This window comes from Dermochelys coriacea, chromosome 4, assembly GCF_009764565.3.
Source record: "Dermochelys coriacea isolate rDerCor1 chromosome 4, rDerCor1.pri.v4, whole genome shotgun sequence".
Classification (NCBI taxonomy): Eukaryota; Metazoa; Chordata; order Testudines; family Dermochelyidae; genus Dermochelys; species Dermochelys coriacea.
In genome coordinates, this window is record NC_050071.1 from 140688960 (window position 1) to 140810855 (window position 121896).

The following is a 121896-nucleotide window of genomic DNA, read 5'->3' on the forward strand; positions in this document are numbered from 1 at the left end:
TGCAGGCCTTGTACCCCCCAGGAGATGGAGGATGCCCATGAGCTGAGGTATGCTGAAGCAGGATCATAGGAAGTAGCCCACAGACACCAGATGATAGTTCAGTTGTGTGGCCAGAACTCAGTGCGTTGTGGTGTGATTCCCAGCTGACCCAGTGGGGGAGCCCTCCTACACTGTCAGAGCCCTGGGCTGGGACCTGGTGGAGTAGGGTGGGGCTGGGTCCCCCTCCTCCCTGTGGCTACCCCACCCCTGGGGTGGCTGCCTGCCTGCCTTGGGCCAAGAGGCCTGTATTTGTCCTCTGTCTGCCTCAGTGCCTTAGACTGCTTGTAGTTCTGCCCTGCCAGAGGGGACAGAGCCCTATAGATTTCTGTCACTCCACCCTGCCTGAGGGCCGGAGCTCCCTGGACTGTTTACTGCCCGGCCCCATCCATAGTCTGCTGGTGGCTTGGCCCCACCCAGAGTCCCCGGCCCTCATAGACTGCTCGTTGCTCTGCCCCACCTATGAGGGCAGGGGCAGAGCCTGAAGAGTGCTAATTCCCCTTTAGGCTTTTATACAGCCATGAGCTAGCGAGGGAGTGTGGCCCCGGCTGAGACTGATGGGGATGGGACAACCACTGACCATTTCACTGCAGCAAGGCCACTGGGGGTGGTTTCTGTTTAGAACCACCACCATCCCGCCACCATGATAACACAGCTTGTGCGGCCCCAACATTAGCTAGGATCCACCTGGCTCAGTTTCTCTTGTTGCCAAGGAGGAACCAGAGCAAATAAGATGGGAGGGGCTGGTGAGAAACATCAGGAACTTACGCAATTTGGAACTAAGTTGACTAAACACATATTTATTCGTTTAACATGTGGCATTGCTGCCTGCTTCTGTCAGCCCCAGAACTATTAGCTATTGATTTAAATCACCTCAAGGGAGGAAGGACATGTGAACACTTGCCCTGCCCAGGCCTACTGCCAAGTCCTCAGTGAGCTCCTGCCTGTTGGTGTGAACTGGCCTCCTTTGTCCCTAGACCTTCACAGTGGGGGTGGAACCTAGCAATCTACCCTAGCACCAAAGGCTTTCATTTCTCCAAAGCCAATGGGTCAGTCCCACCCAGGGCACTGGCATGGTGATACGGGGCTTTCCCCTCCAGGCTGGCTGCTTTAATTCAGCCCCTGTAAGGAGCTGCTGGTGGCTCTTTTGCTATTTATATAGCACCTGTTACCATTGTAGTTGAGCATCCTCCCAGGAGGGCAGGGCTGTTATCCACACTGTACAGCTGGGGAACTGAGGCACAGACTTGCCCACGGTCCCACAGGGAATCAAACTCAGGCTAATGGCCTAGCCCCCCTAAGTCATCATTCTTCTGTAAACCATGTCTTAGCCCAGCGCCAGGTGTTGACATCACACAATCACCACCACAACTGGTCCCGCTGTTGGCAGGCTGGCTCAGTGCACAAGGGGTCGCATTTAGCCCCTCCTCCTAGGCAGCAGAACAGGTGTGATTGTATGGCCCCAGGAGAGCGGGGTGCTGGGTAGGAATGGAGCATTGCCTGGGCCACATGGAGCCCCATTTCCCATCAGCTCCCTGCAGGGATGAAACTGTCCATCCCTAATGGACCAATTTTAAGGTGATTACCTCAAACCTGGCCCAACAAAGGGAACTAGTGACAAAGTCCCTCACTCAAGGGTTTTCTAGTATTAAGAATATCCCCGTGCCATTACGTTTGTTTTCTGTCTCCTGTCATCTCTACGCATGCAGATCTCCAAGTTCAGGGCTTTCTGACTCATCCTAGGAGCCCTCCTTACAAGAAGCTTGTTGGATTTAACATTTTTGTTTTATTTCATTCTTGGCTGTATTTAGGGATTATCCTTCCAGGAACAATGCTCCAAGTTTCCAAGTCTCCAGGCAGGCTTTGGGCTACCTGTAAAATGGGCACACTTATGCAGAGGCCACTTGTGGCCATTACAGATCACCTAGAACTTTTCACAAAAGCAGGTGTGTTACATGCAGCATTGTAGCCCCATGCCATTGGGTGAGTTTGGGTAGACACAGAGTTGCTTACATCAACTGTTGCTGCCTTTCAGAAGCCAACCTACAGTGCCTCACAGTGACAGCTAAATTGGTGCATGCACTCCTGGTGAGCACGTGCACCACTGACACACGAAGCGTAGTGTGGACGTGCACAAGCAATTTAGTTACGGCAGTGGCTGTACATTGATGTAACTTAGGTTGACACAACTTTGCAGTGTGGACATACCATGAGTCATAGGCACATCCAGCCGAGGGTTATCTAACATCAGCTTCTGATCCTTGTCATTCCCCTCCCAGGAAATATGCCTGTGATTTCTCTGAGTGCTCTGCCCATATATGCAAAGGCCAGGGTTATAGCTAATACTGCATTGCATTTGTACAGCTCCCTTCACCCAGCAGGATCCCAGAGAGACACAGGGCCCAGCTCAACCATGGAGGAACTCTCTGGACACCCGGATACCCTACACACCACATTTTTATCAGAGGGGGAAGTGAAGGAAAATATCTGTGATTGAACATCAACGGGGGACTGAGTCAGGCAGAATTTCATTGGCCAGTTGGACAGGATACCTGGGTCAATGCTGTTACATTTGCAAAGAGTGTCCTGGGCTCTTGACTGGCCACAGATGGATGGGAAAGCTCTAGGCTAGGTTGCTGTAGATCTAGGTTTGATGCCCTGCTAGTGTTGGTGTGCCGGAGTGAAAAAGGCTGGTCACCCTTCCCCTCCCTCTCCCCCTGTGATGTTGCCTTCATGGCTAAACAAGGTGTATTTTTTTACCTCGGGGTAAGTAACAAGCATGAGCCATCCGGTGGTAAAAACCCAACTGAGAAAAGTTTTACCATGAGTAGCTAAACAAGGTCAGTGTTGACCCCGTCTGAGGTTGGCCTCGGAGTTTACCTTGCATTAAAACTGCTGTGTCTTGTCCCTGTTTTCACCTCGCTCAGCGTCGCTCATGTGGGTTAGTTCCTGGTCTTTGTCTGTTTAGATTGCTCGTTGGGGCAGTGTCATAAATATAAAGGGAAAGGTAAACACCTTTTAAAATCCCTCCTGGCCAGAGGAAAAACCCTTTCACCTGTAAAGGGTTAAGAAGCCAGGATAACCTCGCTGGCACCTGACCAAAATGACCAATGAGGAGACAAGATGCTTTCAAAGCTGGAGGGGGCAGAAACAAAGGCTCTCTGGCTGGGTGATGCTTTTGCCAGGAACAGAACAGGAATGGAGTCTTAGAACTTAGTAAGTAATCTGGCTAGAGATGTGTTAGATTCTGTTTTGTTTAAATGGCTGATAAAATAAGTTGTGCTGAATGGAATGGATATTCCTGTGTTTGTGTCTTTTTGTAACTTAAGCTTTTGCCTAGAGGGATTCTCTAAGTTTTGAATCTGATTACCCTGTAAGGTATTTACCATCCTGATTTTACAGAGGTGATTTTTACTTTTTTTTCTTCAATTAAAATTCTTCTTTTAAGAACGTGATTGCTTTTTCATTGTTCTTAAGATCCAAGGGTTTGGGTCTGTGCTCACCTATGCAAATTGGTGAGGATTTTTATCAAGCCTTCCCCAGGAAAGGGGGTGTAGGGTATGGGGAGGATTTTGAGGGGAAAGACATTTCCAAGCGGGCTCTTTCCCTGTTATATATTTGTTAGACGCTTGGTGGTGGCAGCAATAAAGTCCAAGGACAAAAAGGAAAATAGTTTGTATCTTGGGGAAGTTTTAACCTAAGCTGGTAAAAATAAGTTTAGGGTTTTTTTCATGCAGGTCCCCACATCTGTACCCTAGAGTTCAGAGTGGGGAAGGAACCTTGACAGGCAGGGACTGCATACTGCCCTATGTTTGTTCAGCACCCAGCACAATGGGTGTTCCAGCATGGTTAGGGACTCTAGGAGCTACTGGAATACACATAATAAGGACACCAGTGTTATGATTCATCCAAAAGGCAGCACCCATTGGCGCTCAATTGGCGATACCTGCTCACCACACTGGGCTGCCCACAGAATCACCAGCACCACATTGGCTTTCCTTGATGGTGGGCCACAAGACCAGTGTTGCTTATCTTATGAGATCCACCAAGCTCCCAGCCCCAGGTACTGTGGGTACAGAGATGTCCAGGCATGGGAGAAGGAAGCTATGTCTCTGATTTGAAGTCTGAGCCAGTTGTTCCTTCAAAGAGGTAGCACACAGGGCAAAAAAAAAAAAAAAAAATCAGTGTCTGCAGCTCATATTATTATTTCCTTCTCTTTAATTTCCCTTCCAGTTTTCTTCTCAGCAGAGGCCGGGTGAATAGAAATGAGCTCTCTCTTCTCAAGTATCAAGCATAAATCCCACTAACTTCATTCACGCCCATGGAGACTAGGAAGGGATGCAGCAGACTTTCCGTGCACACTCAGCCTTCCTTTGAAGCATCCAAGATGTTATAAAAGCTCTAGCAGTATCCAGGCAATGGGCCTTGTTTAGAAGCCTCTTCTGAGACCCTTTCCAATAGATGCCAAGGAGGTTTCAGACACATTAGGGAAGGATTCCACAATGTGAGTGGGATGTTAACTGTTTGCACGTCTCAGGCTTGCTCCTTTCCACAGAGAACCTCCTGTAGCCAGGCTGCCGTACAACCCTCTATGAACTTCTCAGTCAGGATGATCTCTTGGCTTTGGATGGTCATAGTCTAAAGCTCCTAGTAAAAGGAACCACTTAATATAAGAACATAAGAAATGGCCATACTGGGTCAGACAAAAGGTCCATCTAGCCCAGTCTCCTGTCTTCTGACAGCGGCCAATGCCAGGTGCCCCAGAGGGAACTAACAGAACAGGTAATCATCAAGTGATCCATCCAGTCTCCCATTCCCAGCTTCTGTCAAACAGAGGCTAGGGACACCATCCCTGCCCATCCTGGCTAATAGCCATTGATGGATCTATTCTCCATTAACTTATCTAGTTCTTTTTTGAACCCTGTTATAGTCTTGGCCTTCACAACATCCTCTGGCAAGGAGTTCCACAGGTTGGCTGTGCCTTGTGTGAAGAAATACTTCCGTTTGTTTGTTTTAAACCTGCTGCCTAGTTCTTGTGTTATGAGAGGGATTAAATAACACTTCCTTATTTCTCCACACCAGTCATGATTTTATAGACCTCTATCATATTCCCCTCAGTCGTCTCTTTTCCAAGCTGAAAAGTCCCAGTCTTATTAATCTATCCTCATATGGAAGCTGTTCCACACCCCTAATCATTTTTCTGTACCAGTGTGGCCGATACAGGCTTGTGGGGGGTAACTGATCCCCAAAGACTCACGTCTTCCTGGAGGCCTAAAACAAGTGACCCAAGAAACCGATGCATGTGTAGAACTCAGTCATTCCCACTGAGCCCCACTGCCTGTTTCTACTAGAGCATAAGCTCCCGGGGCCCCGACTGGTCTTACAGCCCAGAGTGGAGCACTTGCGAGCTGGGAACAAAACATTCCCTGGCAAGGGGCTCTGGCTGAGGGATGAATTTATAGGAGAGGTCAGGTGAATCCAGCATCTGATTAGCTTTAGAGAACACGGCAAGACCTTCCTCTTCGATACAGCTGTTCTACCAGAGCAAAGATGATGCTTGTCATTTGCCCCCCAAAACTCCCTACCCCCCTTCCCAGCAGAGTTCTCAATGACCCCCCAATGGGAAGAAGAGCCAGGTAGTCCACAAATAGCTTTGGAAGGCACTCAGCTACCCCAAGGATGGGTGGCAGTACCAGACCATAATTAGATAAGAGAGTTTACCGGGCCAGAGCCCCTGTCAGTTCTTCACCATGAATGGTCTTGTGCATCTGAGGCATATTAGCAACTAGAAAATACAGAAGAAAGCAGATCGGACAACAGGACATACGCAGAGACCGAATATTTGGGGCGGAGTCACGTGGGAGGGGCGGCATCTGAAAGGGTTAAATGAAAGTTTAATTAACTGATTAGGGGGTGGGGCTTCTGACTAGGGGTCCTATAAAGGTAGCCAGCCAGTCAGGCAGCGGCACAGGAGCTAGCAAACAGAGCTCTAAACTGGGGAGTTTGAGTGGAAATTTGCAAGGGGAGTTTGGATTGTGGTGCTTGTTTGGGGTTTGCTTTTGCTGGGGGGGTGGTCTTTTTGGTGTGGCTTGTGTTTCCCAGATTAACAGGATTTAGGTGGGAAGGTGATGACAGATATGGAGGCAGCTGTGGGAGTGACTCCTGTAGTGGAAGACACATTGAGGATGCCTGGATGTGGAAGCTGTGGTATGTACATGATCCTGGAGGGGGGAACCGGTAAGAGTTTTTTCTGCATGAAATGTCGTCTGATAGAGCTGATGGAGGAAAAGATCCGAGGTTTGGAGATGCAGGTGAAAAGTCTGGTTGAGTTTAGGAAGGGGTTTGAGCAGATGATGGAGCAAAGATATGAGGTATCTGAAGGGAAAAGCTCAGACTCACGGATGGAAGCAGGGCTGGGGAATTTTGAGGGGAGACTGGGTGAGGAAAGTGGTCAGTGGAAGCATGTGACTAAAAGAACCAGGCAGAGGAAAAGACGGGCTAGTGAAGGAGAAATAGAGCTTAGGAATAGGTTTGCAGAGTTGGAAAATGAAGAAGGGGCTCAGCAGGTACTTGTTGAAGGTGGAAGGGTAAGGAAGAAGAGAAGAGAGGCTAGTCCTATAGGAAAAGCGGAAGAGTCAAGGGAGACTACACCAAATATGAGCCCCAGGAGGATACAGGATGGGTTGAAGAAGATTGTAAGGGAAAATAGGAATGGAAAGAACTTGCAGCCAGAGGGAACAGGGGAGAGACTGGAGAATAGCACCGTCACCAGGAAAAGGCAGGTCTATGTGATCGGGGACTCTTTATTGAGAAGAATAGACAGGCCTGTAACTAGAGCTGATCCAGAGAATAGAAGGGTGTGCTGTCTTCTGGGTGCTAAGATACGGGATGTAGACCTGAGGTTGAAAAGGATCCTAAAGGGAGCAGGAAAGAATCCCCTAATTATCCTTCATGTGGGAACAAATGATACGGCTAGATTCTCGCTGGAAAGTATTAAGGGAGACTATGCTAGGCTGGGGAAGACGCTTAAGGAAATTGAGGCTCAGGTGATCTTTAGCGGGATCCTTCCTGTTCCTAGAGAAGGGCAATAAAGGTGTGACAAGATTATGACTGTCAACAGATGGCTTAGGCAGTGGTGCTATAAGGAGGGCTTTGGGATGTATGGCCACTGGGAGGCCTTCACGGACAGAGAACAGTTCTCTCGGGATGGACTTCATCTGAGTAGGGAAGGAAATAGACTTCTAGGATCGAGGCTGGCACAACTGATAAAGAGAGCTTTAAACTAGGAATTAGGGGGAGATGGATGGGAGATGTCCAGGAAATCTCCACGCCAGATTTTAGCATGGAGAGGGAAGAAGACTAAGTAAGAAAGGATACAGCCGTGGGTAGGAGAATGTAAATAAGGAGCGAGGGCAGTGTGGATACTAGTCTAATAAGTTATACTGGCTGTAGAATGACTGTGCCTAATAGGGTACAAAATGTGAGCGAGGCCAAACAGCAAAAATTAAGATGTTTGTACACCAATGCGAGGAGCCTAGGTAACAAAATGGAGGAACTAGAGCTACTGGTGCAGGAAGTGAAACCAGATATTATAGGGATAACAGAAACATGGTGGAATAGTAGTCATGACTGGACTACAGGTATTGAAGGGTATGTGCTGTTTAGGAAAGACAGAAACAAAGGTAAAGGGGGTGGAGTAGCATTGTATATCAATGATGAGGTAGAATGTAAAGAAATAAGAAGTGATGCAATGGATAAGACAGAGTCCGTCTGGGCAAAAATTACATTGGGGAAGAAAACTAGTAAAGCCTCTCCTACGATAGTGCTTGGGGTGTGCTATAGATCCTCCGGGATCTAATTTGGATATGGATAGAGCCCTTTTTAATGTCTTTAATAAAGTAAATACTAATGGAAACTGCGTGATCATGGGAGACTTTAACTTCCCAGATATAGACTGCAGGACCAGTGCTAGTAATAACAATAGGGTTCAGATTTTCCTAGATGCGATAGCTGATGGATTCCTTCATCAAGTAGTTGCTGAACCGACTAGAGGGGATGCCATTTTAGATTTAATTTTGGTAAGTAGCGAGGACCTCATAGAAGAAATGGTTGTAGGGGACAATCTTGGCTCAAGTGATCATGAGCTAATTCAGTTCAAACTAAATGGAAGGATTAACAAAAATAAATCTGCAACTAGAGTTTTTGATTTCAAAAGGGCTGACTTCCAAAAATTAAGGAAATTAGTTAGGGACGTGGATTGGACTGAAGAACTTATGGATCTAAAGGTAGAGGAGGCCTGGGATTACTTTAAATCAAAGCTGCAGCAGCTATCGGAAGCCTGTATCCCAAGAAAGGGGAAAAAATTAATAGGAAGGAGTTGTAGACCAAGCTGGATGAGCAAGCATCTTAGAGAGGTGATTAAGAAGAAGCAGAAAGCATACAGGGAGTGGAAGATGGGAGGGATCAGCAAGGAAAGCTACCTAATTGAGGTCAGAACATGTAGGGATAAAGTGAGACAGGCTAAAAGTCGAGTCGAGTTGGACCTTGCAAAGGGAATTAAAACCAATAGTAAAAGGTTCTATAGCCATATAAATAAGAAGAAAACTAAGAAAGAAGAAGTGGGGCCGCTTAACACTGAGGATGGAGTGGAGGTTAAAGATAATCTAGGCATGGCCCAATATCTAAAGAAATACTTTGCCTCAGTCTTTAATAAGGCTAAAGAGGATCTTGGGGATAATGGTAGCATGACAAATGGGAAGGAGGATATAGAGGTAGATATTACCATATCTGAGGTAGAAGCAAAACTGAAACAGCTTAATGGGACTAAATCGGGGGGGCCCAGATAATCTTCATCCAAGAATATTAAAGGAATTGGCACCTGAAATTGCAAGCCCATTAGCAAGAATTTTTAATGAATCTGTAAACTCAGGAGTAGTACCGAATGATTGGAGAATTGCTAATATAGTTCCTATTTTTAAGAAAGGGAAAAAAAGTGATCCGGGTAACTACAGGCCAGTTAGTTTGACATCTGTAGTATGCAAGGTCCTGGAAAAAATTTTGAAGGAGAAATTAGTTAAGGACATTGAAGTCAATGGTAAATGGGACAAAATACAACATGGTTTTACAAAAGGTAGATCGTGCCAAACCAACCTAATCTCCTTTTTTGAAAAAGTAACAGATTTTTTAGATAAAGGAAATGCAGTGGATCTAATTTACCTAGATTTCAGTAAGGCATTTGATACCGTGCCACATGGGGAATTATTAGTTAAATTGGAGAAGATGGGGATCAATCTGAACATCAAAAGGTGGGTAAGGAATTGGTTAAAGGGGAGACTGCAACGGGTCCTACTGAAAGGCGAACTGTCAGGTTGGAGGGAGGTTACCAGTGGAGTTCCTCAGGGATCGGTTTGGGGACCAATCTTATTTAATCTTTTTATTACTGACCTTGGCACAAAAAGTGGGAGTGTGCTAATAAAGTTTGCAGATGATACAAAGCTGGGAGGTATTGCCAATTCGGAGAAGGATCGGGATATTATACAGGAGGATCTGGATGACTTTGTAAACTGGAGTAATAATAATAGGATGAAATGTAATAGTGAGAAGTGTAAGGTTATGCATTTAGGGATTAATAACAAGAATTTTAGTTATAAGTTGGGGACGCATCAATTAGAAGTAACGGAAGAGGAGAAGGACCTTGGAGTATTGGTTGATCATAGGATGACTATGAGCTGCCAATGTGATATGGCTGTGAAAAAAGCTAATGCGGTTTTGGGATGCATCAGGAGAGGCATTTCCAGTAGGGATAAGGAGGTTTTAGTACCGTTATACAAGGCACTGGTGAGACCTCACCTAGAATACTGTGTGCAGTTCTGGTCTCCCATGTTTAAAAAGGATGAATTCAAACTGGAGCAGGTACAGAGAAGGGCTACTAGGATGATCCGAGGAATGGAAAACTTGTCTTATGAAAGGAGACTTAAGGAGCTTGGCTTGTTTAGCCTAACTAAAAGAAGGTTGAGGGGAGATATGATTGCTCTCTATAAATATATCAGAGGAATAAATACAGGAGAGGGAGAGGAATTATTTCAGCTCAGCACCAATGTGGACACAAGAACAAATGGGTATAAACTGGCCACCAGGAAGTTTAGACTTGAAATCAGATGAAGGTTTTTAACCATCAGAGGAGTGAAGTTTTGCAATAGCCTTCCAAGGGAAGCAGTGGGGGCAAAAGATCCATCTGGCTTTAAGATTCTACTTGATAAGTTTATGGAGGAGATGGTATGATGGGATAATGGGATTTTGGTAAGTAATTGATCTTTAAATATTCAGGGTAAATAGGCCAAATCCCCTGAGATGGGATATTAGATGGATGGGATCTGAGTTACCCGGGAAAGAATTTTCTGTAGTATCTGGCTGGTGAATCTTGCCCATATGCTCAGGGTTTAGCTGATCGCCATATTTGGGGTCGGGAAGGAATTTTCCTCCAGAGCAGATTGGAGAGGCCCCGGAGGTTTTTCGCCTTCCTCTGTAGCATGGGGCATGGTTGACTTGAGGGAGGCTTCTCTGCTCCTTGCAGTCTTCAAACCATGATTTAAGGACTTCAATAGCTCAGACATGGGTGAGGTTTTTCATAGGAGTGGATGGGTGAGATTCTGTGGCCTGCGCTGTGCAGGAGGTTGGACTAGATGATCAGAATGGTCCCTTCTGACCTTAGTATCTATGAATCTATGAAAGTCCCTGTGACACGGATATGGTCGGGCTCCCCTTGCTGGACATTTGCCAGACTGCTGCAAGGGATCCAAACAATGAATCCCATGGGCCCTCAGCTTGCTGGGGCTGGGTGGAGTTAGGCTGGGCACTATTGCTGCCTCTAGGCCCGCACTGGTGTCTGACACCACTCTTGGCAGTGGGGATGCCATGATCCAATTGCCCAGGCCCTGAAACTGGTACAGTCTCTTCCGGGCCACCCAGCCGCTCGTGCACATTCCCCAGCATCCTACCGACAGGAGGAGCCTCCTGGTTCACAGTTTGTCTCTCTGGGGCATGAGAGAACAAAAGCCAGCCAGAGACAGACTTGCCATAGGATACCAAAGACCACATCTCTTTACATAGTAGCACGAGGAATACGCAGATCTATACAAAAGCACAAACGCACCTGTGCGTGTCTCCCTGCCTCAGGTTCCTCACCAGTCTGGAGAGTCCTCTGGGCTTGGGCAGAGTCCTCTGAGGTCGCCAGGATCCTTCCCCTGAAGTTCAGGACTTCTCTTCCAAATCACAGAGTCTTTCCAGCCCAGCTAGCTTTCTCTGACATAGGCTGGTAGCACTTAGATCGGATCCCCTGCTATAAAAGCAGGCCCAGCCCTTCCACTTGCCTGCCCCTCTCCCCTTGTATGATGGCTGCTGGAATCCTGCGCCCAGTTCTGGTGTCACAATTCAAGAAGGATGTTAATAAATTGGAGAGGGCTCAAAGAAGAGCCACAAGAATGATTAAAGGGTTCGAAACCCTGCCATATATGATTCAAGGAGCTCAATCTATTTAGTTTAACAAAGAGAAGGTTAATTGACGGTGATTTGATCACAGTCTATAAGTACCTAGATGGGGGACAAATATTGATAGTGGGCTTTTCAATGTAGCAGTGAGCGGCCCAACACGTTCCAATGGCTAGAAGTCAAAGCTAGACAAATTCAGACAGGAAATAAGGTGTACATTTTTAACAGTGAAGGTAATTAACCAAGAATCACGGTGGATGCTCCATCACTGACCATTTTAAAATCAAGATTGGAGGTTTTTCTGAAAGATCTGCTCTAGGAATTATTTTGGTGACGTCCTATGGCCTGTTTTATACAGGAGTTCAGACTAGATGATCACAAGAGTCCTCTCTGGCCTTGGAAACTATGAATCTTGTTGCTATTGTGAGCTCACATCCGACCATGGTGGCTCCCCGCAGCAAACGCTGTCCCGCTTGGAGCACACCTGAGTTGTTGGGTCTGTGCAGAGAGGAGGCTGTATAGTCCCTGCTCCACTCCACGGGACAAAATGGTGAGTCACAGGCAGAGAACAGGGAGGACGGAGGTGCCACCACGGCCAGAAGCCCCTGCAAAGGCTGGGTGAGAGATCCGCCCTGATGATCCCATCAGGCAAGCCATGCCCCACACTGCAGAGAAAGGCATAAACCTCCAAGTTCCCTGCCATTCTGAGCTGGGGGAAATTCCTTCCCACCCCCTGAGCTGGCCCTCAGTTTGACCCTGAGCATGGGAGCAGGATGCTCTAGCCCGACATCTAGAAAGGATGCTCTGTACCAGGGGTCAGCATCCTATGGCACGCGAGCCAAAGACGGCACACAAGCCAATTTATAATGGCAAGCTGCTGCCTGCTGGACCCGGGCAGACAGCAGCGTGGCACTAAAAGCCTGGCCCGGCCCGCTCTTTTCCACCCCCTGCCCACTGCTCTCTCTTTGCAGGGCAGGCAAGCTTCCCCCTGCCCCCACCTCTTCCCCCAGCATGCTGGATTCCTGCCCCTCCTCCGCTCCCTTAGCTGACGGCCCTTGCTATGGAGGGGGAGAGGTAAGAGTGGAGCCGCAGCGTGCTCTCTGCTGCGGGGACCTTGGGGAAGGGGGTGGAATCAGGGCATATCCCCTCCAGCACCCTGCCGTGAGCCGCTCAGGGCTGGGAGCAGCCCCACGATCCCAGCCCACCCCCCAGCCCTCTGCCCTGACCCCTGCACCCCCCCAGCTCTCTGCCCTCCCCCCTGAATCCCCCACTCTCTGCCCTGACTCCTGCACCCCCACACACACCTCCAGCCCTCTGCCCTCATCCCTGATCCCTCCTCACACACACCCAGCCCCCTGCCCTGACTCCTGCACCCCCCACACATACCCAGCCCCCCCACACCCCATGGCCTGATTCTTGCACCCCCCACATCCCCACTCCCACCCTGAGCACCAAACGGGAGCTCCTGCACACACCCCCATGTTCCCACCTGCACCCCTCGCACCACATGGGAGCTGCCCAGGTAAGTGTTCCACACCCAAACCTCCTGCCCCAACTAGATGTCCCTCATTCTAGCTCCTGGCCGGACCCTGTACCCCAACCCCCAGCCTGCCCCTTCACCCCCAGCCCTGTGCTCAGTGCACTCCCACCCTCAGTTCAGTGAGGAGAGAGAGGAAGAGAATGGCTAGAACCAGGGAGAAGGTAGGTACCTATTCTATGTGGGCAGGGCCGGGACTCCAGACTGGCAGCAGGCTGAGCGGGGCCAGCAGCCGGGACCCTGGCTGGCAGGAGCTGGCAGACAGACCCCAGACCGACAGTGGGCTGAGCTGCTCATCCCTCCGCCAGTCTGAGGTCCCGGCCGCTGGCCCCGCTCAGCCTACTGCCAGTCTGGGGTTCTGGCTGCCTGCCCCTTGCCAGCCGGGGTCCCAGCCACAGGCCCTGCTCAGCCCGCTGCCAGCCTAGGTGAACGGAACCCCAGGCCGGCAACGGGCTGAGCGGGCCGGCGGCATAAGATCAGCATTTTAATTTAATTTTAAATGAAGCTTCTTAAATATTTTGAAAACCTTGTTTACATACGACAATAGTTTAGTTACATAATATATAGATTTAGAGAGAGAGACCTTCTAAAAAACGTTAAAATGTATTATTGGCACGCGAAACCTTAAATTAAAGTGAGTAAATGAAGACTCGGCACACCACTTCTAAAAGGTTGCCGACACCTGCTCTGTACCATCTCACACCCACCTCTCCGGTGCCCCATCTCCAGCCAGGGCCAGTCCCCGATTCTTTGGAGAAGGGAAAAAAACCCTCCAAAATCCATGTGACCTATTGTGCATCAGGAGGAAGAAATTCTTTCCTGATGCCAAAGGCGACTGGCTGAAGCCTGAAGCGTGGTCGGCTGGGGCTGAGAGTCAGATGAGCTGGCTTCAGCGCCTGGCCCTGCCCTTGGCTTCTTGGGCAAGTCAGTCCAAGTGTTAGATTTTCCCATTCTGTGAAATGACCCTGACCCAGCCTGCGAAAGTGCTTTGTGATTCCCAGCTGATGTGCTAAGTATTATTATTATTATATTACTAAAGCTGTTAACTACCAGATCTCCCTCACCCCCCATGTGCCCTGCTTGTTTTCTTTTTACATTTTTAGATCCATAGTTCCCATAACAACCGAACGTGGCTCATTGTGTGCTGCACACATTCACACAAACCGCAGGCATAAAAATAACTTTCAGGAAGAGATTCACACTCAGGAAAGCAGGGAAATTCTGCCAGCTTGGTCCTGGCTTAAATGATCAGCTTAAAGCAGGCTCAGTGCACCTTCCATGCAAGGATCCCAAAAAGGGGGAGCTTTGATCAAATCCATTTGGGCAAACTGAGGTGGCAAAGTAAAGGGACTTGCCCAAAATCACAACATCAGTGGCAGAGCTAGAGAGAGAGCCTAGATCTGGTGACTCAGTTTCTAACCACCACATCACACTGTCTCCTATGACTTTTCATTGTTCCTCTAAGGACAGGCCATTCCGTAATTGCCTGCTACAAAGTTTCTTGGGCCTCCCCATGAAGCATTAGATTCCGGCCACAGGCCAGATTCTGAACTAGACAGACTCTGGGTCTGATCCAGTCTGGCCAGACCTGTGATCCTAGAAAGAGCCAAAATTGATTAGATGACCCACCAGCCCAGTAATTCTAGCAGCCAATGAGTCCTTGGAGAGAGCAAGCAAGTGATCTCAGTGGCCACAAGAACTTTAAACCCTTCCACTGGTCCTCTCTAATTGGCTCCCAGAGTAGTGAGATGGACCCTCTGCCATGCCCACCAAAGCTTCCCTGAAGTGGAATGTTCCTGAGGGGGCTGTTTTTAAGCCTGTTTTGATGTTTCCAATAGCAGGCCCCAAAAATGCCCAAACCAAGCTGCTTTCACTCCATTGCGGGCTACGGGGGTGTGTGTGTAAATTGTGGAGAGCTAGTTGGTCACATAAGAACCAACATGTGGCATTTTAGGGGAAAAAAATCCTCCCTCTCACTCTCTTCTCCTCACACAGACGTGGGCCCATCCGGCCCAGAGGACAATAGGTCACTAGACTCAAGAAAGTGAATAAGGAAGTGTTAGTGACCCCTTCATACAACCCAACAAGCTGGGGTCACCCAACGAAATTATTGACAACAGGTCTAAAACAAGCATAAGGAAGTATTTCTTTACACAGCGCACAGTCAACCTGTGCAACTCTTTGCCAGGGGATGTTGTGACGGCCAAAAGTATAACTGGGTTCAAAAAAGAATTAGATACATTCACGGAGAATAGGTCAATGGCTATTAGCCAAGATAGTCAGGGATGCAAACCCATGCTCTGGGTGTCCCTAAATCTCTGACTGCCAGAAGCTGGGAAAACAGGGGATGGATCACTCAAAACTGCCCTGTTCTGGTCATTCCCTCTGAAGCATCTGGCTTTGGCCACTGTCAGAAGACAGGATACTGGGCTAGATGGATCATTGGTCTGACCCAGAACAGCCGTTCTTATGTAAAGCCAGGCAAATCAGCCCAAGCAGTACAAATATCCAATATCTTCATGCTCCTCCTGCCCAGATGCCTGCCTCTCACCCCTCACCTTCCCCATTCATCTAACATACAAGGAGAGCATTTCTTCAGCCAGGCGCGGCCAGACCTGCCCAGCACATCAGCTTGTCTGTATTAGAGATGGACGGCAGGGGTTGATGGTTAAGGGCATGGGTCTAATCCATCTCAAAGCTGCTGCCACTCTGTCATCCCTGATTCTAGTCCCCCATCCCTGTGTTTAAGTGGTTTCAGAGTAGCAGCCGTGTTAGTCTGTATTCGCAAAAAGAAAAGGAGTACTTGTGGCACCTTAGAGACTAATAAATTTATTAGAGCATAAGCTTTCGTGAGCTACAGCATCCGATGAAGTGAGCTGTAGCTCACGAAAGCTTATGCTCTAATAAATTTGTTAGTCTCTAAGGTGCCACAAGTACTCCTTTTCTTTTTTCTTAAGTGGGAATGCAGTACCATGGATGGGTTAAAGACCAGCCTTGTCCTCTTTCTCCTTGGCTTGACCATTGTAGCTGCTCTGCTCAGAAGCAGAGGAGCATTAGGAGGACTGACAGAGCTGTCTCCAGTTGGCCTTATGCTGTTCAGAACCCATCGCTTATTTTCCTTTGCCTTTACAGCTCTGTCTTCCTACAGGGAGCGAGAACCAGGCAGCTGGCTGTGGCTCATGGTTAGGAAAGGTGTCCCAATGCAGCGGACTTTGGCTTCAGGAAAGTTAGTATGCAGGGATATTAACGTCACTGCGTCAAGATGCCGTGCCATCACGACGCGACGCAGCGTGGTGCTGCATTTTGAACTGTCGCCCCTTTCAGGGCATGTTGTCACCGCCTCACAACTCAGGTGGGACAATTGAGGAACGAACAGCGCACAGACGTCACGTCGCCGCTCCATAGCGCGCATCAAATGCTGCATTGAGAAACCAAGAGCTGGGGCTCCAGCATCCCCATGGCATGTGCCACGTCACAATGGCATGCTGATGAGCCGGGACTACAACCGTTACAGTATTGGCCCACAAGCTGTGCTGGGAGGATGCAGGACTGGCCTCTGCCATCTGGACTGGTGGCAACTCAATGGTTAGAACATAACCCCCTATCCTTCCCAGCTCCTCCACCACATACAATGCTAGTCATGCCGGGTGCAGAGGTAGGGACTAATCCTAGCCCAGGACTGGATGAGATCTTCCAAAGCCAGCCTTCTACCCATGCCTTACATGGGCTTAGGGAGGGAGTAACCCTCTGGCTATCAGCCCCCAAATGTGGGTGAAGGGGAAGAGTCATCGATTGTTAAGGCCAGAAAGGACCATTATGATCATCTAGCCCATGCTTCAGGAGACTTGCCACTGCTCTGATCTCTCCTTGGCTCAAATCTTTTTCCCCTGGTCTTATTCTTTTTTTTCCTTGGTGCATCATTCCCACAGGAGGCCCCTCATGGCTGCGAGCAGCTACTGCTTGGCAGAGCATGAGAGCAATCTGCAGGCCATGCTGTACCATCCACCCCAGCCTAGCAAGAGAAATCAGGATCTCACAGGCTGAAAGGAGGAGAGATGACACCCAAGGGTGGGCACCCAGAAGGGGCTGTGCAGAGAGGAAGGAGCGTTCATAGCACCATCCACTAAATGAGCCCTTTTAGGAACCCATCAAATTCCAGTGGTAAAGAGACAGATTCCTCCTTGTTGCAGCAGGAGAAAGACAGGATCACAGGATTCCTGTTCAGGAGTCAGCCCTCAGGAACCAGTGAGGCCGGCACTACAGAGTCACATACAATTTTATGTTTTCCATAAAGTCCCAGCTCCTGGAATCACGTGACTGTGTGAGAAGTTCAGCTTTTTTTTTTTAATAAAACAAAAGACATTTCTAACCCTCCTGTTTGCAGAGAAAAGCTGGAGAACATGAGCTCTAAAGGCCCCAGATGGTCACCAAAAGACCCTACATTGATTATTTTTTAAACTCTCATGATTTTCTGGGCCCTGACTCCTGAGTTTTGAACACTTGTGGCTGGTGATACTGAAATGTTCCTAGCAGCTTGCTCCTTGGAAGAGATGAAGTCTAGAGGTCTGAGCACAGGCCTGGAAGCCAGGAGCTCCAATCCTCTGTCTGACCTTAACTGAGCTCCTCAGTAACTTGTTTTCCCCATCTATAATATGAGGCTCATTACATTATTACCTGCCTGCCTTGTGGTGGTGGTGGTGTGCTGCAGTATTGCATGAGATTAAAAAAAAAAATCAATTTGGAGGTCTTTGGGGGTTATTTGCCTCTGGGTTTTGATCTGGAAGGGTGAGGGAGAGTGTCACAATTTTACGTTCTCTCTATCACCAAGAAGGCTAGGAACTACCTTTCCCCCCCCCCACTTCTTTGAAGGAAAGCCAAGATTCTGATGTAATTACATGACAACAGGAGCTGGGACTTCAAGAAAGACACCAAATTACACAAGACTTATGATAAAAGGTGCAAGACTTGGCAACACTGGGGCGGCAGGGAAATTGCCAGGTGTTATTAGTTAGCAAACAGTGTTTTTCCTAGTCCATGACTGAGGCTCCTATGAACTGCAATAATACAAACAACAACATCCCAACTGCGGCCGCAGAGAGGCCGCCGCAGCAGGGTCACAAATTCAGGGCCATCCCAGGAGCGGTGGTGACTGGAAGATCCTGACGAGGGGACACGCAGTTGGTCTCACCTCTCCTGGAACCATTCTCAGTGCAGGGACAAAGAGCAACATGACCCTGTGCGTGGTGGGGGAGCAGCTCCCTGTGGTAGGGGTTATTACAGGAGGCAACCCCTGCAGGTGTTTGTGCCCTCCATGCATGGCACACCCAGGAGTGGACTGCTGGCAGTAAAGGGCCCACTGACGGTATAGAAGCATACTAGAGATCTTCATTCACAGTCATGCTGGAAGGGCATAATGAGTGGGGACCCGCAGGGATCAGTTCTGGGTCTGGTTCTGTTCAATACCTTCATCAATGATTTCGACAATGGCCTATAGAATACACTTATAAAGTTTGCGGACGATACCAAGTTGGAGGTGTTGCAAGTGCTTTGGAGGAGAAGATTAAAATTCAAAATGGTCTGGACAAACTGGAGAAATGGTCTGAAGTAAACAGGATGACATTCAATAAGGACAAATGAAAAGTACTCCACTTAGGAAGGAACAATCCATTGTACACATACAAAATGGGAAATGAAGAAGGAGTACAGCGGAAAGGGATCTGGGTGTCATAGTGGATCACAAGCTAAATATGAGTCAACAATGTAATGCTGTTGCAAAAAAGCAAACATCGTTCTGGGATGTATTAGCAGGAGTGTTGTAAGCAAGACATGAGAAGTAATTCTTCCGCTCTACTCAGCGCTGATTAGGCCTCAATAGGAGTATTGTGTCCAGTTCTGGGTGCCACATTTCAGGAAGGATTGGAGAAAGTCCAGAGAAGACAAATTGGAGAAAGTCCAGAGAAGAGCAACAAAAATGATTAAAGGTCTAGAAAACATGACCTATGAGGGAAGATTGAAAAAACAGGGTTTGTTTAGTCTGGAGAAGAGAAGACTGAAAGGGGACATGATCGGAGTTTTCAAGTACGTAAAAGGTTGTTACAAGGAGGAGGGAGAAAAATTGTTCTTCTTAACCTCTGAGGATAGGAAAAAAAGCAAGGGGCTTAAATTGCAGCAAGGGCTGTTTAGGTTGGACATTAGGAAAAATTTCCTAACTGTCAGGGTGGTTAAGCACTGGAATAAATTGCCCAGGGAGGTTGTGGAATCTCCATCATTGAAGATTTTTAAGAGCAGGTTGGACAAACACCTGTCAGGGATAGTCTAAATAATACTTAGTCCTGCCTTGAGTGCAGGGGACTGGACTAGATGACCTCTTGAGGTCCCTTCTAGTTCTATGATTTGCTCCAGATAGGCTGAAATCACTGGCACTAGAGGTTATGCAGACCAAGAACCTCTAATGACCCTGCCCTGAGGAACTTCCATGGAAGCCTGCATCACAGTGATCAATTGTTCTCTATGTCCACTGGAGTTAAAACAAGAAGCAATGGGCTTAATCTGCAGCAAGAGAGATTTAGGTTAGATACTACTGAACTCCTGCCAATCCTCAGAAGGGGAGAGCGGTCTGCTTAGTCATCTGGTGGTTGGAGCCACAATGGAGAGGCCATGTGATTCTGAACTTGCTGTCTGCATAGAGCTCCCTCTGCAGACTGTTCTGTTAAGAAGTCACCCGAGTATTGATCCGTTAGGAATAGTCTATGTCAAATGTCCTATGTCTGTCGTTCTGGCTGATGGGAAGCCACCGCAACCAAAGAAGGACCAATCTTTGTGCATGTTTTAAGAAAAGCAGTCACCCACCCAGACCCTCCATGCATGACAAAACACCAGCCATAAAAATGAGTGATTGAAACGACACACAGGTAGCAGAAGACCAGTAGTGATGTGGTATTAATCCCTTCAACATCATTCTTTACTATAAACACTCTCTAATCCCAGAATTATTCAAAAGCTTCTTAGTAACATATAAGCCCATCAATGCTTCTTGAGCCATACATGGAAATTCCGCTGTAAAAATCCGTTGTGTAAAAGGAGGATCAAAATCACAATTCCCCTGCAATAAACTATGCACTCAATCCTGCTCTCAGTGGAGACAGGACACAATGCCATCCCAGTTTATTGCCTTTGCAGGTGCCCTTTAAGAGCAGCCAAGTGAACAAACACACCTTAACACATTTGTACGTAATAGGTAAAATCCTGGCCCCATGCAAGCCAACAGCACAATTCCCACTGATTTCAGTTTGCTAGGATTTCACCCAATATATTTAGGATCCAACCCTGATAAAAATCTAGGCACTCGCTTTATCCACATGCATAAGTTTTTGTAATATTGGGCTCACATTTATCTTCACAAAGATATTGGACAGATATTTTACAGTAAGTCTCTAGACAAATAAAATAAAGGAAATTTTCAAAATGTACCCCACAAAGCACAAGAGGGTCTTAACAGCGAAGTATCAGAGGGGTAGTGTTAGTCTGTATCCACAAAAAACAATCTGAAGAAGTGGGGGTTTTACCCATGAAAGCTTATGCCCAAATAAATCCGTTAGTCTTTAAAGTGCCACTGGACTCCTCATTGTTTTTATAACAGCAGCAATTGCTTTGATGAGTTGTAAAATTGCATAATTCCATTAGCGATCTTGTGACGTGTGAGGTATTCTGCAATGCAAACAAACGGGAAGTCTTTCGCCTTTTTGTACTTTTCGGTTTTTTTAGATTAAACACCAACAATCACAATAGCAATTCATTTTAAACAGTGGAAAACCAAATTATGAAAAAATTAGACTTTTTTTTAAGCAGGGGCAGAGTTAAGCACTTTTTGCCTTTGTTCTCTATCCCCTCATCCCATTATTTTGCAATATGTACATGAAATGTGTTAAGATTGTTGGTAAAATTGCTAACTTAACGATAACTGTTTAATTCTATGATATTCAAATGATTCTTCCCCCCCAGTCTGATGGATGAATAATGGTTTGGAATGTTACTTAGCAACGTTAAATATACATTCATTATTTTTATTTACCTTTAAATACCAGTTGACTTGTGTGTATATATCTTTAATTGTTGGCTAACTTGTGAGCATATATTTAAATGCTGGTTTCATATCTTTACACATTAGTTACCTTGACAGGAATCCATTTAATAACCATGGTTATTTTTGTTTCTCTTTAACTCGGTAGCTTTACAGAGCACCCTAAGATCAAGTGGGTGGACAAAGAGGCACATGGGCCAGTTAGGGTAATTAAAAGGGAATGGTGCGCTGAAAAAAATCAGATGCCAAGAATTTAAAAAAAAAAAAAAAGTATGCTCCAGTGCCTCATTAAACTGCTAATTTCTGATGAACCAATGTGAAAGCCAAGCATCCTAGAGTTATGAAATGTGGTGGAAAAATCCTTCCACTGCCCTACATTATGCACCAGAACCTTCTAATAAATCCCATGCTCAGATCAAAAGTCAGGTCCTGATCTTGCAATCTCTGTTCTTAAACACCTCCAGTTTTGGGGACTCCACAACCTCCTTGATAACCTATTCCAGTGCTTAACTATCCTTGCAGTTAAAGATTTTCCTAATATCTAACCAAAGTCTCCCCTGCTGCAAACTATGCCGATTCCTTCTTGTCCTACCCTTGATGGACATGGAGAAGAAGAGATAGCGATCCTCTTTGTAACAGCCCTGAATATATTTAAAGGCTGTTACTAGGCCTCCCTAATCTTCTCTTCTCAAGACTAAACATAACCATTTTTAACCTTTCCTTATAGGTCAGGTTTTCTAAACCTTTTCTCATTTTTGTTGCTCTTCTCTGGACTCTCTCCAATTTGTCCACATCTTTCTTAAAGTGCAATGCCCCAATTTGGACTGTACTCCAGCTGAGACCACACCCAGGCCAAGTAAAGTGGGGCAGTTATCTCCTGTGCCTGGCCACACCTCCACGTAGGAGCCAGAGGGGGAACATGCTGCTGCTTCCAGGCACCCAGAGCCTGCACCCCTGAGCCCCTCTGTCACCCCAATCCCCTGCCCCAGTCCGGAGCCCCCTCCCACACTCTGAACCACTCGGTCCCAGCCTGGAGCACCTCCTACACCCCAAACCCCTCATCCCCAGAGCCTGCACCTCCAGCCAGAGCCCTCAGCCCCCACACATACACCCCAATCCTTGCTCCAGCCCAGAGTCTCCTCCTGAATCCTAAACTCCTCATTTCTGGCCCCACCCCAGAGCCCGCACCCTCAGCCAGATCCCTCACTCCCTCCTGCACCCCAACCCCAATTTTGTGAGCATTCATGGCCTGCCATACAATTTCCATACTCAGATGTGGCAAAAAGTTTGCCTCACCCCTGCTCTAGGTGCTTACAAATGGATAGTTTAATAATTTGTTCCAGTATCTTTCCACATATCAAAGTTAGGCTGTGTGATCTGTAATTCCCCAGGTCCTCTTTGTTCCCCTTTTTAAAACACATGGAGTATGTTTGCACTTCATCAGTCCTCCGGGATCTCACCTGTCCTCCAGGAGTTCTCAAAGAAAATTGCGAATGGTTCCAAGATTGCTTCAGCTAGTTCCTTAAGTACCCTAAGCAACCTGAAGCAAATACTCACCAGCAACCGCACACCACACAACAGAACCACTAACCCAGGAACCTATCCTTGCAACAAAGCCCGTTGCCAACTCTGTCCACATATCTATTCAGGGGACACCATCATAGGGCCTAATCACATCAGCCACACTATCAGAGGCTCCAGAGTAGCAGCCGTGTTAGTCTGTATTCACAAAAAGAAAAGGAGTACTTGTGGCACCTTAGAGACTAACAAATTTATTAGAGCATAAGCTTTCGTGAGCTACAGCTCACTTCATCGGATGCATTTGGTGGAAAAAACAGAGGAGAGATTTATATACACACACACAGAGAACATGAAACAATGGGTTTATCATACACACTGTAAGGAGAGTGATCACTTAAGATAAGCCATCACCAGCAGCAGGGGGGGGGAAAGGAGGAAAACCTTTCATGGTGACAAGCAAGGTAGGCTAATTCCAGCAGTTAACAAGAATATCAGAGGAACAGTGGGGGGTGGGGTGGGGTGGGGGGGAGAAATAACATGGGGAAATAGTTTTACTTTGTGTAATGACTCATCCATTCCCAGTCTCTATTCAAGCCTAAGTTAATTGTATCCAGTTTGCAAATTAATTCCAATTCAGCAGTCTCTCGTTGGAGTCTGTTTTTGAAGCTTTTTTGTTGAAGGATAGCCACTCTTAGGTCTGTGATCGAGTGTCCAGAGAGATTGAAGTGTTCTCCAACTGGTTTTTGAATGTTATAATTCTTGACGTCTGATTTGTGTCCATTCATTCTTTTACGTAGAGACTGTCCAGTTTGGCCAATGTACATGGCAGAGGGGCATTGCTGGCACATGATGGCATATATCACAGTGGTAGATGCGCAGGTGAACGAGCCTCTGATAGTGTGGCTGATGTGATTAGGCTCTATGATGGTATCCCCTGAATAGATATGTGGACAGAGTTGGCAACGGGCTTTGTTGCAAGGATAGGTTCCTGGGTTAGTGGTTCTGTTGTGTGGTATGTGGTTGCTGGTGAGTATTTGCTTCAGATTGGGGGGCTGTCTGTAAGCAAGGACTGGCCTGTCTCCCAAGATCTGTGAGAGTGATGGGTCATCCTTCAGGATAGGTTGTAGATCCTTGATGCGTTGGAGAGGTTTTAGTTGGGGGCTGAAGGTGATGGCTAGTGGCGTTCTGTTATTTTCTTTGTTGGGCCTATCCTGTAGTAGGTGACTTCTGGGTACTCTTCTGGCTCTGTCAATCTGTTTCTTCACTTCAGCAGGTGGGTATTGTAGTTGTAGGAATGCATGAGAGATCTAGTAGGTGTTTGTCTCTGTCTGAGGGGATGGAGCAAATGCGGTTATATCGTAGCGCTTGGCTGTAGACAATGGATCGAGTGGTATGATCTGGATGAAAGCTAGAGGCATGTAGGTAGGAAGAGCGGTCAGTAGGTTTCCGATATAGGGTGGTGGTTATGTGACCATCGCTTATTAGCACCGTAGTGTCCAGGAAGTGGATCTCTTGTGTGGACTGGTCACAAAGTTCAGCCACCAGGTTAGCCGTGACAGTATCGGGGATACTGTTCCTGACGGCTTGTAGTCCATCTTTGTGTGGAATGTTGGTGTAGAGGCTTCTACATCCATAGTGGCTAGGATGGTGTTTTTAGGAAGATCACCAATGGACTGTAGTTTCCTCAGGAAGTCAGTGGTGTCTCGAAGATAGCTGGGAGTGCTGGTAACGAAGGGCCTGAGGAGGGAGTCTACATAGCCAGACAATCCTGCTGTCAGGGTGCCAATGCCTGAGATGATGGGGCGTCCAGGACTTCCAGGTTTATGGATCTTGGGTAGCAGATAGAATACCCCAGGTCGGGGTTCTAGGGGTGTGTCTGTGCGGATTTGTTCTTGTGCTTTTTCAGGGAGTTTCTTGAGCAAATGCTGTAGTTTCTTTTGGTAACTCTCAGTGGGATCAGAGGGTAATGGCTTGTAGAAAGTGGTGTTGGAGAGCTGCCTAGTAGCCTCTTGTTCATACTCTGACCTATTCATGATGACGACAGCACCTCCTTTGTCAGCCTTTTTGATTTTGATGTCAGAGTTGTTTCTGAGGCTGTGGATGGCACTGTGTTTTGCATGGCTGAGGTTATGGGGTAAGCGATGCTGCTTTTCCACAATTTCAGCTCGTGCACGTCGGCGGAAGCACTATGTAGAAATCCAGGCTGCTGTTTCGACCTTCAGGAGTCGTCCACCCAGAATCCTTCTTTTTGTAGTGTTGGCAGGAAGGTCTCTGTGGGTTAATATGTTGGTCAGAGGTGTGTTGGAAATATTCCTTAAGTCTGAGACATCGAAAATAGGATTCTAGGTCACCACAGAACTGTATCATGTTCGTGGGGGTGGAGGGGCAAAAGGAGAGGCCCCGAGATAGGACAGATTCTTCTGCTGGGCTAAGAGTATAGTTGGATAGATTAACAATATTGCTGGGTGGGTTACGGGAACCATTGTTGTGGCCCCTTGTGGCATATAGTAGTTTAGATAGCTTAGTGTCCTTTTTCTTTTGTAGAGAAGCAAAGTGTGTTTTGTAAATGGCTTGTCTAGTTTTTGTAAAGTCCAGCCACGAGGAAGTTTGTGTGGAAGGTTGGTTCTTTATGAGAGTATCCAGTTTTGAGAGCTCATTCTTAGTCTTTCCTTGTTTGCTGTAGAGGATGTTGATCAGGTGGTTCCGCAGTTTCTTTGAGAGTGTGTGGCACAAGCTGTCAGCATAGTCTGTGTGGTATGTAGATTGTAATGGATTTTTTACCTTCAGTCCTTTCGGTATGATGTCCATCTGTTTGCATTTGGAGAGGAAGATGATGTCTGTCTGTATCTGTGTGAGTTTTTTCATGAAGTTGACAGATTTCCACTCTATACGGCTAAATTCAGTGCCTTGCATAATGACAGGTTTCAGAGTAGCAGCCGTGTTAGTCTGTATTCACAAAAAGAAAAGGAGTACTTGTGGCACCTTAGAGACTAACAAATTTATTAGAGCATAACCAATGTGATATATGCCATCATGTGCCAGCAATGCCCCTCTGCCATTTACATTGGCCAAACTGGACAGTCTCTACGTAAAAGAATGAATGGACACAAATCAGACGTCAAGAATTATAAAAACCAAAAACCAGTTGGAGAACACTTCAATCTCTCTCGTCACTCGATTACAGACCTGAGGGTGGCTATCCTTCAAGAAAAAAGTTTCAAAAACAGACTCCAACGAGAGACTGCTGAATTGGAATTAATTTGCAAACTGGATACAATTAACTTAGGCTTGAATAGAGACTGGGAATGGATGAGTCATTACACAAAGTAAAACTATTTCCCCATGGTATTTCTCCCCCCCACCCCACCCCCTACTATTCCTCTGATATTCTTGTTAACTGCTGGAATTAGCCTACCTTGCTTGTCACCATGAAAGGTTTTCCTCCTTCCCCCCCCCCCGCTGTTGGTGATGGCTTATCTTAAGTGATCACTCTCCTTACAGTGTGTATGATAAACCCATTGTTTCATGTTCTCTGTGTGTGTATATATAAATCTCTCCTCTGTTTTTTCCACCAAATGCATCCGATGAAGTGAGCTGTAGCTCACGAAAGCTTATGCTCTAATAAATTTGTTAGTCTCTAAGGTGCCACAAGTACTCCTTTTCTATCAGAGGCTCGTTCACCTGCGCATCTACCAATGTGATATATGCCATCATGTGCCAGCAATGCCCCTCTGCCATGTACATTGTCAAACTGGACAGTCTCTACGTAAAAGAATAAATGGACACAAATCAGACATCAAGAATTATAACATTCAAAAACCAGTCGGAGAACACTTCCATCTCTCTGGTCACTCAATTACAGACCTAAGAGTGGCTATTCTTCAACAAAAAAACCTTCAAAAACAGACTCCAGCGAGACACTGTTGAATTGGAATTAATTTGCAAACTGGATACAATTAATTTAGGCTTGAATAGAGACTGGGAGTGGATGGGTCATTATACAAAGTAAAACTATTTCCCCATATTATTCCCCCCCGCTCCACACACACACACACAGTTCCTCAGACGTTCTTGTCAACTGCTGGAAATGGCTCACCTTGATTATCACTACAAAATGTTTTCTTCCTCCCCCCGCCACCTGCTGGTAATAGCTCATCTTAAGCGATCACTCTCCTTACAGCGTGTATGGTAACACCCATTGTTTCATGTTCTGTGTGTATATAAATCATCTCCCCACTGTATTTTCCACTGAATGCATCCGATGAAGTGAGCTGTAGCTCATGAAAGCTTATGCTCAAATAAATTTGTTAGTCTCTAAGGTGCCACAAGTACTCCTTTTCTTTTTGCCTTTTATGTCTCTTACTTGGTGTAACTCATTGCGTGACTTAGCCTTTCTGATTTTGTCCCTACATACTTGTGCTATGCTTTTGCACTCATCCTTAGCAATTTGTCCATATTGCCACTGCTTGTAAGATTCCTTTCTGATTTTCACATCATTAAAGAACTGCTGATGCAGCACTGCTGGCCTCTTTCTATTCTTCCCATCAAGATAGTTTTGCCTTCAAGAAACTGCCAACTCTCCTGAACTCATTTTTCCTCCTTAGATTTTCTTCTCATGGAACCTAACCAACCAAATGTGAGTTTGTTAATTGTCTTTATTCTGATGCTCTCACTTCTTCCTTTCCTTGGAATCATGAAACCTATCATTTCATGATCTCTTCCATCCAAGTTGTCTTCCACCTGTGTGTGGTTTGAGGATCAAGGCTTCAAATGGGAAGTTAAAGGGGCTTAAATTAGAACTTCCAATGTAAGCTTAACTATGGAGTCACTACCGTGCCTCCAGAATCTGTTTCTCTTCTATACAATGCAACGTTGAGGAATCTCTTTCATTGCAAACTCTTTCCCTAGTGCCAGTCATGCTTTCTAGAGGAAATAAATGAAGAGCTGTTGGAGAAAAGAGCTACTTTCAAATGAGATGGAAGCTCAACAAGAGAGATATGGGGAGAGTGTCCCAGGAACCAAGAGCTGAAGAAAAGGCTCTTGCACCAAAAGCCATGAGAATGTGTAATGGGAGAAGGAGCCCAGCGCAGAAAAAGAGAGAGGGGGGGGCGGGGGGGCAGTCAGGGACAAGTGCCAGGAGATAAAATGGAGTAAATGAATTCAGGGAATCACAAAAAAACAAAGGAGAGCAATTCTGAGCTGAATCCTGAGTTGTACGGCGAGCCAGAAGAGGTGACTGAGCTTGGGAGTGAGGTCTCCACTCAGGGCAATAGCTCAGCCTGTTCTGGGGTGAAAGGGAGCAGCTGGTAAGAACTACACAGCGGTCCCAAACAATGGTTTCAGACAGGAAACAGAGAAGAGTGTTGTATCCAGCTGAAACTGCTGGGGGAATTTAAAGCAGCGAAATATAGTTTCCAAGTTTAGCCCATTCACTCTCCTTCAACATGTCCAGGGCCCGTCCCTCCAAGCCGTGAGTGATAAGTCAGTTATTGCCTGGCTGGTACCCTCAGCTGGGATTTCACACCCCGCTATGGATATTTGTGTACACTAAGTGGCAGGAGACCTCCATTGCATCTACAGCCTTAATTCAGCTGTGCTGCTTTCGGGGCTTATATCATTCTGTGAATTAATCATGATCCCAAGAGCTGTCCCAATGCCAGTGTGGCTAATGAGACTGACCAGATGCCAATGGTTTATACCTGCTATATGTAGCATCCAAGTAGATGGGATACATCATCATTCTTTCATGCTTAATAGAGTAGCATTTAAGCATTAAAAAGAGATTAGCACTTAAAACAATCACTTTGCATCTCTTATTTAATAGTGATACTTCTGTAATGCCCCAATGCTTGGATCTAGGACCCCTTTGGGCTGGCTGTTGTACAAGTCACAATCCCTACCTAGATCAATTTATTACACACACACAAAAATCGACATTAAAAGAACATTAAGGTGGCCAAGTCAAACACCGAAAAGTTAAGAAAAGCCAGAATTAAGGTCGCAATTTTAATTAGGCCCCTTTGTGCATATACATAATGATGCAGTCTTTAATTACATGATCACAGACTCCCCAGCCCCACTCCTGGACCTCTGCCTCATTCAGCACACAGGATAAACAGTGGTCACTGAATGAGCTCGCTAGATCTGTTCAAAGAAAAAGTTCACCAGAGTTAACATGGGCAAGCCATATTTTCCATAGTCTCCTTCTCAGAAATGGCTTATTGCCATTCCCGTTTGGGGGGAAGTTTTCCCACAAAGTTCAGCCTGAGGCAGACATCCAGCATGGAAGATTTCAGCCCAAACAGTTAAAGTTTGGCAAACTTATAAAAAACTGAAAACAGGGTCTTATAACAGCCAATGTCAGGCAACTTTACTAATAGGCAGTTCTACCAATAACCAAGATGACAAGTGACATACAAAGTGTGAGGGAAGGAGGATATAACCAGATACAATTTTGATTGCCGTAGGAAATTTTATGTTAGGAAGCAGCTTTTAGATTATGAACTGACCTTTGGATTTCAGCTAATGGAGAGAAAGAGGAGCATGTAGAAGCTAAAGGCTGCCAAGAATTTAGCAGTTAGGTCAGACTGCATGGTTAATAACCCTTAACCCCTCATACAGAGGTTTGGCTTTGCAAACAATACTAATGACACCCTGTGATATGTGCAAGTATTATTGGGGGGGAAATCGAGGCACAGGATAAACGGATTTATCTACAGCCACACAGGAAACAGAGTCTGGGCAAGAACTGAGGAGCTTTTGGATCCCAGTGCCATGCATCTGTGGAGGCAGGTCTAGAACCCTGGTCTTTCAACTCCAACCCCCGCAAACTACCAGCGCTAAAGGAAACTTCTCTTAGCCAATGGCAATAGATGCTGTAAGAACCATTAGAAGGCATCATACACACAAAGCCAGGATGTTACACATGTAGGTTTGGAAGGATTTTTATTGGTCAATGTCGATTTCACCGTACACACGTGAACGGAGGCAAAAAATATTTCCACTGATAATAATCAAAATGTACAGAGAGGGAAAATCAGAAACATGGTGCTTGAGAACTTAGACTTTGATTTAAGGCAAGTTACTTTGCATATTTTGGGTTAACTTTTTTAATCTCAACATCTACAGTTGTTAAATGATGACTGCCTGGCCTCCCCACACTATGATCCCCTCCTCCCATAATTTCCTGCAACTGTGAAAATTAAAATAGAAAAAAATGCTTAAAAACAAACATGAATATTATTAGTCAAAATTATCAACCAATCAAAATCGAGTTCTCCCAAGTCTATCCTTCTCGGATCTGGCTGAGCTCTGCCATTGGACACTCATCAGATTGCTTTGTCTTTGTGCTCTGAACCTCTGACATCGGAAGAGAGCCCAGACGCTGCCCTTGGCTTGGGATCTCTAGGCACACTCTTGGATTCTGAGCCACCATTGCTCTTTACTTCTCAGCTCGAGGGAGACAGATTTATACGAAGAACCAACACACCTAAATGCATTTCCCGGCCTCAGGTACCTCACCACTCTGGAGAGACCTCTAGGATGGTCAGGGTCCTCCCCTGGAACACATAACTTCTCTTGCAAACCATTGAGTCTTTCCAGCCCAGCTAGCTTTCTCTGACGTAGGCCGGTCTGCAATTAAACCAGACCCCCTGCTTCCACTCTCCTGCCCAAAATTTCCTTTTCCCATCTGTAACAGGATGCTGGCCAGGAGGTCCTGAGCCAGCCCTCTGTTAGCCTGCTCCAATTAAGCAGCATTAATTGGGGCCGGCTGAGTATGCCAAGCCTAATTGATAGAAGGGAAGCACCTGCAGACCTCATTAGCCAGGGGGTTATATAGGGTTGGCAGGTGGGAAGGAAGTAAAGGGAGAGAGGAAGGAGTGAGCCAGCCAGCAGCTGTACATCCCTGCTTGCTGCAAAAGCTAGCTGCCCCCCCCAGGTTGCTAGTTTGGAGCTGTCAGGGTTCCCTCCCCACTCTGAACTCTAGGGTACAGATGAGGGGGTCCGCATGAAAGACCCCCTAAACTTATTTCTAGCAGCTTAGGTTAAAACTTCCCCAAGGCTCAAATTCTTTGCCCTTGGAGGGTACGCTGCTACCACCAAGTGATTTAACAAAGAATCAGGGAAAGGACCACTTGGAGTTCCTATTCCCCCAAAATATCGCCCAAAGCCATTACACTCACTTTCCTGGGGAGGCTTGAGAATAACATCCTAATCCATTGGTTACAAAGTGATCATGGACCCAAACCCCTGGGTTTTAGGACAATAGAGAAATCAGTCAGGTTCTTAAGAGAAGGATTTTATTTAAAAAAAAAGGGGGGGGGGTAAAAATCACCTCTGTAAAATCGGGGTGGAAAATAACATTAAAGGGTAACAAAAGATTCAAAAACACAGCAGAACTTCCTCTAGGCTTAGTTTCAAAGTTACAAAAACAGGAATAAACCTCCCTCCAGCAAAGGAAAAATTCACAAGCCAGAACAAAAGATAATCTAACACGCCTTGCCTGGCTTTTACTTACAATTGTTGTAAAATGAAAGACGTTTAGGATGGTTTATAGGAGAAGGAGTTTTCTGACCTGATGCTTCTCTGCTTCCCAAGAGAACACACAAAACAAAGCCTCCCCCCGCCAAGATCTGAAAGTCTCTTCTTTCCCCATTGGTCCTTTTCGTCAGGTGCCAACCAGGTTATTTAAGCTTCTTAACCCCTTACAGGTAAGGAGGAATTCTAGGCTACCCTTAGCTGTACGGTTATGACACACCCCAAATCACAGACTGTGCTGGACAGCCTGTACCACACTGGCTGGGATTTCTTCCTAGAGCTCTAGGAGAACACAGAGTTAATAAGACAATGCACCTCTAGATATATTACTGATTATATAAAAACTAACAATATTTTCCACATTTCAAGGACAATTTTAATCAGTTGATTCTGGGAAACTTTCACAGGAGAGTGCATCAGCTACTTTGTTAGAAGCTCCTGAGATGTGTTGTATGTTGAGATCAAAGTCTTGGGCAGCTAAACTCCACCAAAGAAGTTTTTTGTTATTTCCCTTGGTGGTATGAAGCCACTGTAGCGCAGTATGATTGGTTTGCAGGTGGAAACGCCGTCCCCAAACATATGGGCATAGTTTTTCCAGAGCGTACACAATGGCATAACATTCCTTTTTGCAGATTTCCCTCTCAGACAGCTTCTTGCTGAGAAACACAAGAGGATGGAATTCTTGATCTGGTCCTTCCTACATTAAAACTGCTCCCACACCACTCTTGGATGCATCTGTGGTTATTAGGAACGGTTTGTCAAAGTCTGGGGCCCTTAGCACAGGGTCAGACATGAGTGTCGCTTTAAGCTGGTTAAAGGCCTTCTGACACTCTTCAGTCCACTGAACTGCATTTGGCTGTTTCTTTTTGGTTAGGTCTGTCAGTGGGGCAGCGATTTGGCTGTAGTGCAGTAAAAATCGCCTGTAATATCCAGCCAAGCCTAAGAAGGATTAGACCAGTTTTTTTGACTTTGGGACAAGCCACTTTTGGATAGCATCCACTTTGGCCTGTACGGGGTTGATAGTTCCTTGACCCACCTGGTGTCCAAGGTAAGTCACTCTGTTTAGACCTATTTGACATTTTTTAGCCTTAACAGTTAGCCCTGCTTCCCTTATGCGCTTGAAGACTTTTTGTAGATGCTCCAGATGTTCTGCCCATGAATCAGAAAAGATGGCCACATCATCAAGGTAGGCAACTATAGATTCTCCCTATCCCGCTAGGAGACTAACTATAAGTTTTTGGAAAGTGGCGGGTGCATTCTGCAGCCCGAAAGGGAGCACATTAAATTCATACAGCCCGACATGGGTGATGAAGGCTGATCTTTCCTTGGCAGATTCATCAAGTGGTACTTGCCAGTACCCCTTGGTTAAGTCTAAAGTAGAGATGAACTGGGCCCGTCCCAGTTCTCCAATAGCTCATCTGTGCATAGCATTGGATCGTTGTTGGGGTGAGTTACAGCATTTAGCTTACAGTAGTCCACACAAAAACTTATCTCCCCATCTGGTTTGGGAACTAGAACCACTGGAGATACCGATTAGAAGGGCGGATTACACCCATCTGTAACATGTTCTGGATCTCCCGTTCTATAGCAATTTTGGCTTGAGGAGACACCCGGTATGGTTGGGCTCTAATTGGGTGAGCATTACCTGTGTCAATGGAGTGGTATGCCCGTTCAGTCTGTCCTGGGGTGGCTGAGAACATCGGCACAGAACTAGCACACAGCTCCTTGATCTGCTGGTGTTGCATACGTCCGAGGGTCATTGAGAGGTTCACCTCTTCCACACCACCAGCACTTTTTCCTTTGTAGTAGACACCTTCAGGCCACTCAGCGTCATCTCCTCCCTGGGCTGTAAACTGACAAACCCTTAATTCTCTGAAATAAGAGGGCTTTAGAGAATTAACATGGTATGCCTTAGGCTTTAGGGTTGGGGTGGGGGATTGTTACAGAGTCCCCACAGGCTCACTCCCTCTTGAGCCTGTGCCCTGTGTTTAGGCTGGTATAATAAAGAATCTTCCAAGCCTTCTTTTGCTGGATCACCCAGGTGTCTTTATTTACAGTGTTTGTGCAGTTCCCAGATCCTCCAACAGCTAGTGCCCCACAGACCCTCCCCAGGGTCTCCTGGCTTTTGAGGCTTCTTTCTTTGGTAAGGAGACAGCAATACCACCCTCCTGTCTCCTCCCAGGCTAGCCTCCCCACTGAGGTTTTCCCAGGGCTTTTTTAGCCCTCTCATGCCTAAGCCCAGCTGTCACTACTTAGCTCAGCATGTTCCTCTGAGCCAGACCTTGTTAGGACTTGCAGCGGGGCTCCTTGCTGAATACCTGCATCTCTACACCTGGCCTCCTGGCCAGAGAGCAGGCTGCAGCCAGCATTTTGGCAGGGCTTTAAAGGGGTTTACCCCTGCCCTGCCACAGGGATGCTATGAGATAGTTAATAGCTCTCAGGCGCTCCTGGACCATAAATGTCCCTTCCCACGACACTTCCATTTTACGGGCCTGGAGCACCTTCAAAACCGTGACCTGGTCCCCTACTTTAAAGGAACATCCTCTGGTATGTTTATCATACCAGGCCTTTTGCTCCTCCTGAGCATCTTTTAGGTTTTTTTCTAGCAAGGGCTAAAGGGGTTCGGAGGGTGTTTTGTAAGTTGGTTAAAGTCCAGAATGTTAGTTCCTGGAGAAGGTGTAAATCCCTCCCATTGCTGCTTCACCAGCTGTAATGGCCCCTTAATTTCACGGCCATATACAAGTTCAAATGGTGAAAACCCTAAACTGGGATGTGGTACAGCCATGTAGGCAAAGAGCAACTGCTGCAACACTAGGTCCCAATCATTGGAGTGCTCATTTACGAATATACGTATCATGGCCCCCAAAGTTCCATTAAACTTCTCCACCAGGCCATTTGTTTGATGGTGGTCAGGGGTGGCAACCAAGTGACTCACCCCATGAGCTTCCCACAAGCTTTTCATGGTCCCTGCCAAGAAATTCGTTCCCGAATCCAAAAGGATGTTGGAGGGCCAACCTACCCTGGCAAAAATGTCTGTTAATGCCTGGCACACGCTTTTAGCCCGGGTGTTGCTTAGAGCTACTGCTTCTGGCCATCGGGTGGCAAAATCCATGAAAGTCAATATGTATTACTTTCCTCTGGGTGACTTTTTTGGGAAAGGACCCAGAATATCCACAGCTACTTGCTCAAATGAAACCCCAATTATGGGGAGTGGCTGGAGATGGGCTTTGACCTGGTCTTGGGGTTTTCCCACACTTTGGCACACCTCACAAGACTGGACATAGGTAGAAACATCCTTGCCCATTCCCTCCCAGTGGAAGGACCTCCCCAAACGGTCTTTGGTCCTGTTCACTCCAGCATGGCCACTAGGATGATTGTGGGCTAAGCTCAAGAGCTTTACCCAGTACTTAGTTGGAACTACCAACTGGCTCTGAGAATGCCAATCTTCCTGGTGTCACCAGAAAGAGTTTCCTTGTATAAAAGTCCTTTTTTCTACAACAAACTGGGATCGGTTAGAAGAGCTGAGAGGTGGTGGGTTGCTCTGTGCCACTGTCCAAGCTCCCTGGAAGCTTTCATCTGCTTCCTGCTTGGCCTGGAACTGTTCCCTTGATGCTGGAGACATCAGTTCCTCACTGGATGGTGGACCTGGGCTTGGTCCCTCTGAAAGCAATGCAGGTGATGGGGCTGGTTCCGTTGACTGTGAACCGCTCTCTGTGGGTGCACTATGGGGTATTTCAGGTTCTGGCTGAGCCTCTTGTGTAGGGTTATCTGCTGCTGCTGCCAGTGCAGGCTCAGTGGGGCCCTCTGGAGTTGGAGCAGTAGACGGGGTTGTAAGCGCTGGACTCAGTGCTGGCAATGGTTCTGGTTGCTCCACCAGTTCCGATTTTGTGGCTGGCTCTGGCTGGGTCTCTGTGACTGGATCCACTACTGCTGTTGCAGACATTGGAATGGGGTCCGGTTCCACCCCCTCAGTCTGGGTCTCTGGTAACACAGACAGGGCCCTTGTTGAAGGCTCAGGAACAGAACTAGGTGTGACAGCTCGCTTAGCCTGGCGGCGGGTGACCATTCCCACCCACTTGGCTAGCTTCACATGGTTGGCCAAGTCTTCCCCCAGCAACATAGGAATGGGATAATCATCATAGACTGCAAAAGTCTACATTCCTGCCCAGCTCTTCTACTGGATAGGCAACTCGGCTGTAGGCAAGTCAAAAGAGTTTGATTTGAAAGGTTGAATCATCACTTGGACCTCTGGGTTGATTAAGTTGGGGTCCACTAAGGATTGGTGGATAGCCGACATTTGTCCTCCAGTGTCCCTCCCCGCAATAACCTTCTTCCCGCCACACTCAGTTTCCCTTTGCTCTGAGGGTACCTGGAAGGCATCTGGTCCTGAGGACCTTTGGTGTGACTCTGGTGTAATGAACTGCAGTCTGTTGGGGTTTTTGGGGCAGTTGGCTTTCACATGCCCCAGCTCATTACATTTAAAACATCATCCAGCTGACTGGTCACTGGGGCAAGGTGGGTTGCTGGAGACAGGTGTGGTGGGACGATAAGGTGTTTGGGGTTTTCCTTGGGACGTAGACGGGGCCTTGGGCTGCCCCTGATGGTAGGGTGTTGTCTCAGGTTGCCCCTTCTGATATCCACTCCAACTGCTACTAGTTTTTTTTCTTTTCTGCCACCTCCACCCATTTGGTTCCAATCTCCCCCACCTCGATTACAGTTTGGGGCTTCCCATCTAGGATATACCTTTCTATTTCCTCAGGAATACCCTCTAAGAACTGCTCCATTTGCATTAGGAAAGACAGATCTCCAGAGATTTAACGCTTTCTCCTGATATTCAGGCATCCCAAATTTTTTACAATGTGTAGGCATGTCGGGGAAAATGCCATGCCCGGTTTCCACTTTAGGGCTCTGAATTGCTGATGGGCATGCTTGAGTGTTAGCCCTGTTCTGATTCTGGCTTTTTTTTTTTTAAGTTCATAACTGTTCATGTGTTCCTTAGGCATTTCAGCCGCCACCTCTGTTAAGGGTCCACTGAGCTGGGGCCTCAGGTCCACCACATACTGGTCTGTAGAGATGCTGTACCTAAGACAGGCCCTTTCAAAATTTTCTAAGAAGGCCTCTGTATCATCGCCTACCTTGTAGGTGGGGAATTTTCTGGGATGGGAACTGGTACCTGGAGAAGGATTGCTAGGGTTGTCTGGTATATTCTTCTTAGCCCTTTCCATCGCTAAGCATTTTGTCTCTAACTCCAGTTCATGCTTCCTCTCTCTCTTTCTTTATCCTCCAATTCCAAGCTCTTTAAGGCCATCCGTCTTTCATGTTCTTTTTGTCTCTCATCAGCTTCGAATCTGGCTAATTCTAATTTCTTTTGGATGTCACTGTCAGTCATCCTAGCTTTTCTGTGTTTAATCTGGCCTAACCTGAGAGCTAGAAAGAAAGAAAGAAAAAGTGTGAATTCCCCTGCAGGAGGTTAACTACCTGCCCTCAGGCAGAGAAAAAAACCTCCAGCTACTTACAGATTAAAAAAAAAAAAAAAAATCCTTAAAAAACACCCTCCCTGCTTTCCAAGGGAAAAAAAATATCCTTTTAAAATTCTACCGTGCTTTTGGTTAAAAATGATCCCACCACGCTGCCACCGTGTCAGGGTTCCCTCCTCACTCTGAACTCTAGGGTACAGATGTGGGGACCCACATGAAAGACCCCCTAAGCTTATTTCTACCAGCTTAGGTTAAAACTTCCCCGAGGCACAAATTCTTTGCCCTTGGAGGGTACGCTGCCACCACCAAGTGATTTAACAAAGAATCAGGGAAAGGACCACTTGGAGTTCTTATTCCCCCAAAATATCACCCAAAGCCCTTACACCCCCTTTCCTTGGGAGGCTTGAGAATAATATCCTAACCCATTGGTTACAAAGTGATCACAGACCCAAACCCCTGGGTTTTAGGACAATAGAGAAATCAGTCAGGTTCTTAAGAGAAGGATTTTATTTAAAAAAAAAGTAAAAATCACCTCTGTAAAATCGGGATGGAAAAATAACATTAAAGGGTAACAAAAGATTCAAAAACACAGCAGAACTTCCTCTAGGCTTAGTTTCAAAGTTACAAAAAACAGGACTAAACCTCCCTCCAGCAAAGAAAAAATTCACAAGCAGAACAAAAGATAATCTAACACGCCTTGCCTGGCTTTTACTTACAATTGTTGTAAAATGAGAGCCTTTTAGGATGGTTTACAGGAGAAGGAGTTTTCTGACCTGATGCTTCTCTGCTTCCCAAGAGAACACACAAAAACAAGGCCTCCCCCACCAAGATTTGAAAGTATCTTCTTTCCCCATTGGCCCTTTTGGTCAGGTGCCAACCGGGTTATTTGAGCTTCTTAATCACTTACAGGTAAGGAGGAAGTCTAGGCCACCCTTCGCTGTATGGTTAAGACAGGAGTGGTTTGTAAATAGAAGGTGCTAGGAACTGACATAGTAAATAAAAGGCACTGGTGATTGCACCCAAAAGAGGTCTCTAGCTGATTTTGTGGGTGCAGGGGTCCCATAGTTCAAGCCTTGTTACACCATCTCAGTGAGTTTTCCCAGTTTATATGTTCCCTCTACCAGCACCTGGTTCCTTTGTTCTGCTGCTGCTGTTTTTCCACTCTTGACTTCACTGACAAGCTGAAGGAAGTAGCTTCTTGAGCTCCAGCCAACCTCCTGAGCATACCCGTTGTTTGGTCTAAAGCACAGTCCTTAACACTAACGGCTCTCCATTGTCCCTCACTGTTGGGTACGTGCTTCAGCCCATGTCAGCAATTGGTGGATTCCATAACCACGTAGAGCCATTCCCTGATACAGCAATTTTCATCACCAGACGCTGTCATTTTGTACAGACTGATTTCCCAAATTATTACAACGTGCAAAGCAAATTAGATTGAAATCTGAGTCCAGCTTGGAAACTCATGATTTTCTAGTGGGTTTGAAGTTAGGCTAAGCCAGTTGGATCGTCACCCTCTTCACACACACACACACACACACACACACGTTTGTCCCTAGGCCACAACTAAGTTATTTGCATCCACGTAAACATTTCCACCCCAAGACACTGGCCTTCCCTTTGCAGTTGCATTTTCAAGGCCTGTGCATTGTACGGAGGGTCTAGAGCAGTAGTTCCCAAACTGGGGTTTGCAAAATGTTACAGGGGGTTCTTGGGAAAATATTCCCTAATGGCGGACAGAGCTGTCCCTAGGGACCCAGGGCAGCATGGGGCCAGCAGCCCGGAGCCCCTGGACTTCCAAGAGCTAAGCAGATCAAAAACAAGCATATCTATCACACTGTTTGTTAGTCTCTAAGGTGCCACAAGTACTCCTTTTCTTATCACACTGAGGAGATTTAAACTTCAAGGCTCCTTAGAAGAACTGGAAAGGGAGGTGGGTATTTTTTGCTGTTTTTAAAATTAAATAGACAGCTAGTATTGTTTTTAAAATTATGATGAAGAACAAGTTTAAGCTTTGTTGTAACGTGCGTCGTTTGCCTGGACTGCTCAAGACTTGAATGCTTGTGTACAAGGAACTCTTTGAGTTGGCTTCTTAACTCCCTTCATGCTGTTCCACATCTGATACTCCTTGTCTTATAACAAGCTTATTCAAAGTGATACAAGCTACGAAAGTGAGATCTTGGAAGAGGAATTCCACCATGATTTCAACAATTTCCATCCCACCATCAACCTCAGCCTGGACCAGTCCACACAAGAGATCCACTTCCTGGACACTACGGTGCTAATAAGCGATGGTCACATAACCACCACCCTATATCGGAAACCTACTGACCGCTATTCCTACCTACATGCCTCTAGCTTTCATCCAGATCATACCACTCGATCCATTGTCTACAGCCAAGCGCTACGATATAACCGCATTTGCTCCAACCCCTCAGACAGAGACAAACACCTACAAGATCTCTATCATGCATTCCTACAACTACAATACCCACCTGCTGAAGTGAAGAAACAGATTGACAGAGCCAGAAGAGTACCCAGAAGTCACCTACTACAGGACAGGCCCAACAAAGAAAACAACAGAACGCCACTAGCCATCACCTTCAGCCCCCAACTAAAACCTCTCCAACGCATCATCAAGGATCTACAACCTATCCTGAAGGACGAGCCATCACTCTCACAGATCTTGGGAGACAGACCAGTCCTTGCTTACAGACAGCCCCCCAATCTGAAGCTAATACTCACCAGCAACCACACACCACACAACAGAACCACTAACCCAGGAACCTATCCTTGCAACAAAGCCCGTTGCCAACTCTGTCCACATATCTATTCAGGGGACACCATCATAGGGCCTAATCACATCAGCCACACTATCAGAGGCTCGTTCACCTGCGCATCTACCAATGTGATATATGCCATCATGTGCCAGCAATGCCCCTCTGCCATGTACATTGGCCAAACTGGACAGTCTCTACGTAAAAGAATGAATGGACACAAATCAGACGTCAAGAATTATAACATTCAAAAACCAGTTGGAGAACACTTCAATCTCTCTGGTCACTCGATCACAGACCTAAGAGTGGCTATCCTTCAACAAAAAAGCTTCAAAAACAGACTCCAACGAGAGACTGCTGAATTGGAATTAATTTGCAAACTGGATACAATTAACTTAGGCTTGAATAGAGACTGGGAATGGATGAGTCATTACACAAAGTAAAACTATTTCCCCATGGTATTTCTCCCTCCTACCCCACCCCCCACTGTTCCTCTGATATTCTTGTTAACTGCTGGAATTAGCCTACCTTGCTTGTCACCATGGAAGGTTTTCCTCCTTTCCCCCCCCTGCTGCTGCTGATGGCTTATCTTAAGTGATCACTCTCCTTACAGTGTGTATGATAAACCCATTGTTTCATGTTCTCTGTGTGTGTGTGTGTGTGTGTGTGTGTATATAAATCTCTCCTCTGTTTTTTCCACCAAATGCATCTGATGAAGTGAGCTGTAGCTCACGAAAGCTTATGCTCTAATAAATTTGTTAGTCTCTAAGGTGCCACTGGTACTCCTTTTCTTCTTGGAAGAGTGTTGCCCTTTTCATAATGTAATAAAAATACTGTCATGATAAATAATAATGAATAATAAATAGTGTGTAATAAGCATGTCATAAAAACAAATTTTATATTTCCAAGATCACTGCTTTTATAATTTATACTCAGGTAAAGGAGAAAATGTTCATTTTTAGGAGGGGGTTCGAGAGACTTGACATGTTAGTTTTCAGAGTAGCAGCTGTGTTAGTCTCTAAGGTGCCACAAGTACTCCTTTTCTTTTTTGTGAATACAGACTAACAAATTTATTTGAGCATAAGCTTTCGTGAGCTACAGCTCACTTCATCGGATGCATCCGATGAAGTGAGCTGTAGCTCACGAAAGCTTATGCTCAAATAAATTTGTTAGTCTCTAAGGTGCCACAAGTACTCCTTTCCTTTTTTGACATATTAGTGAAAGGGGTTTACAGGTTGTTGAAGTTTGGGAACCCCTGGGCTAGGGGGAATGTGGGGGATATGCTAGTAACTCAGTCAAGGAAGGACAGAGAAAAATGGATCCCATTTGTTTGACTGTTTTAAAAACCGACTGTAATGCCCCTGACAGCCCTGGAGACTGTGTTCTTCTGGCCACACACAAAACAGGAACAGCAGCCACATGCCAATCCTGGTGCTGGAGATCCCCGTAGAGGAGATAAATCTGGAGCACCCATTTCTGGGGATTGTAACAATAACCTCTGGAGTCTGTGGCTATACCCAGTCATTTGACAGGGGTCAGTAATCGGGGGTGGCCTTGGCATGGCACTCCAGCTAACGACTAAAAGGTCAGTCTCTTCCTGGCCCTCTTGTGCAATGCGGGTGCATTACAGCGTGTCAGATGGACATATCTGTGCAAGCAAAGGCCCCTGAGGCCATGTCTAGAAGGGAGCCTGGCGGAGAGATGGCAGTGCTTCCCGTTCTCCCTGGCTCAGTAGCCCGGAAGAGTGAAATCCCCCCCTCTGCCACACGCGGCAGGGCCCAGAGGTGCTGGGGGTCCACAGTCCTTTCCAAAGGGAGCCTGAAGGGGACTGCAAAAAAGCTGTTCTGCCCATGCAAGAATGCCACAATCCAGGCAAGAGAGCTGCTTGTGGTGGCTGTCATGCCCAGGGCATGGCATTCTTGCCACTGGCAGAACGTCTTTGTTTTTTAGCAAGGAAAATATTCCCCCCACCCCGCCCCTCCCACCAAGGAGATAGCTGCCAGGGGAGAGCATTGGCCTTTACATCCTAAAGCCAAGTCATCTGAATGTGATCGGGCTCATGTAGTAATATTTGTTGTTAGAAGGGGGTCCAAACAAAGAGGCCTCCTGACAGAACTCAAAGGCTGGGTTAAGATCACGCCTGGTAAACACGAGACGTGTGGGAATGGAAATCAACAGACCAAACCCGATATCAGAAATGAGGCCTAATTGGTGCACAAAATAATGAGGGGATGGGCTGTTCTGCCCATCACTCCCTTTTGGATTCCTTAAAAGAAAAGGCCTTTGGGGGAGGGGAGAGAAGAAATCAAGAAGAGGAGAAGCTGTCTGCCAACAACGCTGCCCCAGGCTTTACCATCAGGGCTGGGATTTACCACGGGCCTTCAACATCCTGATCCTGAGTGATGTCCTGACCAGACCGGGCCAAGAGTGAGACCCAGGTGACATCACCACCCTTATGGGCTAAATCCCAATCATCTGGGATGTGAGACTGTCACACGCATCCCTCCCCGAGACCCCATGTGTCCTTTGCCTTTCCTCTCTCTTTGGCCTTCTGTTTAAGAGTTTGGCTTAGCCGGCCAAGACTGTCTATTTGACAACACTTGACCAGAGAAGCAGCTAAAAACAATGCCCTGAACAGCCCGACACTGCTACAAATAGCTCAGTGGTTTGAGCATTGGCCTGCTAAACCCAGGGTTGTGAGTTCAATCCTTGAGGGGGCCATTTGAGATCTGGGGCAAAAATTGGGGATTGGTCCTGCTTTGAGCAGGGGGTTGGACTAGATGACCTTCTGAGGTCCCTTCCAACCCTGATATTCTATGATTCTAAGTTTGCCAGGGCTCGGAGTGGCTGATAAAATGGTGTGCTAGGCCTGTTTTTCCAGCAGCGAGGTTGCAAGTGAAAGTCGGAGCCAGAGATGAAAGCTGTGGTTTCTCTCTGCTGTTTGGTTCTTTGCCCTTTAGTGTGTGTTTGTCTTCTAGGAAACACAATTCTTCTCCTATGCTCAGGACCATGGGCTCATCCCGTCCCCTCTCCAGACACTGGGACGTGCCTGACAAAGCCCCAGCCCAGCTGCAAAAGGCCCTCCATCCACCATGCTCAGATACCAAGGGGAGAATAAAACCCAGAACAGAAGAGAACCAACCCCCTTCCCTTGACAAGCCTCAGGAAGCTGCCTCAGTTTCCCCTCCTATATGCTGGTCACCCTCCAGACACAAGTTAAACCCAGGAGTGAAGAATCCTGCATCCCGTTCAGCCAGCTGAGGGAATGGCGGGGGGTGGAATGGAATTCAGCCAGGATCCCAGTGAACCCCTCTGGTCTTGCAGAGAGATCCATGGCACCCGTGGTCAGGATCTGTTTTAATGTCTCACCTGCGAGGTGTGCCTCCAGCAGCACAGCACCCCCTAGTACCACCCAGGGGCAGCACTTCAGCACGGACAAAGAGAAGAGCATCACTTGCTCTGTCACTTGAGGCAGAAGCTGGTTTTTCTTTCCCGGTCTCCCATTCTGGTGCTGATTGGGCCCATTAGTGCTTAGCATAGGTGAGGTGACAAGATCCCAGTCACAGGTGAGACAAGTATGGCTGCGCTGTTAATACCACCACCACCCTGGCAGGATACAAGCTGCCGGCCTTTTTCATAGCAGTAAACAATCATCACTCTTTCCCTGCAAAGTCTGTAATGCATGATGCATGAGCCCTTATTAATACCTCTCAGGAAACACATCCATTATTGATGCCAAACCTGAAAAGCTCTGCAAAACCACCAACCAGTCGTACAGCACGTGATGTGTCTCCGTATCACACAGGGGCTCAGAGCACTGCATGCCCCTCTCCCATCCAAGTGTCCTCTGTCCCCCGTTAGCTGCCCCCTACATGCCAAGAATGCTGCCTTACTCTCTTTGTCTATTGACCAAAATCTTCACATTACAATGCTGCATTGTGACATCCTGATAATTGCCCTTTCTATTTCTATAGCTCTTTTCATTGGGGTTGGCCAGGTGTAACTGAAGGTAGAATTTGGCTCTATGTCATTGCTTGTGCAGGGAACACCTCACCCACTGCTGAAATGCACCCACTTCTGGGGTGGGATGCGGCAGCTACTTAACAGTGGCACAGCACAATTTTGAGTTTGAGGCATTGGTAGCAAGGCAACCCTGCCTGAGGTACCCTCATGCAGCAGGCTGCAGCATGACTAGTATGTCTGCCTCAGTTTCCCTCCTTCAGAGTCCCCAGTTACTCTACACAAGCTTTCTTTTCTCAGCCCTACCCGTCCTTGGGGCTGATGTATTGCAATATGGCCTAAACAGTCCATAACAGAAGTTCCAAACCACAGCCCATCCAGCACATGCAGTCCTTGAAGTCCTGTGCTAGCTAGTCAGTCAACGTGGCACATACCATGCTCTGCTGTCTTCTGGGCACTTCCTCAGTCCTCTCCTGGCAAGACAGCCACCCCCCAATCCTTCCAGCTGGAGTGCCACCCTATGCTTCCCAGCAGGAACCCCACAGCCTCCTGCTGGGGGATCAGCCTCACCGGGGGAGCATCTCTCGCTCCCCTAGGCCTTTCCACTGTTCTTCTGGGAGCAGGTCTCCAGCATGGAGAAGTCAGCAGCTGAGCCCTCTCCAGCTTAGCCATGAGCAGGCCACTCTCTCTCTGCTATACTGCTCTGCCACCTTCAGCCTTGGATCTCCAGCTTGGAGGTCAGCCAGCAAACCCTTCTCCAGCCTTCACCTAGGAATCCTCTCCAGCCTCTGGCACATCTCCCCCTCTCCCTGAGGGGAGCTAGCCTGCTCTGATTTACCGAGTCTCCCTCCCAACTGTGGACCAGGTGCCCTCTGTTAAACCTAATTGGTTGGTGCTGATCAGTCACATTTACACTGGACCTTGCTCCCTCTTAAAGGGCTAATGCCACCCTGTGACAGAGTGGTAGTGAATTATAAGTTCTCCAAACTAAGACCAGGGTGGGACGTTTTGCAGGTGGAATGCCATTACCCAGGCTGGAAATGTTGCAAAACTCACCAGAGGTCTTTTAACAATCACAATTGACCAGAGCCTTGGTTTTCATTAAAATATTTCCTGGCACTTTTTAGAGGGGCCAGGGCTGTAAAACTCCGTGTCATGGCCACATTCCCAAATTGCTGTCCATTTCCCTAAAAGCTCCCTTCTACTGTTTCGAAGGGAGGAGTTCTCCTTAACAGACCCTCCTAAAATATCTACTTCTTTTGCAGTGCTTCTGGCTCTGAATAACCACCCCAGAAGTGGCTGCACTGGGACAACTTGATCCATCCCCACAGCAAAGCATTTTGGGATCGTGCCTTGTGCGATAGAAGGCACTTTAGAGATGTAAGATAATTATTGCCCTTCTTTCAAGTAGGCACAGAGAACTGTAAAGATCTGCAAGGGTAGAACAGGGGGGGCTGTGAGATCCTAGGCAAATGACACTTCTTCGTTGCCACTGGGCAGTTAGGTAAAGCATCACCCACCAATTCCTGGAGAGTTAGATACTGCAGGAAGTACCCCCTGAAAAGCCAGAGTGACAGACATCTACAGCTGCCTGATTGGTCCACACCAATTATTTAAAACAGGACGTTGGCCCCGGAGAATTGTTTGAGTGACAGTGCAGGCTCTGGCTTGCTACTGCTACAGAGCTAGACGGTCGCCTCACTTTGCCTGATGCCTGGCTTGGTGCCCCTCTCCTGCCTGGGATCCTGGCCCAGCAGACAGTACTGGCTTGGCCACCATCACGAGGTGGGCTCATGATAACAAGCCACGTTTCCTAGCCCTACATCAGATTGCACTCTAATGCCTTAGCAAAGACTATAGGATTGGGGCTGATATCCCTTAGGAGATTTGGAGAGGTGTCTGTGCTTCACATAGGCCCATTACCGGCATGTTGCACCATCCCAAACCGGTGGTGACAGACTAACAAGGAAATCAATGCTGCTTCATCCCTCCGGGGATCAGGAGGGAAGAAATCTGTCACTGGAGTAGAAAGTCTGTAGACCCCGATTACAGTCAGACACAGCTGGGCCACAAGTGGTTTGTGCGGCTGTGGGTGGGACTGAGATTGTGCTTTGATTTAAGGGGGAACAAGACTGGCCGGGCATCCTTTGGACGGGACCGCAGGATCATGCGCCTTTGCGGATGTGTTGGCAGCAGGGGCTGCGGGATGCTATTTAAAGTTGGGGCAAGGGGGAGGCAGAGAGGCCACACACACATACACACCCCACCCGGTGTGTGGGTTCACAGCACCACACAGGTTTGGCCTGCCCAAAAAGTGGTTGGGCCAGGGCCCACGTAGACCCCCCCCACCCCTGCTTTGCACCTTATCGTGGGCAGCCCTGGAAGCCAAAGGCCACTGTTTATGCCCAGAACAGGCACAACCCGAGCCCTGGCCGTGCAAGCTTCCCACAATGCACCCTGCCACCACCTCGACCCGCAGTGGGGTTCTATGCAGTTCTCTCTCCAGGGTGGGCTGCTGGTTCTGTCTTTGGCCTCACTGCAAAAGCTACCCACTAGGAGGCGACGTACTGCATGAAGCCATCAGTCAGGGCCGCGGGAAGATGTTGAAGCCAGTGGGAGCTTGGCCACTGCTTCTGTTGGGAGCCCTGAGGCTGGGCAATGATTTGGGTCTGACGCTCTTGCAAAGGGAAAGAGAAAGAGAGGTGGGGTGGGGGATTTCCCCCATTCAAATGTGCTTTTTTGTCATTTCTTTCTGAAGATCTTCATGCATCGGGAGCAGCCCCCTGGCTGTCTGGCTGCCAGGCACATGGGGAACAGACTGGGGTTTGCTTATCGGCTAAATCCCAGGAAAAGAGAAGAGCCTCCCAAAGGTCTTGAGGCCATCAAGCGGAGCAAGTGTTTTAATGATTGAGGCGGCAGACCTGGGAGATGCAGAGTCACAGAAAACCAGATGGCCCCGGTGGGGAAGTTATACGCCTCTTAGGTGGCGGGCACGACTTGTGTAACGGGGTTGACGGTCCCCCCTCTATATAAACCCCCATGTCAATTACATCCCAGGTGAGCTTCCGCTCCAGAAGAGGCCTCTGAAAATCAAGAGCAGACTTGATGTAGGAGCCCCCTGGTGGGAGTGGAGCAGCTGTCTGTGTCCTCAATTCCCTATGGAATTGTGATCACCCTATGCAGGCTGCTCAAGCCATGCTCCCTCTGTGGGTTTGTGGTGTTGATTATTTGCATTACAGCAGCAGCTGGGAGCCCTAGCTGAGATCAGGACGCCCGGTGCTGGACTGACACAGTCAGAGACAGACCTAGCCCCACAGAGTTGAGTCTGAATAGACACAGGCGGGACAGGGACACCAAAGCAGAGAGAGGAGAAGTGACTTGCCCAAGGTCACAGTGGCAGAATCAGGATGAGGTCCCAGGTCTCCTGTGCACTGTGGAAATTATAAATGACCATTGTTGTCCTCGTTATGTATTTATACTGTATCGTAGGTGTGCTCCACGCTTTACACTGAAATAGAAAAGACCTGGCCCTTGCCCAGAGGGGTGTATAATGCTGATCACCTTTTGCGGGGTGGGTGCGGGTGAATGACCTAGTGGTGGCAAAACCCTTTTGTGGATCAAAAGCACCAAACATAAATGAATGTCTGAAGTGCTTTGGAGAGGGAAGGGCAATATAAGGGTTAAATAGCATCACTGTCGTGACCTGTGTTTGTCTCGCTGCCGTCTACTGGAGGGAACCAGAACCGTGTGCCATAGGCCTCTACACGATTAAGAGTAAGGAAGATTCTCCTTAGCTCAAGTACCAGGGTTCCTGCGCTTATGTGCAGGAGGATCTGAGCCCCGGCTAGGGTGTGACTTGCAGCAGCTGACAACCATAATTTCCTATACACAGGAGAATCTCCAGCAAGTTAGAGCAATATGGGCCCTATGACACACGTCCCCACACTCCACCCAACAGAGGGCGCCCGCACACACGTTAGCCATTCCAGTGCCCCAATGCCACTTACCTCTTCCCTGGGCAGCGGTTCCCAAGCTGCTTATGACCCAAGCCCCCAGTGTTGTACTGAGGCCCGGCGTCGCTTAATCCGGCAAAGCCGCACCTGGGCGAGCGAGTCAGGCGCCCGGCAAATAAAGGAGCAACAAGGCATTTGAAGCGGGACGACCGGCAGCTAAACCAAGTCCGAAAGGACCCGGCAGGTGCTGGGCCAAGCTGCAGGGGACCCCAGCCTGCACCGCCAGGGACCTCTGCAGCCCCAGAGCCAAGGGACCGAGCCAAGGGGGGGGGGGTTCACCTTCCCCGAGCATGGCCTGGCGAGTTTGCAGATGCTCCCTAGCACGGGGCCCCGTGTGGCGCCCCCCCCCCCCGGGATCTCAGGGCGGAGGGTGGGACCGCGCTGCCGCAGGCGGAGGCAGAGCTCGGAGGGGGGGGTCGGAGGGGGGGGGGAGAGAGCAGCGCACGCGGCAGAGAGTCCGGCTCCAGACCCGGCAGGGAGGCGCCCCCCCTCCCCGCTCCCCGGGGCGCAAGCGGAGCGGCAGCTGGGATGCAGGGGCGGTCGCTGAGCTCCTGCTCCCCCGGCCCCGGGTCTCCCCGGCCCCGGCGCGGCGGCGCAAATGGAGGTTTCTCTGCAGCGAGCTGGGCGCCGCTGAATTAATCCCCCCCCCCCGCCGCCGCCGCCGCCGCCGGGTGGGTGTCGGGCCCCGCAGCCCCTCGGACGCTGCCTGGCTTCCACCGACCGCGCTAGCCAGCGGCCCCCTCGCTGGCGGCTGCCGGTCCCAGCCTCCCTGGGTTCCGGCGGCGGCGGGGCGGCTGCTGCCCTCTCTGCGGGCGCCGGGGCCAGGTGAGGAGTGAGCAGCGTCCCGGGCATTGGCAGCGCGAGCCATTCCGGGGGGGCTCCGCTCTGCATTCCCCCCCCCCCGGAGCGGAGCATGGCCGGAGGCGGCGGGCAGCGCCCCCTCTAGCAGGTAAGGGACGCCCGGATCCGCAGTTGGTTTCAAATGTCTTGGCGGAGGGGGTGGGAAATGGACACGGTTCCCGTGCAGGCGAAATGCACCGGGCGGGGGGGGGGGGGAGCCCGGCGTGAGGAGCGAGGGTTTAATTTTCAGATTAGATCAGCACGCAGGGTTATTTCGCACGCATGTGTGCAGACACTGGGGTGATTTTTACCCTGGGGTGGAATGAAACATGTAGGATGCTGCTGATTTTTGCAAGAGCCTCCGGAAGGTGGGAAGAAATGGAGGTAAACAGGGGCTGGGGTAACCAGCAGCAATCGCATGCTGGATGTATGAACCAAGGTCTCTTCTTCCTTCCCCTCCACCCCCTTCTGCCTGTAAAAATAATAATAATAATTAATAACCAGGCAGTCATTTCTAGATGGATGGTTTGCATGATTCTCTGCTTCACTGGTTGTTCATTTTAAAACGTAGCCAATTTTAAGGCCAAATCGGTGGTGAAACTCGGGTGTAACTGATAGAATAATACTGGTGTTAATTTCATTTTCAAATCAGTTTATCCCTGGGTAGTGAGCTCCATCTGTCAGTCTGCATGCATACACGGTAATGCATTTTCCATGCAGTTAATGGTAGGAATGACTCCGGTCATTATTATATTAAATCTGGAGCATTGTTCATGTTATGAAGAGACAGTTTTTATGGTCAAGATGTACATCTCCGTTTCTGATGACTATCTGTGCATTGCACCCATAGGAGGATAGCACACGCATCATGTTATCTCTCGAGATACAGGAAAAGGGCCAGATTCTGCTCCCAGTTACACCAGCATAAACCAATAAAAACTCCATTGGTGCTGATGGAGATACCCTAGTGTAGGACAAGATTACAAACTGGGCCATAAAATGTTCATAGTCTCATGCTGAATTCTGTAACGGTTATTAAAGCCAAAAAGCATCCAGAAGTAGGAAAGACTGTATTAAAATAAAGTTATAGGCAGTGTATTCTGTGTCATGGAGTCACATCAGCAGACTGTAGCAAGCGGTAACTCGTGTGATAGTAATAAACCTCTGCCCCGATATAACGCGACCCGATATAACACAAATTCAGATATAACGCGGTAAAGCGGTGGTCGGGCGGGAGGGGCTGTGCGCTCCAGTGGATCAAAGCAAGTTCGATATAACACGGTTTCACCTATAACGCGGTAAGATTTTTTGGCTCACGAGGACAGTGTTATATCAGGGTAGAGGTGTATATTAAAATGCAGAATAGCTGATTTGTGTAACTCTCCCAAAATATGACATCAAGCTGGTGAAGGACCAGAATGTAAGTGTCCAATTTGGATAATTCTAAATATCAGGGGGCATGCTATAAATTCTTCCAGCATAAATTATAGGGCTATTTCTTTCCCTGGATGGTTTTCACTAAAAATGGATCTCCCAAGCCTCATGACTTCTGTGGGAGATCCGATCCCATTTTTCCAAAGCATTCACCGAGCCAAAGTAAAATCATTTAGTGCAGTATCCCCAGAATCTGGACTGAGCTACATTTTTCCCGAAATTAACGATGAAACTCAGGTTGTCACATGGAAACTTATGCTTGCAAGCAGCCGGCCTTGGTATCTATCCATTGCCATGGGCAACTGCTTGGGAGACAGACGTGCCCGCAACATAGGAGAGAGAGCCTGTAAATAAGATGAGACTGAGATTAATAGAGTTCTCGAACAATTGCTTTAATGAAATGGGGGGTTGAGAGAGAGAGCAGCTCACATCAGCAGAGCGGCTTTTCGGTGAAAGGTTCTTATGGCGATTTAACAAGCTAGACTCCCCCGGGCGTCCCTTGGTTAAACAAGTGCAGGGCAGAGGAAGTCAGGAGAAAGCAGTGAAGACTGATGAATGGGAGCCATGGGCTTGGAGTCGTGTGTACATCCAGAATGGAATTTGGTGCCTTGGGTATTTCCCTTGCTCCCTGTCCAGCTGGAAGTTGTGAGCTGGGGGCAGAGCCCAGGTGGAAGTGCTGGCATGTTTGGAAAGACAGGGCCTCTTCTGCACCTTCCACTTGTACCTGCATACTGGACTGACACAGGCAACTTTGTCACTCCAGTCAGCCCTGCTCACACAAAGCTCCTGGAGCTGGATTCTGTTCTGCCTTGTGCATCCCCAGCACAACAGCTGACCCATTTCCAGTTGCAAAATCTTCCTTGCCGGCACTGGTGTGGGCCATGGAGAGGGCTCGGTGGGATTTGCAGGGCCTTGGTGTGCTGGGTGGTGCAGGCGCCAGCAGTTAAAACGATCCTTTTCTGGCTTAGAAAAGGAGCACATTTGATCTGGAGTCACCGGGGGGAATAAACATGGAGCCGGGTGTTTTTCCAGAGCCTCAGGGACTTTCTTAGCAATAGTGGGATGTCAGCAGTGTCCGGGAGGGACTTTGCAGGCTCTTGAGAAATACATCTAAGGCAAGGGTAGGCAATTATTTTTTGTCAAGGTCCAAATTCCTTGGTCAAGGTATAGTCACGGTCCAGACTCCAGAGAAAATAATTAAAAAATAAATACCGATGATGATGATGATGATAATAATAAGGAAATAAAAAAGATTTCAGGGTCCGTTCAGAAGCATCTGGTGGTTCTGATTTGGCCGGCGGTCCGTGTATTGACTGCCCCGATCTAAGGAAACTTCAACTGGATAAGTTGCCCTGGCTAAACTCCTGAAGTCCTGGCCTTTGGGTAACATCTGGGGTGGATTGTCTGAGGCTTTGGTTGTCTCAAAATCCTGGTCAGGAGCATGGAGGGGACAACCCTTCATAGTAAATAGTATAGTAAATAGAATAGTAAATATGGCAGGCGACCAGCTTGGCTTAATGGTGAAATCCTAGCGGATCTTAAACATAAAAAAGAAGCTTACAAGAAGTGGAAGGTTGGACATATGACCAGGGAAGAGTATAAAAATATTGCTCGGGCATGTAGGAAAGATATCAGGAGGGCCAAATCGCACCTGGAGCTGCAGCTAGCAAGAGATGTCAAGAGTAACAAGAAGGGTTTCTTCAGGTATGTTGGCAACAAGAAGAAAGCCAAGGAAAGTGTGGGCCCCTTACTGAATGAGGGAGGCAAGCTAGTGACAGAGGATGTGGAAAAAGCTAATGTACTCAATGCTTTTTTTGCCTCTGTTTTCACTAACAAGGTCAGCTCCCAGACTGCTGTGCTGGGCATCACAAAATGGGGAAGAGATGGCCAGCCCTCTGTAGAGATAGAGGTGGTTAGGGACTATTTAGAAAAGCTGGACGTGCACAAGTCCATGGGGCCGGACGAATTGCATCCGAGAGTGCTGAAGGAATTGGCGGCTGTGATTGCAGAGCCCTTGGCCATTATCTTTGAAAACTCGTGGCGAACGGGGGAAGTCCCGGATGACTGGAAAAAGGCTAATGTAGTGCCCATCTTTAAAAAAGGGAAGAAGGAGGATCCTGGGAACTACAGGCCAGTCAGCCTCACCTCAGTCCCTGGAAAAATCATGGAGCAGGTCCTCAAAGAATCAATCCTGAAGCACTTAGAGGAGAGGAAAGTGATCAGGAACAGTCAGCATGGATTCACCAAGGGAAGGTCATGCCTGACTAATCTAATCGCCTTTTATGATGAGATTACTGGTTCTGTGGATGAAGGGAAAGCAGTGGATGTATTGTTTCTTGACTTTAGCAAAGCTTTTGACACGGTCTCCCACAGCATTCTTGTCAGCAAGTTAAGGAAGTATGGGCTGGATGAATGCACTATAAGGTGGGTAGAAAGCTGGCTAGATTGTCGGGCTCAACGGGTAGTGATCAATGGCTCCATGTCTAGTTGGCAGCCGGTGTCAAGTGGAGTGCCCCAGGGGTCGGTCCTGGGGCCCGTTTTGTTCAATATCTTCATAAATGATCTGGAGGATGGTGTGGATTGCACTCTCAGCAAATTTGCGGATGATACTAAACTGGGAGGAGTGGTAGATACGCTGGAGGGGAGGGATAGGATACAGAAGGACCTAGACAAATTGGAGGATTGGGCCAAAAGAAATCTAATGAGGTTCAATAAGGATAAGTGCAGGGTCCTGCACTTAGGATGGAAGAATCCAATGCACCGCTACAGACTAGGGACCGAATGGCTCGGCAGCAGTTCTGCGGAAAAGGACCTAGGGGTGACAGTGGACGAGAAGCTGGATATGAGTCAGCAGTGTGCCCTTGTTGCCAAGAAGGCCAATGGCATTTTGGGATGTATAAGTAGGGGCATAGCGAGCAGATCGAGGGACGTGATCGTTCCCCTCTATTCGACACTGGTGAGGCCTCATCTGGAGTACTGTGTCCAGTTTTGGGCCCCACACTACAGGAAGGATGTGGATAAATTGGAAAGAGTACAACGAAGGGCAACGAAAATGATTAGGGGTCTAGAGCACATGACTTATGAGGAGAGGCTGAGGGAGCTGGGATTGTTTAGTCTGCAGAAGAGAAGAATGAGGGGGGATTTGATAGCTGCTTTCAACTACCTGAAAGGGGGTTTCAAAGAGGATGGCTCTAGACTGTTCTCAATGGTAGCAGATGACAGAACGAGGAGTAATGGTCTCAAGTTGCAATGGGGGAGGTTTAGATTGGATATTAGGAAAAACTTTTTCACTAAGAGGGTGGTGAAACACTGGAATGCGTTACCTAGGGAGGTGGTAGAATCTCCTTCCTTAGAGGTTTTTAAGGTCAGGCTTGACAAAGCCCTGGCTGGGATGATTTAACTGGGACTTGGTCCTGCTTTGAGCAGGGGGTTGGACTAGATGACCTTCTGGGGTCCCTTCCAACCCTGATATTCTATGATTCTATGATTCTAACCCAGGATACGGAGGGACCAAGGACAAACCTTCATTCACAATGTGTCCTGAGTGCCTTCGACATGGTAAAACCCTCTCCACCCTCGCATGCGCCATGGAACTAATGAGGTTCCACTGACCATAGGCCGAGGAAGCGGAGGCTGGCCACTGGCATCCTATCCTTAGGCTCTGCATACCCTGAAACCGGAAGCCAGGGGGGTGGTCACGCTGGAGGAAGGCTAGGCTGGGGCTAAGCTGTTGCTCTACAGCCACTGTGGTGGTTCTAGCATTCCACCCGGTTACTCAGCCTGGGTGCTGGGGCCAGGATCAGGAGCTCGCAGTGGAACTGGACAGCAAGCTAAAGACTTGCATGAGTTTCCGGGGGAATCATCTGGCCATCCTTTGTCCCTGTGGGTACAGCTTGTACCTGAGCTGTACAGAGGCAGCTGTACCTGAGCAAGGCTTTACCGCAGGAGAGCTACCACTGACTTCCATCCGTCTTCCCTGGGTACCACAGTCCCTGGGGTCCCATATCCCTGGCTCTGGATCTCCCTGCTCTAGAAGTGGCAACTCTTGCACCGCCCAGCAGTCTGGGTTCTGCCCGCTGAGGTTGTCCTTCACGCACCGGGTGGCGAGTCTGGCCCAGTGCCTCTAGGCGACAGACGCTGCATTGAAGAAGCAAATCTCTTGTGACTCCGTGTAAGGTGGGAAGGGAGCGCCCAGCTCTGCCGCGGGAGCTGTTATGTATGAGTGCTACCTCATCTGTGATGAGGTGGGCCTGGGGGTTAGTTTACGTAGGGTCACCTTCCCCTCTGCGGGAGGGCCAAGGAAGGGAATGGATTGTTCTTAGCTGCTGTTTGGGTCTAACTCCAGCATATTATTGTCTATAATAAACAATTGAGCCAGCCCTATAAAGGCTCCAAAATGGGTTAGGATGAAAAACTGGTTCCTTGTAATTTTTTTCTTTATTATGAATCATACAGTACAGATCACCAGGCTGGGTGTTCGGAGGGGGAGTTTTTTCCCCCCTTAATGCTGTTAAGTTGAGAGTTGCTCAAGCCACAAAATGTGGGTGTGGATCTGGGGAACTCTGAAGTCTAGGGGAATTTGGATCTGGGGGATAGTCTAGGCCTGTCCCTTTGCTGTTGTCTGTGGTTTGTTTGTCTGCCTGTGGTTTGTTTCTAATATTGGAGACATTCCCTAATTGCTGGTTGGGTTTACATTAGGTGCTGTACAGTGGGTGTCTCTGGATGATATTCATTAGGTTCTGAGTAGGAAGGACAGATCTGTGGTTAAGGCACCAGACTGGGACACAGAAGGTCTGGGCCAGGCCTATGGTACAGGGACTGTAGCAGCATAGCTAGGTCATCACCCCATAGTGTAGACACACCCTACTGTGATGGGGTTTTTTTTCCATCAATGTAGGAGCTCCCCCTTGCCACGGGAGAGTAGCTAGGTGGATGGAAGCATCTACACTGGCACACGTCTAGGTTGAAGAGCTGCACCACTCAAGGGTGTGTATTGTTCACCCCCCTGAGCACCTACGTTTAAGTATAGACCAGGCCTCAGTTTTGTGTGTTCTGCCTTCCCATACTTAGGCACACAACATTCAACAAAAGCCCTCCTGGGTGGGTTCCTGGCCCCTTTTGTCATAGGCAGGGGGCCGGTGATTGACTTATCCCAACAGTGATGTTAACTGGGTGTCACTGCACCCTTCGGTCTCACAGAGCGATGTGAGCCACGCAATCACCAGCACCTCTCGGCATAACGAGCCCGGCAGTGACGGGGCATGCAGCGCCGGGCCCCTTCTCGTTGCTCTGTGGATGATATTTGGGATGGGGAACAAGGCAACGCCATGTGCCTGAGGGAAAGCAGCTGGCAGAGCTGGGAGTGCGGCCTCAGAAGACCTGGCCTCTGGCACAAGGGAGAAAGCCTGGAGCTATGGTGCGGCAGGTTTGTTGACATCAGTGGTGAGGCCCAGGCATTCCCACAATATTTGCCACGCTGAGGGGACCCTCGGCCCAGTTTTCAACCCCATCCCAGAGCTCTTGTCCCGGGCAGGCAAATCTGCTCAGTCTGTGGCTGAGGTGGGGCAAGGCTAGGTGCCCACATTGTAGTGCCCTTCCACCACCACCATGTTGCAGCCATTTGGCGCACTCCTCCAGTGGAGCTGGGCTGTCGGGAAGACATAAGCAGGGTTCCCAGGAGCCGGCCACTGGTATCTGGCAGATCCCCCAGGAGCCATGTGGATTGTGGGGGATCGATGGCTTCTGGGGGAGGAGAACCCATGCCTATTCCAAGGGGGGCAAATCCAGCTTCCCCCCCCATCCTCTCTGGAATCATTTGGGTGCCACGAAGCTCCCAACCCTCAGGTATTTTCGCAGGTGGGGACGATCCATTGGTTTTGACCATCACATCACCTAAGAGTCATGGCTGGCATAGAGATGGGTTCAATCCCTTCATTCAACACGCCCCCCCACAAACTTAGATACCAGGATGATGGGCACCTGAGAAAACCTCTAAAATAAGAGAGGGCCACAATAAGGGGGAGCCTGCAACTTTCACCTTGGCATTTCCTGACTTTGAATGTTCACCCATGAAGCCTTAGCATTCTCTTAATGGAGTTTTTTTCATGGATTTCCTAGTGTAGTCAGATGTTTGGCTGCGTGTGTGTGTTCTCACTGTGTGCGATCCCAGCTCTGTACAGGTAGCTAATACAGCAGACCTTGATTGAACTGTCCAATGACCACAAGATCCATTAAGGGAGGAAGGCAAATGGCCAGGTTTATTGCCAATTAAGCACGGTGCTAGTAACTTGCAGATTCTGCCGGACCATTACTACATGTATGCCCCTAACAATGGACCAGCTCAGTGAATGGCGGGACTTTCCGTTCCCCCCCAAACCAGGCAAAGACACTCCCTCTGAGATACCTCTTTATACATCGATACAAACAAGTTGCGTATCGCCCCTCTGACATGGCTAGGTGCCACCCTCTAACGTTGCTAACCTCCACCCATTATCTTGTAGATGTTGGTTTGATCAAAACATCTCCATCCATCAGGCTGTCATCCTGACCTTATCTTTAAGATAGGCCACTGTATTCCTGTTCTCTATGGGGAATGTGTTGGTTTCGAGGTGTTCTGGTACCACCTTTCTGGGATGTGTTTGCTTGAATGTTCTGTGCCAAGCACTACTTAGGAATGTGTGTTTCTGCAAGATCAGCCCTGTTCTTGCCAGATTCTGTGAGCAGGGCCTGCCTCTTGCTCGCAACCTGACTTTGCTTTATGTCAGCAAAGCTCTGACCACTACTTTAGTTCAGGCCTCAAGCCTCTGATACTAGGGTTTATGTTTCAGGCTGTTTTCCGTACACCTAGGTTTACAACAACAAAAACCAAAACCAACTCCACATTCTGCGATTTCATACTCTCTGGCTGGACACCATCTTTCACATCCAGCAAGCTCTGTAGTAGGGAGCCCCTCTCCTTGTAATCCTTACCAGCTGCCCTGCTCCTCACAATATTTGCATTTCCTGAGCAGGTGAGTATGCTCACAGAAGCTTTACTTAGTACCACTTATGGGCCTAGTGAGCAGACTCTGTCTAGAAAACACACTGGCCGTAAATTAGTCCAATCAAACCCAGCATTCACCAGGATGCTTAGCCAGTTCACAGGGATGGTGATTTCTTGCCAAAATTTCTGATCTTGTACCCTGCCCTGGAAGTTTGACAGCATTACAGCCGGTCAAAAATACGCCAAGAATTTCAGCTTGAAAGGTAAAATTTTCCAAAATTTAGGCCTGGGCATGTCTAACACCTGGTCATAAGGTTGCACAAGCATTTCCATCTTAACCTTTGGGATTCCTTAACTGACACCCACTATGATTAACCTCTGGAACTCCCTGCTGCAGAATAGTATTGAAGGAAATAGCTTAGGCAGAGGGGCGGTAGGTCATCCACTCCCAGATTGTGTCACCACTGTGTAGGGTCTGAAATCTTCTGTTAGGGAAGAGCCAGCACAAAAGAGAGACCCATGTGGATCTTAGTACCAGAAAATCACCCAAAGGCATCCCCATTAGGCAGAGTCACCATCCCTACTAAGAAGCTGTCAGATCAATCAAATATCGTAGCTTCCCCGAGAGACGTCGCAATGAGATGGATTTCCCTAATTGAGACTGTGCCAGCCAAACTGAGTAGCATGTAATTCAGCAATGTTATATGGACATAGAAACAAACTAGCGCTCTGCCTTGCTTCCTTTTATAGTTTTCTTGAACCTCTTGTACTCATGTTGCTCCAGCCTGGGGCTGGATAGAGAATCTGTAGCCAACTCCCTGACAACTCCCCTCTCTGCAGTGCTAAGCACACCTTCGCTGCAGCAGAGAATCTGGCCATTTCTCCTTCACTCCCTGTCCTAAACCCTTATGTACGACAGGTTGTGCTCCACCCCAGATAAGGTTTAATTTCCTTGGAGGGCAGAGTGATTTCTGATCAGTTTTTAAAGTGCTTTGGCTTTTTTTTTTTTTAATAGGAGAAAGGGGCTCTGAAAATATACATTGATGGATAATTCTTTGCCACAAGAGGCTGTAACGAGGCTGGTTCTGGCGGGACCCAACTGAGAGTGCCAATTCAGGACAAATTGCTTAAAGCAGGACAGTTACAGCCCAAGGCTGGGGTTTCTATGCCCACCAAGGCAAACCAAACTAGCCAAACAGAGAAGACTTTGGTTTTACTCCACTGGCTAACCACAAGTCACACAAGCAATTCCCTTAGAAACCCCAGTTTCCCAGTATCACCACCAGTGCCACTCGTTAGGGGGACAAATGGTTATGAAAACCAATACCCTAGTAAAAGAAAAAAGGTTCCCTTGATCCCAAAGGACCAAGCCCCGGACCCAGGTCAATATATAAATCAGATTTTACACACAAATCACGCTGTTGCCAATCCTTTAGAATCTAAAATCTAAAAGGAAAAAGATATAGATGAGAGCTAGAACTGGTTAAATGGACTCAATTACATACCGTAATGGCAAAGTTCTTGGTTCAGGCTTGCAGCAGTGATGGAATAAATTGCAGGTTCAAATCAAGTCTCTGGAGTACATCCACAGCTGGGATGGGTCATTCAGTCCTTGGTTCAAAGCTTCAGTGTAGCAAAGTTCCTCCAGAGGTAAGAAGCAGGACTGAAGACCAGATGGAGGACCTGCAGCAGCTTTTTATACTCTCTTGCCATGTGGCCTTTCTTTCTTTGTCCCAAGGACAAGCTGCCCATCACATGGCCTGGAAAAACCTCAGAGTTCTGTCCATAGGCAGGTCCCTGCATACCTTGCTGAGTCACAAGGCGTGTCTGCCTTCTCTCAGTGGGTCACTTGTATAGCTGATGGTCCTTAATGGGCCATCAAGCAGGCTAGGCAGAGCTGACACCAACTTGGCTGGGGTTTCACCCAGAAGCATAACATAAATTTGGAATACAGACAGTATAGAGCCAATACTTATATCTTTAAATATAAAAATGATACATGCAAACAGATAGTATAATCCTAACCAGCAAACCATAACTCATCTTAGACACCTTACTTGATCCCCTTTATACAAGATTTGGTACTACTACAGGACCTTGGTTGCAACAATGTTCTATACAGTCCCAGTTCAAGTCAATAACATCACAGAGGCTGATTGCTTCTTGAAGGTGTGAGACCTTCCAGGTGGGCTCAGTGTCAACAGCAACATTGGTGGGTGTAATCAGTCTGTGTCAAGCCTCTGATGGTCATGGCAGGGGTCAAGAAGGAATCCCTCCCCCCTCCCCCAAATACAGCATTGAACAAGCGGGTAGAATGTGAAACTCATGCCTCGCAACAAAGGATGCACAAAGGCCAGAAGGAACCTTTGTGATTCTCTAGTCTGAGCTCCTGCCTAGGACAGGCCAGAGAATCCCAGACCAAGACTCTCCACCTCCTCCAACCCACTCGAGTTCAAAGTGGGGCCGAGGGAGCATAGGCGCTGACTCGGTGCTTGCTCCGGGGCTGGAGCAAACACCAAAAAATAGTGAGTGCTCTGCACCCAGCAGCCACCCTCCAATCAGCTGTTCGTCGGTGGGTGGGAGCCGCTGGGGAGAGGAGGCGGAGTGAGGGCAGGAAGAGGCGGAGTGAGGGTGGGGCCTTGGGGAAGGGGCGGGGCCTCGTGATGGAGCACCCACCTGGAAAGAAGAAAGTTGGCACCGAAAGTATGCGAGAGAGCAGACTGGGAATTTTTTTTGATGAACCATATTGTGCCAAAAATGTCAATTCGTCAAAACCAAAATTCTCCGTGAAACAGGGTCACCTTTAACAAATCTCCCGACTCACAAAGACATAGGGAGGGGGGGAAACAAATGGGTATAAACTGGCCACCAGGAAGTTTAGACTTGAAATTAGACGAAGGTTTCTAACCATCAGAGGAGTGAAGTTTTGGAATAGCCTTCCAAGGGAAGCAGTGGGGAAAAAAGATCTATCTGGTTTTAAGATTCTACTCGATAAGTTTATGGAGGAGATGGTATGATGGGATAATGGGATTTTGGTAAGTAATTGATCTTTAAATACTCAGGGTAAATAGGACTAATCCCCTGAGATGGGATATTAGATGGATGGGATCTGAGTTACTACAGAAAATTCTTTCCTGGGTATCTGGCTGGTGAATCTTGCCCATATGCTCAGGGTTTAGCTGATCGCCATATTTGGGGTCAGGAAGGAATTTTCCTCCAGGGCAGATTGGAGAGACCCTGGAGGTTTTTTGCCTTCCTCTGTAGTATGGGGCATGGGTGACTTGAGGGAGGCTTCTCTGCTCCTTGAAGTCTTAAAAACCATGATTTAAGGACTTCAATAGCTCAGACATAGGTGAGGTTTTTCATAGGAGTGGGTGGGTGAGATTCTGTGGCCTGCGCTGTGCAGGAGGTTGGACTAGATGATCAGAATGGTCCCTTCTGACCTTAGTATCTATGAATCTATGAAAGTTTCAAAAGCGTTGAAACATGTCCCTGCTGTAGCGGTTTTGAAACAAAAAGCTTTGGGGGTTTTGAGTCAAACTGGCTTTTTGTTTTGAGATGTTAGTGAACTTAGACTGAGAAAAAGGTATTAAAAATAAAAAAGGTCAAAATCAAAATGAAACATTTCCATTGACCATAGGAGCTAACTCAGTGGGTGCTCCGGGGCTCAAGAGCCCCCTGGAAAAAGAAGAGGGTGCTCAGCACCTGCAGGGCCGGATTAATCTTTTGTGGGCCCCGGCGCCTGGACTGTGACACCACCTCCCGCTCTGCCCACACTCTGCCCTGAAGCCCTGCCCCTGCTCCGCCTCTTCCTCCTAAGGCCCTGTCCACCACGCAAACGGGGCGGGGGAGGAGGTGGAGAGAATCACCCACCGGCAAAAACAAAAGTCAGCGCCTATGCCATTTACCCCGAATCCAAGTTTTTGTGGGTTTGCAAAAAATTTTGAGATTTTTTTACTTTTTGTCCCAATTCAAGGTGGGAAAAATTTTTCAATAGCCTGGAATTTCTCAAAGAATTTTGTGAGATGAGAAAATTGTGTCCTGCCGAGCTCTGTGAATGGACTGGTGCGTTGGCCCTCTGTACGGGGATGAGTTCCCATAGGCAAGCGTTATAGTCGGACAAGGAGAAAATCTCCTTCTTCTGAAGCATCAGATATTGGCCGCGGCTGGAGGCCGGGTAAAAGACATGAAGGAACCATAGTCTCATGCAAAACCGGCATGAGGAGAACTGTTCCTTCTGGCATGGAACCCTAGTCTGCAGCCTGATGCTGCTTCCATTTTAGTCAATGTGAGTTTTGCCGCTGACTCCAGTGGGAGTGAGGATTGAGTCCGTTCTGTCACACGAAAGAGTTCAACCTGGAATGAGACCACAGGGAAATGTCTTGGATTCCAGTGGGGATTGCATGATGAGACAGGTACTTCTCAATAGGCCAATGTAGATTGGGCAACCTTCAACGGCAGGCGGCCCCAATGACTTCAGTGGATACCTCGGTAGAGCCGCTAGGTACCCCAGGGCAATGTGCTCCAGTCCTTGAACCTAAACAATGCCCAAGGCCTGAGAATTTGAGTCCTGTCCTCAGCAAGCTCCTGAGAACATCTGTTGTGTATGTCACTATACCCCTGACTGTGTGAGAGTTTAGGGCTTCTTTTAACACCTGGCCTAGGGGTCTGGCTCTTGCTTGTGGCGCCAGAGGTCCTGGGTTTGAGTCCTGGCGACCGCCCTGGCAGCAGAAACGATGGTGATTATAGCTCAGACAGGAATCTCTTGGGGGAGGTTCTCAGGCCTGCGTTATGCAGACGGTCAGACTAGATGATCACAATGGTCCTTTCAGGCTTTTGTGCACCCCCTGACTCCCAGATTCCCTCCAGCCCAATGGGTGGATGATGAAGCGCACAGAGAGGAGAGATGTGAATTGTATGTTAGATGCACAATGAGAGCGGCCCTGTGTTTGTGCTGGCTCCCTGTCAGCCCTGAGATTTCCACATCGTGCCCACGCACATTGTTTTCTGCTAGTCAGAATGGTTTAACGCTCCCCCAGCCCTGCAGGCAAATCAACGTGCTTCTTCTGTGCCTTTCAGCCCTCACCTCTAATAACAAGCCTGCCCACAGACGCAGCCAGTACAGTCTCTGGCTGTTTTCTGGGGCTGAAGATGGTGTGGGGAGTGTGTAGGAGATGGCCAGCTTGTGCTTTGTCCTTCAGGTGGATGCGTCTGAGCTGGGCTGAAAGATCCCTACGGAAAATCTGTGTTCAAAACCATCCTGAAGGAAACGTATGAGTCCTCGCCATCCCCAGCACCTACGTGGCAGGCTTCATCGGTAGCACTCAGAGCGCTTTCCAAAGGGTTGCATGTTCTGCATATGGGGCAACCGAGGCACAGAGACAGGAAGTGACTTACCCGAGGTCCACCCAGCAAGCAAGTGGTAGAACTGGGAATAGAACCCAGGAGTCCTGACATCCAATCTTGGGCCCTATGCACTGAACCCGGCTGTTGATAATCCGATATCCCCCTGTCTGGATAGCTCATCTCCCAAATTTTGTAAGGTTCATGGATTTGAAGGCCAGAAAGGATCATTATGATCATCTAAGGTATCACCCATAGTATCCCTACTATCATTAGTATGTATCTCCCCAAGGCAGGGCAGGGCTATAACTCCATTGTACAGATGGAGGACTGAAGCACAGAGAGGCTTAAGGTGAAATTTTCAAGTGGCTTAGGATCTGAAGTCCCACCACTAGAGTCTAAGTTTCATTTAAAGTCCCTGGACTTAAGTTCCTCAGGCCCAGATCCTCAGAGGTATTTAGGCACCTAATTCCCAGTGGGAGTTGGTACCTCTTGACATCTGGATTAAAAAAACTAGAACGATATAAAAGGAACATGGCACACATGAAATGGATTAAAAACTAGCTAACTGATGGGTCTCAATATTGTAAATGGAATTGTCATAGAGCAAGTGAGTTTCCAGTGGAGTCCTGCAGGGATTGGTTCTGGGCCCTTTGCTATTTATTGTGTCTCTTTCAAGGACCTAGAAGAAAACATAAAATCATCATTGATAAAGTTTGCAGATGACACAAACATTGGGGAAGTGGGAAATAATGAAGAGGGCAGGTGACTGATACAGGGTGCCCTGCATCACATGGTAATCTGGGTGCAAGCAAACAATATGTGTTTTGATATGGCCAAATGTTAATGTATACATCTAGGAGCAAAGAATGTGGGCCATACTTACAGGATGGGGGACTCTACCCTGGGAAATAATCCCTGTGAAAAAGATTTGGGGGTCATAGCGGACAATCAGCCGAACATGAGTTCCCAGTGCGACGTTGTGGCCAAAGGAGTTTATGTGATCAGGGATACATAAACAGGGGGATCTTGAGTAGAAGTAGAGAAGTTATTTTACCTCAGTACTTGGCACTGGTGCAACTGCTGCTGGAATGCTACATCCAGTTCTGGCGTCCGCAATTCAAGAAGGATGCTGATACATTGGAGAGGGTTCAGAGAAGAGCCACAAGAATGATCAGAGGATTAGAAAACATGCCTTAAAGTGAGACACTCAAGGAGCTCAATTTATTTAGCTTAACAAAGAGAAGGTTAAAGGGTTACTTAATGACAGTCTATATGTATCTCCATGGGAAAGTAATATTTGATAATGGGCTCTTCAATCTAGCAGAGAAAGGTCTAACACAATCCAGTGGCTAGAAGTTGAAGTTAAACAATTTCAGACTGGAAATAAGATGTAAATTTTTAATAGTGAGAGTAAGTAATCATTGGAGCAACTTGCCAACAGTCGGGGTGGATTCTCTATCATTGACCATTTTAAAATCAAGATTGGATTTTTTTCCCTAAAAGAGATCCTCTAGGAATCATTGTGGGGCAGTTCTCTGGCCTGTGTTATACAGGAGGTCAGACTAGATGATCACAGTGGTCCCTTCTGGCCTTGGAATCGATGAATCTGGGCCTTACGTGCCTGTCACATTTAAAAATGGGACTGAACCCCTTTTGAAAATTTTACCTTAAGTGACTTGCCCAAGGTCACCCAGAAAGTCTGTGGCAGAGCAGTAAAAGGAATACTGGTCTCCAACTCCCAGGCTAGCACTCTGATCACTAGACCATCCTTGTCCTTACTGACTGCCTGCAGAACATAGGCAATATACACAGAGAGAGAGAAGAAGAATTTAATTCATCAGCAAAATGCAGCTTCCTCTGAGGCAGAACATGGCAGCTCTTTAACAGCCCAGAGAACCTATATACACTATATAAAGATGGGGCGGGGGGGGAGAATAGCATCCAGTTAGGACTGCAGGGAGGATTACGTAGGCAGCCAAATTCTAACGGCTGCCCAGCCATACCCTCATTCCTCATAAGCCACAACTGTCTGGGGACTAGGAAGAAACCTCTCATCTGGTCCAGTTATTCTGTTACGGATATTTTGGCTCCTTCCTCTGAAGCATCTAGCCATAATGGCAGGATACTGAACCAGACGAAGCCCTGGTCCAATCATTTTTATTGTTCCTAGGTGCTGCAGGATATCTAATGAGCACGAGGGGTCAGGGTCTCAGTTTTACTTCTCATCCAACAAGATGGCCCCTCCAGCGCTATAGTGACCCCTGACCCCACCCCAGGGCACTGATTTAAACCTGCCCAGGGAGCAGGTGTTAGTTCATGAGGGGCCAGGCTCTGGCCTTTTTGGTCCACATACATCCCTCTCATGGAGCGTAATGGGAATTCCCCGTACAGTCTGGGGCACGAATAGCCCCATTGGAGTTATTATGGCTAGCAGCATCTAAGGTGGGCAAGACCAAGAGGGCCTGGGCCAGGCTCAGCCATTTTGTAGGATTTCTAAAGAGGACAATGGTGTCCAGAGCTCAGGCAGGCTCTGGGATCATGCAGCAGCTTTTGGGACCCCTTCTTGCCGGAGGAAGAGCTCCCCAGCGTCCACCGCTGACGAGCTTTGCAGTCAGGTCAGGTTCCTCTGTTTGCACGGTTTCCCTCAGACAGGCACTGAGATCCAGGGCAGGTCCTGCTCGGTTTCAGATGAACAAGGAGGATAACGCCTGCCAGGCGTTTGTGTGGTTTGTTTGTGGCTGTATCGCAATCAATGTCCTGGCAGGTATCATTCTGTAGAACCAAAGAGGGGACAGATGCTCACGTCAAACTGGGGTTTGGCACTGGCCCTCTCAGCAGAGGACTCAAAGACCCATGGAGACCAAGTTCTCCAGACTCCTAGAGGTGTTCCCACCACGTCAGGGTGAGGGGCTATGTGTGCGCACAGGGAGTTGGCATTGTCACTGCCCAAGTTGTACCAGAATGGAGGATTCTGGTCTCCAGGGCTATCACTTCAGGACTTTTCAGGTGTGCTATCATTCATTCCAACATATTAGTCTTCCTCATTATAATACAATGCCCATGTGCATGAATACAGCCTCTTTGTGTGTCAGGGTGTTAGCCACTGGAGGAGAAGACTAAAGTACAGGAGAAGCAGCGTATAGCATGAGCTAAATAAGTAACTACGGGTCCCCCATTTCTAAAGAGGCAAATGTAACAACTACTACTAGCCAGCATTTGCCTTGTCAGTTGGGGCCAGTGGCTGATGCCAGGATGGGCTGAGACAGACAAGCAAACAGCAGGAATAAATGGCCAGTGTTCACCATGGGTGTTGGGTTTTTTTTATCTTGCACTTAGCTAAAGGATCAGATGACTCAAAAGAAGGACTATGGCTTGTGTGCACCCAACGGAAGGGGAAAGGGAGACAGGCGATTGCAGGGGAAATCAAGCACAGGGAAATTTCAGCTGGAGAGCAGGCAGCTGGATAGCCTGGCTGTGATGTCTATTAGGCAGTGGAATAGTCCTCCCGTGGAAGTGGTGGAAGTCCCATTTGTTTGGGATGCTTGCAGCTGGACTGGGTGAAGTTGCGCAGGAGAAGGTACCACAGAGTAGAATTGCAGGGGATGGTCCTGCTGAAGGGGATGGACTAGGTGATCCAATACGTCATTCCCATCCTTAATTTCAAGGCTGCTGTCACAAAGAAAATCCCTCCGGTGCCCAGAATAAGAAGCCACGCAGGAGAAGCCAAGCTGAATAACGAATGCATTTCCAGTGCCGGCGCGTGATCAGTTCTGACTGGTTTCGGATCGCTATCTACACTGAGGCTTCCCTAGTGTTAGTTAACAAGGATCAAGGGGGGGTCTGGTATGTTTGCCCAAGGCAGATGTCGATTTCACACTTGATTAAATTCCCTTTCTTTCCTCCCTCATCCGAAAGGGAAGAAGCATTTAGTTTGGTAAATAATGCTTTCCTTACAGATTCTCAGTAGGGGTGGTAACAGTTGCCTCATTATCCTTAGGAAATGGTGTATTTCTCACACACAGCTCTGCCAATGCCCCTCAATCCAAACCCACAGCCCCTTGCTATCCCAGCCCTGGGCTCCCCACCCAAAACTCTGCCAATGCCCCTTCCTCCTGATCTGCAGCCCCTCCTGGGTGCCCCACACAGCTCTTCCAATATCCCTTGCTCCTGACTCTCAGCCCACTGCTATTCCAGCCCCTATGCTCCCCACACAACCTACTTTATCAATACATCTCAATCTTGACCCACACCAGCTGTAGCACCTTGTGTGCAGGTTTTGTGCTGAGGGACAGAGATTTACTTTATGAACCACCAAAGCCCTTCTCTTGGGCCCTCCGTTGCAGATCTCCAGAGATTTCGATTTGTTGGTGACTGGTGGGCGTCTCTGGATCACCTTCGGTCAAATTCATCCTTGGCGTTGAATCTGGTGGAGCCAGAGCCCGCCCTGAGACAGCGCCCCCCTCTCCCCAGGGCATTGTTATCAAAGGCTTTCCATCTTTCTCTTCTCCACCATGTTCCTCTTCTGAGTCTCATGTGCTTGGGAGCAAGATGTTGGCCTCAGGGGTTCTAGCGACTACATCTGAACCTGCTGTCTTTGCCTTCTGTAAGTGGCACCGCAGCCACCCGATGGGGAAGGCGCAAGGGAGGGGTTTGATGCCCACGGGTGGGGAGCGAGCGTTTGGCTGGCTGAACTTGAGGGCAGAAGGGGCTATTGCAGTCAGCTAGTCTGACCTCCTGCGGGCAGGAGAACAATTCCCGTTTTGACTAGAGCAGATCTTCTAGGAAACCATCTCAGGCAAACATGCTCAGACAGAGTGGGGCTTTAAAACCTCCAGCCTGGGGGAGAGAGGGCTGTCTCTTTACACGTTGCGGGCAAAGCCACCCGGAGAGGAGCTGGGGAAGGAGATAGAGCCCGAGGCAGAGGAATAGGAAGGACAGGTGTTTGGGGTGGGAGAGGACTAGTGGGAATGGGAGAGCTAAGGGGTCCCGGAGGAAGGGAGAGGAACAAGAAGTGGTAGCTGTGGAGGTGAAGGAGAGGGGTTGTGGGGGGAGTGATTGGGGGAAGGGAAGAGGAAAGCACTGCCCATAAACCGCTGACGTTGTTTTTCTCTTTCAGTGCCCGGTGCTGGCGTCGCCCGATGGTGCACGGACCTCCCTCAGGCTCACCGGGCTGGGGTGCCGCCCGCTTGCCACGTCTGCCTCTTGGCCCTTAACCGGAAATGCCCTTGTGGAGCCAGCGCCCTGCCCTGCGGTGCCCTCTTCCCCCCAGCACCAGCACCAGCACCCCTCCCTGTGCCCCTGCCGCCCCCTGGTCTGCACCATGACAGGGGCCCTGCTTGCTTCCTGCGGAGGGGTGCACGGCAGGCGGAGCAGCTCTGGCTGAGGGATGGCCTCTCTGGACCTGCCCTACCGCTGTCCGCGCTGCGGGGAACACAAGCGTTTCCGGAGCCTCTCCTCGCTGCGGGCCCACCTGGAGTACAACCACACCTATGAGACCCTCTACGTCCTCTCCAAGACCAACAGCATCTGCGATGCCACCGTCTTCCCCTTGGCATCCGACGCCACCCTGCTGACCCCAGCTGCCCGCCGGGACATCTTCGAGAGCACCTCCTTCCAGGGCAAGGAGCAGCGCTTTGCCTGCGACCTCATCTCGGCTGACGAGCTGGAGCCCACCTCTTCCTCTGCATCCTGCTACGTGCACGAGATCGAGATCCCGCTGACTGAGATTTTCACCCGCAAGGCCATGAGTTCGGCCACCACCCCTCCTGCTGCTGCCGCGGTGGACACCACCTATGAGGAAGGCCTGACCCGCCTGAAGATCCGGGCCTTCGAGAAGCTGGAGGTGGACAAGCGGCTGGAGAAGCTGACAGAAGAGGTGGAGCAGAAGATTGCCTCGCAGGTGGGCCGGCTGCAGGTGGAGCTGGACCGGAAGAGCTCGGAGCTGGAGAAGGCCAAGCAGGAGAGCGTGAGGCTGAGCCGGGAGAAGCAAGAGCTGGAGGACCGGGCAACGGAGCTCTCCCGCCAGGTGGACGTCAGCGTGGAGATGCTGGCTTCCCTCAAGCAGGACCTGGTGCAGAAGGAGCAGGAGCTGACCCGCAAACAACAGTGAGTCTCTGCCCCATCTTCTCTGCAGGGGGAGGCGTGCATGTGCTCCCTTGCACACACTAATGTGCTTCCGTGTGGTCTCATGTTTCCACAGCAGTGCACATGTCTCTGTGCTCATGTGTGATTCTGTGTGTGTGTATGTTTCCACTCTCAGGGGGTGTGTGTGTGTCATTGTCACAGAAGTACAGGCCAGCTCCTCAATAAGCGGTGCCATAGAAGAATGTAGGCACATTATACTAGACCTTCTGGATCTAGATGGGTAAAGCCAAACTTACTGCCTTCGTACCCCTTCCAGACTGTTAGCATTAACTATTATAACTGTGGATACTTTGTTAGCCATATAAATGTCCAGTCCTCTTTTTATGCCCATTTAAACCAGCTATGGCTCTGATGCTCGGACATTAGAGATGCAAAGGACTGAAGAGATCATCCAACCCGTACGTTTCAGCCAATGCAGGGTTGGTCCACTACAGGAGCTTGTCTAGTGTTCAGTCCACTTTAGTTTTAAAATGTCCCAAGCAATGTGGCTTCTGCTCTTTTGAGGCTATTTCACAGCTTGATCCATCTCCCTACAAGCAGGACTTCCTTGATTGAAGCCTTCTTGCTTTCCTCCCATAATGCCAGTCCTAGCCCTCACACCACCCTATCTTCTTCCCCTTCTGGGTGTTTCGAGTCTTGCAGGTCCTGGGCTATCTAGTCCCCTGCCCGGAATCATTGCTTAGCCACACTAAATCTGTTTCATCTCTTCCCTTTAGTCAGTCCTTCCAGCCTCTTGATGGTTTTTGTTGCACTTCTCTGAACTCCCCCCCACCCACCCCCCGTTTGGACATCATGATGCCCACCATGCGATACAATATTCCAGAGGTGGTCACAGTGCCCCCTGCAGAGAAGAACTATTCCCTCTAGGGCTAGTTGGGAAATGTGTTTTATTTCTTGTGAACAATGTAGAAGAAAATGAAATGCAGAGGGATACATACCAGGGAGGGAGAAGAGGTATTTCAGCTAAAGGAGAATGGTGGCACAAGAACAAATGGGAATTAATTGGCCATGAGTAGAGAAGGCTGGCAATTAGAAAAGTGTTTCTAGCTATCAGAGGAGGGTGGTCTGGAACAGACTCCCAATAGGAGCAGGCAGTGGAGGGAACCTATTGAGAGTTAAGACGGTGCTTGGTAAGTTTCTAAACGGGATGATATGACAGGATTGCCTGGGAAAACATGGACTGGACTTCATGGCCCAGGAGACCCCTTCCAGTCCTACGTTTTTTTGAAACATATTTGGTGGCACCGGAATTTTGATGGAAAAACAGTGGACGTTTCAGAGGAAAACGGAAAACACAAAAAGCCAAATCTGATTTGCTTTTCAGTTGTTGGAATCTGAAACGTTTGCCATGAAAACCTGAAAAAACATTGCCAGTTCTAGACATTTTCTTGCACTAGGTCCATTTCTTCCAAAAGGCAGTTTTCATTGAAATACAGATGCTGGCAAAAAATTTCCAACTAGCTGTAATGACATCCCTGTGCTGAAATGAGATGTCTCTGTGCATAGAGCCAAGGGGTCCACCATTTGTGTTAGTGTTGCTGTACTACATCATAAACTCAAGTCTGTTCTGCTTTCCCCTTCCCACCTGAGGGCTGCTTCAGCATAGTTGCTTTCCAGTTTTCACCCTCCTAACAAAGATCTGTCCTTTAGATTATTTCCCCCCCAGATGTATTCTCTTGTATTTCCTGTCCATGTCTCCAGCTTCTCCAGGGTCCAGACCTCAGCTGGTATAAATCAAAGTAACTTATTGACTTCAGAGGAGCTACACTGATTTACACGATCTGAGGACCTAACCTAGTAGGTCCTTTTGTGTTAGTTCTTTGTCCTTATGGATGTCACAATGCCTCTCATTTAGGATCATCTGTGGATTTAACTAATGTGACATCTACTCTCTCTTCCACATCATTAATGGAGATGTCAAATAAGATGGGACGTCAGCCACTACTGTACCCTACTCTCACATCCTGCCCTTAATCTGCTACATTGCCATATATCATTACCCTTTGTTTATGGTCTTCCAGCCAATTTTCCATCTGTGCAACAGTGTTCGGATCCCTGCCAGCTTAAATTAATTTTTCAAGCAAGATTTCACAAGCCAAGGTATAAAATATTTGACTAAAATCCCAGTACGTTACATCGGCTGCATTCCCATCCTCCGATAAATTTGTAATCCTATAAAAAAAAGCCAATCAAGGTTGTTGGGCTTGATTTATTCCTTGTAACCTCTCAATGCTGCTTATGGCTCGCCCGTCTGTTTATCCTGTGTAATCGGGATCTGTTTTTACTATGGTTATTTGTTCAGTTGCTTCACTAAGGATAAACGTAGACAGATGAGGCAGTAAGCATCAAGGTCTCTCTTCTTCCACTGTTTGAATATCAACGTTGTCTTTGATTTTCCCGTCCTCTGGTCCCTTCCCCCCAGTAATTGTCAGCAGTGCAGTGAGCTCCTCCACTAATTCCCCAAGATGCATGGCAGCTCGGACAGAAGTTATTGTATGGGCCTATTTTCCAAATATTTCCTGACCTGATTAATATCAATATTCTTCCCAATTGCTCCTACCTTTTTGGGGAGAATGATGCATTTGGAAAAAGGGCTCGACATCTTAGCCGGTTTCAAGTCATTAATTTCAACCTCCTCCTCATTTATCACTGGCTCTGGGTTCTCCCATTAACCCCTTTGGCTAGACTTAACCTATTTCACTATTTTCTCTGCCAGCTGCTCTGTGTGTGCTTGCCAGCCCTTCCCTCCCCCCTTTTTCCCCCACTTACACTGTGGGTGCACTGTGAATGCATTTTTAACCTCAGAACTTCAATCCACTCCCACGTGAAGAGTTCATTGGTTCTTTGCCTCTTTCTTTTTTGGAGACTCTGCAAGCTCTTTGGGGCAGGGAACCTCTTTTTCTGATGTTTGTACCGCACCTCGCAGAAAGGGGCCCTGTTCTTTGATTTGGTGGGAAGAAAAATAATACTAATTAATAATCACCTATAATTATGACAGCCCTGCTCCCTCTTCCTCCCATCCCCTTTGACTCTCCCCTATTTCACCCCATCAACCCCCAAATACAAACCTGTGGGACTCTGGCCTTATCCTTAGACTGTAAGTTTTTGGGGACAGAGACCATCTTTTTGGTCTGTGTTTGTACAGCACCTCACCCCATAGGGTCCTGGTGTGGGGCTCCCAGGCACTACCGCAATACACCTGCCTAATAGCAGTATAAATGTACAGCACCTGGCACAATGAACCAGGACCCCATTACTGGGGCTCCTAGCTGCTATTGCAGAATAAATGATAAATAACACCACTAATAATCTTGGAGCGTGTGGTAAGCCCTCACTGCTCACCTTGGCCGTGATCCTGCAAATGCACATCTAAGGAGTCCCATTAAGTCCAGGGGGGTTACTCACCTGTGTATCATCACTCCAATGCATCCAATCTAGCTCCAGTCTGAGCTGCAGGCTCCTCTCCAGGGTCCCTTGGATAGTCTAGCGTGACGACTCCAGGAAGGCATTTTTTCGGAGGGGGACGAAAACCTGTTTTGCTAAAGGGGATGCGAGAGCCTTTACGTGCTGTGTTTCTTCCGGTGCATTTCCTGTTACATAAAGCTCCCATCACAGGCGAGTTTTCCAAGGATTCTGCAGTGCAGCGCAGGGGTGGCAGGTGGATATTTTACCATGTTCTGTGCACACAGAGGTAATTGTGTTGGATACTAAGCCAGACCCTGAGCTGAAGCTGGTCTGTTTCCGAGCTTTGGGGTTTGACTGTAAATTTCCTTTCAAATGCCAAGGCTGATTCCCAGTCTTCCTCCCGGTGGACGTCCTCTGGAGCACGACTGTCAGGCCAGGAGGCACAGTCATGGCGGGAAGCTATTAGCGGCACGACGCAATGATGTGCTGCTGTTTGGGTTGCGGCATGTGTCACAACGCACTCGTGCTTGGCTGTGTGATGAGATGCACGTCGGGGCCGGGTGCTGTTTACATTGCGGCGTGGGTGTTTGCGTCACGGCAGGATGCTGCTGCCTGCAGGGCGGGGGGGCTGATGGAGGCGAAGCTTTCGTTTGGATGCAACGGGCGGGCAAGGGAGCAACTCCAGCTGATTTGGATGGGCTGTGGCTCAACCCCTGAGCCGTGGCGAGCAGAGAGAGAGAGGCCTCTTCCTGGCTGATGTCCTGGGGCAGGCGTCACCGTGTGGCCACTCAACACTGAATCACCAAACCCTGTAACGATCCATGACCGTAAGTGCATAGGAGCCCCAGCCGTGAAGCGGGACCCCACGGAGCTAGGCACCGGACAAGCACGGAACTAAGAGAGAGCCTCTGCCCCCGCTTTTTGCCAGGCGCACCCTGCCTTGAGCCAAACACCGCCAACCTGGCATCTGGCTCAGAGAGACCCCGTCGGGCTGGCACTGAGCCTCTCGACTCCGTTTGCAGCAGGGCTGCTGCTTGGCGCCGAAGATTCGGAGGCTCTCCCACAGCTGTGGTGCAGCTAAAAGGAACAAGCCCCAAAGGGAGGTGAGGTAGATACTAAAGGGCACGGGGAGGCTGGTGGGTCTATGAGAACATATCCTAGTGCTCAGTTCCCGTCTGTGCTTAGTTAATTTAGAAGGGCATTTGCAGGTGGTGGAATCTCCTTCCTTAGAAGTTTTTAAGGTCAGGCTTGACAAAGCCCTGGCTGGGATGATTTAGTTGGGGATTGGTCCTGCTTTGAGCAGGGGGTTGGACTAAATGACCTCCTGAGGTCCCTTCCAACCCTGATATTCTATGATTCTATGAAAGTGATGGGCTCTCCGCCCTCCTTTAATATAAATACACGGGATAGTCAGAGCCCCAAACACTACAGCTTCCCAGCAGTATCAAGGGATAGCACTGTAGGTACAACACAGCCAGGCTGGCCCCACTCTCAGGTAGAGAGCATGGCTCTGCCTCCACAGGTGAGGGAAGCAGGTCCCCTCAGAACTGGACTGAGACTGATTCAATTCAGAGTCCACCCACGATGGCCGGCACTGCTGATCCAGGCTGGATTTGACCCAGTGACCTAGCCTGGAAATGCCCTGTAGCTTTTCATGAACCTTCTGACCCACCCAGCCCTGATGTGAAAACAACGCTGCGGTGTTTTTCCAGTAATAACCCCAAAGCCCAGTCGTGACTCCGGTGGTCGCTGTCATGTGCGGGGGGGGCTGTTGCTGCGGGAGATCATGCTGGGTGGGTGGGTGGGAGGGTGGGTGTGGATGCAATAGGTGATTTTGACTGTAGCATTTTCATAAACTGGCATCTCCAGAGTTCCTCTGCTCCACCTGCTGTTTTCACCCTCTACCTGATGCCAGAATTTCCTGCCAGAGCTGGCGCAGTGGGTGTCAGAGACGGGCTTGGCTCCCGCAGGGTTGTGACATTAGTGTCGGCACCGTGCTGCCGGAGTAACTGAGCCCCAGACGATCCAAGCCCCTGATTCTGTTTGTTGGCGAGTGAGAGACACAGCTAGCCAGGGTCCAAAGTGCAGGGGGGCAGGATCAGGCCCATAGGGGGCAATTAGGCAGAATCTGTGCACAGCTTTCCCCATTGCCCTGGCCTCATCTGCGAGGTGTGAAGTGACCCTCATGATTCCTGTTGCTCTACTATTAAACGGAGCAAAATCCAGGGCTCAGCAACCAGAGCTGCTTTAGTGAGAAGTAGCAGGTCTCATTTTCCGAGCCCTCTGTTCCAGCCAAGTGCCGCTGGTTGACAGAAGTGACTGATCTGATGCTGAATGTCCTCCATGTTAGCCCCTCCCAACACAGCCGATCTGGCTGGAGAAGTCTCCTGGCTGTGTTCACAGGGGAAAGGTGAAGGCAGCGTGGGGTTCAACCGCCCTCCCTCTGACTGGGAGGGTTGGGCCCGGTCAGTGCATGGATGGGAGACCTGCAAGGAAGAAACCCAAGAGTGCAGCAAGACATGGTCTTGGTGATTCACTAGGAAGCGCTCTTCCCCTCTGAGTCTGCTGAACTGATGCCCTCAGCTCAGGCACAGGGGGGTGCTGTGCAGCTGGAGGTGCTGCCCACACAACACCTTGTGCCAGGGTTGGGGGGCGTTTGCCCTCGTAGCCTGCTCAAATTCCAGTCTGGATTCCCCCGCAGTTTCGGCTGGAGAGGGTGCTACTCTTCTCCTCAGTGTTGTCGAACAGCTGCTGTGTTCCACCCCAGACTTGGCCGCTGGTCAGTGGTGGGAGAAGCGACTTCTGCACTCGATGGAATTCCAGCGATCGGTTCTTACGGCAGGTTCCTCTGAGCCAGAATTGCCATCTGCCCATGGAGATGCACTCAGTGGGAGGTCATTAGGTGGAAAAAATTTGGTGGACCTCAGTCCATATTGCAAAATTCCCTGACACAACTGGTCCTGTGGCAATGGGCCCCTTGTGGGGAATCAAAGCAGAGAGGCTAAGGGGTACATTGGCCATGGAGAGTGAGCTCTCATCTGTCCGAATGGTCCCTGCTGGGAGGTGAGGCCCATCCACATTGCTTGTGGGAGCTGTTTGCTCTGCAGCTGTCCATTGTGGCCTAGCAAAGGGCCCTCAGCCTCCAGCCTGGGAACTGAGCAGGGAGGACAGGACATCTCTTAAATTCAGCAACCCTGCCCCCCTTTAACTCTGAGAGCTCCCATCCCTTCTGTGTTCCACTTGGTTGTCCCTGGCTCTGCCCAGAGCGGCGTGAGACACATTCTGTGCTAGAAATAGTTGGATCTCTTTGGCATTCCCAGCTAGCCTGGTCTCTGCTCTGCCCTCTTTCTCAGGCCAGCAGCAGGTGAGAGGGCATGGGGGGGCTGGGGTTGGGAAGTGAGCACAGAGAGTCCTCTAGCTTCAATCAGCTGCCCAGAGAGGAGGGAGGCTGACGGGGAGCAACGCATGTGGCCTTTGCGCTTTAACTCAGAGGCTGAAGGGAAGCGTCAGTTCTCCAGGTGCCATTGGGGAGAGGAGAGCATCCAGATGGCCAGGGGGTAAATATGCCAGGGAGCTTTGGAGGTGCATGAAGTGAGCTGGGGACACGAGCCCCTTTCGCAACAAGAAGGGCTTGTGGGGAAGCGAGGTGCAGATAACGGGTCTCCTAGGTACGTCTAGAGTCCTTGGTGCAGGAAGAACTAACGGCTGTGCACATTCACTGTGCAATAAATCCCATCACGCGTTTCAGTAAGCCGAGATGACCCCGTCCGAGAAATCCAGTCTGCCAGGAGCTCTGGGTCCCACCTCCGCTCCATTGCAGATCTCCTGGGTGAGCTAATGGCTACAAGGCACCAGGATTCCTGCACCTAACCGAGACTTGCTGGGCAAGTAATTGCACCACTTTGTGCCTTGGTCTTCCCTTCCTTAAAGCAGGGGTTGAAATATTCTGCCTAAATCCGCCAGAAGGTAAATAGCATGACGGCAGCTCTTCCGTAGGTGATAAACCCTGCAGAGGGATGGTTAAGATCACTGGCAGGGCAGAGTTGGCTCCAGGTTAAGATGCAGGGGTTCACGTGCACCCCATGTTCCCTGCCTGTCTGAAACTGGCACAGAAGGTGAAGCTGGCCAGTATTTTCCTGGTGCCATGGGCCCGGCAAGGCCGGTCTGTGAGAGGACGAACGGCAGTCAGTGGAATTAGCCCCATTAAGGTGTCATGTTAAACGGGTGAGTGGGGAGCAAACAGGAATATATTTCAGGAGAGACAGCGCCAGGGCAGCTTGTCCTCACTTAACACGGTCTCTCTTGGGCACCTCTTGTCATCCCTGGCTAGACGATCGCCTGCTGCTGAGCACAGAGGGAGAGGATTCTCACGACACACAGACAAAGAGATCGGCTGGTTTGTTTAGACTCAAGCACTGAGCACCTGTGACTCCTGCCAATGCCAGCAGGAGCCCTGACTTCTCTGTATCTCTTAGCCTCAGGCCCGAAGAATCCAGAGAGCTGGGTGACTCCTGCACTGGGGATGTACAGCTTAAATCTCTTGGAAATGTACCTCAATATACTATCCCCTTCCCTTCCCCTCTCCTCTCCCAGCCGGACCCCAGGGAACTGGAACAGGTGCAAGGGCACGTGGGGCGAAGCTTGAAGGGGATCAGGGTGGGAGGAGATTGCATGGGGTGGGATCATGGGCAGGGTTATATTGTGGGGTAGGCCAAGGAACAGGGTTGGGATGGGGTTATGGGAGATGGGATGAGGCTGATCGAGGGTGGGAGGCAGCAGGGGCTTGGCATCTCTGGAAATCAGACCACTAACATCTGTGCCTCAGTTTCCTGGTCGTTCAAACAGGGCTGGTGATACTCCCCTGGCTCCCAAAGCTTGGCGAGCTGCCGTGTGGCAGAGGGCAGCGGGATCCGCCGGGGGAAGGGCGGCCTTACGGCCTTTTCACCTCTGCCTCTCACTGTCTCCCTTGTGCCAGGGAGGTTGTCCAGATAGACCAGTTCCTCAAGGAGACGGCAGCCCGCGAGGCCAACGCCAAGGTGCGGCTGCAGCAGTTCATCGAGGAGCTCCTGGACCGAGCCGACCGGGCGGAGAAGCAGCTCCAGATCATAAGCAGCAGCTGCAGCACCACCCCCAACACCAGCCTGGGAAGGTGCAGTGTGCCCGGCTCCAAGGGCGCCAGCAGACCGGTATCTCCTCTTAGCGTCATGCCAATTACCTCTATTGCTTGCCCGGCCCTCTAGGATGCCACGTTCCTCCCCGGGCACCTTTGCCAGCCTTATCTCTCCCATCTGTGCTATTGTGTAGTAAGGGCTGCTTGCATCGCAAGCTAAGCAACACTGAGTGGGAGCAGCGGTTGGAGGGGAGACCACCCTGGAGAACGTTGCGGCTTCTGCGCGTGGGTGGTGGGGGTGGCTCCCGAGAGGCCACTGATTCAGTACTGAGTCCCTGTCCCATCGCTACTTGAGGAGCCTGGCGCAGTGGACTAGTTGGCCTCTTGAGGTCCCTTCCATCCCAGCGTATCTATGATTAAAGTTCCCCTAGTGCTCTTGCTAGAGCAGGGCTGTGAGCCCCAGACTCCGCCCACACTTTCCAACCTAGGGAACAATCTTCGATGTTGGGAAAAAAACACGTGTGGATTTTTATTTGGCCAATTTACTCGTCAGTCCCCCTTTCTGTGTAGTGCAAAATGCCATGCACATTCCACCCCAGAAGTGGCCCCATTTCAAGGGCAAATCACGTCCAGCCTGTAAAGTGCAAGGTGCTGTATAAATGGGAGGTTTTGCTGGTCTCATCCTGCATCTTTGGATGGGGGAACAGACTCCAAGGTGTGTTGGGAGTTGTGCCTGGGCTGGAACCGACCCTGCTTGCCCATATGGCACAGCTGGCCAAGGAGCCATTTTGCTGGAGATGCTGCACTGCACCCTGGTGATCTACTGATGTTGGCGTCATTACACCAGTATGTCCACACGCAGTCAGTCAGGGTATCCCCTGGGGGAGGCGTTAGCCAACTGACTTTTCCCGAGTTGAATGAGTTTGAAAGGCTTTCAGTGTCTGGTCTCCTTTTCTTCCTTCCTTTCACCCCAGAGAGACAGGCACGCCGGCCCCGGGGCAGCTGCCCACAGCTCCTACGTGGATTCCAATCAGAGATCATCCTCTAGCACTGGGTAAGCAATCTCCATATGCCTGGCCCTTGGCTTTTTCCCAGCATCCTTTTCCCATCTCTCTTGCAGACTTGGGGGAGCTTCTCCCAGCCTACGACGCCCATGTATGTGCACCCACTTAGCCTGGGCACCTCCTGGCTCACATCCTCTCCAGCAGACGGTGGGGCTGGCTGAGTGTGTTTTGCTGGTGGTCACTAGGGCTTGGAAGAAGCCTGTGATTCCTTTCCAGTGGAATTCTCTTCCGGCGGCTGGCAAATGCCCACCCAGAAACTGTCTTCTGCGACCGCCTGAAATTCTGCTTCCCAGCTTCCTTGTATGTGCGGAGCCTTCCCGGATTCACAGTCAGTCAGAGTACATGGAGGATGGCGGTTTTTTCCTTTTGATCTGCCCTTCCTTTTCTTTCAGACTTGGACCTGGGTGGCTGCAGGTCTGCCCAGTCTATTGGCAGGTGGGTGGGAATGTCACAGCTGGGCATGATCTCAAGCTGTTTGCCATGCTGAGTTGTACAAGTGCTTTGAAGTCAGAGATCTGAAGGAACCGGGATAGGTGGGTGGGATGATTCTTCTCCTCTCTCCCTGTGATTTTGTGGGAGACACCAAGGTGTAAGACTGGGCTGTCAGAAATCTTTACTAGAACAGGATGGGGATGTTTTGACATCCGGCCTCTTTTGATAGTGTTTTTCCAAGCAGTTAAGGTGCATTTGACCCAGACGTGAGGCTGAAGTTGCATCTGAATCACGATGGTGTCTCTGAAAGGTTTAATGTAATGGTGTAGCTGGAAGAGCAGACTTTTCCGCACACACCGCAGCTGGGTCTGGTCTCTGGGATCTGGGCTTTCAGTAGGTGACCCCAGGTACCAGCAGGAGAAGTGGTTCCCATTGTTTCAGGTGTCGGGAATGAGAGAGAGAACAGGACATTCAGTTCACTGGCTCTTGCTCTAGGACTGACCGTCTGGTCAGATCTTTTTAAATGCAGTGGATTCCGCTCATTGCCAACCCCTCGGTTACCAGCAGAAAGTTGCCGTTATCCGACGGCTGCCAGTAAGCGAAGGCAGGTTTGCAAGGCTGCCGTCAGGGAAAGAAGTGCTGGGCTGTGCCCTCCCTGGTTGCCACCCTGCCAACCTGCATCCAGGCAGGGCAGCAACGGGGGCTGCAGCCCAGATGCCCAGGCTTTCTAGAGGAAGCAGGGGAGCTAGGGGCCCCACAGAGCTGCCCGGTAGCCCTTCTCTGGGGGTCATGGCTCAGCACGTCCCAGCACTTCCTTCCCTGGGCGCAGCCTCCTGGCAGGGCATGTCCCGCAGAGTGCAGGGAAAGATACCATGCAGTTCTGGCACCCAGGCTACAGCAGTCCCCTCCCCCACTACTGCCTTGCCCACAGCCTCCCCTCCCAGCTCGCAGCCCCTTAACTCCTCTGTGGTCCTGTGCGCAGGGAGGTTTGTGGGGCTGCAGCCCCTGAGGAAGCTCCAGGACATGCGGAGCACCGGCCACAGGCACGTTTGCGGGGTTGCAGGCAAGCGAGGTACATCCCAGCACTTCTTTCATTGGCTGCAGCCTTGCAAACCTGCCTGCAGTTGGGGCCTTTCTTCCACACAGTGCCGCTTGTAAGCTCGATATCTGAATCCCATTAACATTAAAATCACTGGGATGGGACTGGTTCCCTGCAAACTGTTGTTGTTAACTGGGAGTTGTCCGTATCCGGGAAGCTACTGTACATTCAAATAGCTGGCAGTGCATCTTTTTGCCATACGGAGGTAGATTCATCCCTAACGTAACTCCCTTGATTTAGTGGCGTCACCCCAGAGATGAGTTTGGCCCACTAGCTCTTTAAGTTTGGCCATTGTAAGCATGGGAGCATTAAGGGGAGTTTAGCTCTTTATCCCAGCCTCTGGGTTTCCCCCCAAATTCCCTGGAGCTGCACAGTATGGACTGGCCAGGTGCCCCCTTTCTTCTCATTGCCTGTTCTGCAAATGGCTAATTTCCGCCGCCCTCTCTGGGTCTGTCTCCACTGGGACTGCCGTTTGTGTAGATGGAGTCTAGCTAGCTCGGCTACTGGCAGCAGCCTTCCGCACGGGCGAGTCCCACCAGGAACTACCCAGGGTTCCAGGTGGCCCATGCTGAAGCGCGGGCTGCCACGGCTTCCCTGCTCCAGGACCCCGGCTGGGAAGATGAAAGCTGGGCTGCACTCACGCCCCGGGATCACAGTGTAGACGTGCCCTGTGAGGCAGGGGCAGGGGACTAGAGGAACCGAATGCAGCACAACCTTTGTTTCAATGAAGTCCCAGTTAAACCAGGTTCGTGCCTCCCAGGCTGGCCCCGAGCCTGACTTCTCTACAGCTAATCGGCTGGCCTCCTCGCCACCTGCTGCAAAGGGCCGGCTGCCTCGTAGTCCTGGGGGCCCCCCAGTGCCAGGTGTGGGAATGTCGGGTGGCGTTAGGCAAACTGTCCTAGAAACTCAGGGAAGTTGCTGGCTGCGGCACTGCTAGCCCTGCCTGCTCCAGATGAGCTATCCCCAAGCAACGTCTTCACCATCGAGATACAGAGGCCCCGCCATGTGCCTGAAATAAACAGGGGGCTCTTCTGTAAGCGGGGCTTTTGGGTTTGGGGTGTGTCAGGGTTCCTTCCCCACTCTGAACTCTGGGGTACAGATGTGGGGAGCCGCATGAAAGACCCTCTAAGCTTATTTTTACCAGCTTAGGTTAAAAACTTTCCCAAGGCACAAACTTTGCCTTGTCCTTGAACAGTATGCTGCCACCACCAAGTGATTTAGACAAAGAACAGGGAAAGGACCACTTGGAGTTCCTATTTCCCCAAAATATCCCCCCAAGCCCTTACGCCCCCTTTCTTGGGGAAGCTTTAGGATAAACAAGATGAGCACAAACCAGCCTTGGATTTTTAAGACCCAAAAAACCCAATCAGATTCCTAAAAATCAGAACTTTATTAGAAGAACAAAAAAAAAAGAGAACAACTGTAAGAGAACAAAAGAGAACCACTGTAAGATCAGAATGGAAGATAATCTTAAAGGCAATCAGATTCAAAACCTAGAGAATCCCTCTAGGCAAAACCTTAAGTTACAAAAAGACACAAAAAGAGGAATACACATTTCCTCCAGCACAGCGAATTTAAAAGCCAAAACAAAGAAAACCTAATGCATTTTTAGCTAGATTACTTACTAACTTTACAGGAGTTGGAGGGCTTGCATCCTTGATCTGTTCCCGGCAAAGTTATCACGCAGACAGACAAAAGCCTTTTTCCCCCGTCTCCAGATTTGAAAGTATCTTGTCTCCTCAGTGGTCATTTTGGGTCAGGTGCCAGCGAGGTTACCTTAGCTTCTTAACCCTTTACAGGTGAAAGGATTTTGCCTCTGGCCAGGAGGGATATTATAGCACTGTATACAGAAAGGTGGTTACCCTTCCCTTTATATTTATGACAGGATGCGTGGCCACCCCACCGTCCCTGGAGCTCTGCTCTGGATCCAGTTCCCTGCTGCCCCCCAGGTATGAAAGACCATCCGCCTCATGGCTGTGTATCCCCGCAGGGCCTCCAGCCGGATGAAGGCTGTCTCCCAAAGCTCAGGCTGCTACGAGAGTGACGGCGCCGAGCTGTACCAGCCGGAGGAGAATGCCGACGGGCACCCCTACCACAGCGGGCAAAGCCGGGGCATGGACGGCGGCTTCGAGCGGCCGGTGGTGGCCCGCAGCTCAGGGCTCCGCAGGCAGGCCATCCAGAACTGGCACCGCCGGCCCTACCGCGACAGCACCGAGGGGGAGGAGGGAGACATCTCGGACGTGGGCTCCAGGACAACCGAATCGGAGGCCGAGGTGTGGGAGCAAGACCCCCGCATCCCACCGGAGGCAAACCTGGCAAGGCCCCTGAACAGCTGCAAGCTGACGGGTGAGTCTCCATCCCGATGGTGAGGGGAACACCATTGCCCAGACATAGGGGCGACCCTGACCCACACTTGGCTGGGAAACCCTGGCAATGGCGGTAACAGCTCAATAGGTGGCGCTCTTCCCTCTGAACCCTGCACTTCCAGCCTGGGGAAGGATTGGGAGGCACTGGCGTCTGGGGGAGATGGAAAACAGAGCTCCAAAGTAATGCACATTAAGCTACTCAATGGACTGTACCTGCTCTTGTAAGGGACCTGGGCACCATTGTGGGCAGCTCAGTGCCCTAGAGAAGGGAGATTGGGCTGCACGTGGTCTCTGGCTGAGATCACCCCATTGATGGATAGAGAATCAAGAATTTAGCAAGTTGCAAAGAGGGATATGGCGATTGGGAATGTCCAGACCTTGCATAACGAATGATAAAAACACTGGAAGAGATATTAGACCTCCTGCTTTGGGGCTTGAACCAATCTCTGGCTATTAGAGACCAGGACAAGACCTTTCTTGGGGCAGATTATCCCACACCTGCTGTATGGGGTTCTTACGCCTTCTTCTGAAGCAGCTGGAGCTGGTGACTGTTGGAGACAGTGATCTAGATGGACCCTGGGCTGGATCCAGACCAGCAACACCAATGTTCCTAACTCTTTGTGGGTGTGAAAGGTCCCGTGGTGCTTTCCATAAAAACAACGCGAATCCCCATAATTACGTTCTGCCTCCTTCAGTTCCCCCTGCAGCTTCAGCAAGATACAACACTCTTCTTCACATCTTCACAGGCCAGAAGGGTCCGTCCCCATCATCTAGTCTGACCTCCTGCCTAACACTGGATGTCCCTGATTGTAGTGGCATGCTGCTAAGCCGCTGCTGTGTTCCGCCCCAGAGCTGGCTGCACGTCGGGGCTGAGTGGAGTGATCTAGAGAGCGTGGGCAGGATTCTCCCAGAGGAGAGAGGCTCTCTCGGTGAATGTGAGGTGTTAGCATTGTAAATCAGAGCCCTGGCTTTTTGAACACCATTCTGCCAGAGAGTTGAACTCGGTTACCCTGGCAATGGAGCATCTAAAACACTACAAGTCGGGGCATCAGGAATGTTTTTTCTTGCACTTCCAAAGTGTGTTGGGGACGACTGAGGGGGGTCCAGGCCATCAGAGCGAATGCTGAGCCACGAGGCCAGATTCAGAGCCCATGTAAACAGTTGCCACTCCCATCCCATTTAGGCCACTGGAGTTGCAACTGATTCCACCAGGTCTGGATTTGGCCCTTTATTCTGTTCCCTTTGTGCCTATGAAATGGCCCGGGGTCTCCCGTCAGTGGGAGATGTGCTTGGTGCAGTACCCATGCTAGCCAGGCCCTCTCTGCCAGGGAGGAGGAGGACGGGCCAGGGGGATCGATAAAAGGAGAGGGAGCATTTCACGGCCGCACCCCAGATCTGAACCCCAGCCCAGTTCGCTTGCGGCTTGAGTGAGATGAGTTGCGGGGGGAGGGGTCACACGTCGGCTCCAGTCGGCAGGTGTCTGTGCTGCAAGAACCGCCTGCACGTTTGCCCCCCACTGGCACATTGGTTGGCTGCCGCAGCAACCCGGGGTGAGCCTGGAAAACGGGAAGACGCTCCTGGCTGAGGTTGAGGCCCATTGGTGGGGCAGTGCAGGGACCAGCTGGCATACCCTGCTGCTTTCATGGGGGGATGGAGGTGGAGTCCTGGTTCCATTCCTTGGGCAGGAGAGGGCCAACTGGAAATTAGGACTCCTGGGTTCCTTTCCTGGGGGAGTGGGGACCTGGCTGGATTCAGGACTCCTGGTTCCATTTGTGGGGAGGTTGGAGGTTGCTGAGGTTCAGGACTCCTGGGTTCTATTCCTGGGAAGGGGGTGGGGCTGGGACTCAGGACTCCTTGATTCCATTCCTGGTGGGGAGGGGACAGACTGGGATTGAGGACTCCTGGGTTCCGTTCTTCTCTTTGACCTTCGGCAAGTCACTGCACCACTCTGTGCCTCAGTTTCCCCCTTGTTCAAATGGGGATAACGATACAGACCAAACTCCCAGGGCGTCTGTTGTTGTTTATAAAATGTTCCAGGATCCCCGGAGGGAAGGTGCTAGAGGAGGGTGAAGGGTTATTATTTTGAACACACGCTGAGGCACAGGGAGCTGCTAAAAGCGTGGGAAAACTTTATCCACAAATTCCACCCCCAGCATTGTCCCCCTCTCCCCGCACAATGCCCCTGCTGATGGTGTGTGTCACACAGCCAGGTCCGAGGGGGGCGGCGGGAAGGCTGTCCGGCCCGAGAGAGGCAGCCCGTCCCGCTCCAATGAGGTGATCAGCCCGGAGATCCTCAAGATGCGAGCTGCTCTCTTCTGCATCTTCACCTACCTCGACACCAAGACCCTGCTGAAGGCTGCTGAGGTCTGCAAGGACTGGAAGTTCGTGGCGCGCCACCCTGCCGTGTGGACCCGGGTGCTGCTGGAGAACGCCAGGGTGTCGTCGAAGGTAAAGGGCCAGCCAGCTGTGGGGCTCCAGCCAGGCCCCACAGAGAACGCCCCAGGGCAGAGCCGGGCCCACGAAAACCTCAGAGAGGGCAGCAGTGTGGGGTCCATTTCTTAGGGGCTGACGTAGCCCCGTCCTTTGTTTCCGAGCCCAGGTTTTCTGTTGAAATCGGGACGGACATTTTTTGATAAATGAAAATCAGGTTTTTTCAGTAGCTGAAACGTTTTCATTTACCCAAAAAACCCTTGGGTTGGTGTGTACGCAGCTATGTAGATGTACGTGTGTTTGTGTGTGTTGTCCTCTGGGCCTGTCTCCAAGGTCTGTGATGGCAGCTGCGGGCATGTGCGCCTCTCCCTCTATGGGTACGTCCATGCTGCAAAGAAAAACCCGCGGCACCGAGTCTCAGAGCCTGGGTCAACTGACCTCGGGCTGCGGGGTTCAAAACAGCAGTGTAGACGTTCTGGCTCAGGCTGAATCTCCCCCCTCGCCGGGTGTCAGAGCCCGGGCTCCAGCCCGACCGGGAATATCTACGCTGATATTTTTAGCTTTGCAACTGGCACGCTGGGACTCGGTCCCACGGGTGACCTGGTGTTTGTTTGCAGCGTAGACATACCCTGGGCGTGAGTGCGCATGTGTGAGTGGTGCTCTGGTCCCACCATCCTCACCCTGGGGCAGGGGGAGAGGCCGGCACTGTATCTCCTGGTTGCAGGCTCTCCTGTCCCGGCGCATGTCTCCTTCTAACTGAGGGGCGGGTCTGGCTTCCCCCTGCAGTTCCTGTGCATGCTGTCACAATGGTGCACCCAGACGCACTCCCTCACGCTGCAGAACCTCAAGCCGCGGTTGAGAGGGAAGAAGGAGAGCAAGGAGGAGTACATGAAAAGCACCCGGTGAGCCCCCGCGAGACACTCCCCTTTCCACCTCTGTAGCCAATCCATCCATTTCCCTAAGGATCTCGTCTGCCAGCCCAGGGGCGGCACCGCTGACCTTTTAATACCCGTGTCTCTGTAGCTCTGGCTTTTCCATTTAACACTCCACTGGGAGAACGTTCATAGCTTCCTGGCTACAAGGGCTCCTGCCCTGAAGAGAGCCCGGTTATCAGTGCTTTGGTTCCTGTCCCTGGGATTGCTTAGTGCTGGTAGATCTCAGCTTCTTCCATACCAGAGCCCCCATTCCCATCCCAATACCTCCGCGGGACCCCTGGAAACCCCTTCTCATCGACTGGTACAGGACAGGCAGGGTGGCCCCGACCCGCGGTTGAGAACCCCTCCTTTCGTGCTTCGGTCACTATCAGAAACACAGTCTCTACTCATCAAAAATACTAGGGTCCACCCCAGTTAATATTCCATTACCGGGCAGGACTGAAACTCCCACTGGCAGGAGATGGGGATGTTTGCTGTGATATTTGTCTGGACAAAGCTGGGCTTGAAGGGCAAAGAGCCGACCGGGGACGGGCTGGGATGGTGGAGGCAGGTCTGTGGGACAGGTTTGATGGAGGTGCATGAAAGGCCAGTCTTAGATCCCTGTAGTGGAGGTCAATGAGACCTTGGCGATGTTTGTCTCCATCTGGGGTGAGGGTATTAGTGTCCTGCTTCCAGGACGTCTTGGGACGGGAGAAGAGGAGTGGGAAAGGTGAGGATGGAGGAGAAACAGCCTGCAATGAGGCAAGGGAAAGAAGAAGGAGCAAATCGGTCACCCAAACTAATCCAGGGAGCTTGAGACCCTTCCTATGGGGTCTGGATCTGCCCTTGGTATTCAGCGAGTCTGGGTCAGGTGTACAGGGCGAGGGAGGGGGAGGGGGAGCACCTGCATACCATTGCCTGGCCCAGGCCCCCTCTACCCGAACCAAACGTGACGAGCAAGGCTAAGGATGAGGAGGTGGCCTTCATCGCAGCACGGCTGCACTCACGGGTGGGAGCGAGCTATGTCGTCTAGGCCTGGCTCCTCAAAGGTACTTCGGCAGTTAATTTCCACTGAAATCCCTGGGAGTTCAGCACCAGAATATCTTTGAGGATCTGGACCCTCGTCCATGCCCTTGGCCAGGGCAGGGCTGCTCCCTGTGGCTTTTGCTCAGTCCCGGGCGAAACATCCCAAGGAAAGGGGCTACACCTTTCCTCCCAGCGGCTGCTCTCTGGCCTGGCCTTGGGCTTTCAGGTCTACGTTTCCCATGCTGGGCCTCGTCCCAGGACGCCGGGTCTAGACCCGCTTTGAGAGCAGGGGTAGCAGTGAGCGCCGCTGAGCTCTCTCTCCCCCTTCCCCGCTGGTTCCATCTCCTCAGGGGCTGCCTCGAAGCCGGGCTGGAGTCCTTGCTGAAGGCCACGGGCGGTAACTTGCTCATCCTGCGGATTTCCCACTGCCCCAACATCCTGACGGATCGCTCCCTCTGGCTGGCCAGCTGCTACTGCCGGGCGCTTCAAGCCGTCACTTATCGGTACGTGCACGAGTCGTGGGCCCACCGGACCTAGCCGTGGGGGGCACACGCTGGAGGGAGGCAGGCGGGCTGCCTGCCGCTCAGAGCCTGTGCATGGGAAGGGCCGTTGCTTGGGACTTGGGGGCTTAGTCCTCAGGCTCCTGCTTGGTGTCTGTCCTGCTGCTCTTATGGCTGGAGGTAGCCAGGAGCTGGGAAGAGCTGAGCCAGCCCACACCACGTGGAATCCAACCGGGGCCCCTGAGGCCTCCAGAATCCCCAGCACTAGGCCCGGTCTGTGGGACCTTCTCCTGGGTGACTGGGTCAGACTGGGCCCCGGCCCTGATACACAGACCCAGCCTGAGACATCTGGGGATGCAGACTACCCTGCCCTGTGCTGGTCAATGGCAGGAGGCTCTAGTGCCCTGGATTCACTGGCACTCGCCCCCATGCAGCCCCACCTCTCCAAGCCAGGCCATCTGTTAGTTGCCCTCCGAATCTTGTTCCTCTCTCAAGTGCCGGATGCTTCCTGGTGCAGCAGACAACGAGCCTCTGAAAAGACTCTCTTGGGGGGTTGTGAGCTGAGGGTTTGGCAGTATCAGGGATGTCTGGCCCCGGTCAGTCTGAGAGACGGATGGCATTCTAGGTCCTTCCTGCTGCGGGCATGCTGTCTCGTGCCAGACCGACAGACCGAGGCTTCCCGGCCTCTTTATCCACAGTGTGCAGAGCAGGGCACCGCCCCACCCATGCGTGCATTGTCCCTGACCGAGGGGAGAGCCCTGGAGGGTGGACACGAGGTCACCCAGGCCTGTTTGGTGTGGCGCTCTGTTCCCGCTCTAGTGGCACCTAGACCATCTAGAGATTAATGAGACAGCTACAGCCTTAGCTAAGAGCCACGTGGCTTTGAGCTCATGCAGTAGAGGCTCATACACTAAGCTTCGGAGGTCCCAGGTTTGATCCCACCAACGACGACCGGGGTCTGTCGTCGTTACACTAGCCAGTCCCCCGGCCTCGGTGCTGACAGAGTACCTTGCAGGGCCTGCTGCAGCTGGGAGCGCTGGTGGTGTGGATGGGGATCAGTTGTTCTCCATGTCCACTGAAGGCAGGACAATGGGCTTAATCTGCAGCAAGGGAGATTTAGGTTGGGTATGAGGGGAAAACTTCCTGACTCTAAGGGGAGTTCAGCTCTGGAACAGGCTTCCAAGGTATGTTGTGGAATCCCCATCACTAGAGGCTTTTTAAGAACAAACCCCTGTCAGGGATATGGCCTAGGCTTACCTTGTCCTGCTGCAGTGCAGGGGGCTGGACTAGGTGACTTCTCAAGGTCCCTTCCAGCCCAACGTCTCTGTGGTCCTATAACATGTGTTCACTGAGACCCACGCTTCCGGGGTGCAGTGTGTTCACTGGCAGAGAGCAGACGGGGACAGAGGGGCTCCAAATCCTACCAATGGGCATGGTGAGGTTAGCACCCACAGCTGCCTGGAGGGGTCTGTGTAGCACCAGTATTTCTTACAGGGCCAGCCCAGGGAGGCTAGAGGATGATGATGTAGGTTGTTGGTTTCCCTAGTGCCATACGGTTGCTTAGCGCTTAGCAGACAAATTGATAGAACAGCTGCAGGCTCCTGTCCTCTCGACTGGCACAAACCTCGCCAAGGAGGATCAGCCTGCAAAGGGCAGGGCAAGGCTCTAGCCGCAGGAGATGGGAAATGTGTCGCTACCTGCCCCTCGGGCCAGTCTCAGGAAGGTGTGTTCTTACAGATGGGGAGGAGTCTGTTCTGATACCAAGGCACAGAGCCCACCCAGTGCCCTGCCCCGGCCACAGGATCTGGAGGAGGAGGTTGCATGGGGATGGGGCGGGGGAGGAAGCGTGGAGCGGCTTGTGGGGGGAGGAGGCCAAGGCGAGGCACAAGCTGCACTGAGCTGGCGGGACATGGGGCAGCACACACTGGATGGATGGGCCGTCACCGCTGCCCCAGGCAGGATCCCAGGGAGAAGCCCCCAGTGCTGTCACCAGCCAGCCCCTCTGCTGCTCTCCCCTCCTGGCACGGCAGCACAAGGCCCAACACAGCCTGTATTAATGCTGGTTCCTGGCTCTACCCACCGAGGGCAAGGCTGGAGAAGTGACAAGCTACGAGCGGGAGCTCTCCGGGCAAGCTGGCACGAGCCTTCCTCTTTGGCAGGGTCACTAGGGGAGCAGTCAGGAACGTGGCTCTATTTACCTGCCGGGGCACTGCAGGCTTGTCCCTGCGTTGGGGCCACCACGATAAACAACACTGAAGCAGGTTGGAGTCAGCCCAGGGGATTGCCTTTGAGAGGAGCTATTCACTGCTCTTCACAAGCAGGCTGCATTCTTTGCTTCCCACCCTGGCTGGGGGATGGGGCGTGTGGGAAGGATCAATTGGGGGTGAGTTAAGGATGCTTCTAAATTGACCCTACATGGCCCTGATGATCAGAAATCTGCGGCTCTTACTGAAATCAGAGACCATCCCTGGAAAATCAGGGCCTTTGGTGTTACCTTTTTCTGCCCCAGCATTAAAAGGAATTGGGCTCGGGGTCCAGTGGCCAGGGCTTGGGTTTGGCTTGTTCCGAAGAAACAAGGAATTAGTTTAAACACCTATTGAACCCACAGGAAAATAAGAAAATAAAAAAAGACAGTCAAAGCATTCAACAGTTAATCTCTATTGTAACAAACTTGCTTCTTTCTATCTGTGGTACTTACATGGCCCCATTAACACAGTACCAGAGCACGGCACAACCATGAATGGATTTCTCTTCACAACACCCCTGCGGTGTCGGGTAGTGACGTTCCACACAGAGAGTAAGTGATTTGCCCAAGGTTCACACAGGAAGTCTGTGGCAGAGGCAGGAGTTCTGAGCGCCAGGCTGACACCTGACCCGCAGGCCTGTCCTTCCTTCCTCTCCTGGTACTTGGGCAGAATCTTTTAAAGAGAAAAATCCTCCTAATTTGACAGTCACTCGAAGGGCAAAGGAAGTTGGTTCTGAACTGCAGCGCTTGGGCTCTGTTGCTGGCATCTGATGCTGTCTCCTCTTAAGTCAAATATATGTGAAAAGGGAAAAGAGGAAAAGGCAGCTTCTTACTCTGGGTTGCAGCTCCGTTGCTGGCAGGCTAAGAGCAGCACAGAGCACACGGTCCTGGACTCTGGCTTTGGCATATGCCTGGCAGGTTCCTTTTCTTTGGTCTGCCCAGTCTGTAGGGTGCTTTCTTCACCAGGACCCGGCTGCTCAGGAGTAGCTTTTTGTCTGCCACGCCGGTCGCAGCAAATTATTGTGAGGTTAGATCTGCCCAGGCTGGCTTAGCTGGGCTCTCTTAGACAGAAGGCAAAGAGAGGACAAAAAGTAGTAGGAGTAAGATGAGAAAGGAAATTGACACCGCGCAGAGCAGGAACCTTGAGTTCCCAGCTCAGGATGTAGCCATAGAGATGGTGATGTCATCTCGTTCCTTCCTCATCTGGTCTAGGTGATGGCATCTATCTGGATCAGGAAAGAGAAGACCCGGCCTGTGGTGAAGATGGCCATGTGTGTTGTGTGGGGTAATCCCCCCTTACCATGCGCTATCTCACTGCCACCTGCAACCAGAGCCAAGAACACTTGGGTTTTCAGCCTCACCACCAGACCACGCTGCCCCTCGGTCACAAGACACAAACTGCTGGAGCTCAGAGTGAAAGGCTGTGTAACCCATTATCAATCCCTGAGCTCTCTAGTCTCCCCATTGCCCTCTAGTACCATTATAATCTCTGTGTATTATGGTAGCACCTAGAGGACCGCACTGAAAAGGGGGCCCCATTGTGCTCGGCGCTGCACATACATGTAGCAAGTGGCGGCTCTCGCTCCAAAAAGCTTACAAGTATTTCCAGCGTTAACATGCAGCTGTTGAGGGAGATATGTTACATCCAACCCACTGGGATGGCAGCACTGGCTGCATTTCCTCTGGATCCTCTTCCAGCACCGCTCCCATTGTGCAAAACGTTAGACCCTGATTCAGAGCCTGGGCCCACAAATTAATGAGAGTGGGATGCGAGATGACGGTCTGTTGCTTAATTTATCTGCTGCTGCGTCCTTCCTTGCTTTTAATGGCTCCAGCAGCCCCGAATATTCATGTGCACTCAAGGCGCTTGGCAGCGTGTTCACCTGTCACCATGACTCATATGTTTTAATTAAGGACGAGCCGAACTCGTAAGGGAATCTTGGCAGGCGGCTTTGTGGGAGACGTACGAGCGCTCAAGATAACACAATTGGCTTATTTTTAGGTTCGCTTGAAGTTTAAAACTGGGTCATTCAAAATTAGAAGGATAGGCTCGATCCTCAGGGGTTCCCATTGCTCTGTGGGACTGGATGGCCCAGGGGATTGGTAACAGGACGGGAAGCTGCTGGTTTGAATTTGGTCTGGGTTGATAGTCCGGCTTCACTCTGGACAGTCCTTTTTCAGAGACGTTTATCCCCTGTCGGACGTAGTTTTGACCAGTATTGGACCGGAGGGCGCCATTTTGAATAGCACTCTGCTCCATCCGCTCCAGCATGACCTCACACACATGCTGCATAGGAGATCACACTGGCAGGGGTCGGGTCATGCAGGCAGGGGCAGGTCCCCACTGTTCCCGCAAGTGCCAGAACGTCCAGTATTCCAGAAACATGAGAGTGGTCACCCTAGAGTACGCTCTAGAGAGACCCAACCCATTAGGACTAATTAACACCCTTGCTGGTAGGCTCAAAGAGCCAAGGATTGCATGGGGATTTGGGGAATCTGTATAATTTATTAATTCTATGTGAGATTATGAATTCTCTATGCATCTTTACCAAACTGCCAACTGCATTTTGAATGTGGGAGCTAGTTATCTTCTCTGTTGCCTTTTTACCTCCATATTGGACTGAAATGCCAGTGGGCAGTGGTACAGGGTTGACAATGGAGAGTTGTCAGTGGTACTCTGAGCATACAGTAGTTATGCTAAAGAGGATGCCTGAGTTGAGAGACCAGTTCAGGCAAGTTGATCAAGGGGCGGGTGGCGGGGGGAGGGGGGGAGTTGGGCTGTGGAAACTCCCTACGCAGGACAAAGTGAAGGTGGCAAAAGCAGGCAATTGTAAAAGGAGTCGCCGAGAGACGCAGGCAGTTGGAAAGGAACTGATCTATTCAGGGTCTTGTCTTTGGCCATTTTCACCAGCTCAAGCTGAGGGGAGTTTCTGAGCAGCCTGATGAGTCAGGGGAACTCTGCCTACCTGAATACAGACAGAAAAGGAGTACTTGTGGCACCTTAGAGACTAACAAATTTATTAGAGCATAAGCTTTCGTGAGCTACAGCTCACTTCATTAGATGCTCACGAAAGCTTATGCTCTAATAAATTTGTTAGTCTCTAAGGTGTCACAAGTACTCCTTTTCTTTTTGCGAATACAGACTAACATGGCTGTTACTCTGAAACCTGAATACAGACAGTCCCTCATGGGCTCCCAAGGGACAGGTGAGCTAGACAGGGGGTGCTGCATGCAGGACGTGTGTTGTGTTCTCCGTGATCTGGATTTGCTCCATATTTCTCAAGCTTAAGTAAAGAGCAAGAGTGTTTTGGGGATCTTGTGCCTGCACATTGCATGGCACACGCCCCTTGACTTTTGGCTGAGGGGGTGTTTAAACTCAGGTGGGGGCGGGTCTGAGGAGTTAACACTGGTTCTAGGGGCTGGGCAAGGGGACAGAGAGGTCTAAACTCCCAGGAGCAGATGGTAGAGAGAGGATCTGGACACAGAGTGTACACCTAGGGACCCGAAGCCCGGGACATTGACTGGACTGTGTTCAGATCCTGGAGGCTTAAAACACACATGATCCAGCGGCAGCAGTCTGGTGAGTGAGTAGCCACGAAAGGACGCTTGGCTAGACCTGTGACAGTTAGTACGACTCAGAAGTACAACTCGGAGGGAGAGACAAACGGGAGTGAGATGCCCAACTCCTATTGGCTTCTGGGTCAATGCCTGGACGTGGGCTCTCAGTCTATGAAACACTCAAGCCAGGGCTAAATTCCTTTTCTTTCCTTCTGGTGGTGTTACATGTGCACAGGCTAAATGTAAGGTGGAACTTACTTTGGTCACCCTGATGGTCCCCCCTCCCCTCCCCATCTTCTCCCATTAAAAGATAAGAACTTGGTTCCTGCAAATGGCCTGAAGAATACGAGGTGATGGTTGTTGGGTTTTTTTTCCAGAAAGAATATGGAGCATTAATAATAACCCTCTGCTGTTCTCCAGGCCTGGATTTCCAGACACAAACCCCTCCCAGATGCAAGGGCTACGGAGATTAGCCGACGCTATGTTAGGCAGTTCCGCCCTTTGGCACCGTACGATGTCAAAGAACCTCTTGGGCTGCGTCTCTGCTGGGGACTATTAAAGCAGGCTCTCTGTCTTGTTCTAGGAGTTGTACGGACCCTGTGGGGCATGAAGTCATCTGGGCTTTGGGAGCAGGCTGCAGGGACATCATCTCGCTACAGGTGGCGCCACTGCACCCTTGGTAAGAGTAGCACCGAATCACCCGCTCAGCGGTTCTCAAACTTTAGCAACCTGAGGAACCCCATTTTGATATAAAATTTTCCATGGACCCCCCCCCCAAGCCGGCTTCTAATTTTCCCCAAGAGTGCTCAACTCCCCAAGCCTTGCCCCCACCCCCACCTCTTCCCGTCCCCGCCCCACCCCTGGACTTGGAAGAAGTTGGGTTCCAGATCCAAATGTCGTCGCTGGGCCCTCTGGGCTGAACCAAAATCCCGGACCCGAACTCAGAGGATGTTGGGATGGGGAGCTCAGCCCCATCTCTAGATATAAAGGCTAAAGCATCTTAGGAATCTGCAGCTACATCTAACAGCGATGCAAATGTTACAAAGGACCCTGATGCAGCCGCGGCCAATCCTGAACATCAGATCGCTGCCAGAGCTCTTCGCCGCGTATGTAATAGCAGCCCCAACGGGCTCGTGTGTTTAGAGAAGGGTGTTGAGTCTCACTGTTTAATAGATGACTGTAATTTCTCTCACTTTTAAAGTCTGTGATCTTCTGGCATTAAGATTCTGGAGGTCTCCCCACTCTGCAGAGTACAGAAAAAAATCTCTTAAGTGCTAATAGGTGCATGACTTGGATAACAGCACAGTTCGGGGGGGGTAGAAATTAGGTCAGGTTGTTCACCTCCTCTCTTCCATGCAGCTGAGAATCTTCCCTTTCTTTTGCCATAGTAGATGTTAGGCAATATCATTACGTACCCTAACTCTACCCGACTTATGGCACACCCAGTGGCGGATTAATGATTTTGCCACCCCTAGGCCCAGAAATAATTGCCGCCCTCCCTCCCCCCAGCTCACCTCTGCTCTGACTCCGACTCCTCCCTAATGCGCCGCCGGATCCTGCTTCTCCCCGCTCCCTGCCAGGGCTTGTGCACGAAACAGCTTCGCGAAGGAGGCGGGAAAGGGGGGGAACGCAGCACGCTCAGGAGAGGAGGCGGGGCCAGGGCAGGGATTTGGGGAATGGGACCAATAGGGGCGGGGAAGGGGTGGAGTTGGGGCGGGGCTGGGGGCGGAGGGCACGAACCGGTGCCGGGGGAAGCCGCCTCTGGCTGCTATTATAAATTTGCCGCCCCTGCAAATTTGCTGCCCTAGGCCTAAGCCTTGATGGCCTAGGCGTTAATACGCCGCTGGGCACACCCAGATCAAGACATGTGGAAATGACTTCTTTCAGTGGCTGGGCAGGTGGACAAGACCTTTAGAAATGGGTCACTGAAGTACCCAGTACCTCTGCTGGAAGGAACACCAGACCCTGTGAGCGTGTGTTGCCTTCTAGCGTGACAAACACACGCAGGGTATAAGACCTATTGCTACAGACCATGACCAGTATTACTTCCTTAGCTCTACTGGTAGCCGCCTGCCTTTTGAAGCAGAAGGTCATAAGTTCTCTTCCCAGTGCTGGAGGACTGTGTTTCAGTGACATTACTGTAACTGGGGTAATTTATCAATTTCTCATTTCCCCCCCCCACCTCCTCTGCAGCCAGCAGCCGACACGTTTCAGCAACCGCTGCCTTCAGATGATCGGCCGATGCTGGCCGCATTTAAGAGCGCTGGGTGTCGGTGGCGCGGGCTGTGGAATTCAGGGACTGGCTTCTTTAGGTAAATGCAAATCGACTCACTCATGCTGCGAAGTGGAGGTAGAACGGGATATGGGCGCAGGACGTGTTCCGCTGGGTGTGGCCCTGTGCTGGGAACACTGATATGTATGTCGTGAGATGTGTCCGTATTGGGGGAGTTCTCTGATATTCCCCTGGGCACCACAAAATTTCCACTCGCTGCATTTAGCTCGGCGGCGGGGCGAGTCTCAAACATGTGGACCAAGTCTTAAGAGAGAGTGTTACATAGGTCCTGCCTCCTCTCCACACAGGTCCCGCCTCTGGTCCCCATGTGCCAACACACAGGCCCCGCCTCCCTTTCCATCAGATCCGTGTTCCCAACCACAAAATGTTCAGGCAGCTTCAGGCCAGACCCCCACCCTAGGCTGCTTCTCCCCGCTAAGTGCGCCACTCCCGGGAGCGCTGACCCTGTGTTCTTCATCTCGCCAGCCCGGAATTGCATGAGGCTGCAGGTGCTGGAACTCGACCACGTGACGGAAATTAACCAGGAGGTGGCGGCGGAGGTGTGTCGGGAGGGCCTGAAGGGCCTGGAGATGCTGGTGCTGACCTCCACCCCTGTCACCCCCAAAGCCCTGCTGCACTTCAACAGTGAGTAACAACTGCCAGCACCATGGAGCCTCGCTTTAACTCCCAGCCACAGCCCCCCCTGCAAGACTGTCATCGGAGCAGCTAACGGGCAAAACAACCCAACACATCCTGTTTAAATAGTCACTGTGGACAGTTCCAGCCCCTTGCTGGTATCCTAGGCTACGGGCCAGATTCTGCGTCCGTTTACACCAGTAGAAATCTGAAGTCATTCTGCTGATGTCCGTGGAGTGACACCAGATTTACCCTGCTGTAACGGAGGTCACAATCTGGTCCTCTGCACATGCATGAGGACTGGAGATCTTCATTGCTACAGATCCCCAGCAGTGTTAAGCAGGTGGGGTGTATCACTTCCAGCCTTGGCCGGCTCAGCAGAGTGGGGAGTATGGTTGAGGCGGTTTTGCCAGGTGTCTGGGATGAAATTGTAGGTGAAATATCCAGAAACGCATCCCAACAATGAGAGGTGTAAAAGTCTGCTGGGGACGTGGTGGGTGCACCATTTTTGGAGTCATTGCAAACTGGAGTGGACAGCAGGAGAAAACCTTCGAAGGGGCAGGATCGGGCCTGGGATAAATACCTAGGGGGACAGGACAGGTCAATAGAGGGCCTTTTCTGACTCAAGTGTGGGGTTTTCAAACGCTCCTGAGTCAGTTAGAGGCAGATAACACCGTGACCACCCCCTCATGGCCAGCGGTTGCTCAGCAGGTGTCCTGCCTCAGTTTACCCTCTCCAGAGCTTCTTACATAAACTCCACCAATGCAGAGTCTTTAAAACATTCCCCTCCTGGGTCTAATATCTTTATTTATAATTCACAACAATACTCAGTGCTGGGGCTTCTCCCAGAAAGGGATCCTCGTCTCCCCTCAACTCGTCCCCCAGCCTTCCCACCTGGAGTGTTTTGCTCTGGGATTCTCTCGGGAAAGGATCCCAACCTTCCTGCTTCAACCTCATTTTTCCCTGCTTTTGCCAAGCCACTCCAAGCCCTCCCTGGACTTGAGAAGTTCCCAACTCACCTGCGGCTTCACCCTGCCACAGCTTCTTCCCATTCCTCTCTGGCTCTTTATAGAGCCAGCAGCCATCTATGGGGCCCCATCCAGAGTCTGTTAATGAGGCACAGATGGGCTGGGCCATTCCTTCTTAAAAGGCTCAGTCCCCTTTGTTACATGAGTGCCACTGACTGTGAATAGGGCCTGTGCTCCAGAAGTCCCTGTGGCCGTACTGACCATCACAGCCTGCTCCCTGGGATCAGTGCGGCACCCAGGCACTGCTCCCCACACATCTCACATCCTGGCTGTCTCTCTGTCGCCCCAGGTGTCTGCCGGAACCTGAAGTCCATTGTGGTGCAGGTGGGCATTGTGGACTACTTCAAGGAGCCGAACAGCCCCGAAGCCAGGAAGATGTTTGAGGAGTTGGTGAACAAACTCCAGGTAAAGTGAGCCAGGCTGGTCCCTGGATGGCTCTGAGCACAGATTCCTGTGCTCCACCAAGTCTGAGGACATTGACCAAGGCCTCAGGGCAGCTCCAATTCCCAAGGCCCCCGCCCAGCAGTGGGAAGTACAGAATGGCCCCAACTCGCTGGCCACAGCGCACCAGGGACTGGGCAGACGGCCAGCAGAGAGCTCTTCTGACAGCAGTATGCCAGCTGGGGAGACTCCCGCTCAGGGCGATACTCAGGAGGCATTTCCACCCCCTCTGCTCTGCCTTAGGAGCATAAGGGGAAGCGCTGTTTACTTCCGGAGTGATTTTAGCAGCAGTGATCTAACGCCTTATTAGCAACACGGTTAAGAAACGTGTAATAGACGGGCCCCATTCTTTCCTCTGCACTTGTTTGTGCAAGGGAACTGTGCTTGTGGATCCGAGCGTGCAGACCATAGAAGCGAGTCCCTGTGAGCCTGTTCTTGGGGGCGCACATGGCTTATTGCATGTATGGGGCAGGTAATGTTCTGCTGGGCCGGGCTTCTTCCCCGGGCTTTGTACTTGCCCCGAGATGAGATCAACGCAAGGGCTGGTGAGGAGGGCAAACCAGGATTTCCTTCCACCTTTTAGCCCCCGGCTCTGGCTGATCTTTGGGAAGACGATTTGATTGCAGTGCAGGGCTTGAGGGTCACTCCTGTGCAAGCCACCAGTGCTTGGTAGGATCTTCCCCTGGTAGGATTTATTTGGAGGTGCAGGTGTTTCGCCTTTCAGCTCTGGTACCGCAGGGGTCTAGTTCAGCTGTGTAAATCAAGGGGAATTATTCATACCCTGCCATGAAAGAGGCGGGCTCCCGCACTGTGTTCTCAGGGGAGTTTTCTCTTTGTCTTTCTCTCTCTAGGTTCTTTTTTTCATTCTCTCTTTCTCTTTGGGGAATCTGAATATTTACATTCTAGTGCTAATAAGCTGCAGAGGCAAATACCAAAGAGTAACAATTCCACACGGTCACACTGAACATTCCACCGGGGAAGTCAACCGAGATGCTACAACTTGGGTCCAGTCCTTATCAGTGCCACCCAGGGCCTGGAGCCCAGTGCAATGGAAGAGGGTGGGGGTAGGATGAGGTTCCTTCATGCTGCAGAGGGAAAACTGGGTCTAAGTTAATTCTCTTTCCATTGAAAATATATTTCTTGCATAGTAAAGTCCATGGGGCCAAATTCTGAGCTGGCGTCAGCTGCATTGGTGTGAGTGGAGTTACCCCTGCTCTGAATTTCCCCTTCTTTTGTAGTGCTTTGAGAGCTACAGGTGAACAGCACCATACAATTAATTGGCTCTGCGTTAGTATTAGCCAAATGCATGCATACGCTCTGCTGTCCGTGCATTTAAACCCTCCCCGCCCTTCTCTTCCAGGCCCTGAGGAAAAGACCCGGCTTCTCAAAGATTTTACACATTAAGGTGGAAGGAGGCTGTTAGCCCTGCAGGGAACGACGACACGTGTCCTCCTCCGTCCACCTGAGCAACAGAGACAGTGAAACCAAACCCACCGTCCGCCCTTTGTTTGAAACCCGGAGCCACAAAGAGCCAGCCAACGCACACAACTCATGCAGGCCTTAGTGACTGGAAGTGACCCCTTCCCTTGGTGGGGCAGGGTATATAACATATTGCGGACGTGACGGTGCTACAAAGGTAGCTTCTCGGCCTGCCAGAGAGAGCCCGGCTGCTCTCTTTCTGCCTGAAGAATTGGGCCGGACACCTTATTGCCAAGGAGCTTTGTGTTGGGGACATTTGTTTCTTTGAGCCTCGCTTTCGTTTAGTGGGAGCTGGGGATCTCAGTGATGCGGCACGTGACCCAATCAAGCACAGCTTCCCCCTCCTTGCCACCTGAGTGGATGAGTCTAAGACTGAGGTACAGCCAGGCCCCGCACTGGCCATACGTTGACGGTCCCGCCGTCGGGATCAGTAAACAGCGCTGGGGAAGTCGGAGCTCCCTGCACAGCCTTTCTTGATGTGTGGCTCGACTGAATCCCAACTCCCATCCGAGCTCCATTTTAGGGGGGCGGGGGCAGTGCCACCAGGTGAACCAAGGCCCAGCATACTGTACATTTTACACTCTTTTTTTTTTAATTTACCCAACGTGGGTAAGTGCCTCCCTCAAGCCAGCAGCCACAACAGCACAACCACAAAATACAAAGCTCCTCTTGCTCATGACTCTTGGGGCGCCTTGGGAAGCTAGCTGGCGACATGGAGCTAACTCCTCTGCCAAGGACACCAATCCAGCCTCGTCTCCTCTTCACCCAGTAAGGAAGCCAAATTCCCTTCCTGCAAAGGCAATAAACCATTTCATCAGGGGAATCACATGGCATCAGGGGAATCACGTGTCCTCACAAGCACTCACAAGCATTCCCTGGCTCGTCCCCAGGGCAAGGCGTCCATCTTCCACAAGGCAGCTCATTCTGGGGTAAATTGCCCGCTGTTGGCACAGAGATGGACTAGCGCCTAGGAGAAGAGTCAACATTGCTGCTCGGAATACAGACAGACTTCTGCCATGGCACGTCTCTCCCCAACCAGCTTTAAGTAAGATCCTTTGGCTGAAATTCTGATCTGCAAAGATCTACTGTTCTGTCAGTGACAAAGCCCCTGCCTTGATCAGCGATGGCAGCCCTTGATGTATTCATTACCCATGGGCACCTGTTTGTACCAAACCTGTTCTTTTTGCAAAAGTTGATCTTATTACCAGACAGGAGAACTCACTCCCTCCAAAGGAAATGGCTTCTTGAGGGTCTATGTCTCTTTACACTCCACTTCCAGAGAGAAGCAGCCAGCAGGTTTCCATGCCACAGGGTGATAGCTATAGGAGCGTTGCCATCACCGGGGTGATGCAACAGCTCTGATCTTTAAAAAGCAACAACCCCCCCTCAACTGCAATCAACGTTTGAGCCATGATAGAGGAGCCTGCTTCCTTGCCCCAATGAGAGATGGTGTGCTAGTCAGTGGTGAAAGCACCATGCCGTGCCCACAGTACTCTTACCCTGTCCTGCCTTCCGGAGACATAGAAACTAGCTGACCTAGGTGGTGGAGGTGGCACTCATCATCCAGTCTGGGCTGCCGGTATCAAGAAGCCATCAGACACCCAGTGTGGGACTTGGCCAAAGTTGGGTCTCTCTCAGGATGACGGGGGTGCGGTGGCGGTTCCAAACACCTTCCTCCTCCATCCGCCCTTTGCCAAGCGGCCAATAGGTGTGGCACCTTCTCTGGTTCCCCTTCGTAGGAATGAAGAGATGGTCGGAGGCCTTCTGAGCCAGCAGGACAAGCTGGCCCTCTTGCAGTGGGTAGGATCCAGGACAGCCTCCTACATACTGATGTGTCATGAGAGCGCCAATCTCAGAAGTTCCCAAATCTGGAGAAAATTGTGTGGGGAGGGAGGAATCTAGGAGTTAATCCAAGACCAACCCAAACCACCTCGCCCCTGGTAACTTCAGCACAAACCCCCTGCGCTTCAGGGGCAGGCTTTCGAAATCCAAAACCAGATCCGGCTCTGAATTTTGCAAACAGGCTCTCCCTTCGTAACGGGCTGAACCGAACTCCCCGATCGAAGCGCCCATTAACTAAGGGTGTTTGAAATCCAGATCCAGCCGTTAGGGGGCTCGAGTCCACTGCTGGATTTAATTTGTCTCCTCTGAAAGCAGGGTGGGTTAGTTAGGGTTTGTTTTTGTAACACACAACTCTAGATCAGGGACACCCAAACTTCGCAAGCTGATGGTAGCTTTCCAGGAGTATGGGAGCTGCACTTAATGTGCATAAAATGGAGCCAGAGAGGCAACAAGAGGAGATTACCAGTCCCAGCATACAGTGCACCATCCTTACTCTTAGTGGCATCCAGTTGGAACCATTGCATGCTGGGATTTGTAGTCACCTTGGACCTCTTGAAAAATAACGGTTGGCCATATTGTTGAAGTCTGCAGTTCTGTCACTGCCCTCTCTGCATGGGAAGGAATATGGGGAAATGAGCAAGGACTTTTAAGCAAATCCACAGGCGGGGGGGGGGGGGGGGGAAGGACGCCACAACCAGCAAAAAGAGAGAAGCTACAATACAGGGGAAAGGAGAACAACGCAGCCTCCAAAAAGCCACATTTTGCTACCTTTTAACACAAGTCAGACTAGTGGCTACAAGTCCTGTAAACTGAGATGTCACCTTCTGACATTGTGCAGAGACTATGGAATGACCTTAAAAGAAGCAAAGTAAGTATTTATTTCTGTAAACAAAACAAAGAAGACTTTAAAGAAAAATTATATACTCAGCATGTTTATACACTATGCTTAAAGACTATCCTATCTGAGAGTCATGTCTGAAGACTGAAGAGTCTTGCTGCTAGCTCAATTTTTCTGTCTCCAATACTATTCAAGCTGTTTCCAATAGCACATGGGAAGCCTGCCCATCTGACATCGGGAGAGTTAGGTATGTTCTGTGGCAGATTTCTTTCCTGGTTTGGATGGAGTGCGGGGAGGAGGGGAGCCGAAAATTCTTTGAAAATGTTATTTACTGGTTTTGAAAAGTCAGACTTTTTTTATAGTATTTTCTGCTTGTGGATCACGGTGCAGTGGTGTGTGGTTCGTCTGTGTGTGACACACATCCCTTCCACCCTTCACTTGGCTTTTGTGAATCATGGTCATGCATTGTAGTTTGAATTTGTTACTTCACTGTGCCATCTTCCCCCACCTAGAAAACGAACGGGTCATGGGCTCAAGTCCTTCTTCGGACTTGTGCCTTCATGTTCTGTGGAAATCCTTTAATCAAAAACTACATGTGCACACGCACGCACCCCCAAACGAACCAGTCTTTTGGGCATAGAAAATGAAATGTAAGCCACACCATTTATATAACATCTGATCAGTTATAGTAATGTCTGCAGTGCTTTGAAGTCGAAAAGCACTCTAGCCAGTAGCTAAGGATCATTACTTGCATGGTACAATACTTCAAAGAGAGACCACTTTTTCTTACAGCTTGTGTAGTTAGCCTGAGGGACTCACTGCTGCAGAGGCAGAGAAAGAGTCAGAGAATTGGACACGTCAGGACATGATTCTGCCGTTCCATTGTTAGAACGTGGCCTAGTTTGGAACCCCGAAGCTGAGTGCCCCAAACCTGCGAAGAGATCCCCTTGCAGTTTGGGTGTGAACTGCTGAACTGAATTTGCAAGGGCAGGGAAAACAAGAAAGATTCCCTTCAGCACTGACAAGCTGTTCCTTGGCTCTGAACATTTAGGCCAAAAATCGGATACTTAAGGTCTAGGCTACTAAATTCAGAGTTAGTCCCTGATCTTGCAAAGACTTGCACACAAACTTAGCTTTACTCACGGCTTTAGGCAGCTGCGTCAGAGGGGCAAAGCAACTCCAGGTTTAACCGTAGTCACTTCTTCGCCTGGGAAGGCATTTTTCTTCATCTCTCTCTCTTTCCCAGGGTTTACAGGATCATTTGCTAAACTCATCATGGCATGCCCTTCGCCAGGCACTCTGCCACGCTGAGCACTTTGGATGGCTCCACCCTGGGGATCTTCACAAACAAATAGCTACGTTGGGAAATAAGCCAACTCCCCCGCTGGGGTCTGTAAGAAATCCACTTCCCCCCTGCCCTAGGATAGTATTGCACAGGAGGACGGGGGTGTTTGGGAGAGGCCAAGGGCTGGGAAGTCCCCGCCTCCTCGGCTGTGTTAAGTGTAGGTTTAATCAATGTCAGAAGCAGGGTATTGGGCTAAACAGAGCAGTGTTGTGGGCTAACGTGGCAATCCATGTGTTTAAGGGCATGCTGACTACATAGGGTGTAGAGAAGTCCTGGGATGTGCCTGGTCTTCATTGGAAGGGTTGGTAAAGTCAATGGTCACATTCACTGATTAGTTTTTCCCCATTTCAAATACCCTGTTGCTCGCCCATCTGCTGACTCGATGGCGAGACAGTCAAGAGGCTCCTCGCCTGTCCCCTTCCTTGGCAATTGTGCCTCTTGGCACTAAGCAGGCGTAATGACACGCCCGTGCGGCAGCTACCTTGCCCCCGCCATGCAGAAGTGATTTGCAGACTCCTGCACGCTGAGACAGTGATGGGTAATGTGGAACTGTTCTCTGTACGGTGCGATTATCAGCAACTGGTAAATCAGCTCTATGTCTTTAGTGTTGGCTATTTCTTGTCCTGGAAGTGTACTTCCCCATCAACTTGCACTTGTGTGTCTGAGCCCCTACCCTGCAGTCCTTCCTCAGGTCAAAGCCCCATTGACTACAAAGACTAAGGGCTGCTGGATTGTAAAGATGTGGGCACCACACTGGGCCTGGCACTGTAAATTCCCTTGTGGCTGAAGGGACTTTTCTGGGAAAGTTCAGATCTCAGGCCCGTTGCTCCGCAGGATACGTGTGCAGCTTGAAAGGGCCAGGGAACCCTTGACTTGTGTACAGTGGAACTTTCACTGTCCAACCCAGATCTTGTGGGCTGATGCAAACCGACCACATTCACACCCGAGCTTCCCTGTGTAGACAAGCCCACGTGTGGGAGCGGCGGGGGTGGAGAGTGGTACATAGTTGCTGGATTGAGCAACAAGGGGAGAGGAGTGCTGGGGGCTGTGACTCTCCAGACCGACTCCAGGCGCTCAGGGTTAGACACGCCGCTAGGGAAGAATAACTGGGTGCTGCCCTCCCCGCCTGCAGTGCACAGGGGTCTAGTTATTGGATTGGGTTCCAGGCCAGCCAGACCCCTTTGTGTGAACGCTCTTGATTCCTGCTACTAGTTGTTTATGGTCAATCAGGGCTTTTCACCCACCATCATTTCCCGGAGCAGCCACTATAGCAAGCCCCAGCTGCAAAATCCTCCCCTCCTGTGACTGGGAGAAGACGGGGCACTTTTCCCCCAGCCTGTTAGCTGGTGCCACAGACTCTGAGGAACGTGGGAAAGGCGCCCAGTGAGGGCAGAGGAGACCTGCTCTGTCTATGATGCTAAACAACCACCCTTGACTGTGGGGCAGGCACCTTCCTTGCCTCTTTGGCTTTGCAGGTCCAGGAGTGGAGGCCCAGACACCCATGACATAAGCCACGTGGTGCGACATTATTCCTAAACTGTCAGCAATCCTGCTGCAATGGGTCCCTTCTGGCTGCATATTCCAAGGGAGGATTTGTGTTTGTCTGGGATTCCTGCAGTTCCTCACGGACTATTTGTAATGAGGGGCGGGGTCTTATTTACAGGGGTGGGGCCTATTTCACAGATAGCAAGGCCCAGCTTCTTACATCAAGGCTTCACTTACAGAAAGGCAGGAAACATACAAGACCGGTTGTCTCCTGCTACTCCAGCTTGTTGTGTTTTTCTCCCTAAACATGTGGCCCACCCTGCTCCCTCAATTCAGGGGACACAGTTGGGATGAAAGGTGGAGAAGCAGGGGGAACCTGCAAGGAACGTGGTTTTCAGTTCTGTAGATGTGGTCACCCCATCTCAGAAAAGATCTATTGGAATTGGAAAAGGTACAGAGAAGGGCAACAAAAGTGATTAGGGGGATGGAACAGCTTCCATATGAAGAGGGGTTAATAAGACAGGGACTTTTCATCTTAGAATAGAGACGACTAAGGGGGGATATGACAGAGGTCTATAAAATCATGACTGGTGTGGAGAAAGTAAATAAGGAAGTGTTATTTACTCATCACAACACAAAAACTAGGGGTCCCCAAATGAAATTAATAGGCAGCAGGTTTAAAACAGACAGCAGGAAGGGAGGGAGAGAAGCAAAGCGGGGCGGTGCTCAGGGGAGGAGGTGGAGCAGAGGTGAGCTGGGGCGGGGAGCATTTCCCCTGTGTGCTGTCCCCCCCACCCCCCCATTACTTGCTGCAGGTGGCCCTCCCCATGCCCCCCTGCCCCAGCTCACCTCCGCTCCACCGCCTCCCCAGAGCACACTTTTGGCTGCCCCCAACCGCTTGGCGCCCAGTGGTTGCACCGGCCCTGGGTCTGACCCAGTATGGCCATTCTTATGATCAAGTCTCTGGCTTCTGGGAATTTGAAATTCACATCCAGTTCCCAAGGTGAAGAGCAGGCGTCTCAGTGCTGAGTCAGCCAAGCCTGTGCAGCTGTCTACACTGGCCATCTCGGACTTGGCTAAAAACAGCTCCACCCAGCGCTGTGTCTCCTCCACACCCTACACCTGCAACTTGAGCAATGAGAGGTTGGGGAGTACAGTGGGATCCACTGATTTAAAGCAACTCCCTGACAATGGGTAGGAGAGGTTAATAGCTAAGGTCACGTCTAACCTACCACTTCTGTCAGTATAACTCATGTCGCTCAGGGGTGTGACACAAACATCTCTGAGCGACACAAGTGTCACTGACAGATGCACTGGAATAGCCAGCGCTGTCAGTGGGAGAGCTTCTCCTGCTGACATAGTTACCGCCGCTCGTGGAGGTGGGTTTATTATGTCCAGGAGAGAGCTCTCTCCCGTTGGCAAGGAGCAGCTACATGAGCATCTGACAGCGGCACAGCTGCATTGGTACAGCCCTGCTGCCGTCAGCTCACTAGTGTAGACATGGCCTAATACTGCGGGTCTGAGTCCTAGCCAAACTTGTGTAGCAAAGCGCTCGGACCGTCAGGTGGGACAGAGTGTGTGTGTGTGTGTGTGTGCGCATCACGGACCATGAAATCTGGTCTCGCCCATGAAATCTGGTCTTTTGTGCACTTTTACCCTACACTATTTCACAGAGGAGACCAGCATTTCTCAAACTGCGGGTCCTGACCCAAAAGGAGGTTGTGGGGGAAGGGGGGTGTTGCAAGGCCGTTTTAGGGTTGTGGTATTGCCATCCTTACTTCTGCACTGCTTTCAGAGCTGGGTGGCTGGAGAGCGGTGGCTGCTGGGGCCAGCAGCCACACAATACCACACCCGGGCATCCTTACTTCTGCACTGCTGCTGGCGTGGGGGCTGCCTTCAGAGCTGGGCTCCCGGACAGGAGCTGCTGCTCTCCGGCCGCCCAGTTCTGAGGGCAGGGCCGCTGCCAGCAGCAGTGCAGAAGTAAGGGTGGCAAGACCATGAACCCCGTACAATAACTTTGCAAACCCATCACCACCATCATCACTACTCCCTTTTGGGTCAGAACCCCTACAGTTTCAACACTGTGACATTTCAGATTTAAAGAACTGAAATCATGACATATATGATTTTTAAAATCCTATGAGAGTGAAATTGACCTAAATGGACCGTGAATTTGATACGGTTCCCCCCCTCCCGCCTTCCCCCCCCCCACCATATATACACATACACACTTTTTTTTTTTTTTTTTTTTTGGCAATCCAGCCCTAAAAAACATACCTGCAGAAAGCACCCTTTGAGACTGGGAAATACAGGGAGGCTGAGGAACAGGAACAATGAAGCAAGAAGGCCAATCGCTAAAGGACTGGGGCAGACAGACTTGTGCAATACACAGACCGTTGTCACTTTGCCCTAAACGGTAACAATGAAACTGAAATTTGCAGGTGTCCTTCCTCTCTTCTCCCTTCCCTCCAGACACTGCAAGGGATGGGGGGACAGAAGGCAGCACCGGGAAGCCTGCAGGTTTCTCTCCTTCCTGGACTCTTGCTGGAGCGCTTCTCCCCACGTACCCTGGAGGAGTGTGTGTCTCACATTGTTGCTCTTCTCTTAACTGGAAGCGATGGCTATTTATGGCCAACTCAGAACTGAGTCACGAGATGACTTCAGTGCCTGAAAGACTCCAAATTAGGTGAATTTGATTGATTCAGAGGCCTGCAAATTTTCTATTTCTTTTATTCCCACCCTGGTTTCTCTTTAGCTCTTGGCAATTTCTCTCTTAAATGTCATGCTCATCTCTTGGTCCCTTGCTAATAACTGACTCTTAGCGACTTCGGTTGCAAAATCTCCTTTCCCCTTTGATCTCCTAGCCATCTCTTTGCCTTTCTGTTATTTGCTGCTGCACTGTTGTCAAATTTCATAGCTTTTTTCCCCCAGAACTCTGCTTCATTCCTTCCTCGCCATCTGTAATTCCAGATACACCCGCCAATTAGAACAATGTCACAGGCAAAGCTATACATTAAATAAAAACAACGAGGAGTCCGGTGGCACCTTAAAGACTAACCGATTCTTATCTGTTAGTCTTTAAGGTGCCACCGGATTCCTCGTTGGTTTTGGGAATACAGACTAACACGGTTACCCCTTTGATGATTAAATAAAAACTGAGCAGTAAATCTCCAGCGACAGAAGGGCTATTGTGGGGAAAGCTGGGGGAAACGGGTAGCTTTTGCTAACGGGTGGGGTAGATGCGCTCTTTTCTCTGGGGGAAGCAGGCTGGATTTTCAGAGTAATGCTGAAACCCAGGATGCTCTCATGGAAGCACATGTAGCTTCTGAGATCTCATCAGCAAAAAGATCAGCTATTGCATGTTGTCACATCAGCCGTGGGCTTAGAGGAACAGTCAGGGTTCCACCTTCTTTAAGAGGATGAACTGGTCAGTTCCTTCCGGGGCAGTTCGTGAGAGGTGGCAAGACAGGAGAGAAGGTAAATCTCGTCTCAGATCCCTGCTGAATGTGAGGAGGCGATGGAGAGCTACAGAAACTGAGCATCCCAGTGAGTGCAGGTGCATTCAGAGTCTGGCTGCAGTGGGAATGGAAGGCCCTGGAAATTAGGGGGCCTGCCAGTGCCTAATGAGGCATCAGTGGTGCGAGGGACCCTATTGGTTGCTTTCGTGTGGAGCTGGGCCTGACCAAAATGCCAGATGCAAACACACCCAAACTCTGGCGTGGGCCAACACAAGCACCCATGTCTAGACTGAACGAGGACACCGAATGCAAACCGTCTGCACTTTTGAGGAGCTCCTATCTGAGCCCCAAGGGCGGTTTGGGCCCGGCTCCGTGTCTGTTTCATATTTTTCATGGAAAGGATTGGCCATTCAGGCCGTGCGGCTGCTCTTCCTGCAGTCTGGTCATTCCAGAATGGAACGGGTGCTTGAGTGAGCATCTGAACTCAGCCCTATCATTCCTCCCCGCCTGGGCTCTGCACCCCACCTCCTGCCTTGGGGGAGTGTCCCCAGGAGAGCCACACAAGAGGCTGAGGCAGGTGGCTCGCTCATACTCATGGGCTCAGCGCCTGGCTGCAGAGAGAACAGTCAGCACCCCGCGGACCACACCGAAACACGTAGCTACTTTGTCAGAGATTTTGTCTCCTATGTTGATCTGTGCCTGTTTATAGAGCTCAACCGCTGGGAGGCCGAGTCCTGCTAGGGCCGCAAGCAAACCCGCCACAACATTCTCCAAAGAGGGAGCGACCTTTTCTTCAGCAAGACGCACGCTGTCTGCTAACCTCGTGTCTCTACGCTGTGCGGTGCGGGGATCCAGGAAGGGCTCCAGGTACAGGTAGCGCAGGGGGTTGGGATTTGCTCGAGGAGGCAATGCGGCCCCGTGATGGGCACGCAGGACCAGAAATTCCGTGGCAGTGGTTCTAGGCCCCAGCTCTGCTGCGGACCTTGGACAAATCACAGCCCAGTTCTGAGCTTCAGTTTCATCATCAAGGCGGATCCCAAAGGAAGGTCATCCCTGTGCAGATCCAAGCACCATCTGGATCAATCTCTGGCTAGGTCCTTAAGATGGTCTGGGCGGATATTCAGTCTGTGTCTATCACTGGCAATCTTATCGTGCCATTGAAGCTTTTGGGGTCCTCCATTTGGCCACCAGTCAAGTAGCAACATTTCTTCGTTTCGTAGTTCATTGGTCTTCCCTCCTAATAGTATGTCTGTACCAAGAAAGCCTCTGAACCTGACCCAGTGCTGATGGAGGCAGTTGCTGGGTTCAGCTGTGAACATCCTCCTTGCTGATCTTGTCGATTTGATATGGAGCAGCTAATGACACTCGCCAGTCTGCCAATCCTCAGCTTTCCTCAGTGCCCACATTTTACTGCCATACAAGAAACTGTACCTCAGTTTCCCCATTCATAAATGGGGGATAATGACGCTTTGAGATCTCTAGATGAAAAGTGCTATATAGCTTCAAATTATCATTACAATTAGTAGGTTACAACCTTGAGCTGTCCCCTACCTAACTGCCAGAAACCCCCCCCCAACCTCCGTCATAGCACTCCCTCAAATGCCTCCCCCCTGCCCTGCAAAACCAACCAGCTCTGCAAAGGGGTTAAACAGTTTCTTGAAGTTCCCAATTCTGCTGCCAGTAGCTAGCTCTGTGTCTTCTGTTTTGTGTAGTGCTATGTAACATCAAAATCAGGCAGTGCTTTGAATTGTACAAATGCTGGTGTTAGACGGGCAGTGCTCCCTAATTATGTAAGACAATAGAAAAGCAATGATATTTTTTCCCTTGATGATTAAATGAGTTTGTGGAATAATCTTCAATTGCACAGAAGTCTTAATGTACAAGAGCCTGCAAATGGGGGGGGGGGGCGGGGGATGAAAGCAAAAACACATCATGTGCTAAAGGGCTCTTCAGTCTAGCCGAGAAAGGCACAACACGAACAGTGGCTGGAAATAAAACCAGACAAATCAAATTAGCAACAAGGCACACGTTTTTAACAGTGAGGGGGATCAGCCATTGGAACAGACGGCCAAGGAAAGCAGTGGATTCTTCATCTCTTGAGGTCTTCAAATCAAGCGTAGATGGCTTTCTGGAAGAGAGTTGGTGAGCCCAATAACTTATGCCTGGCTAATACAGGGGTAACTGGGTGGAATCCACTGGTCTGTGTTATACAGGAGGTCCGACCAGATGAGCTAATGGCACCATCTGGCCCTAAAATCTATTCCAACCCCAGCCGCTGAGCTGGAGATCAGCTTGATCAGTTACTCTATGCACTTCCAAGCCACTGTTGTGGAGAAGTGCCAGGCAGGAGTGTTTCCAAGCGTGTTCACTGGATGGCAGTCAGAGGTCACAGGCCAGAATCTAATGAGCGAGGCATTGCTCTGTTGGGATCCTGTCTTCCTGCGACACATTACGACATTGCTGGGAGACGGAGGAGATTTTGCTGAGTGTAGGACTTTTTTTTTTTTTTTAATTATTTTCATTTTGGTTTTTGGAAGAGAATTAAGCGCCGGATTGTCAGCCCCGCAGTGTGGAATCCTGGGCCCACGCTGGGTACCATGTGGGCAGCAGTCATGGCAAAGTGCCACAACCCTGCTGCCAGAGGGACCCACCTCGGGGCTAAGTTTTGGGTCAGCTCTTTGCATAGTGCAGCTCTTGCACAGCTCTGCTAAGACCTCCACTCAGATTGCAGTGTGAGATGGCCACGTGTCGTCTGGGAGCTGGCCGAGGCTCAGCAAACTCACTTCACGTTGCGCTGGCAAACAGCCATCAGATAGGCAGGACCTTTCATCCGTGCCAGCCATGGGCCTGATCCAAAGCCCAGCACAGTCAGTGGAAGAACTCCCAGGGACTCCAGTGAGCTTGGCTCAAGCCCCACAGTCTGGATTTGATCTAGTTAAAGCATGTAGCCTGTGACCAGAGCCAGACGGTCTCTTTCTCTATCTCCTCCAAGCACCCTCCTAACGAAGTTCTTGCAGATGAGCTCCCATTGTGCTCTTCATTTTAACATGCAGGAGCCCTGGGTGCAGCAGAAGACCCAGTCAAAATAGAGACCCTTAGGAAAAGAGCAGCCCTTTCCATCCCTGGCAGATGTTGCCTATATTGGCTGGTGCATTTGCCTTTCTTCCATCCAAAGATAGTTTGAAATTTCCTTCCAAAGCTGGGAGCCGGAGATCTGACTATAGAGCATCAATTGACATATACACTGTATTTACACATAAAGCAGCACTTTATGGACAGTAGAACTGTAAGATTCTGGGGTGATTTTCTTCTGTTTCTCATTTCCGGGGTACCTTTACTATGGCCGCTAGCTCTGTCATTTTTTTGTTTTGGCTTCCCATAGATCTTGGTCCTTGCTTGCTAAAAAAATCTAAAGACTTGTTTTTGTCTTAGAGTAATTTATAGCTACTGTTCACCCCAGAGCTATGTCAGACCCACCTCTGCCCCATTGATCAGGTCTACAGTGGCTATTTTTTTCTAAGGTTATGCATGAAGTTTGGTGGTGGTTTTTGTTTGTTTGTTTGTTTTGTTTTTAAGGCCATTTGCCAAACTTAAGCAGCATTCTCTTTTTAATTATGGTTGGTTGGTTAGTGATTATGAAACTGTACATTTAGGTTTAGTCTGAGTGCCATATTGTTTGGGGCCAATGGGAATGAGCTCTGTGGAGTGGGAGAAGGAGAGGAGGTGGCAACATGAGCCAAACCTTCGTTTTTAAGATTATTTTACTCCAAAATGTTTGGCTTTGTTACGACAATCCGGTGAGTTCCCTTGGCTGGCTGAGGAGGACTGTCTCCTGGCCCTGAAGCACAGAGGGCTAAATTCAGACAGGATTTGAGCAGCTGCAACCCTACCGAAGTGGCAACAGGTTTTGGCCTGTAGTCCGTAGCATGCATCAAAGCGTACTGGCGTATCAACTGGTGGCATGAAACCAGAGAATTGGAGAGGCTGTGGGATCACTGTACCAGCTTATGCTGTGCATGCCGGTAGCTGCTTTTCTTAAGTGGTGATTTTGCCCTGAATCCATCGCTCCCAAGCTGTGTGGGCCCAGATCCATGTCCAGGGAATGCTAGCGAGAGAGGGTAGCAGTGAAAAGCTGTAGTGTGCCCATCCACTTGCGCTGAGTACAAGGGAAGGCGGGTTGTCACTTGGAAACTGCATCCCCCCCGGGGTCCTGCTGCCCAACCTTTCGCTTTCACTCTGGCAATGTGCCTGCCGAGAGCCACGCCCAACCGTGAGTGGTTATGATACCTGGTCAATCACTCCTACGCTTTTGGCCAATCAGATTCCTCCTTTTGTCCAGCATGTTTAACAAGAAGGAAATAAAGCTGTAACTGGAAAGGCTACGTTGTCAATGCAAAGGTTTAATCACATGCTGAATTTTGCTGCTCACTGTCCCCCCAGTGTCCCCCTTTCGTCGACAAAGGAGGCGTGTTGGATGGAAATGCAGTGTCGAGGGCTGCAGTTAAGGTTAAAAACTCGATACTTAACCCATTGCCTGCCCGTATTACTGACACCCCCCACCCCTGCAATAGTGCAGTCGTACAAACCTCATGAGCTTTTCGCTGTCTGTTCTGTCTGTTTGCCTTTTGCCTTTCATTCAGTTTGAACAATGAAGCAGAATCGGTCTGTTTCACTTTGCATCTATAGTCAGCATTACAGAGCCAGCTGCCTCCAGAGCGCCCCCTGATGTCTGACAGTCGTGCTACTGGAAGCCTGCCTCAGTTTCCCCACTGCTCAAATAAAACGTCACCTAGGTTTTTTGTAGTCAGAAATACCAACGCCAGATAGAACTCAAAATCCCAAAACTAAGTCCAGCCATGAGTCCACACAAAACTAAGGTTTCTTTCCCTCCTTCCAGGGCCATTTCTGGCTTTGGCCGGCCACACCCAGGCCCTACCTGGCTGGAGTCTCAGCCCTAGCCGCCAGGGCTCTGCTGGAGCCTGCTCACTCCTAGCCATCTCTGATCCCTGAGCATCCCCCTTCTGCAGCTTCCTGCTGCCCTTTGTAGGGGGAATCCTCCATCAGGGTGTTAGTGCAGCACAGGGTAATCAGGCTTGGCTGGCCCCATGCCCTCCAGCTCCGAGGGGCAAGCCCCCCTGTTGCAGGCAGTCTCGCATCCTGTTCTCCTGCACTATCCCCTCCGTTGGGTCTGGGTTTCCACTCCAGCAGGGGAGGATTTAAAGGGATATAGAAATGGTGTGTTTCAGAGGAGCAGCTGTGTTAGTCTGTATCCGCAAAAAGAACAGGAGGACTTGTGGCACCTTAGAGACTAACAAATTTATTAGAGCATAAGCTTTCGTGAGCTACAACTCACTTCATTGGATGTATTCAGTGGAAAATACAATGGGGAGATTTATATACACAGAGATCATGAAACAACGGGTGTCACATACACACTGTAATGAGTGATCACTTAAGGTGAGCTATTACCAGCAGGAGAGCCGGGGTGGGGGGAACCTTTTGTAGTGATAATCAATAAATGGTGTGGGCCCTGGCTCTCTCCTCCGCAGACCCCATGGACTCTGCACTGTGTCCATGTTTGCCCCCTGCTTGAGTTGTGTGTCAGCTCATAAACAATGCGACATAAACTTCAGCCTAACGTTCTCCGTAGGGTTTCCCTGCCAGGCCACCCTATTTTAATTCCCTAGTTCCTGTTCCCTGCTGCTGTTGTTTTATTTATGATTTGTATTAACGTAGTGCCTAGGAGTTCTGGACGTGGCCCAGGACCCCACTGCGGTAGGCATGGTACAAACCCTGGGGCGGGGGAGACCATCCCTGCCCAGAGAGCCATTGCCAGCTCTAGGTGGATGTTACGGAGCCACATTTGCTCCCAAAAGTCAGCAGAAGTTCAGCATCATTATGCAGTGTCCTAACATCTGCTGACAGGGTGAGTCAGCAGCTGCAACCAAGCAGCCTCCTCCAGGGCCCCATATCAGGTTGATTTGGATCCAAACTTTCCCATCAATATCCATGTTTGTGTGACATGGATTATTTTTATAAATGCCACTGCAAACAGGTTTTTGTTGGGATGTGAGCATCCCTGCCTCCCTTCCACTGCATTTGCAACCCAAAGCCGGCAGCACTGTGCCAGGGGGTGAGAGAACAAGTGTGTGGAACTGATTGAAACAGACCAACCTGGTTTTCAACTGAGCAAACAAACAGGGCAAAAGGTAAAAAACAAATGTACCTGAAAGCTTCCTCGCTTGTAATGATCTTGGTTGGCATCAGTAATAGAGGCAAGAACTGATTTTTAATCGACTATTTTAATGCTACTAATGTCCCAATTTAACTAGGTAAAAAAAAATCATAAAATGGTTTATTGGTGTCAGATTTGATCAGTTTTATAAAAAAAAATTTTTTTTTCTTAAACTTCTAACCTGCCTGCCCATGAAATTAGGAGAGCCGGAGCCCTAGTCATGGAACCAGATTCATAGTGCATGGTGCTGTACAAATAGCAAAACGATGGCCTCTGTCCCAAAGATCTTGTAGCTGTATTTCCTTGTTTTTCTCTCTGTCATGCAGGTATTCACCATTCACTTGAAGAACTGGGGGGTATTTTGTTTATTATTCATTCCTAAGGCTAAGATTTTGTCACATATTTTTAGTGAAAGTCAGAGACAGGTCATGGGCAAAAAAGAAAAATTCACGGACACTGTGACCTGTCCGTGACTTTTACTAAAAATATCCATGACAAAATAGGGATCGACGGGTCCCCACACCACCTGAAGCGGGGAAGCTGTGCAGGGGCTAGGAGCTGCCTGCAGCTGCAGCTGGGGGCTGCAGGGTACCCCTGCTGCCTGCAGCTCCAGGGGTGTCCCCGCTGTCTGTGGGGACCGGGAGCTGTGGGGTGCCCCCACCTGCCATGTCAACCAGGAGCTGTGGGGTACCCCTGCTGCCCGCAGCTCAAGGGGCCCACAGTAGCAGGGAGCTGTGGGGGTTGCCTGCAGCGCCCGGGAGCTGTGGGGTACATTGCCTGCAGCTCCCTGCCCCAGCGGGCAGCAGGGGACCCTCCCGTTCCCAACCATCACGGGCTGAAGTCACAGAGGTCGCTGGAAGTCATGGGTTCTGTGACGTCCACGATCGCCGTGACCAAATCATAGCTTTATTCATTCCTGTTAGGTTCCCTCCTATCTAGTTGCAGGGCATTTTAGAGATGAGCATAAGCAATCAGCCAAAACCCACACTGATTTTGAGGTTCAAAACAAATGTGCAGTTGGTTTCTTTGGGCTGAAGCACCAAGATAAGTTATTTGTGGCCGGACCAGTCCCAGGAATCTAGGGCCTGATACAGCTGCCATTGAAGACAATGGTAAGACTCACCTGGACCTCAGTGATGAAGAATCAAGCCCCTGCTACCAGATCATGTTGCGGGAACATCGGTCTGGTTTCCACACTGGAGGAGAGGCTCTGGTGAAAGCTTTGTGGTGTGTTTGGTTTGTCGTTGATTGTGGGGCCTTTTCTCGTGTCACAGCTCCTGAAGTTCCTGTTTGAGCAAACTGACATGGTGGCCAGGTCCTTATGAATGCACTTACTTGCAGACAGGTTCCACCCAAAACCATAACCTAGGCTCCCGGAGCACCAGAACCCCTCTCACTGACTGAGTCTTGGGCAGTTTTGCCTAATTGATGGCGCAAGAGACTGGCCTACTGATTAGAACTGAACTCAGGAGGGGCAAGGCCTGAGGCTGAGCCAGGGGTTAGAGCCAGGAGTCGGAAGCCAAAGGCTAAGCTAGAGGCACAATCAGGAGGGGGAGTCAAGGAAGGGTTGGAGGGAAGAGTCTGAATCCAGGACAGGACTGGGGCTGGAGCAGGCTCTGCTGTTGGAGCTGGGCTTATAAACCAGGCCTATTAATTGTCCAGCCGGGAAGCAGGCCAGTAGCTGGGCCTAGCCGGCCGGACCCTGCACAGCCCCAGCCCTTGAGCCATCGAAAAAGAAATGTGGGTGAACTCTTAAGTTAAGCTGGCTGAATTCTAGGTGTGTGACAAAACCCAAAGCAGACAAGTGCCCTCTGCTTTGGAGGTTTCCTTTGGAGGCTTTCCCCCCGTGTGTTGGCCAAGCATCTAAACTTTGGTTCCCTTATTGGAACTGCCTTGGATGATGCTGGGATCATCTAAAGTGGCAGGTCACTAGATGGTCACCTCTCAGTACTGTGCTCACCTTCCCTCAGTGGGTCCTGGCTTGTGTGGGTTGGTACGCACCAGGCAACGCTCTAAAGAGGGAATTCCCAGAGGGTTGGCTAGAGAGTGGGATGGTGGAGGGGGAGTGGCCTTAAAGGTAATGGGACAAATTCTGTTCTGGTTTAAACTGCATGAAGTTGGTGGGGGTGTGTTGCAAAGGAGTGTTAGAAAGGGGCAGGCTTCTGACCCCATCTGGTGCTCTGCCCAGTCCAGTTGTGAGTCCACCAGGCAGGGGGGTAAAGATTCCTGGGCCAAATTCAGAACCATGCCAGGGGGCAGGATCGGGGCCCAGGCTTGCTGCTGCTGCTGTACAATCATGTGTAGCCTTGGGTGGAAATGCTAGTGGGGGGCTGGGGAGGGAGCGTCATAGCAAGGCTGGCTTCTGAAATAAAGCCAACTCCGTGTGCTCAGGGGTGGGGGGAAGGAATGAGGGAGGGGCCTTGGCCCCGGCGACCGTGGTGAGTGGGCAGCATGGTTTCAGCCATGATGCTGGACGGGTGTTGACACAGCTGCCTGCCCCTCTGGGAACTGGAGAATAGAGTATGGGAGATATTCCGCATTAGCCGCGAGGGATGGGACCAAACCCAGGGCAGGTGTTCCCTCGAGCAGCCCCATGGACGTCAGTTACGTTCCACCGGTGGGCACGGTACACCAGCTCTGGATCTGGCCTTTCTCCGGCTCTAATTGACACGGGCCAAACCCTGAGAGGTCTGAGCCCCGCAGCTCCCGCTGAACTCAGAGCTGGGTTCGTGCTGAGAGTCCTGCGAACTGCTCTGGCTCCTCTAGGCAGGTTCCCAGAAGGCTAGAGCAGCCGGGCTGTCCTGAGGTTTAGCATGTTGAAGCCATCCCCACCATGGGTCAGCACCAATGGGGCCAGGGTTTTAATGAAAACCTGAGCACAACAGGAGCTGTCTGCCCTCTAGCCCAGCCAGCCTTCGGCCAGAATCAGAGCAATGCTCCTGGGATTGTGAATCAAAGGGTCCTTTGCCTCAAGCGAGCTGGGAAGCCTGAAGGCATGGCATACTGGAGTCTCTCACGGTGCCCATGGGAGTTCTGACTGTGGGGCTGGCCCCTCAGCCAGGGAAATGGCCTTCAGAACAGGTACAAACCACACCCCTGCCCCTTGGGTAATATAGAGAGGTGGCGCAGCGGGGAAAGGGCTGCCGGTGCCTGCGGCTGGGTGCACCATTTACAGGAGAGCTTATCCATCCCCCAAGCCAACCGTTAGTCACTTGGGACCTGCCCTCCATGCGTGTGCCAAACAATCCTTTGATTCCGTTCCCATTGCAAGGGATTCCAGAGCTGGTTCTCTCCACCCAGCTGCTGGGGGTTGGGATGTCTTGACCCGTTGGCTCAGATCAGAGATGGGCACAGGCCCTAGAGCTGGACTTCCCCAAAGGTTCGGGAGCGATTGGGTATGGCCCATTGTGATGTTAACATCCAGGAAGTTCAAATCTAGATCCAAACTTCCCTAGAGCCAGCATGTGTTCGAAACTGGGTTTTTGGTTGAGACCCATCTCTAGGTTGCCTCTTGTCAGTTTATTGTCTGATGAGGCCGTTGAAAGGGGTTTGGGTCTAATGCATTTTTACCACCTCTAACAGAAGCTGAGAACCGTGGGTCAGAGAAAATCAAAGCCCATTGGACAACAATAGGTGAGAACTTTTTGATCCAGAAACCAGTGGCAGTATGGGAGGTAGTGGATCCAAGTCCAGCTGGGCAAGTGGGGAGGAGAGGATGGTGTAGCCATGTTCAGACAGGCTGGCATGTCTTTCAGCAAATGGTTCTCCTGGCCCTATGTAGAAGCTCGGCTCCCATCCAGGAAAGGGAGGTGCCCCGATGGGCACCGGCTTTGAGATAATCATGTTCCCCACAAAATATATATTGTGTAATCATGTCTCTAAAGCACTTAATTCTTCACAGTGCTGCTGTGGGAAAAAAGTATCAATCCCTGTAAATGATTTAAAACACAGTTTGTGTGTCCATGTGCCCCCAAAACGTAGAAGTTCAACTTTGAAGCTATTTTTTTAACTATATAAATATATGTATCTTTTCGTCATTAGTGGAGATGTGCCAGTGTTCGGAAAACCAAATGTCCCTTCCTCGGATGCTGAAACTGATCCCAAAAAAACTAAAAAAAGAAAGCACATGGTTTAGGGAGGAGGGGAAGGGGGAAATGAACTGAACTGGCAGTCAACAGTTTAAGGGATGAATGGCAGGCGGTTCTCACACTGTGGCCAGGGGAGACTTCCCTTTGATGTTCTGCAGAATGCTTCAGGGTCTAAACCAGCCTCTGAGTAAAGGGGGTCAGGAAGACACTGCCCTATGGCCAGGTCACCCCACACTGGCCGATCACAGGATCTCTGAAGCATCTGGTGCTGGTCACTGTTGGAGATAGGGTACTGGGCAAGATGGATCCTGGGTCTGATCCAGTCTGGGAATGCCTGCGTTCCTGTCAAAGATTTTGGAGAACCAACAGAGCACGGAGTACAGGGTTAGGTCCGCAGGAGGATCTGTGTTATGGCGTATTCTCCAGCAGGTAGAAGTTTGAGCCCACGGGGTTAGAGGGCAGGCACTTGCAAAGAGGGTGAGAAGGGAATCCCGCTCAGAGCGCGTGTCCAGTAGGAACTGGATTTCCTTTCCCCAGCTGCAAGCCTGGGTGAAGTGGAAAAGGTGAAAGGTTGGGAGGGAGCTGAGAACATCTCATCTTTCTGTTAGCCCGGCCACTGTCTCAGCGCAGTGGGCAACCTTTTTAGCACTTTGGTCTGTACTATCACCTGTAGACGCACTTTGATGTTGTTGCTTTTAAACTTTGCCGAATGTAAACAATGTGTCTTCAAGAATGAAAATGTGTGTAAAAGAGCTATTTTATCATTCAGTGTGGAATAAAGATTCTTCAAATTGAGCTATCTTTTTCTTCTCCGGCCAGCAATCTCCCTGCTAGACTGTTAACAGACTTTCGTTGATGATCCAGAGAGGCAGCTTACTGCGTGGCTAATTGACAGGGCACCTTTCGGCCCTCAAAGCGCTTTACAAATGATACACACTTCAAAGAGATCGCTTCCCTTGCCATGGGAATGCGGCCATCTCTAGGGTGGAGCACAAAAGGCACTGTGTGATGGCCACCATCTTAACTCACACAGCAGGGGATTGAACTGGGGACCTCCAGAGTTTAAACCATGAGTGGCTACAGCTTGAACAAACCTGGCAAGAGTCTGAAGCTGGGGACTATAACAGGTACCGAGCAGACCCTGTAACACCCTCAGCACTGGGTCACAGTTGTTTCGGGCAGGCAGTGAAAAAGGAAAGTGCAGGGGATGGATTTTAGGCAGGCAAAATGTAATTAGCCAAAGAGGACTTTGATGAGGACACCTGAAGTGAGAACCTCTAGCATGGATGCCAGCAGCAGGCCCTTACTTAGGTCCCTTAGCCATTGTCTGTCATGAATTGGGGTGCAATTAAGACCAGTGAGAGGTGATGTCACCACTTGGCCTGTAACCCCGAGAACCTTAAAATGCTCAGCTGCTGTAGCTCCCTATCTGGATGCTCCCAGCCAGTCGACTAACATGTACTGAGTGTCTCTGTGTTAAGCAGCCCTGGGTCAATAGCTCCGAGGCCAGCAGCCTGCCTGTTACACCACAGTGTCTCTCTGGTCTCCACCAGTCTGGGTTACTACTAGCCAAGTGACCCCAACACACCCCCAGTCTCGAATTTCCCCCAAACCATCTGTCCTGAAATGCCCAGCCCTCTCCTGGACCAGTCACAGGAGTACTAAGGTTCCTTGCTCCTTTGAAGAGACAAGAACCCAGTTGTTTGGTGCGTTAAACTGGACTTAATCACTTCAGTGCAACCCGTGGGTTGGTTTAGCTTCAAAGTAAAATGAGCTAATTAAGAAAAAGAGGCAAGATTTGATGTCAGTTCAGGTGTCAGGGCTAAAGGCAGAAATGATTACGAATAAATACACGTGATAAATGCATTGTAGCGACTACAGCCTTGGTTCACGACATGACTTTTACAACACAGCCGTTCAGCAAGACAGCTACTCCCTCCCTCCTGCGGTCAGGATCTCCCACAAAGGCCAAAGTGCTCGGTTGCTTTGTCGTCATAGGTGAAGGGTAACTTGGGATTCATTGCCCCTCTCTTTTATAGTCCAGGGAACTTTTGAAATGTATCCTTCTTAGGGTGACCATATGTCCCGTTTTGGCCAGGACAGTGCCTTTTTTAGATCCAGTCCAGGCCATCCTGACTTTTTTTTGACAAAACTGGGCATTTGTCCTGTTTGCTCTTGCCATCTGAAGGACATAAATCCACACCGTTTAGAGGTCAAGCATAGGAGTTTATTACTTACGGCACTGATGGAGCGTCACCTCTCTTTTTAGGCTCAGCGACACTGTCAATTGATTGATTACAATGGAATATATGGATTTTCCATGGGCAGGGAAAGTGACAGGGTAGGCAGTCCCACACCCCTGGATAGGTTTAGCTGCAAGACATGATAGCACAGTAGCCAATGGTCAAAGATTACATAATGTCTCCGCCATGGTCTCAAGATTAACAAATTAACATTTAGTATTTAATTAGTACTTTAATAAATGTATTAGTATAGAATATATGTTGGATTCAATTTGGGGTCCATAGGAACGAAGTAGCTCCTTTGATTGTCCAACAGATACATATTTAGGGGTAAAAGCAAAGAAGCAGTGAAAGTATATGGCAATAAAGATTGTCTTTCCAGGTCCTTATTTGTGTTTTGCAACTTTGAATAAGACACAATTTTTGCCCCCAACATCTGGCGTTTTGCTGACCAGGCATATATTAACAAAAACAATGTTATCTTTTGGTTATTCTACTTTCTCTTAGCTAATCACTATTTGCTAGGCCTCTGACCTCTTGACCAAACTCTGGACTTTGGGCCTGTACACAAATCCATATACCAGGTTATTACATCAGCAATGGATTTTAACCCTTCACCAGCTGATCATCAGTTGGCAAGAGCAAATGGGGCAAATGCCCGGTTTTGTCAAAGAAGCGGGGTAGGCCTCTTAGCTGGGCATGGGGTGGGGTGGGGGGCGAGTGGCAATGCCAGCCCTGCGCTGGAGGAAGGGCTAGGGAGAGTGGCTCGGGCTGTCCAGCCCTTCCCGCACACAGGGGTAAGAGGCAGGCCTCGGGCAGCCCCACACATGGGCATTCGGCAGGGTGGCTCAAACCACCAGCCCTGCAGATGGGCAGGCAGGGCTCAGATCACCAGCCCTGTCGGCAGAGGCGAAGCATGGCACGGAGGGCAGTCACGGGTGGGTGGCTCAGAGGACCAGCCCAGCTCATAGGTTGGCAGCGGGGGGAAGGAGGGGGGGTCTCGGAGGACCAGCCCCATGCACGGGGGAGACGGTGGGGCTCAGACCAGCCCCATTCAAAGGGGGCAAGGGTACCACAAGGGGGCCGGGGACAGGTGGTGGGGGGGCTCAGACAAGCCCCGCATGCAGGTGGGAGAGGGCTTGTGGGTGGGAGGAGGGGTACGGGCCGGCCCTGGGTGCCAGTTGCGAGGGGGACCTCAGGCTGGCCCCGTATGGGCAGGAGGGTTCAGGTGGCCCCACGCATGGGTGAGCGGCGAAAGCGCTTGGGTGGCCCCATCCATGTGGGGGGCTGATGCCAGCCCCAGGGGGAGGGGGACCTGAGCCTGGTCCCTTGCCGGTGGGAGGCAGGGAGGGCTTGGGCAGGCCTGGGGGGTGTCCCGTTTTCTCTTTGGGAAAATATGGTCACCGTAGTCCTTCTGCAAGTCCAGTGCCCCCGCTGTGGGGGAAGATGCCATGGACAGATGATGGAAAAGATTCCATGCTGGGTTCTTCCCCACCAGTGCTTTCTACAGTGCCCCATGTGCTGTCCCTGCAGCCTCTGATGTGGCCATGTGATGGTGAGTGCCAACTGCTGTGATTACCTTTCTGTTGTCTGGGGAAAAAAAAAACTGTTTACCCACACCCCAGATTGGTGCAAACATATTATAGGCCCATAACTTCTTCCCATTTGTACAGTCCTTTGGGCATTTAATATACACACATCCTGCAAGACTATTTATGCTCAGTGCATTACTGGTTTCCCACAGACACCTTACAGGACACCTGCTAGATACAGATTATGACATACGTGACTTGGGGCATGCTGAACTGGTCAGGCCAGCTGATACTCACTCCTCACTACCAGTGAGCCCCTGGACCCCTCTGGTATGTGGATGCTCTTATGGTCATTCCCCCCGAGGTACAGCCCCTTTCACACCCATACACAAGACTGCAGGGGAGTTCCAAGCAGTCCCAGATCACAGCATTAATACTGGGGGCTTTGCATGGCTTTGGGGACCTGCTGCACGTCAGTTGTCTGACTGGCGATCAAGAGTGGCCTCAAAAGCACGGGCCGGTGTGAAGTAAGTGACCATGGCGCCTGCTGCTCTTGGGCCTGGCAAATCAGCCTACCTGGCTTTAAGTAGCATCAAGAGCCTTAAAATGGTGGCAAGTGGCAGTGAGGAGAGGGCCTGGTTGGCATTGGGAAGGAA

At 50.1% G+C, this 121896-nt stretch overlaps 1 protein-coding gene and 1 long non-coding RNA gene across 2 annotated transcripts; one reads left to right on the forward strand and one right to left on the reverse strand.

Annotated features, from left to right (window-relative positions):
• Positions 1-5462: 5462 nt before the first annotated feature.
• LOC122460100 lies at positions 5463-15539 on the reverse strand. Its single transcript, XR_006281182.1, has 3 exons — positions 15403-15539; positions 9477-9480; positions 5463-5473 (listed from the first exon to the last, which is right to left on the reverse strand). It is a non-coding gene; the product is annotated as an uncharacterized LOC122460100 (long non-coding RNA).
• A 32604-nt stretch (positions 15540-48143) lies between these two features.
• Positions 48144-104357, forward strand: FBXO41 (F-box protein 41). Its single transcript, XM_038399820.2, has 13 exons — positions 48144-48372; positions 67142-68130; positions 76550-76760; positions 77659-77738; positions 81270-81625; positions 83852-84093; positions 84862-84977; positions 86366-86518; positions 92902-92997; positions 94512-94630; positions 95077-95235; positions 96544-96659; positions 98056-104357. Exons 2-13 carry the CDS (start codon positions 67412-67414, stop codon positions 98116-98118), a joined length of 2430 nt encoding a protein of 809 aa, XP_038255748.1. The 5' UTR covers positions 48144-48372; positions 67142-67411; the 3' UTR covers positions 98119-104357.
• The last annotated feature ends 17539 nt before the right edge of the window (positions 104358-121896 follow it).

Coding starts and splice junctions, on each gene's coding strand:
- FBXO41 (XM_038399820.2), top strand. CDS start 67,412: ATGGCCTCTCTGGACCTGCCCTACCGCTGTCCGCGCTGCGGGGAACAC. Junction 84,094..84,861: donor ACGCCAGGGTGTCGTCGAAG/GTAAAGGGCCAG, acceptor TTCCCCCTGCAG/TTCCTGTGCATGCTGTCACA. Junction 84,978..86,365: donor GAGTACATGAAAAGCACCCG/GTGAGCCCCCGC, acceptor CCATCTCCTCAG/GGGCTGCCTCGAAGCCGGGC.